Below are 144,179 nucleotides of genomic sequence, written 5' to 3' on the forward strand. Positions count from 1 at the left end.
GAAAGAAAATAATTCCTACATGAAACTACACAACAATGTCTGTGGATTATCTTCAGTAACCGTGTCATGATTTCTAGAAAAAGACACGACTTTTGAGGTTTTCAAAATGATTTTTTGTGACATCTTTTACACTATATTTGAGACAAGGCAGACGTCTCTGCGGCAGATATCTCCAACACACGGCAGCTCACACCAAAATAATCTAGACTGACCAATAGCACGACAGGTAAGAGGGAAATATGTGTTTTGTGCTGAACTGAGCCGTCCCTTTAAAGGAAGTTTTCTTAGATATGAAGGTCCAGCCAGGTCACAGTTAGCGTAGCGTAGCATACAGACTGGAAGCTGGGGGAAATGGCTATACTGGATCTGTCCAAAGGGGAAGTCTGGCCAAGATAACAGATTCAAGGACATAAATGTTAATTAGTTTTACTTTTTTGAAATAGTCTGGCACTTAAACTCTCCCCTTGGTGTTTGTATGAAATAAGTACAATGACTCAGCTTTATTTCCTCCTGTTATATAATTGGACTGATTTGTTCATGGTTCTTCAGATGCAGTAGAGAAACAACAGGTCCTTGTTTAGATCCTGACTTTAGTTCCTGTGGCTTCCTACGACCTGGAAACTATTAATCTATAAGGGCTATTATTGATTCTTTTCTTTGTCTGTTATGGTCACAAAGTGCATTTTGCTTGTCAGCTCTTCATTGCATTGTTCATTGTTTGCCATTGCTTGACTGCATTTAACTTCCTCACTGCTGCCCTCCATGATGGTTTTACTTCAGGTACATGCTCAGATCGTCCAGTCCTAGCCGTTAGCCATCGCCGCTGCTAATATCCGCATGGTCCTTCCATACAAGCTGTGTATGTGGCTGAGACTCAGCTTCATCGCCATTGCAACTTGGATGCTCATTCGCTCCCCTCCTCCCCCATACCTTCCACGCCACTTCTCCCCCAAGTCGACCATTTCCTCTTACCCCGCCTGCTGACTTTCTAGAGCCCCATATCAGTCCCTCCTCTGTTTTTCTCTTTCTTAGTTCCCCCCAACCTGACAGTCCCTCGGGGCAAGTCCCCCCTGGTGGCCCGCGAGGGTGACACAGTGGAGCTGGAGTGCCTTGTTTCAGGGAAGCCCAAGCCCATCATCCTGTGGTCGAGAGCCGATAAGGAGGCGCCCATGCCGGACGGCAGTATGCAGATGGAGAGCTACGACGGCGTGCTGCGTATTGTTAATGTGTCCAGGGAGATGACGGGCTCATATCGCTGCCAGACCAGCCAGTTTAATGGGTTCAACGTGAAGCCCCGGGAGGCCGTGGTGGAGCTGATCGTACAATGTGAGTAGACAGTGGATATTTTTTGTCTGTGTGTGCCTACATGTGTGTCTACATGCACGTTGCAGTGTTGTAACAGGCGTCACTTGTCTCTGTGATGTGTTTTCTATGTACGCAGTGTAATTAATCTCTGGGTTCTGGTCCAGTGTGACCAAAATTGAACATTCCTCCATTTCTTTCCTTCCACGCCCATCCAATTTCCTTCTGAAGGCTGTAAAATTAGTCCGGTCCCCTGGTACCCTGCAGTCAGGTCTGAGCGGAGAGAGCTCTGACTCCACCTCTTACACTAAGGGGAGGACTTTATCTGCTGAGTGTGAACTGTGCAGAACTAATATTAACAGAGGCACAGAGCTCTAGGTACTGACGTCCACACATATTAGGGTCTGTCTGCACATGTGTGTGTGTGTGTGTGTGTGTGTGTGTGTGTGTGTGTGTGTGAGAGAGAGCACTCACGTCAGACAAGACCCACAGACTGTGTGCCACGTCCCCGGGCCTCAGCACCGCCGCTCATTGTGAAACCCCTTCGATTCCTTAAGATGTCACATTCAAAGATGGCTTAACGGCTAATTAGCGAGCGGCTAATTTATTCCCACTAGTATTCATTTTGTATTCATTTATGGAGATTTGAATGGAATATTTCGAATGAACGTCAGGGATTCAAAGCGTTTTCACTCATTCAAGGACTGGGGACGTTTCTCTCCGCCGCGCAAAAAAAAAAGAACGGAAGATGGATCGGAAGGAAATTAAAGCGATCTGTGTAGGGTGCCACCATTCTCTGGCAAGTGATTATAGGAAATAGAAAAAGTGAGTCTCATTGCAACAGTCCCATTGTTTTCCTCATGGCCTACTTAGTTAATCCATACATTCTTCCATCTCGACCAAACCTTATCTAGGAAGAACCTGTGCAGCTGTATGTCACTCTTAAACTACTTTCATGTGAATGGCAATTACCATGCTCTACGTCCTCCCCATTGGACATGCCAAACATAACACTGCAGGAAAATATTCAACAACTTTAAATTGTGAACAGTAAATCAGAATAATGGCCGCAGCTCAACCTGGGTTTTGATTCGAGATGATTTCGACACACCCAGTACCAGTAGTTTGATTGAAGAGGAACAAGAGCAGCCCCCCTGCACGGCTCGTGCTGACAAGGATTAGCATATAATTCTGCCCTCATTTTTTCTGGGGTTTTTATTGTACTCTTTGCTATGGCGTTCACGTTTCAGCTTAGCCGTTAGCCACTCTGCTGCGTTAAGAGTGTTAATGAAGTTTTGATGTGCTTTGAAGAAGACTGTGTTACAGTTTTTGGCTGAATTGATTATGATTATGCAGTGATGACAGCCCGTATCAAAGGTTAGTGGCTTTGCTACGCACCGATGCTGACACCATAAAGTAAACAAAGGATTTGGACTCTAAGATGCCCTTCATTAATTAGCAACACCCGGTGGATCAGCTGCCTCACGCAAAGAGGGTGTGGTGTGATAGAGACAAGTTGTTGGATGCAAAATTAAAACAAAATTGTAGTTAATGGCTTTTTTTATTTATAGGGACAGTTCATCCTAAAATCAAAAATACATCTTTCTCCTCTCACCTGTGGTGCTGTTTATCAATCGAGATTGTTTTGGTGTGAGCTGCCAAGTGCTGGAGATGTCTGTCTTCTCTCCACTATAATGAAAGCAGCAGTGGGGTGGAGGCTTGTGCTGGTTTTTTGTATGGACTACTGTACATGTGGTAGATATTTTAATGTGACTTGTTTAAAAGAAGGATACGTAGAGGTCACCCCAAAGTTCACCCCTGAATCAAAACAACAAAATGTTCCTCTGACCTGTGGGGCTATTTATCAGTCTAGATGTTTTGGTGTGAGCTGCAGAGTGTTGGAGATATCAGCTGTAGAGATGTCTGCCTTCTCTCCAGTATAATGGAACTAGATGGCACTCAGCTTGTGGAGCTCAAAGTGCCAAAAACGTACATTTGAAAAACTCAACATCAGTGTTTCTTTATAGAAATCATGACCTGGTTACTCAAGATAATCTGCAGACCTCATCATGTAGGAACTATTTTCTTTCTACTGAACTACACCTGCCAAACGTATCACTGCGCAGAGGGAAGCATTCATTCACTCAGGGGCAAGAGGCTCATGCTCGTGACAGCATGAGATGTAAACATTAATGGCGTCCTCCTCCGATGAACTGTAACGTTAGCTAGCTCAGTGGTGCTAGGTGAGCTAGCAGTTGATGCATGCTTCCTCCTGCACCATAATGCAGTTGGCAGGTGTATCTTGGTAGAAAGAAAATTGTTCCTACATGAAACCGCTCACAACAAACATGGCCCAATTACTAACGATATTCCACAGACCTTGTTGTGAGCAGCTGCATGCAGGAACTGTTTTCTTTCTACTGAACTACACCCACCAACAGCATTATGGTGCAGAAGGAAGCGTGCATCTACTGCTAGCTCACCTAACAACACTAACCTAGCTAACGTGACAGCTCAGCTGAAGAGGACGCCATTAGGTGGATTCCTTCACCTTCTTGCTTAGTGACTTATAGCCAGTTTCTACTGTAGGAACCTTTCCAGGGGCGCAGGAACTATATCAGAAACCTTACTTTCATATGACTGGAGTAACCAGGGGCTAAATGTAGTTTATCTGCCATAGTTCCCAGTGACAAAACAGTCTGGCCCAGGAACTGAACAGTGCCTGCTGGCTGGGAGACTGTGGAGGTATCGGGTGAAGTCTACAGTGTTGAATAATGCTGATTGGTCTAACGCACAATTCATGGCTGCTGCAACCCCTTCACATCATCATTCGCACACACTGAGCAAGTACAGAGTGCCACTAGTGTCACTGCTGGGGTGAGGGCTGAAGACTTCTTGTAAGATTCATTGTCAGGTCTCCAGAAACAGCCAGACAAAGAGTGTGTGAACAACCTGAGAGCACGAGTGAGTTCAAGAAATGGAGCAGCGATCAAGTGATGATAGGAAGAAAAATTTAAAGGGACAGTTCACCTCAAAATGAAAAATACTATTATTTATATTACCTCTTATGTATAGTGCTGTTTTTCAGTCTCAATTGTTTTGGTGTGAGTTGCAGAGTGTTGGAGATATCAGCTGTAGAGATGTCTGCCTTCTCTCCAGTATAATGGAACTAGATGGCACTCAGCTTGTGGTGCTCAAAGTGCCAAAAAATACATGTGATAAACTCAACATCAATGTCTCTTTACAGAAATCATGACCTGGTTATTCAAGGAAGCGTGCATCTACTGCTAGCTCACCTAGCACCACTGAGCTAGCTAATGTTACAGCTCAGCCAAGGAGGACGCCATTAACGTTTACATCTTGCACTGTCACGAGCACGAGCCTCTCGTCCATGAGTCGGTGCACGCTTCCTTCTGCACGGTGATACGTTTGGTGGGTGTAGTTCAGTAGAAAGAAAATAGTTCCTCCATGAAACTGCTCACAACAAGGTCTGCAGATTATCTTGAGTAACCAGGTCATGATTTCTATAAAGAAACACTGATGTTGAGTTTTTCAAATGTACGTTGTTGGCACTTTGAGCACCACAAGCTGAGTGCCATCTAGTTCCATTATACTGGAGAGAAGGCAGACATCTCTACAGCTGATATCTCCAACACTCTGCAGCTCACACCAAAACAATCTAGACTGATAAATAGCACCACAGGTGAGAGGCAAAATATGTTGTTTTGATTCAGGGGTGAACTTTGGGGTGACCTCTCCATGTCCTTCTTTTAAACAACAGTCACATTAAAATATCTACCACATGTACAGTAGTCCATATGAAAAACCAGCACAAGCCTCCACCCCACTGCTGCCTCAGTCGTTTAAAAAGACTTAAAAAATGGATGATGCTGTTTTCCCCTCTGCTCCCTCTCAGCAGAGAGAGCAGTTTACTGCCACAAGCAGCAGTAGGTCACACTGATCTTGCCTACCGTTTGGAAAGCAGCAGGGGCACATACTGTATTCTCCGTAGCATTTTTCCTCCTAACGGCACAATTAGAGCAGGAAAAAAAGGCAAATAAGCACAAACTGTCCACAAGCTTTTTGGACAACAGCTACAATTACGCAGCATTTAGGAAAATGTCTCTTTTTTTCCTGCATTTGTGGCAGTGTCACACGCTACAGCTCCATCTGCAAATCAGTGACAAATCAAAGCCATGACACAGACAGCCCAAAATAAAAGACCTCTTCAGATTCTAGGAATAAAACGTCCTCAAGTCTGAATGAAATAGAAGTCTTCTTCACATAGTTAAAGGCACTATGTGTAACAGTTTCAGTTGTTCTTTGAGACAAACAAATTTTGCAGCCAAAAGTGTGTCCTAGCACATGTGTATTTATGTCCATCAGCATATCTAATTATGTCCATAAGTAAGCTCCGAAATTCTCATTTACATACACATTGCGACCGGTGTCTCATCATGTACATACGCCATCTTGAAAATACAGGTAGGTACAGGGACATACTTGAGAAATACGGAATCGCCTTTCGCATTTTGACTTGTCGGTTTCTGCCTGCAGGTAGAGTGACGAAAAGCAGCAGCAAGCAGGCTAGTCACAAGTGCCAGTGCATTTGAAAAAAGGCAAAAAGGCAACGTGACCTGCGATTTCAAAAAATGAGGGTCAACATTGGGGTAGCCTTTCCCAGGTGGAGAGAGCTGCTAAAGGAGAATCACAGCTAACGCGCCGCTAACAGCTGTTAGCGCTGTTAGTGCTGTTAGGGACGCAGTGTTGCGAGGAGAGGGATAAGGTGTGTGAGGTTGAGCCACGTGTCAGTTAGTCTCTATATACAAACTCTACATTCAGTGAATGTCTGTAGGCAAACCCCGGAGATCTTGCCTCCGGAAGAAGAGCGGAAGAGCCCTGGTTTCTGGTTGTTGGCTGTTTGTAGTCCACATGATATTGACCAATCACGTTTGAGCCGACTGCAGTTGTTGCCAGGTTAAACGGTCCGTGCGGTGAACTAACAAGGCGGAACATAATTGGCGTCACTGCAAACTCTGAATCCATTGCAATGGTTCAGCATATTTACTTATGTATAAACGGAAGTCTGAAACGGAAATTCGCCTCCTCCGCCCAAATCAAACCAGAATGCCAAAAAATCGGGGGTCTGCCCCCAGAGGCTGTATCGCCGTCTGCCAGAAGTCAGACGCCGAATACAGCTGATGGGTTCCGAGAATGCTTGTCAGTTGTCAAAAGAGAAGACGTGATTGGTTTGTGTCGATTTACACCCGCCCCAACAGTCCTACGTTGTAAACACAGCCAGCATGGTGAGGAGGGGGTTTGTCAACTGGCATCGCGTGTGTCTGTGTAGGAGCCTGAATGAATACTCCATGAAGTATCGGGTGACATGGTTTCATCAATGTTATCATAGCTTTTTGGTACACAACGGCTACCGTTGTTGTAATACGCGTTTGAAACAGTGAGGCGCTGTGCGCTATCCGTTTGAATGCAATATACGATCTCAACACTAGATGGGAGAAATTCCTACACAGTGCCCGTTTAAATGTCATAAAGTACATAAAACTATTTGAGGAATTCAACAAGCCATATGTAATTACTCTATGATGTTAGACATGAGACACAATATTGTATTTTGTTCATTGTTTATTGTTTGTATGACATAACAGTTCGGGACAAAACAACAAAAACTGAAGCCCCAGTGGCGCATGACCAAAGTGTCTCACTTGTGACTCTTTGCTCTTTTGGCACTGGGTCTGTTTTTGCCAGAGAAGCAAGAAATTATTTTCAGGGTATATAAATACTTACAATTATTGACAGTTACAAGTTACAGTGAAATTAATAGTTGAGATCTAAGGACTGCAATGAAATAAAATCAGACATTTACAGAAATACAAATTAGAATGCCCACAGGGAATTCAGGGTTCAGTACCTTGCTCAGGGTACCTCTCCATTTACCGGACGGAGACTTGAACAGGGGCCCCTCTGGTTCCCAACCCATGTCATATGGTTTAGCTCCGGCTGCCCAACCTCTACAGCAATCATACAATGGAAACCACTAACAGTGACCTCGTCTGTCTGAGCCACATTTATCACTATAAACACATGAAACACATTATCATAACCATTTTTCTGTTTCCTTATTTCTCATGCAGATTACTGTGTAAATCATGGGTCTGCTATTAAAACAAAATAAAGGCAAGTCGAAATCCTTGGTCCAGATCGGTTCACACAGCCTGGAGTCAAAGTTGGGAACACACCTCATCCACCACAGATACCTGATTAAAAAGACAATCTGTGGCATAAAGTTATTACATTCAGATAACACACAACCCACAAAATGATAATTTGGAAATCTTTTACTCACCCTGTGTTTGGTTGATATCATTGAAAAAAACGTTTTTTTCTTGCATGCAGTCATGGTAAACGAAGAATTAAAAAGTAGAGAAAACTGTTGATGAATCATAGTAAAAGGGGGCCACATACAACAACAGCAAAACTAGATCAGTACATACCTTTACAAATTGTCAAACATTTATCCAGTTGTATGCTCAGTACTTCCTAAACACATGCATTGTTGCTAAAACCTTCGTAAGTACTGAGCCTTCGACTGGAGTTTGCATGTTCTCCCTGTGTCAGCGTGGGTTTCCTCCAGGTGCTCCAGTTTCCTCCCACAGTCCAAAGACATGCAGGTTAACTGGTGACTCTAAATTGTCCGTAAGTGTGAATGTGAGTGTGAATGGTTGTCTGTGAGTGAGTGTGAATGGTGTATGACAATGGTGAATGAATTACTGATAATATAAATTGGCACAGTAAGCTCATGTCATGGACTGTGTGTAATAGCGTAACCAAATATGTCTCTACTGTTTTGGATGAAGAATGATTGTATTAACAAAGGGTTTGAACGGCCACACTCAGACAAAACACAAATACCAACACATTCTGACTAATATAACAGAATCATGACCGGCTGATCCCGACACTGTGTGGGAGGAGAACTCATCCAATTAGCGATGCTACGCAAATAGCAGTTTGTCAGACTGCTGAGGAAGAAGGTCTTGTATTTTCTTTTAGTTCTGGCAGACCTTTACAGTGCATGTCATAAAACTGGTCACATATTTCATGCAGTGTAGGCGCAAGGTGATCACAAGCCACAGATGTGAAACTACACAATGCAACACACTCCCACCTCCAGTGCTGAAATGGAAGTTAAAAGACAAAATAATGGAATAAGGTCAAAGGCAATTACATTCTTGTTTGTATGTCACTTGTCCTGCAAAATCTGATCTGAAGGAGGAGGAATGCTGCAATTTTCCTTTTGCTAATGTTAACTACTCATGAAATACAGACGCTCTGCTGTGGTGCAGATATCTAGAGAACGCGTAGAGACGGAGGGAAGTCAAGGTGTCCCCTACAAAGTCTTCCTCAGTCTGACAAAATGTCAGATTTGATTGGGAGTAATCATAAAGATGAGAAGACAGATGAGATGTTACAAATAAGAATAATAAGACTGAGTAAAAGAAATGTAAAAGAGCTGTGTATAGAACCAGAAAATGTCCCATTGTCTGGTGTAACAGATGGTCTCAAAGCAGGAGAGGAGGAAAAGGACCTTCAGACTATAAACTCAGGTGGCCTTAACGCAATGTAAAATGAATAATGATAAAGAACTTCATTTTCAGCACCTAGGGTTTTTTATCCATTACATACTCTAATGGCTCTGTTCTATCCAAAATGATAGAGTAAATCATGAAAAACAAAACTGTATTTTCAAGCAAAGCTGTAACTCCCACAAAGGTCCACAATCTTTGAATGACCCCGTCTTCTAGTGTCACAGTGTCACAGGTGCTCTCGGGTGGGATGTTTCTTCTTGGACAGCCAGCCAAGGGAGGCCGCCTCCTATCACACTCTGCTGCTGCTGCTTGTGTCAGTGACAGTGGACAGGGGTCAGTTACAGGGAGTGACTAGTGAGAAGACCTGCCTCAGGAGGTGAGGAGGGGAGACTCCATGTGAAAGACATGTCTGTTCTCACTTATACCCATTTTCCACAAAATTAGCCGGCATATACAGATTCTTTAAACACAGGAAAAGCCACAGACAAGAATGTCTTTTTTCCTCTGGTGTCACGTTGAACATCATGAACGTGCCAGAAAACAGTTTAGTGAGGGATGAGGGAGAACACCCTAATATAATGGTAGGGGAAACACTGATCTTTGTGTCTGTATCTGTACGTGGAGTGGGCGGAGTTTAAGATGGAAGTGAGTTGAGTTTAAATCAAAAGTGGGTGGGACCTAACCGGAAGTTGTTATTTTAATCTTGATATCGATATGGTTTGATCAGAAGTTGCTATGTTTATTAGTCATCGGAAAACTATTTACACACCAACCTCAGAATTGAGCTTCAGAATGCGGTGTTATGATATGCTGCTGGTTGGTCGAACAGCACCTGTCATTGCAGTATGACATGCCGCTGAATGGCATCAGGTTGTGCTGGTGACGACATAGAATAAGGAGTCTGAAAGTCCCTATAGGGCGTGCAGGAGGGGTGGTGGATGGGTCCAATAAACCCCGAACTTTCACCCAGGAGCCCAGTGCTCGCTTCCCTTAAGAATGTGAAGCCAAGCCATGATGTAATTTTCTAAACCTAATCAAGTGCTATTGTTGATGTCCCTGCAAAGTGTCAACAGCAGACGCAGGAGGAAACCCCGTGTGTACTATGCAGACATGAAAGGCGACAACGTGTGACGACTTGGGATAAGAACATGTTGGACAACTCTGACCATTCCATTTGTTTTTATTGGCTCTCTCGCTGACATACGCTTTCATGATAACTGGATCTTAAAGCGTTTAAAAAATGTTTATGAATTTCAGACAGATTATGTAAACAACATGTATTCTATCACCCCAGTTTCTTCACCCAGGGCCAGCCCTAGCCATTTTGGTGCCCTAGGCGAGATTGGGATTTGGTGCCCCTTGAACCACATTACCCCACCGGTACTGGGGACACAAACACCAGGGACCACAATAGTTTCAAGACAAAAAGTGCTGCTGGGGTAGGTGTAAATCATAAAATGTCACAGAACTCAGTAATAGTTTTAAAACAGCGTTTTTTCTGCCACACAGCATCTTTTTTTTTTCATCTAATTGCTAATAGGCTATTAGCCAATTTGCAACCCAGTAGTCCAGTGTAGACCTAATTCATTGATATATTTCAATATCAATCGAGCTCACTACAATGTGCTACGATGCCAAGTGGCGCTCACATCTCTGGTGCAAGCCAGTGCAGAAATCTGTTTTTGTGGATAAGTTAGTGTTAGCCATTATCACTGATATTTGTCAGCGAAATTTCAGCACAAGAAGGAGCAGTTATCCAGATAGCTAGCTATTGGCTTGCCAATCAGTCTCATATCCTTCAATCTGTAACGTTATCTGAGTCCAGCAGCTATCGTAGCATTATTATGTAGCATTAGCTTTATTGCTACTTAGCTAGCTAGCTGCAACAGATGAAACATCTAACGTTAACAACATTACACACAGAACAGCATTTTAAAGATAACATAAGACAGACGACATACCTCTATATCGGAGTCTCTTGTCCTCCTCCTCCCACACCTGAAGGCTTGGACCTTTTCATTATTATGAAACGCAGGTAAAATGTAAATATCTGCCTATCTTGACCAGATGTTGACACAGACTTGGGCTGTCACGGATGCACATCAAACAGTGACCCATCCCCCACTCTCAGTGTGCACAGTACAGGTGCAGGGGCAGGGCAGATGAAAAATTTTGAGGAACAGGGTGCAAAGTGTATTTCTTTCTTGCTTGCTTGCTTGCTTTCTCTCTTTCTGTCTTTTTTTCTGTATTTGTTAATTTTTTACCTCTGGAAAAAATAGGATGGGCGCCCACTGGTGAATTTTATTATTATTATTTTTTATTTTTTTAATGTGGCGCCCTAGGCAACCGCCTATATCGCCTATGCTTTAAGCCGGCCCTGTCTTCACCCCTGCTCAACAAGCTGTCAGTGTCAATCTCGCTATTGTTAAATAACCCATCGTCAGGGACTCAAACTACAACCACTCCTTCTTCTTTGTTCTGAAAATGTGGGCATGCAGCCTTGTTCCGTGGACAATAAACCAAGTGTAGACATTCCTCTGCATCAGTAGTGAGGAGGAAATACAGGGAGAGCACTATGGAGCAGTGAGTAACAAACACCCATCTACTGTCTGCGGTGGAAACGCTTAAGAGAGCTAGGGTTTAGGTTCATGTCCGTACAGGTTACGTATGGCTGTGAAGGTACTATACTGAAAGTTGTTGGTGGCAATGTAGGTGTGAACGACCAGTCCACCTGTCCGCTTGGGCTCGGATCACCAAAATGCATGTTAAAACCAGGTTTAAGGGGGCGTCGTTAGTGTAGTGGATAGTGCCGGCGCCCCATGTGCTAAGGCGATGCCTTGCTTGTAACCCTTTGCTGCATGTCATCCCCCCTATTCTCTCTCTCCGCATTTCACACTGTCCTGTCAATTAAAGGCAAAAAGCCCAAAGAAGGCTCAAAGAGTTGCAGAAGTTACCAACAGTCGCACCTGGGGCCTAGATAAACACGTCATGTTTCCATCACTGTGCTTTGGAGCTGGAGCTGATGAATACCTTTGACTACTGCAGAGTCATTTGCCCTGGGAATGAATGCTAATAGTGATGTCTCGCACAAAAGACAAAAGCCAGACAGTAGTGGGTGTTAGAGGGTTTTTTGTCCAGTGGGAAAAGGGCTACAGATGAGCTTTGGCATACGGTTGCATCATAGGACGACAGACCGAGTGAAACACATCCAGTCACTCCGGATAACTCTGCCTCCTCCTTTGAACACAATTTATCCTGAGAACAAAATTATTTCTCATTATGTAGTATTATTTTAATAAAGCACCTCTCTTGCACTACACTTCTTGATGTCATGCGGCACTTTCATCTGTTCGCCATCTTCAAAGTGAGAGCACATAATGAAGAGAGTTATTAGGTCTTTGGTATTGATAAATCAATCATTCTGCCATGTTCTCACTTCAGAGCCAGTTCAGCTCCTCGTCAGACGCTTGTTACTTATTAATAGTTGGCATCAAAGTGCAAGTTTAAAAAGCACAAACAATCCGTACTTGAGTTGTTGGATTGCTTTGACACAGTTTGAGTGTATCGGGGAAATGTGCCCACCACGTGTACACATTACTGTTGACTCTGTTGCGTTTGCCAAATACACAGACCTTTGCTCATCTTTCTCAGCTTGAGAATTTACTTTATTAACACAATCCAGCCCCGCTTTTGTTGTTTGCTCAATATACTCTGTCGGTATGCCCCCTCCCTTCTTTCTCTTGGCCTGTCTCATGGTGTGTAAGCACAAGCCAATCCCTCTGAGATGCTTTTCTCGCCTGCATTTCCAGGTCCCAGCGTGAGCCACCCGCCTTTGGTGGTGAGCCATGTGCAAAGCCGCGTTTAGTAACTTGATCAAGGGACCGAGGTACAGTCCTCTGAAGCAAAGAGCATTAGAGGCGTGAAGGAACGACTCTGGCAAGTCAACAGCTTTGATATGTAAAAACCTGCATCTGTTGGCTGGCAGAGGCGACGCCAGGAGGAGAGGTAGAGGGAATGGAAGACGTCTGCCTTTAGAGTCGTCGCTCTAATAGAATTGCAAACGCCAAATCCCAAGCTGTGACACCCTAATGTTCTTAGTCAAACTGACTTGGCATGGTCCAGGGGCTTGAGAGAGGGAGTGAAGAAACAGAGAGAAATAGAGGAAAGAAGGAGGTATAGCGTGGTCTCCTGTCCTAGATACCACTGTCTGTCAGAGTGAGAGTTATCAAGCTCTACTTCAGCACAGATGCACAGGCTTCTTTTATCCAGGCTTCCCTTCTGTTCCTCCTCGCATTGCCCATGACACCTGCCTGATGCAACCGTGCGATTGTCCCCCTGAGCGTGGGACTCGACTATCTGACACACATCAAAAAGACACACCAGGATAAAGAGCTACTGTACTGTCTGAGGCAAAAGTAATGAGCAGAATTACACGATTATTGTTTTTAATTAATTTCCCTTTCTGCATCAAGAAGGCCTGCAATGCCGGCCCCCGAGGCCCACTCTAATGTGAATCATATTAGAGTGATTCACATTAGCCTAACGCCAGCCTAACGCCGGCAAATTAATCTTTTGCATTACAGCAGGGCTCACACACTGCATTTGGGGATGAAATTTTAATAACCTTTTTTTTTTTTTTTTTTTCATGGAACAATATTGAATTGATCAGCCACATCAAATCCACACCAGAAAAGGTCAGTGAGTATGTATGTTGTAAACAGAGAGCTGCACACAGCTTAGACAGAACAATTCATAACTTGGTCAGTGACTGAGTTAAACCTATTAGCAGATCACCAGGCCTCTCCTCGCACTGAAGAGTCTACACTGATTATCATTAATTGTATATTTAAGTTCATAAATTATCCCTAAGTTTTAATAACAATATGGTAATGCAAATGGTGCTTAAGTTCATTGTTTGATTGCAGCGGCGGTAGCGCGAGGGAAGGAGAGCGCGTTGATGCGGAGCAGCGTTCCCCTACATTATTCAACACAGGGATTCATTATAAATCAGTTGAATCAGGGTTATCATTTCATATTCTGTATATATCAGTTTGACTTCCTAATGAATGTTATTTCCTCTATCAAGACTTAATATTGAAGCATGTTAAGCTGCAAAGGTTATTATCTCCCACAAGAATGCTTCAGCTTCCTGACAAAAACAAGGCCTTTGTTCCTCACGTTCTCCCGCGTGCAGCTGCTGAAGGATGTGTGAAAAAATGTGACATATTTCTGAATGGAGCACTGGTGTGTCACATGTTAATCCAACGTGTCAACAGACAAATACATGGATTTGTCAACAAGGACTAGACATGACACTAGTCATCCAGCTGTGGAGGAGAGCAACTAAGTACATCTAGTCAAGCAAAGTACTGTTGTACAGTTCATTCATTCATTCATCTTCTAACCGCTTCATCCTCTTGAGGGTCGCGGGGGGGCTGGAGCCTATCCCAGCTGACACTGGGTGAGAGGCAGGGTTCACCCTGGACAGGTCACCACACTATCGCAGGGCTGACACATAGAGACAGACAACCATTCACACTCACATTCACACCTACGGACAATTTAGAGTCACCAATTAACCTGCATGTCTTTGGACTGTGGGAGGAAGCTGGAGTGCCCGGAGAGAACCCACGCTGACACGGGGAGAACATGCAAACTCCGCACAGAAGGGCTAGCGTCTGTCGTCAGGCCGTATAGCTCTGGGTATCCACCAGACGTTGCGCTAGACTTTTTCGTCGCCGGTCATTTTGACCGACAGGGTCATAAAACTCCGGTCATAATCTATTTTTTACCGGTCATTTTAATTTTCGTTTTTAAATAATAAAGATATTCAACGACATTTAGTTTTCATTCATTCGTTTTTAATAAATCCAACAAGCAAGTTATAAAGTGTGCATTAATAAGGACATGAACGGAAAGATGAACAGACATCCACACACCCGTGCCATTAGGCTTCGCCCTGGACACACCGGACGGCACTAACGTGTCCGGTGTGTCCAGGGTGTTAAAATTGTAATGAAGTGATTATGGTATTGAAAAATGTGTTCAGTTATGCACTGTTGTGTTATTTTAAATTATAAACACGGTATTTTCTCCTCACCTTCCTGCGTGCTGTTGTTATTTTATTTTGAAAATTGGCCGGATTCTCTCATCTTTTCTGTGTCCGACTTCCTGTTTGGTACGATCTGCTCTATCCAGCTTGACAGAAGCGCCGACACCGAACTTAAGTGCTGCCTCTACTCCGCAGGTGCTCCGCTCTGCTCAACGGCCTGTGTGGACAGTCAGATAGGTTAACATGGGCGCCAATTGAAAACTGTATCCGCTGCTGGGCGCCGTGCTTCGGTTCCACGTCCGGTGTGTCCAGGGCGTTATGTCAACAACGCTACATGAAGCAGATGAATGACTTTTTCTCTGCAGACAGTGTGAAAACGGCAGCCACTTAAACCACTGACTGTGCACTCCACCACCAAGTGGGCAGGGGTGGTAATTCAGATTTCAGATTTTCCGGTCACTGTTGTAAAACTCCGGTCAATGACCGAGAATATCCGGTTAACGCAACCCCTGGTATCCACCAACCACTACCACCAGTTTCTCCTCCATTGTTTACCAACTGTAAACGTGACTACCACAGAAGCCCCGCCCCTCATCTCATCCGACTGGACAATGGGAAAAAAGATGACAAAAAAGAGATGACATGAGGCAGTTTTTCGCTTTGAGTTTAAAGTTTTGTCAAGGTGCTTCCGAGTGCTCAGGCAAAAACGCCAGGTGCAGAGAGCGCAGAAATGCGAGGCACGTTGTAACACAAAAAAAAATGAGAGTAAAAAGCTTAATTCTCATTAAAAACAATTACAAAAAGTCACCTCAAGCTGCTTAAACACTTTCTGTTAAAGTTAAAGTTAAAGTCCCACTGATTGTCACACACCTGAGTGTGTGAAATTTGTTTTCCGCATTTGACCCATAGGTGAGCAGCAGCGGTGCCGCGTTCAGGAATCATGTGGTGATATAACCCCCCAATTCCAACCCCTGATGCTGCGTTCCAAGCAGGGAAGCAATGGGTCCCATTTTTATAGTCTTTGGTATGACCCGGCCGGGAATCGAACCCACGACCTCCCAGTCTCAGGGCGGACACTCTACCGCTAGGCCACTGAGCTGGTAACCTCAGATTACTTGTTAAATTTTAGACGTCTATGAGGTTGTAGCACTTCTAGCGGAGAATGCTTTCTCCTTTCAACTTGTCACATCATTCCATTTAAAGAATTGTATGAGCCTCAGAAAGTAAAATCATCTGATATTTCTTGTAAAAGCAAATATTAAAAGTCCATGAACATAATAGAAATATATTTCTTTTTATTTCCTACCCCATTATAGTCATCCTCTGGATTTATCTTACATCCTCGGTTTGAAACCACTTGGTTACCCAACAGTAGCTGGTGTAAGCATGGGTATAGTGCTGCTGGAGCACAGTTGAATGCTTCTGCACCGCTTTTTTCTGTCCAAGTGAGGAAATGAAATATTCACAGTTTGCTTAATCTGCATATTTTTTAAGCGCTTGAAGATCCAGTCCTCACTAAAGCGTATGTAATGCAAGACGGCCAATAAAAACAAATGGGTTGTTATATTGTCATTTAAGATGTGAAAAAATTTCACATTAAATTTTGCTGGTTGAATGATCAGTTTCTGGTGCTTATAAAGAGTTCAGACCTCCTTTGGAGCTCCAGAGTGTCACTGACTACAAGACCCATAAGCCAGCAGGGTAATCGCTGGCTCTGTAATTGGCTAAATCCCTGGAAATGTGAGTGATGCATGCTCCTTTGGTTTAGGCCCTCGTTGGCTATCGAGGCCACAGCAACAGCATTGGAAGCTCCCATTGGCTCAAATGAGGTGTCAGTGTAAAGGAAAGGAGTTTGTCTCCATTTTGAGATCTCGCTGGTCGATTGTTTACACGCAGGACAGATAACATATGGATAATATGTGGAGAAATATGAACATGTGTATGTAATAACATGTTACTACTGAGCGGTTCCCCTCAAAAATAAATTGGCTAAATGAGACAACAGACCTTCATCATGCTGAACACAGCTTTTCAGCCTTATTGGTGAAGGGATGTTAAGTCTTGCGACTGTACTGTAGTTTGTTTATTGCCTAACATTAGCTTTTTACTTCTGGCAACTGCGTTTATGCTTCAGAAGTAATAACAGTTGTGTTCATTTGTGAAGATTATCTTGATGAGCAAAACTCGTAAGTATCATAAACGTTTGTTGCCAGAAAGCTTATCTCCTGCAATAATCCAAGATCCAATGAAAAAAATCCCCCAGGCTTTTTGACGAAGGAATCAGGGTGACTCCATCCCTGCAGCACTTTATTGTCAGGCTATCTTTTCTGTCTATCTTTTTTATAAGTTTGTCTTTGTTTTTTTGGGTGGCTCTGCAGTGAAGAGAAACGGCATCTTTCTGAAATGAAATCTCCCATTTCGATTTTCTAACGCCTGAAAACAGAACCGAGAGGAGCTGTAGAAGTCTAGTTTCAGTCTTGCATGGTGGTTAATAATCATAATACAGGTTATAATGTCATCAGTGAACTATCGGTATCTTACAGATTGATCTGACAAAATGCAAATATTTCTGTGACTTCCTTTTTACTCCTTAAAGGCTGCTGGAAACTGACTCCAGCTTTTTGCTGCTGCCGCCTGATCTCGTCCACTTTCCATATGAGGTGCAGTTCATGTTGAACGAGCCCTATAAAAGCCAAGCAGCCTTTCTTTTATAGGTATCTGCTTTTACTGTGAAAAAGACAAGTGTTGAGTTCCGCTGATGGTAACTTAACTTCAGTGATGAGTGCAGCAAAGAAAGAAACATGAGGAAATAATTAGAGTGTGAAAACATGACTTCAGAGCAGCAGTGGTGAGTATAACGTAACTGTTGTTCTACTAATAGAAGTGCTGTGGTTATTTACATTGCATTGAATCTACACTGGAGCTGTTTTAGCTTGTTTTAGCAGCCGATCTTTATTTGTTTGTGCGGCAGTTATTTGAATTTTGACTTTCATATGAGAGCTTACAATAATATTATTTTATTCTGTACTTCACAGAGTATTTTGGATGCTTTAAATATGTTTTGCTGATAATAATAGTATTTAAGTAGCACTTTAACATGGTGTAGTTTCAAATTGTTGTAGTTGTACTTTAAATAAAGTACTAGTACAGCAATAAAGAACAATGCCAGTAATTCAAAGTTCTGAGTATGGAGCAAGAACAATGTGCTGCTTTCAGGAGAAAATAAACGATGAAAGAAACTAGGGCTGCCCCTGACTAAGAATTTTCCTAGTCGACCAACAGTCCTCATCAGGGTCCATCAGTGGACTAGTCTCCTGCATGTTTCTGATATTGCTGTAATGATGAAATGATATATTTTGGTGGTTTGAGTTGAAGGTGTGAGAAAGAATAGTATCAGTAACATTGTTAACACTGTGCTACATTACAGAGAAATACAAACCGTACTAATGAACCTTCATTAATATAGGCCTATATTTTATCTCCAAGAGCACGTCACACACTGAGCGAGCCGCCTGTTAATGACGCTGTGGGCTAATGGGCATGTAGCTACTTCCATGTTTCACATGATACGTCATGTTTGTAGTCGACCAATGAAGATGAGTTTACATATCACCTTGGGTTCGTCCTTCACCTTCTCAAAATGATCCCACACTTTGGACACTTCCTGTGTCTGTCCTTTCAAAGTAAAGTCACACATGCTCCAGTCATATAGATTTGGATTTATTTTGACAAGGCGCAGCTCAATATAGAGTTTCACCTTTTTTTTGTTTGTTTGTTTGTTTTGTATTTTTTCTCCTGCGACTTATTGACCAGTGAAATCTCGCCGACTCACACATACACACTCCATGTGCACATGCACAGACCATACAGTACGCTCTAGTCTTGCGGGCTTGCCCACAGGAGTCGCATGTCCTTCTCCTGATGCACTCACCCGAAGCACGTGGAAGAAAAATGAAACCCATTCTGACTGAAGTTGAAGTTTATTGAAAACCAGTCAAGCAGTGTTTCAGAAATGCAGGTGCACGCATGCACACAGATTCACCCCAGCCTCCCCAACACATGCTCAAAAACACACATGCATATTTCCCCCATGTATACCCGTGTCTTTGTTCTGTCCTCATCCCTGTAGATGGCGGCCTGTATGGACCGTGGGGAAAAGGCCTCTGTGCTCCTAAATGTTGTTTTTCTCCACATTACTGTCAAAGTATCCACCGGTGACTGATGATGGATTACGTCTCAGCCAGTGCACAGGGTTTTCCCTCAGCCTGTGACTTACAGCAACTCCGAGCCCTCGCCGCCCTCGCTGCTACACTAACCATGGCGAGCGCTGCTCAGGGAATATCACAGAGGACCTTTTTCGCTCCTTTCTGCTCATGTTCACTGGGCAGCTGTTTCACAGGAGATGCACAGGGGGGAGATGAGGCATGTGCCCTTGTTTAAAGGATGTTTTGGTTATATAAGAGATTTTTTTTTCATTTGCTGCAGACCCAAACCCTGTCTTCATTTGTCTTTCTGTGTCAATGGAAATGCACTTACTGCAATTTGGTGTAGTGCCACTCAGTGAGGCTGTGGAGCTGGGCTGTGATTCACTGCCGCACACAAACCTACAATTTTAATGTGATAAGTAGAGATTCAGACCCTTCTTTTGGAGTTAGAGATAAGCCATTGGGTTTGGGTAAAAGCCCAGGCAAGACTCATTTGAAGGAGGAACTGATTGCTGTTTCATTTAGCGAAGAAAGGCGCTTTGCTCCCCACCAGCATCAGGTGAAGGAGGCAAGCTTTTCAATTTTCTTCTTCGTCAAAACCTCTTAGATTATTTGTGTTTACCTGTCCTGTCCTCCAGTGTCTTATGATTTGTTATTTATCACATTTCAGCCGGTCATTATCTGGTCTAATGGTGTGTCATTAATCATAGCAGCTGCTGTGAGCTTCAGGTTTTGTGTGTGTTGTGTGATAATCACCATAGTGGGCAACAAAGTGAGATTCAAATTTGAATTGTAGATATTTTGATGTATTAGTTTGCATACAGTATGGTGTTTACAGCCCACGTTTTTCCCAGTGCACCTTCCTGGCCTGGAGGACCTGCCCTGTGCTACGGCCCGTCCTGAGGTTGACTCAATTATGTGCAACAGAAAAACACAATTTTAGTTAGCTACATAAAAACACAGCAAAAAATGATCTGGGAGAGTATTTTATTAGAAAGAAAAAGGACCAGTCTACTCGAGTTGGTCAGCGTTTCTACTTCCTCCTCATCTCGGTGTCTGTACACTGTCATTGCAGCCCCCGGAGAAAAATGGCACTTTCTACCACAAAAAATCACAAATTAAATCTTCTAAACACAATCGGACATGTTCCAGCAGAAATATGATCTGAAATTGGTTAGAAATTTACAACATTAGCAACCACGTTTGCACGTTTCCCAAAAGCATTTAGCTATTTAGCAGGGCACTTGCAGCTGGGGAGTGACTGTGATGAAGAATTGCAGCACTTTGTACCAAGAAAAATCAGCAATAAAAGCTTGTAAACACAACCAGACATGTTCCAGCAGGAATATGATTCGAAATCAGGGAGAAATTTTTAATTTGGCAACCAAGTTTATATGTTCTCCTGACGTTAGCATGTAGCACATGTACATTAGCTGTGTACTTGCAGTCGGAGAATGACTGTAACGGAGAATCACCAATGAAAGCTTCTCAACACAATGGGACATGTTCCAGCAGGAAGCAGTGTAGGCTATGTGTATGGTCATCTGCTCCAGGCAGTGAGGTGCATGGACCACATGACCATAAAAATGCGGTGTAAGTACCGAATGTGTACAGGCTGCCAGATTTGTCCGGGGTCCCGCGCTAACTGATGACGTCACGCATTATGATTGGCTTTATGGTAGTCACAAATCCTGATTGGTTGTCGCCATGGTTGTGGCTGGAAGTTTGAGGAAATGGTTGTAATGTTAGAGAGTTTGAGGAGAGAAATAAAAATAATAAATCGAAAGTTTTCTCTTCAGCCGTATGCTGAATGAAGTATTAAAACATTAAGCTGACAAGCGGCAAACATTAACGAGATCGGCTGGGTTCAGATTAGCCTTCTTTTAAGTTAGCATTAAGCTAGTGGCTAATAATAATAAATTGAAAGTTTTCTCTTCAGCCGTATGCTGAATGAAGTATTAAAACATTAAGCTGACAAGCGGCAAACATTAACGACATTGGCTCGGTTCGGATTAGCCTTCTTTTAAGTTAGCATTAAGCTAACGGCTAACAATAAACCGGCTAAAAAGAAGAGAAATGCATAAGAAACAGAAGAAATTACTGTTAGATCGGCTCGGGGTCGGAGGGCGTCTCACAAATCAATGTACAATGTTTCACAAATCCAGGGTTAGTGTATCATACACTATATTTATGTGTAGGCTATGTGTATACAGTATGAAAAATAAATAAACACAACAGCATGTCATTGTAACTGACTTTATGTTCTGTCTTTCTTTGTTTTGGGACCCTGAACACTGGCTGCACTGACCCCTGGAGCAATGCTGTTATGCTGTCAAATATGTTCATGTATTTGTAAAACATTGTACATTGATTTGTGAGACGCCCTCCGACCCCGAGCCGATCTAACAGTAATTTCTTATGTTTCTTATGCATTTCTCTTCTTTTTAGCCGGTTTATTGTTAGCCGTTAGCTTAATGCTAACTTAAAAGAAGGCTAATCCGAACCGAGCCAATGTCGTTAATGTTTGCCGCTTGTCAGCTTAATGTTTTAATACTTCATTCAGCATACGGCTGAAGAGAAAACTTTCGATTTATTATTTTTATTTCTCTCCTCAAACTCTCTAACATTACAACCATTTCCTCAAACTTCCAGCCACAACCATGGCGACAACCAATCAGGATTTGTGACTACCATAAAGCCAATCATAATGCGTGACGTCATCAGTTAGCGCGGGACCCCGGACAAATCTGGCAGCCCGTACACATTCGGTACTTACACCGACGCGTTATGAGTTCATACTGTAATCAGAGTTGAATAAAATGTTGAAATGAAGTATTCAGAACAGTAGGAAACTTGTGTTTTTTGCTCACAAGGATTACTTCTAAATATTTGATACTCGTTTCATCTATCATTGTAACACTATATATAAAACAGGAAATATGGGAAAGCATAATAGGTCCCCTTTAAAGAGATTTAGCTTGTGTGATTTCAGCATCATCCCCATTTTTTTTAAATGGCTGATTAAGGTTTTAGATAATGGCATTAATAGTGTTATCAAATTATATGCTGTAAATTTTAATAAACTGCTCATTTAATTGCATATCCTATCAAATTCGGAGGGCTCAGTAATTAGATTATATTACCGCGTGTGAATAATATAGAAGATTATGTTGCAGATTACAGTTTCAATCAGGTAATCAGTGATCTGTAACATATTACACTTTTGCAAAGTAACATCCCCAACCTTGGCCGTGGCCACCCGCCTCTCCTTTACTCTGTCAGGAAATATGCTAATATCAGGCAATTACGGCGCTCTGTGTCATTCTGTCTCTTCTCTTCAGCATTCACTGTTGTTTTTCAAGCCCCGCCGTGACTTTTGTCAAGCATCTGTATGAGCGTGTCAAGAGCAAAGATGCTTGAGATGGGGAAATTATTCATAACTGTTTTGGCGCAAACGCTTTCACACATCCTGTCCACACAAGTTTTGTCACCATGCATATAATCGAACACACATTTAACAGAAGCTAAAATATATAATCGTGCATATTAGAAGTTGAAGAGGAAGGGTTCTAGGTCTCATCGAGGTCATATTCAGTCCCTCGCTTGGCTCTGAGACGCCCGGCTACATAATTCACCGGCAGGTTGTCTGTCTGGGGGAAGAGGTGAAGGATGTCAGATACTCAAATGAGTTATTAATTTTCCATTTTGAAAGCTTGAGGTGCACTTCATCATCCTCTTACCAATTTTCCTGTGAAGCGTGACTGATTTCGTTCAGAACATTGTTCTGGTTTTTCTGCAAAATTGATCTTCCTGCACCTGCTCTCCCTACAATTGTTTTCACTTTTCATTTTTCATTTATGGCTGAGGTGTATCGACTTTGCCGTGCAGATTGTTTAAAGTTTACTTACAATATGCTTCAATATCACCTTATTCTTCCCCCGGCTCATCACTCCCAGTCATATTAGACTGTCCTCTAAAGTATTTCTCTTCCTTTCAGCATCTGTGCATGATTTAAATAATGTGTTGGTTGTCATTCAAAGAGCATCTATTTTCTTGCCAGTTATGTCCTTCTGAGGTCTGCGATATGTATCGAGCACATTTCTCAGAGCCATTTTACATTTGTTTTCACACTTTCATAACATGTCCTTGTTTAGATTTTTTTCTTTATTGTGTTTTCCAGATATCTTTTCTGAGTAAATATCCGAGACAGCCAGGTCTGACTGAGAGCATCTTCACCTGAATACCGTCTGTCCTCTATAGACATCAATGTACTTTCTTCCCACTCACTCTCTTTCTCTCTTCATTGCCCTCTTTATAAAAACCCTTTTTTTATAGTCTGTCATATTTCCACTGCACTGACATCCTTGACACACTTCTCTGTCCCTCTTGAATGTTGGCTGAACTCATCTGAGTCCTTCTGTCTCCCACTCAGACCCTCCAACGGTGGAGCCGGTGTACATGGAGATGCGTCAGGGTCTGGGGAGGCCTGTGGTGATGACCTGCAGAGTGCTGCGAGCCCACCCTTCCCGTGTGCTGCGATTCGAGTGGCTCCTATCAAACCGGCTGCTTCACGCCGGAGCCTTTGATGCCCAAAGAGACGAGACGGAGTACACCATCCGCAACCTGAATCGAGACGGCTGGGGGGAATACACCTGTAATGTCATCAACGAGGCCGGAGCGGGCAAATGCACCTTCCAGGTTACAGGTAAAGAGTGTTTGCAGTTAAGACTTTTATTTTGCTTAGTCATTGAGTGTTTGCCAGGTTGTTATCTCCGGGTCTTCAAAGTGAAATCTGCATTCTTCCTAATGGCCAGCAGGGGGCAGTTCCACTGGTTGCAAAAAGAAGTATGATTGTTTTTGAGAAAATGGCCCTATTTCTCACTTGATCTGTTACCTCAGTGAACATTTTTCTAATGAGTTTATGGTCTTAATCTCTACCTTCAAGTCTTCTTTCATACAGCATGATGTTCATTTTATAAATTAAAGCCCTATTCGGACGGGATTAGTTTAACGTGGAGACGTGGGGTAAGGTAATTATTACCAGAAATTTTAGTCCTGTCTGAATGCACCATGTCTGTAATCATTACGGATAATGTCAGTTAAAATTATGGCGACTTTTGCCTTCTGTAAAACGGTCCAGAGAAAATACCTCGGGTAATATTAATCCTGTGCGAACGCGATCCTCTGTAAAAATGTATGCAAATATTGCATCACATCCTGTTTATAACCAACTGTTTTTTCGATGATGGAGTTGTTGAAGAACCATTCAGTGTTGCCGGCAGTTGTGATAGTGATTATCGCATTGCCCTACATGGGACAGGTGGAGAAGAAAGCACTTTTCAGGGCCACGAGACTTCTGTTTTTTATTATTACACATACAGGAAGTAACGTAGCACGCATATGCCGACAGGGAGGTGACGCCAGGGCGCAAACCCAGTTTGATTTCTTGTCCCGTGCGAATCAGACATTTATATTACAGACATCCTGTGATAAACTGACATTAGTTCACATCCCTGTGTAAAACTAATCCCATCCAAATAGGACTTAAGGGTTTCGGTATCCTTGGTTCACAGTCAGATCCACCCATCGCTCCTCCAAAGCCCCAGCCTCTCATCCAAATATGGTCACACTCCTCCCTACAGAAGGGGGAGGAGTTATACAGTTTGATGGCCACACATTCACCAAGTTAGATGTGAAACTACACTGGCTCTACATGCTGGTTTACCCCCCCCGTGTCTCGCTGCCAGCTGAGCAGAGGCTCTCCCTTGTTTTTTGGAGGCAGATTAATAAATTAGCAAAATAAAATGACAAAGAATCCCCCAGAAACAGTGATATAATCCCCAGTCACCAATAGCCAATGCATTCGTCCAGTCGCCCAACCCAACCATTCACATACAATATTTCACTTCCATGCCGTCATTATTGTATAAAACAGGCTGTTGGTGTGTTTCTGTTACCTTGGAGCTGCATGTGAGAGTATCCATTTTGTTGCCACACATCTGCATCTCTACAACAGCTCCTTCAGTCCGCACTGCAGTTGGTAATTAGAGCGTTTGCTGTAAACTTTTTTGGACAGCTGAAATTGGCTCGTCAAACATATAACAGTGCTTGTCACACTGTGTTTTAGTGGCATGGATGTCTGTGTTTGTGATAGACAATTAATTTAAAAAAAAAAGAATAGATCGTCAATCTGAATGGGAAACGTCAATCATGCCGGCTCTTTCTGTGTCTCTGGTAGTAAACCTGTTCTTTCAGATAATACACACTTACTCCCTTCCTGCTATTTTTTTAGATTGCCTGTGTTTTTTTGTTTTCTTTTCCTTTTTTCATCAAGAGCTGGAAGTGTCCATCTCCTAGCTGGTTGTTATGACAGGACCAAATTAGTTTGGCCGCGTTGAGTGACCGCAGGAACTCTGGCCAAGGTTTCAATCTCCCAGACCTCCCATTAGAGACAGGAGCTGCAGGGTCACAGGAGGAGTATTTGTCACTTTGATCCTCTGCCACTTAGGTTGTTCTCCTCTTTGATACTGTCTATTTCTCTCCATCTAGTGCTGTCGTCTAACCGTACCTTTGCCGCACTTGATTTTTCTATCTCCACTCTTGCTCTTTCTTTCACTCTGTGTCCATGTTTGCGTCCCCTCATTCTTCATTTTTCTCGTTTTTAAACGTCTCTCTATCGCCGTCCCTTCTCCACCTTGCCTGGAGAGAAAGATGGGCCCCCACCCCCCTGTGCGTGTCATAAATCAGTCCTCCCTGGTGAAACAGGTAGAGCAGAGAGACAGAAGCAGATAGTCCCCTCCAGCCATTTGTTTTTCTCAACAGGGCTGGGGTTTTGCCTGCTATTGCTCATGTTCCCTCCCTCCCTCTTCCTGCCTCCACTCCCCTTCCTTCCCTTTCATCCTCCATCCCTCCTTCTCTCGCTCTCCTCACCATCGCTCCGTTCCTCCCGCCCAATGCTCCAGATTCCCACCATCTGGACTCAGTGGTTGCCAAAGGTATGGAGGCTCTTTTAGTAACCCCCTGAGTGCAGGAGCATGGTGCAGAAAATCCACTTTTGTTCCTCCCATCATCCATGAAATCTGGTGTGCCCAATTCCCTTAACTCCAGCTCTTATTCCTTAAGATTTTTCAAATTTTATCCTGAAACACAATCGCCACAATACGAGATCAACGCTATTCTGTTGTGTGGCTGAAATAAATAATCTACTGGAGAGAAAGTGGATTTCAGCTCCTCTCTGACTTGCGAGCCCGCTTCAAGATGAAGCTCATTAAATATTTGTTATGGCTCATGCAGTTAGGTAGTATCTTGGGTTGCTCACTTTACAGAGTAAAGACAGGTAGACACCTCGGCGGATATTCCCTCGCCGCTCTCTGTCTGACTTCCTCTTGCTCTGTGTTGATGTGTAATAAACACATCAGTCAGGGTTTTTTGGCCTGAGGCCACAGTGGCCTGATCACACACACAGATCCAGTCGGCATACTATGCAAAACATACATGTTACCATGCCGACAGACGCATGCAAACTCACCGACATCAGGCATTAGGCCATTCTTTGGCTTATATAAATGTTGTCGCCTCAAAAAGCGTATTGTGCCAGGGGAGAGTGTGTGTGCATGTGCATGGATGCCCATGTGCCAAGCCATTGGGACATCTGTGGAAACAGTGAGTCGGCTGTAATAGCCAAGTTGGCCATTAAATTGTGCCAGGGGAGAGACCCCTCAGAGGGATGTAATGTGTACCACTGAGCTTTGGCTCAGCCTCTCTGTCATGGGAACTCTGACTTTTTAGTAAATGCTGAAATCATGCTCCTTTTAAGAGTTAGTAGATAAAGACGAGGTACATTTCACAGTCCCTCAGTCTGCGTGCTGCTGTTCTTCTCTGATTTCATTCTGCTCCAATGCAGTCGATGATTTATGCACAAGTCTGCATTTACTGTACATCCTGTCCTCAGGCAACAAATGTGTACTGATGAAGCAGTGATGGGGTGAAACACAGGTCGCAGAACACACAGAGATTGAATTTAAAGGTGTATTCCATCAATTTAGTGCTGCTCAAAATGAAGTTGGGAAACTCACAAGAGAAAGTTTTTTGTCTAAAAGAGTTTGTGCAAAACAGAAGCAGCAGAGGCCGAGATATTCTGACGTGTGGCCCAGGGTATGAGCTACACTCACTCCTCCTAACCGGCTGGTGGGGGGCGCATGTTTTATGGAAATCAGCCTGGCTAAAAACAACAAGCCTTACTGTCTGTAGTTTTAACCTTCATCGTGTCTTGAAATTGACCTCCATTGAAAGGTTTGGTCTCGTTGTGAACTAAAGCATCTGCAGATTCATTCCATACCTGATCATTTGTAACCTAATAAAGTTTGGCACATGACAAAATGAATAATCACCAATTTTGTTATCTCTGATGCCATCTGACTGTAAGGGAGCTGGGAGGGTCAGGTCCACCAGATGCAGCTCTCCGCAGTCTAACACCGCAGTCGGAGCGCTTCAGAAGCAGAGTGTTGCATCTGCCCGATTTTGTAGACTTTCAGATTTTGTTGATGAGGCTATTTTTCATTCATACTGTAAAACCTCAATTAAAAGCTCAGTCCCAATTAAAGGCCTGGTCCCTTTTACGAGCCCGGTGTGGCTACACATTCTGACAGATAAAGGCCTGTCTCAATTACTTTGGTTGCCAAGCAGTTGGTTGTTTTTTTTTTTTGTTTGTTTTTTTTTAATAGAAGTTCTTCAGCTGTATAAAACCAGGTTGTAGGCTGCCTCAAAGTATGAGTCCATTCCTTGATTACCCTGTAATTTTTCATTAAAATGAATCCAAGTTGTGAGTATTGTTTTGACAGAATAAAGTCATGTTGTGTTGGTATGCCATAATCCTTGGGTGCTGAAACTGCTTCTCTCACTGATGCGCTGTCTGTCAGAGCTAGATCAAATGAATGATTCATAATTGATATATTATCTGAAGCCTCATTTTTAATAATATTTTAGTATATAATATTCATATTGGTTGTGAAAGGAATTATAGGCCTGTCCCAAATATAGGCCTGTTGAGTTCAGTGATTTAAGCAGAAATTAGCCCGGGCTATGGAGTTCTACGGTATTTGTTCCTCTACCATATATAAGTTAGCAGGCTGTGTACTTAAATGTTGTTGTTGTTGTTGTAGTTTTTTGTCTGTTAAAATTAGGGGTGGGAGTCTTTGGGCACCTCACGATTTGATAACGATTACGATTCAGGGGTTACGATTCGATTATAAAACGATTATTGAAGCATCTTTAATTTATGTATATTGATGCACTTTTTCACAACACACATTTCTTTTGTCTCACTGAATAAGCATTCAACACTTGCATTTTTTAAAGACAGTGCATTTGTAATAAGAAACAGTTGAATTCATTTCCATTATATTTTATTAAACATAAAAATGGAAATGCGTGCAAACTGGAAAGTTACAGCTTCGTTGTACGGAACCAAAGGTAACAACAGGTATCTTAAATCACAAGATAAAATGCGTAGTTAGAGTAACAAATGATTCGGTGGCGACAGACGTCCACGCATCATATGTAACTGCGTTCCTACCTGCCTTCAACAGCGAGGCCATGACTTCTGTTTTGGTTTGGTTGTAGAGTGTCGGTGAAATAGCGTCAGGATGGGATGGTGTATCTGGGCTCCAGTGTATGCAGCAGTGCTCGAGATCCCTGATTTTCCACGACAGAATAAGGACGCAAATCCTTGGCAATAAATGCCGCAATGGCCTTCGTAATTCGCTTGGCCTTTTCCGATGAGGGTGGCAACTTTCTAATTGCTTCCTCGATTGTTCTCTGGTCGGTAGTGCCTCTAGTTGCCGCAGCAACAACAGCCTGCCGTCTCCCTGACTCCTCCGTCAGGTGGAATCAAGTTACATGGCTTCTCATGTTTGTTGTGTTGCCAAAGTATTTTATTTTAGCACAACACAGCTTACATATAACGTGACTCTTGTCCAGTTCGCTTCCACCGTCGACGTTGTAGAAGCCGAAGTGTTTCCACACGTCTGCTTTTAAATTAGAAGTTGTTGCTGTTCGGATCTCACAGCGAGGTGGGTGGCTGTCAGCCATGTTTGTTTTCCTCTGTGCGCGTGTTGGCGTGTCTGCTCCAGGTGCGCATCCCAAAGTGTCCCGGAGATGACGCGTACCGCACTTCTTAGTTCCGCATTATTTAGAACCTTCTGTATTACTCTAATTAATAGATTTAAATAATCAAAATTTGGACATTTGTGAATTGATTCAGATTCGTCCACGTCCGAATCGCGATGCATCTAAGAATCGGAAATTTCCCCCACCCCTAGTTAAAATTGAGTTTATTTTTGTTATTTCCGTCCATGTTGTACTGGAGCCTGCAGACAGTGTTAATATTGTTACAACTCTGGTTATGATGGATTAGAATTTTGTGACTGTTTTAGTAATTTGAAATGAATTCATCTTCAAAATTATATCGTAACTTCTGAAATGCATTGCTGCGTGTCTGCTGGAGTAAGTGGCCGTGATCAGCTTGGGCAGCCGGGACATAGCCGGGACATAGTGGGTTGGAGGTCCATCCTGAATGGACCTGCTAACATATCAACTTTGTAAAGTACAGTGAATTTCCAGCACAGAGCTTTTATTTTGAAGTGCCAAACAGCAACCTAACAGAGACAGCAAACTAGCTTGAGACGTGGCCAAACACAAGTATGACACTAAACATATTAAGCTGTGTGGACCTTGAAGCAGTGACTAAGGAGAAGTCTGGACCCCGTGGCTGCACCAGTTGGGAGCCACTGCTTTAAAGCGTTGCATTTGTCTAATCGGAGCAAAACCAAAATTCACAATGAAACAACAAATTCTGCAGAGCTTCTACACACATCTCCCTCCCTCTTTCTCTTCATTGAGCAGCCTCCTATAAACAATGCGTACTGCAGTTTTGCTGGAAATCACAGATTCACAAAGAAAGGGCAAACAATGTTTCTCATTTCTTCCATGTTTTAATTCCTCTTTTTGGCAGCGTGTTGTGAATTGGAAGAGAAGAACAACTAAATTCTCAGGGACTGTGTTCGGTTTTTCATTGTCTGCATTTTATGAGTTTGCTCATAAAATGAATTCAGATTGGACACAATGATGTGCTTGTGTGCTCCCAGTTTCCCTTTTTTTTATTGTAGCCATTGTTTCTAATGATGCAGAAATCACAATGTGGAACATGCTGCCATAAGTTGGCTGCAGTAAGATATCTGCATATGTTTTGGTAGGGAAATGTATTTATTGTAGTGTGACAGACACACCCTCACTGTCTCGTTTATGCTCTGCATCCAGTCTATTTTGATATATTATTATTTGATCCATGATCTGTTTTTTTGAGTAATGTTTTTGTCATCTTGATTTATTTTTTGTTTGTTTGGCTCTTTGAGGTGTGTTTTAAATAGGCCTTTATTGAGCCTCAGGCATACCATCTGATGTTTTTTAGTGCGTGTTATTTTTGTCTTTATCATTTTTCATATCTTCAAGTAAGAAAGAAAAAATAAATTGATCTTACCTTCAAACCTGCACCACAACCTTTCTCTATCTCAGGGGTTTATAACCCTTATCAGTGTTGGTCTCCAATCGACATTTGTGAGTTCCAGACGTGGTTCTTAGTCACTCAGCTATCTGCTTTTATAGTCTGTGCCATGTTCACCTGAGTTGAACTTCACCCCTGCAGTAAATGGTGGATGTTGAATACTTTCTGCAGCTCAAAGAGACATGCCGACATTGATGGATCCTAATGACTGATGTTACATAGTCAGAGTAAAAAGACAGCACGAATATTGTTCTCTGTGATCAGACTGAAAGTATCTCAGGCTTGAGGCATGGGTGGATTACTGAGCGGGCCTACTGGGCCCAATGCTTTAGGGGCCACGTGGCCTTCACCTGCAAAGTGACCATTAATAAAAGACACAAAGTGACTACAAAGAGATACAAAACAGCTGCAGAGACACAAAGCAACCGAAAAATTAGAAAATGGGGCAGGACAACCACAAAGAGACAAACAATGACCAGGAAAAGACACAAAACAGCTACAAAGAGACACAAGATGACTACCAAAGACCAGTGTTATAATAATATAATAGTAACTGGTTACTGTTACTAGTTACATTAAAAAGTAACTCAGTTAGTAACTCAGAAAGACTCAGAAACTACAGAAATGCCCAAAGTGACTACAAAAAGACACAAAACAACTACAAAGAGACACAAAATCACAGAGAGATGCGTAACAACTACGAAGAGACTCAAAATGACCACAAGGAGACACAAAACAACAGTGATGTGTCGTGATTGCAAAGACCGCAAAACAACTACAAAAAGACACAAAATTATTATAGAGACCCAAAGCAACTACAGAGGGACTCTAAATGACAACGAAGAGACACAAAACAACCATGAAGAGACACATAACCATAGAGAGATGCATAACAACTACAAAGAGACACAAAATAACTACAAAGAGACATAGAAACACAGAGAGATGCGTAACAACTACATGGAGACTCAAAATGACCACAAGGAGACACAAAACAACAGTGATGTGTATCGACTGCAAAGAGATTCAAAACAACTACAAAGAGACTCAAAACAACAGAGTGATGTGTCGTGATTGCAAAGACACGCAAAACAACTACAAAAAGACACAAAATTATTACAGAGACCTAAAGCAACTACAGAGAGACTCTAAATGACAATGAAGAGACACAAAACAACCATGAAGAGACACATAACCATAGAGAGATGCATAACAGCTACAAAGAGACACAAAATAACTACAAAGAGACTCAAAGCAACTACAGAGAGACCAAAAATGACTATAAAAAGACACAAAACAACTACAAAGAGACACAAAAACACAGAGAGATGCGTAACAACTACGAAGAGACTCAAAATGACCATAAGGAGACACAAAACCACGGTGATGTGTATCGACTGCAAAGAGATTCAAAACAACTACAAAGAGACACAAAATTATTATAGAGACCCAAAGCAACTACAGAGAGACTCTGAATGACAACGAAGAGACTCAAAACAGCCACAAAGAGACACAAAATAACTACAAAGAGACACAAAAACACAGAGAGATGCGTAACAACTACGAAGAGACTCAAAATGACCACAAGGAGACACAAAACCACGGTGATGTGTATCGACTACAAAGAGATTCGATACAGCTACAAAGAGACACAAAAAGACCACAGAGAGACTCATAATGACTGCAAAAAATATTCTAAACACCTGTACGTCTGTGTGTCTTGCTCCTGTGCTCCTGCATGTCCCTGCCCGGGGTCCATTGTCCCCATGCTTACAGAGCAGTCACAATCTATTCTGCTATTTTTCTGTCTTTTCCTCTTTTATTTCCTGACCTATTTTTGTGGCCCTGCTTCTTTTACATCAATACAATATCACATGATTAGTCACCGTAGAGCTGCCTCCCATTCATACTGACCAAGACGGATAAACCAGGAGTCACAGTGGGTCAAAACAAACAAAAGTTAATTTGATCAGCGATTAGAAATCTTCCTGTCTCTTTTTTTGTTTTGTTTTTTCCCTCAAGTGGAGTAGGCGAGGAGGGAGGAAGTTGAGGAAGAATGAGCTGAATAGTCGGGGTGGAAGTGACTCATTACAAGTTCAATGCCATTTCCATTTTTTTTTTTTTTTTTTTTTTTTTTTAAAAAGGGAGCCTCAGAGAGATTTCATTCTCCATCCCAGAAGGACACAGCCAGGCAATTACCACTGAGTCTTTTAATGTCTCTAATGCCTTTTCCCTATAGTCAGTTAGCCGTTCGTGCGGCGGCGTTGTCTCGGCCAGCTGTGCGTCCATATGTAAGTGTCATTTCTGCCACAAAAGCCTACATCACACGTCAGCCCAACACCATATAGCACCGTGTAGCATATGGCGGTGTTTTCCTGAACAAGAAAGCATGTTCATAAACCCTTAAAAAATGAAAGGGAAGTCTGCAAACAAGGTCAACTTCTTGCCTGAAGGGTTTTTTATCCTGAGCTGTTATGAATCATTGCATTGGTTCTGCTGTTATAAACAGGATTTTTTAAAAATCAATTAAGCCTTCTGTACTTTATGTTTGATGTCTCCTACCCAGGGTTATCTGTTTCAGGCGGTGTAAATGGGTTTGGTAATGTGCTTCAATACACATAATGTATTGTTAAAAGCGAGGTCCTGCAGTACAATATATTGTACGTTTGAATAAAAAGACGACAATTGACTGTTGACATCTCTAAGAAATGTTCTTTAAAAACATTATTTCTCAGAAAGAATCAGAGCTGATTGATTTCATAATGTGAATACGATCATTGTCATCATGTATTCCTAAAGCAGAGTCTGTGTGGGAATCTTAAAGACATATTATGAAAACATACAACACCACGAGTCAGTTCAATTAACCTTATGTGCCTTTGCTTTTCCCGCAAAGTACAGCTTCTTCATTTCTCCATCAGCCTTATTATACAGCATAAACTGCATGAACAAAACCGACACTATCTGCCAGGCTGGCTTATGTAACGTTTACTGTACAGCGTGCTGTAAACACAGCTGGCTCTATACAGCGAAACACTGCCAAGTGGAGTGCAGACGGTAATTATCCTTGGGTTTTTTTTGTTGTTGTTGTTGTTGTTGCTGGAAAATATGTTTTCTAGTTGTATTTCAGTGAGCCATAGAGGCACTTTGTTTTAAAGCATCCTGCGTTAGAGAGCAGAAGGGTTCGACTTCAACATCCTGACCTTGTGAGAGGAATTTTTAATCTCAAAATAAAAAAATAAAAAAAACATTTAAATATAAATTACAACAGTATTGTTTTGCTTTTGCATATTCTTCCCTCTCTGAGTGATTTTATCTGGCTGATAAATGAGCTTCTTTCCCTCAGATTAGAATATCGAATTTTAAATAGCTTCATCCATGTAAAGGCCAAGTGATGTGCAGCAGGCCGCACAAAGCATCATTAACCTGATTTATTTCCTGAAATGCAGAACAAAATGCCCTCAGTGTTGATTCTGATTTATTATCATGGACGATTATGAGAATTGATCAAACCAGTCAGAGCCTGAATGAAACTGCTTATCTTGTTTTTTTCTCTCCGTCTTACAAAAGCACCTCGCTGCTTTTGATTTGTTTAAATTTGAATGATTAAATCTGAAGTGTTTTATCTAAGTTACAACTTAACTTAGATACAGTGCAATCAAAGAAATTATGAGATGTGCCAGTGTGGTGTGAAGTCTGTTTTCTTCTGCCCTGCTTAACTATTCAGCATTGTTTGCCCATATTGTTCTCCTTGTCGTGGTATAGATTTCATCTCAGGACGCAGGCTTTTGGCATTTCACATCAGTTACAGTTAATGTGGCGTGATTATACAACTGACTGAGCCAGATTCTCCGAGCTCTGATGTCTTCTTCCAACTTCATATAAATACTGCCAATAGATTTAAAGGGATTTCAACCAGCTGTCTATCACAGCAATCTGGGTAACATGTAGGGCCGCACACAACTCAAAATTTTCCTAGTCGACCAACAGTCCTCATCAAGGTCCATCAGTGTCACACAAGTCTCCTGCATGTTTCTGATATGAATGTAATGATGAAATGATATATTTTGGTGGTTTGAGTTGAAGGTGTGAGAAAGAATAGTATCAGTAACATTGTTAACACTGTGCTACATTACAGAGAAATACAAACCGTACTAATGAACCTTCATTAATATAGGCCTATATTTTATCTCCAAGTGCACGTCACACACTGAGCGAGCCGCCTGTTAATGACGCTGTGGGCTAATGGGCATGTAGCTACTTCCATGTTTCACATGATACGTCATGTTTGTAGTCGACCAATGAAGATGAGTTTACATATCACCTTGGGTTCGTCCTTCACCTTCTCAAAATGATCCCACACTTTGGATTTCCTGCCCGACATGTTATTAACTAGCCTGTGGAATAACCGCAGGTACCAGCCCTGGAGATTAACCTGACTCCTGTCTGACTGCTGAGCGTGGACACTTCCTGTGTTTTATATTAAATTAAAGTCACACCTGGTCCAGTCATATAGGTTTTGATTTATTTTGACAAGGCGCAGCTCCTAATTAGCCTGGAAATCCAGACCCAAATCTAGAAAGATTTAGGGTCTGGCTATGAGTCATGCAAATGGCCCAACTCGAGGGGCGGCACCAAGCATGCATTTGTAAATTTCACTGCACGCAATTGGATAACACTACGACCAATCAGAACAATACACGGGGTGACGTATCCAGAGCTTAGCTACCAGCGGAGCTAACAGGTAGATTAGACTCTTGCCGTATCCGGTCGGCAAAACAGCAAAAACGTCCTTCTTGCAAAGGAAAGACTCGAGCGCCGTCTTCTGTTCCTCTTTTAGAGAAAAAGCCAAGTCTAACTCGTTCATTGTAGCGGCCAAAGCCGTTTCAAACAACTGGTGTTCATCCGTAGCCATCTTGCAATGTTTACTGACTGATTCTGGACTTCGTCGTCGCAGCGCTGTTGTCATCTGTTTAGCTCGCCTATATCAGACACACCGATGAGATTGGTGCAGCTCGGCTCCAACGGCATGGGTAATCATTCCTGATTGCCAGAGTGACTCGCTGAGCAAATTCAAATTGTGCTCTCGCGAGAACTCTGGATTTCCAGGGTAGCTCCTAATAGAGTTTCATGTCAGTTTGTTTGTTTTGTCTATTTTTTTTTGTTTGTTTTTTGTTTTTCTGTGACTAAGCGACCAATGAAATCTTGCCAATAATGACCTTTCTGGTCAACTTACACTTGGTCGACTATCAGGGGGCAGCCCTAAAATGAACTGTGTCAAACTTCCCTGATCAAATACAAACCATAGTTCTCTTTGCTGCTAAAATGCTTTCAGAAACATATATTAACTTACTAACTGTAATACAAGATTGTTTGTTACCAGCCTGCTGCCATTTTGTCTTCGGACAGGCAGCTCGCCAGCCTTTCTTGTTCCTATGTGGCGCGGTGCATTCTGACAGTTGTAGCTTCTTTACCTCTTAAGCAAAGGCAAATGTCTCAGCCCTTTTCTCTGTTTTCTCTGGTCATGTAGCACAAGTTTCAAAATTATTCCATAGACAGCCTAGTTTTGTGAAAAGACCATCTTTCCAGGAGTGAAACACTTCTTTAAGGCTGGCGTTATTCTGGCCAGACATCAGACAGAATGTCAACTTGTTAGAGTCGCTGCAGTGGGCAAATGCCAAGGTCTGGACCCAGGCAAACATTATTCTGTATCTGTGAGTGTCAGCATTTCCTATAGAAAGACTAAACCCAACAGTCTGTATCTCAGTACTTTTAAGACTTTTAAGATACTTTGCTTCCCTGTTTGTGGCCCTCAGCCTCAAGCTCATTCCTCCCTATTGAAGACACAGATGTCTTTATAAAAGTATTACGTTATTTTATGTGAATGTGCGATAATTACAGGTTATAGCATGATGATTAGAGGAGAAATGGAAAAGCATAAAGGTCCAGGTGTTTTTTTACTAATTTGTCATATCGTCAAGAATATTATCGCAAAAATACCCTACAATATTGTGATATTATCTTAGGGCCATATCGTCAACCCCTACAACTCGCTATAGCACGACCCTTCTAACCCATATTTGTGACACAGATAATCACCAGTGACACCTATGTCATGGAGTGTTAACAATCAAAATAGGTGCAAATCCACTCTTGAGACGATTCCATTGGAATAAATCGATTAACCTTCAATTTCACAGTTTTAAATGCTGACAAGTCCCATCCTTGTTTTTATGAATAATGTCTCCAGAAAACATCAGTTTTTACAATAATCAGATTCATCTTAAGTCTGAGAGCCAGGGAATTGAAAGCAGACAGATAACCCTCCGAACTTCTGACCTTCACAAACTCTCGAGTCACAGTTTATTTCCTCCCCCGAGTCTCAGACATAGAATCAAATCAAAGGAAACAAAACGATTCAAGGATCCGTTCAGACCAAAGAGCCCACAGGGAGAGACCCAGGAGGCCACTAAAACTGTTTAGGAAAATAACGCCATTATAATTCATCAATGACATAAACTATCCTGACAGGTTTATGCAATTGCCTGACATACATCAACTACTTGCTGCATCTCCACACGGGTGCATCAAATCCCAGTCCTGCTTTTGTTTGAGCTAACAATGGCGGCCCCACTGTCTTCTCCACGGCTATTAAAAATCATCCGCCCTGGGTATTGTCATCCTTCAATAAACAAGCCCAAACTGCAGAGGGGCAAACACAACAACGTGTCATCGAGGTGAATTACTATTCTCTGCCTGGAAGGTCATCCTGTGAGCTTGTTTCAAGATCTTGATTAAAATACAGTGTTCTGCCAGCTCCTGCTTCAGCTGTCAGAAATCAGCTCGCAGGCTGTGACTGGAAAGCTGAAAAAATCTTGAAGGATTTATTCAGTCCGTGCCACGATCACTGCAGAAAATAAATCCTCACAGATTCCAACAAAGCAAACAGTGTTACTGAAAGAAAAGCTTTGTGAGGATCTCGGTGGTAGTCTGGATCCATCTGTGTGAAACAGTTTTTACCGTGGAGGCAATTTGAGTGTACGAGCATCAAGCACTCAGGTACGATCTGTCACAGCATGGGATGGACACTTCAGGATGTAGCTACATTCATCAGACACACCACAATCTGGTACACGCTTTGATTCAGTGCCATGCTATGTCACGTAACATAAGATGAAACTTTAATGATCCTTCAGGGAAAATTGGGTCAGAGCAGCAACGAGGAAAATCATATGGAGTGGATTAAAATAGAACAAACAGAACGTTGTGCAGATAAGGGATACTGTACATCTTTGTCATGCTAATTCAGCACTCGTTTTGGCTTTAAAGAAATGTCACTGTGTTAACAAAATGAAACATTTACAAGTTTACATTTATACTCGAGCATAAAAGCACGCCTGCACAGAGTGTGCAAAATGAACCACTGCAGCAGGGCAGAGCTCGTCTGTAACACATACAGTACAGATGCAAGCAAAGAATATGTTAAACAATTTTAACTTCCAGTAATAACAGCTGAAATTTAAACCTATTTCACTGAATAATAATACTACAGACTATATAGCACCAACCTCTCTAAATACAAGGTGTTCTTTGTAAACTGGCTGTCATTTGACCTCCTACATTCAGACCAGGGGCAATTGCTCTGAGACAAGGGAGGCTGAGCTTCCCCTAAAATTTCATAGAAGAAATGGTCAAATATGCACTGTTGAATTTACATTAAAATAAGAATTTACATTGCATTAAACGTGCGCTAGGATGTGTTTAACATCACGACTATGCTGTTCAAACGTCAGCTGTTTATCACCTGTTTTCAAACACGACCTCCCTGTCATACATTCTCGTGTCAGCACGGTGGACGCGGAGCCTCCACGCATTCCTTTGAGACAGCGCTGAGCAGGGTTTTTTCACGCAGCAAAGCGAGACGCTCATTGGATAAATGCGACAACATCGTCATTTCCAGGGAGGCTCAGCTTCCCTGGGACCTAATGGAGTGGTAGGCGGGAGAGGACGCTCAGTGTCTGCATGATGATTGGAGGAATTGTCTAAAAGGCTGAACGCCTTTGGAAATACACACCGGCATCTTTGTATTTCGAGCTCAGTCCCATCCAGATATTTGCAAGTGGAGTCTTCTGACAGAGTGCCGTCTGGAGATCCTTATTTCCATAAGAGATGTAGCTCATTTTCACCGTTAAACCCATCTGAAAATCTTTGAGGTGTGTGTTGCTGTGGCTCTATGGCATGAGTGCGGTTGAAAAACGCCTTCAACTAAATGTCTCTTTCATAACTTACTGCCTCTCTACACTGTGACAAATTCTATGATGTATACTTAAAGTGAGCTTCCCCTGTTTGAAAGACCAGCATGATTCACTCCACAAATGTCCCGCTGTCAGTAGCCTTGGTTTATAAAACAAACATACGACAGAAAACTGGGCATATGCTCATTTCCACGCATATCACTGCCGAGGTGCCCTTGAGCAGGGCACCGAACCCCCCAACCGCTCGGGGTGTAGGTCCTGTTTGTGCATGTGTGTGTCTTACGGACCTGTGTGTTAATGACAACAGAGTGGAAACATTTAATTTCCCCTCAGGGGGATTAATAAAGTATCTAAAAAAAATAATAATAAAAAAATATATATTTCGGCATTTATCAGTGTGAACGAGGGCACACTAAGATCAAATCTCACATCAGGTTTCTGTCAGCGTAGACTTGCAGTGCAGCAAAATAAATCTGGCTGAGCTGGAGATTGTTAACAGACTGTGTTCTAACTGGCGTCTTTGTATTTACAGCTGCATATTAATCACTTAAAAATGTACAGCCGCCATACGGATGTGTGCTCTCTATCACTGCTGGCAGTTGCCTGTCTCTGTGGGACTGGCTTCAGGTGGAACGACGATGAACACCATGCGTGCCTGATTCTATCTCAAGCTTTTCTTTTTTAAAACACTGACAAACCAAAATATGTTTAGATCATTTATCATTAAAAGCATTATTGAAAATAAATAATTAAACCTTGCAAATTTGTGATTTTTACTGGTGTCTGGCTCCGACACAGGTAGTGTGTCTGTGTTTCCTGTTATTCCCAAAATGAAAGGAGACCCGATTTGTGCAGTCACACACCCCTCTCTCTGGGTCAGTTATAAACTTTTACATGAATATTATAACAGTATCAATATTATATAGGCTATATCATTAATAGGCTATAGAGCTCGTAAGTTGCTTGTTTCCGTTTCCGGTATATGGGACCTTAAAAATCGATTTCTCATAATGTATTTCAATGGCTAGATGAAAATTATTTTCTGGTCCAGTTTGAATTGTGCCATGAATTTCACATATGTTGTTTGTGAATTTTTAATATATTTTTTCATGCAATGAAGGCTACAGTTTAGCGGGAAGAAGTTTGATACTGTTAGGTTTTGTGTGAGTGTTTTGTGGACTACAGCTCTTCGCTGCTCTCGACGCATATGATATACATGGCTGTGTCTCTGGTACACTTCACCGCCTCGAAAGAAAATTGAAAGAAAGAACAGCCGTTCTTGTTGAAATGGTGGCATTTGGGTACAAAACACACCGGCATCTTGATCTGATGGCTCCGTAGATCGTGGCAGAAGACGCAGCAGCAGCACTGTGAGTTGAGAAGTGGAGGGAAAGTGTGATGACGTGACGCCACATAGGCGACATAGTCTTTCTTATTACGTTGTTTCCACAGCCTTTAACTGAAGAATCATACAATAAACTGTCAAACTCTTAACATGAAAAAATATTATTTAGACCCACACAAAACATTTATGTAATCCAAGGCATTTAATGACTGGGACCAGAAAATAATAATTTTCTCTCCATTGACTCCCATTCATATTTTCCGAGCCTAGAGGTCCGATGGGGGTCTACCAGAAGGGGCGTGACTTACGAGCTCTATAGGTTGGTACATATCATGAATGTATAAATCAAATACTCCAACCTGAGCTGGAGTTTGATTTTCGGCTCCATTGTTGTTGGCTGCAGCAGTGTTTTCTTCCCATGCTGCGTTTTTCCAGCTTCTTTTGAAGGCTTCCTTTCTTTTCAGGCCGTCAAATAAGTTGGACGTGGGACGTGAGCATTTCCAGTTCTAGCTTAGAGAAGTGTCTCTTCTTGGCCGTATTACACCTCTCCACATTGTAAACTCTAGACGGCGAGGCCTATACATACAGAATGTATTCAATCAGGAGAGAGAATATTTATTCACATGTGCGCACGAGTATGAGAAATGTAAGTCTTTGGCGATCAGACTCCATCATGGTGTCCTATATTCCAGGAGGGTGGTAAAGACCTAGTAGAGTAGGGATCCCCCCTCTATGGAGTCTAGACACTGGTGGTGGTGATGAGATGAAGAGGGAGCTGAGGATGTGGATGTGAAGAGGAGTGGGCTTTGATGAGCTCATCCTGGGCTCTGATAAGGTGACTGGAGGTGAATGGGGTGGAGGAGCCTTAAAAAGCCTTAAAGAACAGATTAAAATTTGGCAGCAGCGACATGAATGGCTGAAGGAGATCGTAAAAAAGTTTGATTGGCTAACCAGGAGAGGGAACGCCTGTAATCAGCTGATTGGTGGAAGTGGGATAGAGAGAGAACTGTGAGTGGATAAAGCATAGAGAAAGTCTTCCTGATTGAACTTAGCTGAGCTTCATTTGTGTGGGAATTTGTAAATGACAATTATTTTCAATCACCACATTTATTAACGCCCAATCATTCCTTTGCTGTGATTGGCGAGATAAGAATAATTCATGAATCACAAGTGAACCCTATTGTATGATGATTTCTACACTCAGATCTGCGCTGGTGTGTAAGATAGACTGATTAATATACAGATTAGTGCTGTAGTTACTGTGAGACACTGGCTCTGCTGTTCTGGGGTTTCAAGTGTTCACAGCAGTGCCAGTATTTCAGCACAGTCCTGTGTTTGTTTTGATTGTTGTTTTCAGTCCTCCACTTAAAAAAAGATTCCAGTCATTGTCGAGGCTTAGAGTGTTTCCGTCTTTCCATCACTGAATGTTAAATCTGACAGTTTGATTGAGTGTTCAGGATAATCCGTCTTCAAAGTGAACATGTTAAGTCTGACATCATTAAGTGTTACCGAACAATAACAGCAGCATTACCCGTAGAACTGCTTAAAATGTTTGTCATTCATTTACAATGTAAAATGAGAAATGATTGCTCATAATAGACTTTATGAATAAGCAACCCCACCCTCCACCCCACTGACTCAGTCCTCGCAGGGGAACTGTTGGCTGTGGCCACTTAACATTTCAGTATCATCACCAGGGACAAGTGGCATTTATTTAGCTTTCTGAGACGTTCAATGTTCAAGACGTGCTTTCTTACAGCATTTCCATTTTATAAAGTATTCGTATTATTTATTTACACAGTATTAAAACAATTGGTATAAAAACATCAGCAACAACAAAAAACAGATTGTGCAGGTGAGATGAAAAACTCCTTCAAGGGTTTTAAGCTATCTCACCTAAACATTCAATAAAACAAAAAGACGAAGATTTAAAATTGCCTTTAAAATAATCAATAAGATACAATATAGTACCAAAAAAGAAATATAAAGTAAAGTCAGCTCGTGACACGTGACACATGTATACACGTCATCTGTAGAGGTGTCTCGTTCCTCTGTGACCCAACTTTATGCAAATGCAGCACCACTACTGCTGTTTCTAAGTGCTATAATTTAGGCAGCTGGACTGACTTTAGTTTCTTGAAGACGTTTGACCTCTCATCCAGGAGGCTTCCTCACTTCTAACGGACTGTGTGGGTGTCGGAATGATCCCATGTTGCCTTCATCTCAAATTGAAACGCAGGTGGTCTCTGTGATCAGCCAGCACTCTAAATGTTCTTTCATATGTCCGTACCGGTCAAAGGGTGGCCCAAATTGACCTATGGCTAAGCCACGCCCCCTCCACTCACTCGGACAAACTATCAACATTCAGTGAGCGGCGCTATGGCAGGTGTCACAGTACACGGCATTTCACAGGAGGCAACTGATGATTTTTGGGGACATAATGATCAGATGTCATTGAGAAGTAACCAAAAGGGCCTAAACTACGCATTGGAGGGATATATTCATCATTTTATTGTTGAGAAGGTCGATGAAAAGCTTAAATTACAAGCCAAAATTTACAGGTCACAGTGTACGCTTGTGAACCGCATCTGGTTGCCGTCACCATCAAAGACAACAAGTTAAAGTGCCACTGAAGTTAAGGTTTTTGGCTCAGAATATGAGAAAAGGATAACGGCCTTTTTACCATCTTTACCAAGAGTGTCTCTCCGTTAGTTTGGTGCTACAGTATTTACACTGAATCATTCAGCATAACGTTTGCCAACCTTTGTTATCTCTGCCATTACAGATAAGTTAATGAAGCTAAGCTCCAGAAGTTAACGTTAGCTTAACTAGAGCCCTTTGGACAACAGCTAACAATGATGTACCATCACCAAAGTACAAAACTAGAACAAAATAGGCTAATGAACTCCCAGCAAACAAGGTGACATGATGAACAACGCAGCTAGGAGCTAACGTTAGGCTAACTTTAGCTAACGTTAGCTAGAGATGTTAAAGATAACTTTATATTTCTTTGCAGCAAAGTGACAATATGTTGCCTCAAACACAATGTTGACTTACCTTAGAACAGATGTAGACATCATTGTTAATCTTATTCACGTTGAGTTGATGTTGTGGTCTAACGTTACCACACAACTTTATCCAAAGGAGACACTTTTCTCGGTTGAGATGTGGTTTAAAGTGTAAAAATACACCTGGTCGCCCAGCCTCTCAGGATACCTTGTGTCAGAGTTGCATGTACCCCATGCACACCGTTTGACCATTTTTAAACTTCAAATCTCAGAAAAAGCTCATAAAACCGAACAAAACTGACTTTCTGTAATGCATTTCAATGGACGTCCAGGCAGAGAATGTCCCAGTGTATGGGAGTGGCTATACGCACTGTGATTGGCTCATCGCATTTGAGGGCGGGGCTTAGCCATAGGTCAATTGTATAGCAACAGATATGTGACCTCAGCGACTGTAAGGGTTCACACCCACACAGGGTTTAAAGCCTGCGACTCTGCACCAGTTTGTTAGAACTGAAGAAGCCTCTTTGATGAGAGGTGAAACACCTTCAAGAAACTTAAGCAAGTCCAGTTGCCTATGATGTAACACTCAGGACTACCATGACCTGGATGACTGAAAATCTTCCCCAACATGCGACGGTATTTGATGGGTTAGCCCTTTAAAGGAATCTGGAAAACGAACAAAAAAAAATCAGAATTTGAATATACACCCTCCTCCTGCAGCTCTCTCCTCTGTCCTAAGCCCCTCCCACCAGACAACCACAGGCATATGCACACGCTTCATAAAGTAACCAGGTGTTTTCCGTACTATAATAATTTAATCTTATTCAGTTGCAAAGCCTTGTGCAGCTTATTTGCTCAGCCTCTTCTTGCCCCACTCTCTATCTATTGTTTATTAGACCACATGTAAAAGAAGAATAAGTTAGCCACCTCACTCCCCACCACTGTGGGCTGCTTCGCTGTGAGAAGAATGTGCAGCAGCTCAGGAGATGGACCTTTGGTTGGCGGCTGTAGCAGCTTGACTTAGTGCAAACCCCACAGGCTCACCAGCCCATCAGTGTCTGATGGGCTGGTGGCCGGCAGCAGCGTCTGGTCTAACCTTTGTAACAGCAGCAACAGAACATTTGGTGATCCAGCACGGAGTCAGGCTGTCCAGTTGCCTGAAGTGGGGGTTTGTCCTGGGTTCAGGTTGCTGCAGCCGCTCACTGAGGGTCAGGTTCTGGAGCTCCTCCCATCAAGGTGTTCTGAAACGGTGGTGGAGTTGAGGCTCATGCTAACGTTAGCTACATAAATGTGAACATGAAGCTGCAGCTGTAAGCCTCTGGCTGAACTATTAGCAACATTTTCTGTCCATCGCTGGAACATATTGCTGATTTTATTTTGTTTACTGTCAGAGTCCTTGTTACTTTCTTGTGTTGTTTTGTAGTGTAGACAGTTGAGGCTCAGAGGTAGAGCGGGTTGTCCACTAATCTGAAGATTGGCGGCTCAATCCCCGGCTCCTCCATTCGTCATGTAGAAGTATCCTTGGGCAATATATGAAACCTCAAATTGCTGCCAATGGCTGCCCTTTGGTGTGTGACATGTGGGTGGTTACTGAGTAGCAGGTGACACCTTGTATGGTAGCCTCAGCCACCAGTGTGTGAATGTGTGTCTGAATGAGTGAATGTGACATTTTGTGTAAAAGTGCTTTGAGTGGTCGGAAGACTAGAAAAGGCGCCACACAAGTGCTAGAATACCAACTTACTTTGCGGGATTCTCCACCACTGGAACAGGTTTTCACCGAAGGGACGTGCATGCACATCTGCATTTGTAGAACAGCCAATAGGAACGCCCTTTCTATGAAAATGGCCTGTGATTGGCCAAAGTCTCCTGTCACAGGCTAGATTTTTTAAAGCCTGAAACCAGAGCTGCTTACTGCAGCTTTAATACAGTCTTGGGATTTTTTTCAAGTAGGCAGACGTTACAGACGCCCTTATTTCCACTGTATGGTTTGAAGTTTAAAGCATTAAATATTATTATGAATCTGTTTCTCCAGGTAAGGCCTACCCTCCAGAGTTCTACTATGATACCTACAGCCCTCTGTGGCAGAACAGGCCCAGAGTTTACGGCTTCAAGCTCCAGTGGACCCAGATGAACCCCAACGCAGTGGACCGCATTGTCGCCTACAGACTGGGCATCAGACAGGTAGGATCAGTGAGAGTTGTCTGTCTGAGCGCGATTTGTCCTCTTTTTCTCTGTTTAATGTGTGTGTGTTTCATCCAAATGCATGTTGCAGTGAGAAGTGTTATTCAGAGCCAGTGAGATCTGCTCTCGGGGAGCTTTTGTTGCAGCTAGAATATGAGTTTTTAAAGCCAGACATGTTGGCTTTTTACAATAATCGCTGAGTCATGGGTATTGGTCAGCCTCTTTTCAACCCTTCTTAGAAGAATTAGAGTCATTTTGTGCCACAGGGCAGTAAAAACCTTCCTTATTGCCAATTTAAGTGTGTGATAGAAGTGTTTGCACAGCTTGCTTGTTGTATTCCTTTTGACAGCGTCAAATGTCACGCCTGGATTCATTGACTGTCTTATTCTGCAGTTTTTTGAGGATGTGAATGAGCCTCTGCGGGCCGGGCGGAATGACTAAGAACCTGTCAGGGGCGTCGTTTGAACGAGTTCTGTGGTTTCCACGAATTGCTTCTGTTTTTGCTCTCCATCAGAAGCTCAGTCAGAGGAGTGGAAGGGAACCCCGCAGAGAGAAAGAGCAAGCAGAGCTCCTGTTTTCTCTGCTTCTCAAGTAAACTCCACAGATGACAGGCTGCTAGCATTGATGGATGGCATGGTTACATTTTCTCTCTTTGGCAATCAATGTGTACCTTCCTCTCTCTCCCTCCCTCCCTCCCCCCGGCAGTGTGGAGAACATTTAGTCTTTATAGTTTTTATTTGCAGCAGCAGGTGTGGCACCATCTTCAGTTTACATCAAGTTTGAAGAAGTGAACCAGCTCCATTAACACCACAGATTTGCAGTTTCACATTGCCTTTTCATTGCAGCGCTGAGGCACCATTCAGGAGGCTGTTTAAAAAAAAAAGAGCATATATCAAATAAGTGTTGCACATTCTGCAACGCTAAATCCATCTCAGTGCTGCTCAGAATTAGCGAGCATACCCTGACAGTTGTGTTTGCAATGAATAATATAATTTCATGTTTGTTTCACACTACACCCTCAAGGAATTGAGGTTTGAAAAACACATTTTAAACCAGTTATGTCTGTGTTGTGCAATGATTTTTCTGTCAACTATCTCAGTTGGTCTGTTTGGTAATAAATGATGTTGTGCTTGCAGAGCCTGTGTTTTGCGCTTACCAGCCGTTTGTCTGAAAACTTGCCAGAAAATACACAGTTGCTTTTTACTATTTTCAGCTGTTTCTGTGCAGAGTTGTTGTTCTTTAGTATACTACTTACTTGTGTCTGAATTTGGGCTAGAACAGATAACATTTCAACCTTTTCTGAAAAGGCGTGGGTTTTTTCAACATCTGCGGGGACACATGGTAAGCAAAAATTTCAAGCACCAAACACTCAGGGTTCCCACAGTCATGTAATTCCTGGAAAAGTTTTAAAGCAAAAAAAGCTTTTTTCCAGGTGCCTTCGTTGAAACGTCACTAACATCATGTGATACACATAGACCGGAGACAATAGACCTGTTGTTAGCTGACAGGAGTGGCACCTGGTGTGGTCTTCTGCCTTTCTATCATCTTGAACCAGTCTGGCCATTCTCCTCTGACCTCTGGCATCAACAAGGCATTTTGGCTCACTGGATATTTTCTCTTTCTGGGACCATCCTCTGTAAACCCTAGAGATGGTTGTGCTGAAAATCCCAGTAAATACTCAGACCAGCCCATCTGGCACCAACAACCATGCCACGTTCAAAGTCACTTCAATCACCTTTCTTCCCCATTCTGATGCTCGGTTTGAACTTCAGCAGGCAGTCTTGATGCCTAAATGCATTGAGTTGCTGCCATGTGACTGGCTGATTAGCTGTTGAACTGGCATACCTAATAAAGTGGCCGGTGAGTGTACCTGTTAAAATAATAATCCAAACTCACGTCACATTGCAATGCCATCTGTACGATCTTGGGTTTTCTAGCTCTGACGTTTTGTGAATTACCTGTATGTGCTGCTGTACCGATCCAGTCTGTGGGCATATGCAGCTAGTTGGTGGTGGGAATGTCTACTGAGTGAATAAAGTGAGTGCTAAAGGGAAATGCATGTGTAATAATGTATGGTTGTAACTAGGGCTGTCAAACGATTCATTTTTTCAATCGCAATTAAACGCAGAATTTCCATAGTTAATCGCAATTAATTGTGTTTTGAATTGCATGTTTAAAATTCTGTTATTTTGTATTTCAAGGCAGTTTTAAGCCCATAATGTAAAGTATTTCTTACCAGAGTGTCTTAATTGGGAATCAAATGAAAACAAAGAAAGAATTTCCTTTTTGACCTTTTGTATTTTCTTTCAAAAAAGTGCCATGTAGACCAACCTAATACAATACCTGAGTCTTTTACGATGTTGACTGGTCTGCAGTCAGTTGCCACCCATTTAGCGATCGCTTTAGTTAACTTCTTCGACGTACTTTCATCCACGGGTCTGCGGCGACTCCCACACTCCAAAATGGTACTTTGGCGGAGCTGAGGCTCGCTTGGCTGGGGTGCGCCGGCTGCACCTGGGTGTTTAGCGTGGAGGTGGTAGTTAAACTCCGTTTGACACAGGTTGCATTTTACTTTTGACTTGTCAACTGAACCGCCTGGAAGGTTTTTTAAAGTTAAAGTTTAAAGTTTAAAGTTGCATAAATTAATAGTGGAAATGTTGCAGTACATCCTGCATCAGCCGTGCATAGTTGCTTGTCTTCTTTCTGTTTTATGGAAGATTGCATTTGTTGCATTTGAAGTTGCACACTGCCACCACCTACTCTAACACAAATGGATCCTAAATATTAGGTATGGGAATCATCAGAGACCACAGTCATGATATTGTCACTGTACTTAAGAGGTGATAAAGTATTATTGTGATTTTAAAGGTTTTTTTTTTTATTCGTTTAATATTATGCTAACACATATTGCCATATATTGGGATTTATGTCCCTTTTTCATTTATGTCAACATCTGTTTTATATGCCCAGTGAACGATGTGGACTTTGTAAATAATGGTGGACTTTCTGGGAAAACCCTGGTCTGATTGGGAGAGACGGCATTCCTCCCACTTTGGATGGAGCTGATCTCACTTTGGGAACCTGACTGAGTTTATTAGTGTCTCTAAGCCAGGACAAGCCAGAGTCGAGACCAGGAAGTAGATTCACAGTTTTACACGCTTCTCTGAGCCTTCAGAGCAGTTAACTACCCACAATGCCATAAAAACAGTGCCTGTCCCCTGTCCACTTAAATTATTTAAATCTAAAGTAAACAAAAGACTTGAACATAAAAATTAACACCTCTTGTTTAAAAGTACAACAAAACAGGATAATTAAATGTGGACTTTGAAACATCAGATCTCTGTCACCTAAAGCAGTGATTTAATATCAGATAATCATATTGATTCATTTGTCTTACAGAAACCTGGCTGTGTCATGATGAATATTTTAGCCTAACTGAATCCACTCCTCCCAGTTATAATAATACTCACATTCCTTAAGGCAGCAGCCAAGGAAGGGGAGTTGCAGCAATTTTTGACTCTAGTCTATTAATCAACCTCAAACCTAAACTGAATTATAATTCCTTTGAAGTCTTGTTCCTAGTTTTCACACCCAACCTGAGAAACTTTACAGCTTTAATTCTGTTTGTTACAGTGTACCATGCTCCTTGTCTGTATTCTGAATTTCTATCTGAATTCTCAGAGTTTTTAATCAAGTTTAGGTTTTCTACCATTTTTTCTGTATTCACGTCACTGATAGCCGTGGCCGGAGGCATTATTTATTCTGGTGTCTGTCCCATAGTCATGAACACAATATCTCAAGAACACCTTTGAAGGAACTCTTCACATTTGGCACAAACGACCACATGGAATCAAGGATGAACTGATTAGAATTTGGTGGTCAGAGGTCAAGGTTACTGTGACCTTGCACTTGAGGGAATTTCTTCAAATTTGGCACGAATGTTCATTTTGAGTCAAGGGTGGACTGATTAGAATTTGTTGGTCATAGCTCAAAGGTCAAGGTCACCATGACCTCTCATTCATCTCATTCTGGTGAACACGATACAAAAATATGAGACAGACAGAAGGTCACAGTGACCTTGAAAGAAGAAATTTCCTCAAGGCCTTATGGAGATGAGTGTGGTATCTTTAGAAGTCCTTGAGGGAATTTCTTCAAACTTGGCACAAACGTCCACTTGGACTTAAGGATGACCCTATTGGAATTTGGTGGTCAAAGGTCAAGGTCACTGTGACCTGAAAAAAAATGTTTTTGGCCATAAGTCAGAAATTGATACACTAATTATGACAAAATTTTGCACAAATGTCTAAAATGATAAAATGGTGAAGTGGTGACATTTTTTTGCCCAAAAGGTCAAAGGTCAGTTTCACTGTGGCATCATAATATTCTGCATAAAACACTAACATAAAACGTTATGAGTCAGGAACAGAAGGGGAGACATTTGGTCAAATACTAAATTGGTGAAACTAATCTTGGGTTACCACCTTGAAACTTTGCTGCCTATTTTATAGATCTTCTGTTCTGCTGGGGGAAGATGTGTTTGAAGCATCCATGTTTTCACAGTTATGGATTTTAACTGTAAGTGCAACTTGACAGATTTATGGAGGTGGACAACCACAAGGCAGTAATTCTAGTTTCCCCATTAAAGGGTTTTTTGGGTTTTTTCCTTGTCCACTGAGAGGCTTCAAGGACAGGGGGATGTCATATGTTGTAAAACCCTCTGAGGCAATTTGTGATTTGTGGTATTGGGCTTCATAAATAAAATGTGATTTAATTTAATTTAATGATCTAATCAAGGATAGCCCCAGGGATCAAGGATCAAGTTTTCAGTCTGTTCATTTCACCTCAGTCATTTTTATTGCCACAAAATGTAGTTAGTGGACTAAAACAGCAATTTACTTTATTATTCTAGGAGGCAAAAGTTTAATATGTATTTGCAACAGCAATAATTCATGATAAAAAAGTCAATATTTGTCCTCCCTGTATTGATACATTATTACCTTAACTATGCTGTGCTGATTTTTCCCCTCCCCCTAACCCTTAACATCGAGGGTGACAATCCCCTCTCGTCCCCTCAAAATCTATGCTTATGCTTTTCTACATTTGTTTATTAAAGGGAACCTACCCAAGCCTTATGTTAGCAGACAATCAGTGTTTGGGCAAATTAATTTCTTTCCACCTTCTTGCCTTGATATCTCGAGAGGGTGCATTTTGTGACCATTAATTCCTTCCTCCAAGGCATAACAACCAGTCTTCCATTGTCTTTGATGAAAAAGATTCTTTGCCGGAAGGACTTTTTGGCGGGACTTGCTCTACAGTACACTCTCTGTGATTGATTGAGTCTCAGCTTTGAGTATTGATTCGGACTGATAATAAGATTTTTTTTTCAAATTGCCTTTTGGTGGGGAAGAGTTGGAGCCAGGAGGAGTCAAAAAGAAACGTGAGCGAGAGGAAATGAGAGAGAAGAAGAGAGAAATGAGTAGGAGGAGAGGCTGTCTTTGTAAATAAATAAATGCGGCGATATCCCCGGACTGACTGTGAAAGAGTGGTGCGGTAAAGAGAGCTCTGGCACGTGGACGACACAGCTTCGATCTATTTATAGATCCAGCAGCAGCTCCTCTGCCATTCTCTGAGAATTATTATCATTTTCTCTTTTGAATTAATACTTGGAACTGGTAGACCCTACGCCTCTGTAATGGATTGCTTTGTGTTATCGTCCAGTGCTCTCGTGAGAGACAGTCTGGCTGAAGGGGAAATGGGAACGAGGCTGTAGCTGAAAGGCATGCACGGGCGAGAATCACAAAACACAAATCAATGCGCCTGTCAAGGATGCAGTGGAAAGATGTGACATCTGGCCTTGTTTTGATACTACAGGCGGCTACTTCCAAACCGTCTCTGCTGTCCACAGGCTTGATTGCTCGTCTCCAACCGCTATAAGAGAACTTTCTCAACCTACATCTCGCCATTTTAGAACTGTTTCCTCGGTCTCCTCCTCCTCTTTATATCAATCTGTCAACTCGGCGCGTGCAACAAGATCAATAGGAGCCATACGTTTTACATGCAGTCAGTCTACAATGATCAACGCTCGTCTAACAATATCCCGTCACTTTGATTATCCCTGTTTCTTTTAGCTCCTGCGATCGCTTTGATCAATCCTGCTGTTTCTTTTTTCTTTTTTTTAAAGTTGCCTTGAAAACCCCGTGAACTGCTGCCGCAATCAAACGAAATTAAATCAATATGGCACTCTGCCTCTGTGGGGAAAATTTTGAAAATGAAAGGTAATGGGATGTAAACAGAAACCTTAATTGAGCGCAGACGCGGGGATTCTGTGAACATTAATGGGAATCAAAACAAAGGTGCAAAGTAACCCAATAAGCATGTGTATGAATCAAAAAACGTCTGAAAAGTTAAATGTTTTTCTCAATCAACATCTCAAGTTTGATTTGATTTGCACATTTAATACAATTCCTTTTTTTTGATATGGAAAAAATTGAATTATTTGCCTGCATTTGTTGTTGTTTGCAGTTTGCAGCGGTGTATGCCGAGACTATCATTTAAGGCCTCCATCTGCCTGGAGCCCTGGGACACACACACTCACAGAGACACACCAGCCCCCATGTTAGATATTTTTTTTACCCAATTAAATGTTTTTAAATCCAAGCAAAACCTCCCAAACTGATACACAGCTGCACACACATATATATATAAATACTTTTATTTATGCTCGCAGCATTACACATCCACCTAAACAAAGCAAAAGCAATGCATTGTGGGGATTTGGGAACAATAATGAGGCAAGATACAAACCCGAAGACATTCTCAGAGTAAATTGACAGGGTGCTCCCATTACAGTCTGGCATCAAATCCATTTGAAATGAAGTATTTATTCTTTGTTTGTACCTACACAGTTGCTTCCTATCACACTAAAGTAAAAAGGACATTTTAATTCTTTTGTAAAGTGACAAACCTCAAATAAATGAGAAGTAAAATGCTAACGTGGACCCAAAGGCGCTTGTTTCATCAGAGCTTCATTGAGCCTTTCATGTAGCCTCATATTCAGGCTTACAGGTTAAACATTAGGAACCATCTGCAGTTTTATATGATATAATTTAGAATAGATTTAGTCTGCTGCACTTTGAAGGAGAATCTGCTGCAACTAAGAATCCACCCTTCACTGAACATTTACATGAACATAAATCTTAATTAATTCAATAATGTGGCACATAAAGAGGACGTTTGGATGGTGGAGGTAGCATATTAGTAGTCTGACAGTGAAAAGTCTCAGGTTACAATGACCACACTGAACTCATATATGAATATGATTCCCGTCTTTGTAGTTTCACAGCCAGTTCTGCTGTTATCAGGTAATTAAGTGTCCGTTATCTGTGGTTAAAAGCGTCACAGATACGGGTTAATAGGGGCCTGCCACACCCACTGTTAGGTTCAGAAGGCTATTATTAGGCCATGAAATGCCCGTTTATTGTAAGGTGGGGACCTTCTCATGGCTTTTATAATTATGCTGGGAGCAAAGGAGGAAGTCAAGTGATGTAGTATAAAGTGCGAGAAAGTATGCGTCAGGCAGGAGGGAGGGAGGGGTGGTTGATGTTTGTGGCTAGGTCAAACAAGCACAGGGCTTTCACCAAGGAGAGCATGGTTTGAGGCCCAAAAATTATTGTTAACTTATTTCAGCCAGAGGCTGTTGTTTTAACGGACGTACCATATCTTTTCCCAAACCTAACCACAAATATTTTGCTCTTAAACCAAACCAAACTGCACCCATTTCACATTACTGGTTATGTGGATTGGGGCGGCTGTGGCTCAGAGGTGGAGCAGGTCATCCACTAATCGGAAGATCAGTTGTTTGATCCCCGGCTCCTCCAGTCCACATGTCAAAACATCCTAGGGCAAGATACTGAACCCCAAACTGCTCTGATGGCTGTTCCATCGGTCTGTGAGTGCGAGTGAACGGTTACTGAGTAGCAGGGGGCACCTTGTATGGTAGCCTCAGCCACCAGTGTGTGAATGTGTGTGAATGGGTGAATGTGACATGTAGTGTAAAAGTGCTTAGAGTGGTCAGAAGACTAGAAAGGTGCTATACAAGTGCAGTCCATTACCTGTTTATGTCAACAGCCATTCAGTGGCCTGATAATGGCCTCTGAACCTAACAGTAGGTTTTGGAGGCCCTTTCTTTGGACCTTTGCACACATTTGTCCAAAATTGTCACACATTTAAGAATAAATACAACCTCACATAGGGTCAGTTATGTTTTCACACTGACTGAAACATGTTTGATTTTCTGTGTTTCACATCTAAAAAAATCCTTTAGAGAGCTGTCTGACCAAGAAGCAGTAAAAAAACGTGGCGTACCACATACATCCGCAACAACAGAGAGGAACTTGGCACATGCTATCGTTTCATAACTCAGATAGCTTACTCTCAACAGCTCAGATAGTAATATTCAGGTGGATGATGATGACGAGGAGGAGGACATAATAGAGGATGAAGACCACACACAGACACAGAGAGTGACAGTGTGGAGACACAGAGGGAGGACAGCTCAGTCCCCGCAGCAGCAGTGCCAAATGTAAGACATGGGGAGAGAGTGGCGACAGCCAGGGAGGCAAGGGAGCAAATGTGTCTTTCCATTTTGTTTTGTTTTCAGATTTTTTGCAACAAATAAAACAATAAAATGCATCAGACTCAGTGTGCGAGGTTTCTGTGTGTAACTTTTTTATTTTTGGATGACGTACATATATATATATATATATATATATATATATATATATATATATAAAAAACATCCAAAAACTCAGGGTCGAATTCACAAAGAATGAACTGCGGCCATTGATAGCACCTTGAATTGCACTTCACTTGCACCCGCTGTTTGCTCCGTCTTAACGTCCTATTCACAAAGGATATTGCGCTAATGATATACCAGCGCAAACACGGCCACAAAGTTTGGCAGCTGAGTGCCGTTTGCCCCTCATTTGCCCCTGATTGCAAGTATAAATGCTGGCTTTGCGCCAAGTGGCAGAACAATGGCAGACTTTGTTTGGCAAAGTACTGAATACTGTATCCCCTCATGTAGTGATGTCTGCTGGTGAGTCAGTCTAACAGTGTGGGATGGGTTGAGGCTGTGGATTTGACCCAGTTTGACCACTTTATCACTATTCCCTCTCACTTGTAGCTGTTTTTTCGTTATCTTTTGAATTTCATATGAATTATGGAACCGTTTTTGTTCACGTTTGTTTTCCCCGTTTTGTAAAATAAATTATTGAGAGTTGCTTTTGAAGTGCGTTTTGAGAACGGCCGCAGACTGTCACCTGTTCAACGCATCAGTATCTTCGGATGCCATTCAAGTAGTAATGATTATAATAATAATGTCAAAATATTATTTACAGACTGATTTAACAGACGATCACTGGAAAGTCTGGGCGAGAGGCTTCCACAGAGGAGCGCCCAGTTTGCACCAGCTTTCTAAAGACGTTATTTACTTCACTCAAACTGCGTGTGGCTGTTAGCGCTGGTGTTAGTGAATTAGACGTTGTTTATCAATGAGGCTCATTTGCATAGAAAGGGGCAATTTTTGTGCCAAATATATGCATATTACCTCATTTAAATACGTGCAAATAACACCGGAGCACCGAGACGCAATCTGCTTGGCAGCGCAGTTAGTGGAGCATTTCACCCTCTGCGTGTGCTTTGTGAATTAGACCGTATCTGTTTGCTCCATTTTTACCGGTTTAGCGGCCGCAAAAGCCACGCAATCCTTTTGTGAATTCGGCCCTCAGTGTACAAAGGCCTTAACCCAAATCTGTGAGGCTAAGAACCACAGATAATAACCATTTAATGGTCTGATAACATCTGAATTGGGTGCAACGTTTCAGCTAATGGAAGTGCAACTTCAGTTCTCTACCTGAACTAATGCTATGCTCCATAAGTGGGCCTTCTCTAGCTTTTATGATGTCTGTATGATGTGTGATGTTTTAATGATATTTCATGGTCAATGTCACAGAGGTTGGGAAACAGGTTAGTAATCAGTAAATCAGTAAAAAGCAGCATGGAGGCTGGTGAAAACGTTACGTTGGCGACTTCTTATTGAGACATATCTTACTTATTCAGTCTTTCTTTCAAACTCAGTGCAGACTAATTTGAATCGATGTTTGAGCGCTGCTTAGGAGGAGACGAACGTATTTTGTGGTAGTGCATCATTGCATCTTGCCGGTAAAGGGGCTAAAAATAGCACGTTCACCTAAGCGTTGTGTTTCCATCAATGCTGATCAGAACTGGAGCCAATAAATACCTGTGAGTACTGCAGAGTTGGTTGACCCAGGTCTGAATGCTGATTTTAACCACTCCCATTACATTAAAAACCCAGATTTTTGCGTGTGTTAGCGGGTTTTTTGTGCAGTGGGAAACTGGCTTTAGAAAGCTGTTTGGCTTCACGCCAGAAAATCAGAGAAGAAAAAGCAAAAGCGCCTCAGAGATAACCTCAGTCAGTAATGTTGTGTAAGAATGTTTGATTTAATGAAGTGGGCTATTTTTTTTATCTGGAATAAAATATCCTCTAAATATTGCATTTGTAGAATGCTTCGGCCATTTTCATGTCACTGTGCCTACCTCCCTCTTCTTTGTGTCTACACCTCCATTAAACACATAGACTAGTTAACTTGGTTAAATGGTCAAAGCTTTTAACCTTTTTTTGTCCTCCACTCTCCATAAAGCTACAGTTGGTAACTTTTATAGTGACACCTTTTTGCGTTTGCTAAAATCTACCATAGCTCACAGAAAACAACCAGTTAGAGCGAAGACGTCTCCAATGCAGCTGTCAATCATGTCAGTCCCTGCTCATGAACTGTGGTCAAACTGTCCAATCAGGGAGCGCTGATCAAATATGAATCAAGATGCTGTTACTGCATGGCCTGTTTCTCACCTCAAATGTTTTCAGAAACATAATTTATTGTACTGTTTAGCTGTAAAATGAGAACATTTGTGACCCGGCCACCATGTTGGAAACTGTCGACAACCAACCGGCCACACTGTGTTCGCTGGTTCAACAGTCTAACCACAGTTCTCGAGCAGTGATTGACATGATTGACAGCATCTTGAGAGACTGTTTGGTTGTTTTCATTCACATCTGGTAATGCCATTGGAAGCACTACGAGGCAATAGAGTAATTAATAAAGTTTTCACTAGCTAGGACCACACCTCAACAATATGTCGTTAAAATGTTTAATCGTTATTCAGGAGGTGTTAGTTGTTGAGGACTGGTGAATGCATGTAAGGGGATGAAGGTGGAAGAGTGATGTCTTCTGATAGGTTGATGTGGGATGATGTACCAGAGATCGGGCAGAGGAAGACTCAGTATGGGGGTTCTGTCTCAGGCGTTTTTCCACTCGAGCTGATTACATGCCCCCCAGCCGGTACCTAGAGTGAGACATGGGTGAGGTATGCACCAGAGTGAATAAGAAAAGATGAGGGGAGAAGGGACGAGAGGATGAAGGAGAGATGGGGAAGGGAGGGTGGGTTGAGAAATCTGAGGCTAAATCCAAATGTCCACCCTCTGGACTTGCGGTCTGAGCCCTTGCGGACTTCATCACGTAAAGAGACTGCGAGCAGCTGATAGACAGCCCTCGAGACTGTTTTAACCGTGGCCGTGGAAACGTTCAGCTGTCGCTGCCTTCATATTTATATATGTCATATAAGTTGATGAACAGTGCTGAACTCATCTGTTCCTGCAGATAACAAGATATAAATCCCATGTATAGCCTTTTTTGTGACTGAAGAAAAATGAAGGCTATTAATACATCTCTATATAACAGAGTATAAAGGTTTGTAAATAAGGACGGACTATAACTCAATAAATTAGGTATTTACTTACATTAAAAGACCTTCTTTTGTTGTTTTTCAACCTTTTTTTCCCAGTCTATTTCAGTGCAGAGCCTGATAGGCTGCAGTAATAAAATGTATTTCAGTCTGTCTACAGTCTATACTTCTACATATCTCTGAATCATGATGTGGTTGAATATTATTTCTGGCCTCATTCAAGTAGCATTTTAATTGGCCTAACTATCAATAACTATTTTACAGTTGAAAAACCCACATCATGTCTGTATTGCAATGAATTGTGGGTTATTAAATCAATGACGTGCTGAAGTCTGCACCCCAAGCGGACTCTCTGCAAGTCTGCAGAAAGTCAACTTGAGGCGCCTTGTGGACTGGTTGAATTGTGGATTTGGACATCCCTAGTATTCTCAGACTTCCTGTTAACACGCCTGCGAAGTCCACGAGCCTGTAAGTGCAGTTAAGTCTGGACATTTGGATTCAGCCTGAGACAAACAGAGCAGGGTAGGCTGACCAGGTAGAAGTAGACTTGGCATATCTTTGTAAAAGTTACCAACTGCAGCTTCAAAAACATTTAGGAAAGGTGCATTCTAGACACTGGTTCCCATGTACAGAACAGCTCATGATCTACAGACTGATACAGATACACACATATGGATTAGCAGCACTGCTAACATACAGTATAACTTGCAACTGCATATCGCTGCAGATGCAGGAAAGTAGCCCTTCTCTTTGTCATGTGCAAACCCCTCAGCATCAACACACAGACTACTCACACCACCAAATATGAACAAAACATGATGATGTATAATTTTTAATCCATCTGTGTGTCTCTAGTCAGAAGCAGCATATTGACTATTTTTTTTGTCGCCATTTGTATAGACGGGTTGTTTTTACTTTTATTGAAAATATCAAATGGGCTTGAAATGATACATCCTCCCTTTAGAGCGTTCAGACACACACACACACACACACACGGATGTAGAGGCCAACACTGTGTAATTTATGGCAATTAAGTGCCATGCCTTTTGTACTTAGAGGAAAGCTAAAATTTTCAAAGGATAGGTAGGGACAAGTGCTCCATCTGCAATTACCAGTGGCAGGAAAAACACTCTATTTACCTGCAAACTAATGGTGGGGAAAACTTGTACCCCATAATTGTGGATCATCCAGGCTCTAAGTAATTACTTAATTGGTATTGTTCTCACACACACACACACACACACACACACACACACACACACACACACACAGTGACTCTGCTCCACTGCTATCACACCTTCATTCACTCTATCTCTGTCTCTCTCTGCTAGTAACACACTTTGTCTTTTCCTTTGACTGAGAAGGGCATGTAAAGTCACTAATTGTGATGCAGAAGCTGTAACTTGTCTTTGTGCCGCTCTTCCCCTTAAACTGATTCTCAAGGATAAAATGTACCCTACTTCTCTTCTCTTTGCCCCCCAGCAAATGCAGCAACAAACCCTCGTTTTGTTTCTTTGAATTTTCCGACGGGGCCGTATTGTATCACAAGACATGAAAAGCGCCGGCTAATTTTTTGTGTGATACCTGAGCTTAGTCACCTCAAGACAGGTACGCTTGTGTGCTCTGCATTGTGCAAAGACGAGATAGAAAATTCCTGTCAGTTCAAGGTCCCCCTGTAAAAGGGGATAGCAAAACATTGTGGAGCATGATTAAAGACAAACTTTTAAAGAATGAGGCAATCATGTACAAAGCACAAAGGTGTTGTCCTTACTGCACGCGCCTGTATAATGCAGACTGAGGCATATCTTTAATAGGAGGAATCAGGATTTTTCCCCTCTCTGCAAATATAGGAATGTTCCTGCTGCTTGTTCATAGCAGCATTTGAATTCAGAGGCCTGCAGCTGCTTTGAAAGTAAATGTAGCTAATGAGCAGCTATCTGTCAACAGCTTACAGACAAAAAATATCTTGGTGTGTAGCATGTTATGTTGGCGGATGGTACAAACGCCTATAGACAGGGTTAATTGGCAGATGAGTGAGAACATCCTACACTGATGGTGAGGGAATATGTGTTGCATGTGGTCATGTATGCAAAATGTTCCCAGGAGCAAAGTCTTCAGAAGATAGTCTTTTGTACTCTGAATGCTCTCCGTATGTGGTGGTACTACAAAATCCATAGTGCCAAATATTGATTAAAGCTGCTTTTAAATTGTGGTGGTTTAATTTTTCTATTACTGTGCAAAGGTTCCTAAAGGAGCGGGTATTAAACCTCTGGTGGGCACGAGTTCCCCTAACTCTCCACAGACAGTCTCTGAGATGCTCATAAATGTTATGTACCTCACTGTGTTCAAGTTTTACAACTTTATTCTTCAAGGGTGACCACTCTCGCTGTTGGAAGTACTGTTTGCCAACGTGTTCCCTGGGGTCCAACCCCAACACTGTCTAACTTGTGCTGAAAGATCTGTAATTAACTTGAGCCGCTTCCCGGACCTTCGAACCATGAACAGAGTAACTAATCAAAGCAACTTAAAACAAAGGAATTAGCCGAGAGTCTTCCTTTGTTAATTAAATCAGCTTTTCTAGCCAAAAATCAGTTGTCTCTAATAGAAGGTTTGGCAGATTAAAAGAGACTGTCCAGGACAATACTTGTCCAGCTTAATTTAATCCAAATAAAGAAGACAACTGTTGCTGCCTACAAGTTAATTATAAATTTTACTGAGTTCCTCACTTAATATTATCTTTAGAGAGTTCTCATTCTTATGAAAAAAACCCACGAGCCATTCACATATAAAAAAAACAGTAGGGGGCCAAAAACACTTCCCTGTGGGACTCCACATGTTATTGGTTGAATTAGAGCAGTGGTTCCCAACTGGTGAGTCGCAGTCCAAAAGTGGGTCATGGGTCCTCTCTGAATGGACCACAAGTGACCCATGAACGTGTCAAGTTTGTAAAAAACACACTTTATTTTGAAGTACAGTGAACATCTGGCACAGAGTTGTTTTTAAGTGGCGTTTCCTGCTGTAGAGTGAGCAAAAAACAGAGACAGCAAACTAGCTAGAACGACTTGGCCAACACAAGTATGACGCTGAACATTTTAAAATGTGTGTATCTTGAACTAATGACTAAGGAGAAATCTCGACCTGGAACCACTGAGGTCAGAGGTTAGAGGTTATAGACACAGTCAGTATTAACAGGGATGCCCTCAAAATGTCACATCTTTTTACGCCAAGGGGGGAAAAGAAGGAATTAATTGCCATGCTGAAAAGTTGCTGTGTGGCTGTCTGCACGTCAGATCAAATCAAAAATCGAGAATTAAAGGATCCTTTTCAACTTGGACCCTTTTTCACATGTTTTTGTGTCTAACTGACGATTTGGATCAACACGTTTTGAATTTGGTCAGGTATTGGGCATTAGTGGCACATGAGCAGGTTTTTGCCACTGACAGGCTCAAATTGTTGTTATAACTGTCTGACAACATTGTGAAAAGGATCAGGACAGAGATAGACCTTTTTGTTTGAGAGTAAGATCCTTTTTGTTCAGCCAGAAACAGCTCCAAAATTCAAACCTACCAGACTCCATCTAAATAAACAGTAATTTTATCATTGTAAAACCCACTTAAATCAAAGTCAACAGAAACAAAATAAAACTCACAGGCACCATTTTGGTTCATCTTTCCACTGTTTCAACAATCACCAACTGTGGTTTAGTTGAAATAAACCCTTAATTCACTCAGTTAGATTTGAAATTACTCTGGTTGTAAACACACTAAAATTACTGTTTATTTACATGGAGTCTGGCGGGTTTGACGATAGTGATTTTGGGGCTGTTTCTGGTTCAACAAAAAAGGATGAAACACTTTATCTTAACAGTGTCAGATTGTTTAGCCACTGGTGAAGAAAGGTATAGAGTTGTGAGCTTCCAAGGACCTGTAGTTCTTAAGGTTGTGAATCCCTCAAGATAACATTACAGCACATCATCAAAACAAAAGGTAATGGCGTTGCTTGACGCTAGCACTAATATAATGTCTATTTTTCCTTTTGAATAAGAAGGGCTTTTAAAGTCATTGCCCAGAGTGCACTCTGCCTGGAGGAAAGGACTGTTTTCCCCCTTGCTGACTTCATCCTCACCACGCCCTCTAGTCTGATGGATTTAAACCTATTGCTGAAAGTGTCCTATGGAGCAGACTGTGGTAGATGTCCCAAATGCTTTGTTAAGGCCAATTATGCATAAAACGTCCCTGTAGGTGCAGAACTTCTGAGCGTCTAGAGGTTTTAAATACTCTTGTGGTTCCTCTTTCCATCCAGATGGGGCTGCAGCGCTGGTGGGAGCAGGAGATCCCTGTGGACGGACCAATCAACAAAGGAGAGCTCATGACACACAACCTGACTGAGCTCATAAAGCCTGAATCCTACGAGGTGCGCCTCACCCCCATCACACGTTTCGGAGAGGGTGACTCCACTATCCGGATTGTCACGTACAGCGGTGAGTGCTGTGTACTAACTCTGTGATGTATTTTTTTTTTCTCTCAGTGATCAGTGTGCTGCTGCTGTATTTTAATGTTTCCATGTTTGGAAGACAGAATGGAGAACATGGCAGGGGAGACACAGGAGAGCCAGATTCACTTTAATCTGCTGCTCACACATGTGTTTGCACAGGTGGAGGAATTACAGCTACAGCTGGTAATGTTATCCTTCAGCTAACTCACAAATACTCTTAAATTATCTCCTGCACCGGTTTGTGCTGCCGCATAATGACACATGTTCATCAACACTGATAGATATTAAAAGTTGAAAAGTTGACCAGTAGGAAGTGAACTCATTCAGTCATCAGGAGACAGCTTGAAATCAGCTTGCTTTGCTTCTTTGCCAGTTTGAGTAAATACTAATCAACTGACTAATCGTCTCATCCTCGTGACCTTTATCGCCTGAGTCAGGTCTATTCTGGACTCGCGCACAGGCTGACTTGCTGTTACTGTGCATCAGAGATCATCATGATGTCAGAGCCTCAGAGGTTCAGGTCACAAGACCAAACCGAGCTGGACAAACACGATTCATGCTTTGCTTTACTCAGTTTCCCCCAAAGCAGTGTACATCTGCTGTGTGATTCCTTTTCTTTTTTTTGCCAGAAGATGTCGTTTGTCTTCTGGGATGTTTTTCACACAACAAACAGCTTCTTTTGATTTTATATTGTCAATATTTTAAGAAGACCTTGGCCCGCAGAACCAGACAGGACCACAACATGTTAACTTCTGTCGGAAGAACAGGATTGGGCTCTTTACTCTAAAAATGTATGCTCTTTTATAAAGTAATAATATTATTTTACTTATTACTTCCTGCCAACAGTAATTTGTTACACTACTCGTTATATTACTTTTCCGTTACACCCCTTAAAATTTGTAATTGCATATCTTCTCAAAATTCAGATCTGTGCCTCTGTGTGAGTGTCAGGGTAATCGCCGTTAAGTGTAGCTAAGGCTAGATAGCTTCTATTTACCTGGAAGTTTACTGTAGCCTGTGACAGGTATTTCCCCAAGGCTCTGCCTGAAAGATGGAGAGCTGAGCTTGACATCGTGAGCTTGACATCGTGTCCTGCCTGAACTAACGCTATGCTCAATTTTTAGTTGTTTAGCCAGTGTAGAGCTACAGCCGACCTCTGCAGCCGAGGAGGGCTCACTTTTGGAGGGGTGTATTTCCTGGAGCTTCATGTTGTTGTGCTGTCGGTTGTAGTAGCTGAGGTGTTTCAGTGGAAAGAGTTTTACTCCGACTACCTGCAGCAGCAGTGTTCTTATCGTCTTTCCTCCTGACAGAATCAAAGTAATGGGAATATTTCCAGCTGCTACAGTAAGAGTTTCCAACTAGTGACGATTACTAAAATGAGTCCGCTGATGTGATTGTTGTATTTCAAGTTAGTAGTGACGTGATAACGAAAGTAACGATGTAACAAGGTGTTTGGTTTTGGAGTAACTGTAATATTATTACTGGTATTTCATTAGTAATTAGTTACACTACTCATTACTGGAAAAAATGATATTGTTACCGTAACGTGTTACTGCCCAGCACTGTAGAAGAACATCATGAGGATAATGTGTACTGTATGGCAGACCTGCCTGGAAGTCGCCTGAAAACGAAGCACATTCTTCAGTCTGTTGGACGACACACTGTTTGAAATACAAACACAGCATTAGTATCCACAGTGGGCTCAGCAGTGCCAGTGAACAGATGCACAGGTACTTGAGATGTGTATTTTCAGAAACAAACTGGCTGACTGTTTTCTGTCTATCACTGACAGCTTCAGTCTTCCTGAGTTGTGCTGCTGCAGTTGTGAATTATTCAGTTTCACTGCAGCTCATCATGGCTGGTGGAAAGAGAATTGGGAAGGAGAGGGAAGAGAGATGGACAAACTTTCTGTGCTGTTATTTTTGTGTTAGCCTGTGATACTGTGTGGTCTCTGCTAAACCTTGAATTGAATTCAGCTGAATTTAATCAAATAGAATCCAATCAAAGTCAAGAGAATTGAGGCTAATTAAGACAGAGAGAAGCACAGAAGGAGAGATGGAGGCAGCCAAGTTGGGAGTGAGGAAAAAAAGAAGATACTGAGGAACAAAGAAAAAAAAAAGAAGAAGAAGAAGACAGCCAATGCTGATGTGCGAATCGGCTGCCCAACAAGAGACCGGACTAATTATCACTCTAGGGCTGCTCTGTTCTCCCACGCACAGCATAGCGTCACTGTAGCAGCCTCATGCAGGTCTGAGCAGAATCCAGTCTGCTCACAGAACGTTGTCCCGGAAGACGCCCTGACTGACTTGTGAAATACAGTCCAGCGTCATATCCATTATCGCTTCCTTTTCACTTTCACTGGGGAACAGGAAACTGTGGGGCGTCTTTACTGTAAACAAGCTGTAGGTTTTACAAGTTTATGGTGAAGTGAAATGTATGTATGTGATTTTTAAACTGTGTTATATGCAGTTTTGATTAATCAGTATGTTAGATTCAGGTCAGATTCTGTCTCTGATTATATAAATGAATGTGATGTATTCTTGGAAGAAAGGGAAATGTTCTTTTAGGGTACTTGTACTTGACGTAAGCCACCTATATTTAGCACTTCCATTACTAACAGGCTAATCTCTCAAGACAGATTCTGCAATTTACATTGTAGAATCTGTCGGCAGCCCTGTGTAAAGACAACTAGAGAGGGGGGGAGGGTGGGGCTTTGAGTTTGAACAATGCTGCGCTTTAGCCAGTCTCAATGGAGGGGGCGTGGCCGAGACGTGCAGGTGTCCCCAGGAAATGTGTACCTACAGAAACAGCAAGCTCCGCGTCCATAGCGACCGCTCCACCCAAAACGCCGTCTCGTCAACGTGAAAAAAAATATTTTTTCCAGCGGATGTCTTAGTTACAACATGATTGAGCTAACTGGAGTAGTTTCATGTTGTATCCGACAACAGGAGGCTTTTAACAGATGACGTCCTGATGTTAGCTTTGCTGCTGCTGTTAGCTGTCCCTGTCAGCTGCAGCCACTGATGCTTTCTAGACATCATGATTTCCCATAACTGAATAAATACCACACATAGCAACACAAAACTGCTTTGCTAGCTCAATCATGTTGTAACTAAGACATCCGCTGGAAAAATATTTTATTCACGGACCATTTATTGAGTTATTACCTTATTTTTATACAGTCTATGGTTATTACAGACACCTCTAATGGCTAACGTAAACAGCTAACAGTTAGCCCAGCTAATCTACAATAACCATGTTATTAATTACAAAACGTGCACACAGAAATAGTAACGTTTGTTCAGTCATTGTGTTTATAGACTGAACAAACATCAGATTAGTCTACACGGTGATACAGTGACGTGAAAAATGTGATATATAGCTAAACTCTGCTGGTTTTCTAACCGAAGTATTTGTAAACAACACAGTGATTCTCTGTGTTAGCACAGTTAGTGGCGCTGATATAGTTAACAGTGGTGCTAAAGGGGTTTTGCAGCTCACAATTTAGCTGCTGAAGCTGAAAACAGAGTGACGGCACTGCAGCTTGGTGTGACTCGTGTCAAGTGCCGCCCCTGGCACACACTGGATGCATCACGCTGCAGCTCGGTAACAGATGACCACACAAAGTTATTGCTACTTTTACTGAAGATCTGTACCTCTTCCACCTCTGCATTACCCTAAAATCATGTATGGACACCCTTTACAAAAGTTGATCTCTGCCAATCTGCAGAGCTATGACTCGCTAGGTAACTCAGGACTGTGGGTCATTTAGCTTGGGATATTTCCGACCTCGACAAGTCTCTCCTCATCCATTCTTCATCACACACAGAGTTCTCTTTGCTGATATGTAAAAGAGGAGAGTGAGTGGGGGGAAAATGCATTTAATTCAGGGGTGGCGAGGCTGGAAATAGGACAGTAGCGTGAGGGGCAGTGCGTACAGGAGTGCCGACCCCGCCACTGGTGTGGGGTTGTACATTGAAAATAGTAGAGGCGTATTTTTTGACACCATTTGCCGTCGATGTGTTTTGGCCTTTACTCACTGTCAGCACCTGGGGGGAGACTGAAGGGTGTCCACCATGTTTCTGCAGGAAATAGTGGGACAGCACCAGACGCACCAGACTAACAAGGAAATGCATCCTGTCTCACATCATTTTGTGTTTATCTTAAAAATGAACCGAAAACAAAATGACGGTACATTTGCAAGCTGTGGAGAAAATGTTAACATATAGTTTACCTTACAACTGTGGCATATCTTGAATGTTGAACCAGACACATGGAGTGACTCACCACTGTGCATTTAAAGTCATTTAATACCCGTCTTTGATTTTTTTTCATCACTCTTGCTTCACAGCGAGAAGGTGGCGAGGTTGAATTCACCTTTAGCCCCGCTTCTTACAGCGTGGAGTTTGCACATTTTCACCATGTTTGCTTTGATTTCTTCTCACAAATCAGAAAGAAGAGTTAGAAGTCTCCAAGCTTCCCTCAGGTGTCAGTGTGAGTGTGTTTGTCTGTCTGTTTGTCCATCTGCGTGTGTATTTATGTGTCCAGAGCATGGTGCGTCCTGCCTTTCACTACAGTGTGTAGTCTCTGCCTCCCTGTGACCCTCACAATGAATGTGTCTGTACATAAACCAAAGAAATATGTTCGCCAGTTTGTTAGCTGTTAGACTAAACATTGCCGTCCTAGTTTTAACATAAGGCCTCTAAAATCTAAGTATGAGTGAGTTTGCTCGTCATTGCCCAATAGGCCAAGCGATCATTTTGATGCACATAAAGCCGATGGTAGCAGCTTTTCTGCGAGCTGGCAAGAAAACACAAAAGCGGTTATAGTGTCCCCAGCTGTAGGATGAAGGATGGTGGTGTCACCAAGCTCCAAAGACGTGCTTTTAAATTTTGCTGCAGTGACAAACTCGGCATCTGTTTGGTGTTCCTCATAGCGCTCCTCTCTCTTTCTCTCCCTCTCTGGTTTCCTCCAAGGCGCAGGATTTAATGTTTAAGCCTCCTGTCAACCCTCACAGTGGCTCGGTAAAACACTACTGCTGTTTCTTAATTTTCCATTTTTATGCAGCTCTTGGTGACATATACAGTAAGATGCCTGTCTTAAAGTCAAAACCCACTAAATCTTACATTAAATACCATCTCCTGCTCCAGATGATTTCAAACCCCTGCTGTAGCTCAGGTGTTATTATTCGGCCAGTGGTTGTTCATTGTAATCTCTATCTGAGCTTTTGTCCAATCATGGTCGCAGTTTCTGAAGTTTTAGGGGGTTTTTAATACTCGGGCCACAATCTTGCAGCAAAGGGTTGCTGAGGGTGGGTAATATTTCCTCAAAATATCCTGTTATTCGAGGGTATTTCTTCTCTCTCACGACAAAATGCTACAATACTGAAAATGATGTATTCATTGCAGAAATGTTGACCCAGTTGTGAAGGCGTTTTAGTCTGTAAACCACAGTGTAGCTGCTGTCTTATCACTATATTTTTTTGTGCATGTTCTGGAGTACATGTGTTTAAAGGATATTTTAATTTAAACGAGCAGTGTGTTGGATTAAGTGGCGTGATTGCAACCAGCTGAATCTTCTCCCATGTGTCAAGCATCAACTCCCGTTAGTATTCCTACAGCATTCATTGCTCAGGAGATTTTTACCAAGAGCCAAGTTATCCACAGAGGTGAATAAATCTGTAACAACACTGAGTAAAGTAGATTCACAATACAAATCAGTGTTTTTCCTCCACTGTTCTTCTCACTGTGGAGTTGCTGCTGACTGCAGTGGCTAACGTGAATGGCTCTATCTAGAGCCAGTGTTTGGTTTGTCTGTTCTGGGTTACTGTAGAAACGTAGCGGTGCAACATGGCGAACTCAGTGACCAGGACTCGCACCCTTTGTAGATATAAATGGCTCATTCTAAGTTAATGAAAACACAGCAGCTCTTGTTTGTAGTCGCCGAGTTTACATATCACCTTGGGTTCGTCCTTCACCTTCTCAAAATGATCCCACACTTTGGATTTCCTGCCCGACGTGTTATTAACTAGCCTGTGGAATAACCGCAGGTACCAGCCCTGGAAATTAACCTGACGAGGACACTTCCTGTGTCTGTCCTTTCAAAGTAAATTCGCACATGGTCCAGTCACATAGGTTTGGATTTATTTTGATAAGGCGCAGCTCCTGATAGAGTTTCATGTTTTGTTTTTCTGTAACTAAGCGACCAATGAAATCTTGGCGACTAATGTCCTTTCTGGTCAGCCCCACATATAATACTGATAATAAGAAAGAAAAAGAATACATACAATTTAAAGGAATACGTAAGTAACACTAATGGGAAGCAACATAAATGTATAAAACCCTCTAATAATAATAATAATAATAATGGAGCAGCCCTTTAAATAACAGAATTTACCGATGTTACCATAAATAATATGATTTGTGCACTTCTCATGGTTTCTATCATATTAAATGTTTGCATTGGCACAGTTTCCTTTTTGCTTTTTGCATATTTTACCCAGAGCGCATTGCTGTCCTCCACATCTTTTTCGTCTCAGTCCTTGACTTACTATTAAAACCACAGCAGAGCTAATTCATGTGGAAGTCCATTAAGGATTCACTTGCTTGCATCGATGTGTCATCCGCACACTGATGCAAGAGCAGGATAACACATAGGAGATGACTGGACATGGGCTGGCTGTGTTTGGGTGTGTCCACTGGTCTGTATGTGTTACTGCAGGACCAGTGCAGAGCAGTTACATCGTCTGTTAGGGAGCAACAATCTGATTGAAGGAAACAATAGTGTGATGTCGCTCGTGTTATTTCTGTCTTGGAGACATGAAGGGGAAGGCTGCTGAATTACATTTTGCCCACGCTGTTATTATTCTAGCTGATGGTTGGAGCTGTGAAGCCGTCACAGGGCTTTCTCAGAACGTCATGGCACCCACCCAGACCCCCTAAACATGATGGATGGGAGTCTTGGAGAGTGTGAATTATATGAGGTCAGTGAAAAAAAAGAGAAGAAGCTGGGCCGCTGCTGTGTATGAGGACACTTGGCTGCAGCCACAGAATTGTTTGCTGCTTTGTAATACAGCCGCAGGCGAGTGGGCAGGGAATCCAGCCAAGATGAAGTCAGTGTTTGTATCCGGAACGGCCTCTACGGACTGCTGTCCTTTGGCGGTCAATGAGCTCACTTTGTGTTTCAATCAAAATTAGGCAATTTGGATGGAAGGCAGTCATGCGTCAGGCAACAGTTTGTTTTGTCCTCTGAGTTGGAAAAGTAGAAACCAGACATGCACCTAATGCTGGGGTTAAGGACGTGGCCTGTCTTTATGGCTGAACAGGTACTGTATGATACCTATTTTTGGTACTTTATGTTCTCTGTAATAACAAAACGAGTGACGTAGTAGACTAAAAGCAATTCTGCTCCTTTGCTCTTTTCTAATCACACATAGAGCTAATCTTCTGTCTCTGTCTGTCTGTCCACTTGTGTGTGTCTGGCAGTGATACTTGGCTATTACTAAAATTGATCTAGAAAACAGACAGACCAGGCCCCAAAATTATTGCAGCAGATCCTTAGACTGTAACTGTGATGTCATCATTCAGTTTGTGGACTCCCGTTCTGAGGCCTCGAGTTCGGCATGTTGGCCATCGCCATCTTGACCTTTTGGAGCCAGAAGTGACCATATTTGGGTGAGAAGGTGGAGCTGTGTGAAGGAGCAAGAGTTGGATCTGACTGAGAAGCTGAGGACACTATTGGCAGACAGCCTGACCCTCATTATACATAGCTTTAAGCCTTAATAAAACGTAAACCGGTGAGTTATGTAAAAACTCACTCCCTTGCAGTTGACATGAATGTTGAAATTAGCTTTAGAGACTAGGCTGTAAACATGTTAGTTTCTGGCGTAAAGTTGGACATTTTAAAGTCTATGTCTGTGAGGATTTACTGGCTCCTTGAGTCAGCTTCAGGTGGTTGTTCAAAAATTGCTGTTTTTGACATTTGCATGTTGGCTTTGTTTTTCAGCCCCAGAGGTTGTCAGTTGGGCAGGTCGCTGTAGGGATAGTTTTGGCTCGCTGGGGAGCCGATGGAGCGGCTGAGAAGCTCCATAGCTGGCTTCCTGGTTTTGGGATGCTCCTGCTTCTGGTCTGATGTTGAACCCAGTGGCTCTGTAGAGGTTTATTGCGGGTATCAGAGCTCCATGGCTGATTTCTAGGCTTCAGTGCGCTTTGCGGAACTTCCGCCTCTTGCCTAATCCTGGTGTTCTCACCCAGATATGCCCAGGTAACACAATTTGACACTGATGGATTTAATGTGAATGGGTACTTGATGGTATTGATGCAATTTAGTCAGTATGCTTAAAAGTATGCTTAGAGTTTTGTACCCAGCTGAGGCTTGGGTAGTATCTTTTTTTAATGTACATTATCTCTTACTGAAATTTCACCGAGTATACGATATATGACTGTATTTATGTGCAGTGTTACCAAGCACCCCAGCCTGACTCCAACCATACAATACAGGTTTAACCTTCACTGACATAACGACCTTAAAGGGATAGTGCACCCAAAAATGAAAATTCAGCCATTATCTACTCACCCATATGCCGAGGGAGGCTCAGGTGAAGTTTTAGAGTCCTCACATCACTTGCAGAGATCCAAGGGGAGAGGAGGTAGCAACACAACTCCACCTAATGGAGGCTGACGGCGCTCCAGATTCAAACGTCCAAAAACACATCATTGAAACCACAAAATATCTCCATACTGCTCGTCCGTAGTGATCCGAGTGTCCTGAAGCCCCGACATAAAAAGTTGTTTGGAAAAACCTCATTTGAACTCTGTTTTTAGCCTCACTGTAGTGAGCTCGGTATACGCAGAAGCAGTTAGAGCTACAGGCTACAATGAGGCTAAAAACAGAGTTCAAATGACGTTTTTCCAAACAACTTTTTATGTCGGGGCTTCAGGACACTTGGATCACTACGGACGAGCAGTATGGAGATATTTTGTGGTTTCAATTATGTGTTTTTGGACGTTTGAATCTGGGGTGCCGTCAGCCTCCATTAGGTGGAGTTGTGTTGCTACCTCCTCTCCCCTTGGATCTCTGCAAGTGTTGTGAGGACTCTAAAACTTCACCTGAGCCTCCCTCGGCATATGGGTGAGTAGAAAATGGCTGAATTTTCATTTTTGGGTGCACTATCCCTTTAATTGCTTTGTTGATTTATCAAAAAGCACACTTCAATTAAACCAAACAGAAACAAAATAAAATTCACCAAAACTGTCTTAGTTAGTCTTGTTAGTCAGTTAGTTAGACAGTCCACTGCTGCAACAATCACAAATTCTGGATTGGTTGAAACAGAGTTAAGTGAGTTAAGCCCAGTTCAGATCAAAGATTCGCGACGAGACAAAACCGTTTAAGAACATTGCAGAGAAAAGTTGCAGCAGTGTGAACTCAAGCAGGCTGATGGTGTCACCTGCAACTCAGCTGGTCAAATCACCGGCGGCAGGTTTTAGAACGGAAAGCACGTCGCCCATTTGTACAGCCAATCAGCTTGTAGTGAACTACGCTGGTTGAGTCAAAATGACCGCAGACGACATGTTCGCTTGCTGTGGCAGGTGCTCGTCTCCGAAGAGCCCTCTGTTTCCGTCCTCACGATGTGCAGGTAATGGACGGTGGGTCACTGCTGCTGCTCACTGTATGTGCCTATGCCTGCACACACACACATTCTCATTGACTGATTAATTGGCGCTGCTTACTTACATTGTTGTGGTGCATTGATTATGAATACAGTCCATCTGATGCTCGTTTTGTTTCTGTTTTTCACCATGTCATCACTACTACAAATGCAGCTGTAGCCAGTATCTCACTATCACTATCCTCATTCATATTTTAAGAAGCTACAAATTATATTCAGACACAAAATAAGCCTGAAAACAATACAGAGAGTTGTTGCATAGAGATGATACACTGTCTCATCTGGTTGCATTGGTGTGAACCGGCAGGTTTAGTAGTTGCCTGTTTCAACTCTCATTGTATTTGGTCTGAACTTGGCTTTAGATGTGAAAATATACAGTTTTTCCCAAGTGTTAACAGTCCTGTAACGTTCTCCCTACCACTTCATGTCTCTCAGCTTAGCGGCCTGTTTCTACAGTAGAGACTGACCTCTGGTGGCGCGTGATGTGTACTACATACAGTACATCCTTAATACAGTATATATACCTGCATTTTTGACGGTGCTGAAAATCATACCACTGAGATTCCTAAATACCCTGGTATACTGTTATACCATGATACTGCCCAAACCTATACCCAGCCCTACCTTAAAACATTTTCAAAGAGCTGCCTTGAAATCTAACTCCACTTCACACCATGATCACTGGGACTGTTTATCTTAAGAGCCATCAAAATTACATTTCATCCTCGATCATTATTTGAAGCTTTTGTAGCCGGAAGGGAAAGCAGAGTGCTGCAACATTAAGAAAGAAGCAAGAGATATTTTTTAAAGCCTTTGCAGCTTGCTCGCGGGCTTTTCGCACCTATGCTTTAACAACGTAGTGCATTTTGAGTGTGAGGTCCACGCAGGAGCTGGAGAAGTATTTAAAGACAAGGCTGTAAAATTTCTGACAAGAGTGCTTCATTTTAAATAGTTGAAACCTCAATCTGAATTTATTTTGGTCCATGTTAGTTTTCCCATATCCAGTGCAGTCATCTAAATTGGAAGTTAAATTATCTGTTTGTGTGTGTGTGTGTGTGTGTGTGTGTGTGTTTTGGAGAGTGTGTGTGCATGCACAGCAGTAGTTAAGTAGCCTCTGGGCCTGCTCTGTGCTCAGCTTGATATCCTCAGTGGGGGTAGAGACATTGCTCGAGCAGACACATTCATCTGGACTAAGGCACCGAGAGTCAGCCTGGGGAGGCTGCAGGTAAAAAAAAAAAACTGACAAGGAAACATATTTTCATAACCACAGTCTTGGAAGAAAGAAGAGGGCAGCAGGAAGGATTGGGGAGGAGGGCGAGGAAATGGGAGAGGGAAAGAGCCGGCGAGCAGGAGGGCTGAAAGAATAGAGTTTTGTCAGAAAACTCAGCATCCGTTTCACCGGCCTCAGGCTGTAAGTTGTCATTTAAAACATTTTCTCTGCAACAGCCCAGATGATTTCCTCCCTCTCTGCAGAGACTTTCATTGCAGCACCGCCACTCTATGCAGATGCATTCAGTAAGGAGTGTTGGGATGCAGGTATTTTCACAATCAGTAACACAGTAAGATTATTAAAGCTTTTATATGATGAGGGTGTACAGGCTGTTCTCAGCACACTCGTGGCGAGGCTCCAGCTGCAGTGTTGCAGTTCACTGAATGTTTTATATGATTCAATTGGAAATGCAATGGTTTGTTCTCCCTCTCTGTCTTTCCCCTCTCTCTCTCTCTCTCTCTGTGCCTTTGTGCTTGTTTCTCCACACTGCAAGTGAGCACACATTTCCATGAACGGCGCAGCCATAAACAGAAATCACTACTTGAGTTTCTGCTTTTAAAAAGACCGATTCCACCGTCCCCGCGGTACTTCCCCACTCTTCAGTACATGTTTTCCTTTGTAGGAATGATTTGTTATTACTCACTTTAATTGGTTGGATTAAAATCAATCCCCCCCTCCCAACCAACAGAGAGGTTTCATAAATCAGGCAGCGACGTAGTTTTGTGGTAAAGCTGATGTATCGCATCTATTCAGCCGGTCAGCAATCGATCATGAAAATGCCCATGAATCTTCTTGACAGGTTAAATGGTATTTACTCTGCAAAAAGTGAAGTGCCGACTAACTGGCTCGTTGCAACTCTGTGTGATACCCTTGACCTTTCTGTGTTTGCCGCGGCGGTAGCCTCTTAAATTATCAATGAGGGAAGCATTGAACCGCGCTGAGGTGGACAGAATGTAAAAGAAGCCTCGCGTGTGTTTCAGTGGACTCCAGTTATCAGTGTTTGATCTGAAAGTTGCCATAATGGCGGCACTGAAAACACGGTAAGAATCAAGGATGTTACAGGGAAGCGATTAGCAGGCACACTTGTGATTATTACTCATTTCATTTTTATGATTTATTGGCTTCTAAATGGAAGTATAAAATAGGCTTAGTGCTCTAAATGGAAGTCACCTTGAACAAGAACATCAGCAACGCCGGTAAATGGCAATAATGATAAGCAGTTGCGCTATAAGCTTATTAATGTGGTCAGGCCAGTCTTCCTAATCCCTCTGTCTTTTACATTTGATAACAGGCAGAGAACAACTGCTGTCACCTTTTCCACTTTAAATCCCAGACATCTCTCTTTCTGTCTGCTCAATAATAATTGCATTGTGCGTGCCAGTGGATTGCTTCCTGTTTAGCTACGTGTTTATTCGTGCACTGTGTAAGCAACAGAGCTCAGCGAAGATGGAGCTCACACACTCTAATATACTTCTAGTGTTTTAATATCACAGGACAATATTCCCAGCCTTCCCATGGGCCTCTTTCATTTAGTTTTATGACAGTAGAACACCGAGCAAAGTGTGCAAGCTCTAAGTTTTATACATGTAGACTTTTATTAGCTCTGTGCCTAAACAGTAGATGACAGCAGGACAAAAGGTTAATAGCAGCAGCTACTGTGTGCATGCTTGTATTCTGTGTAACTCCTTGTAGAGCACATTATGTCAGCCAAACATTTTTAAAGTGCGACAGTTTGAGTGCTTCCACGGCTGTGTGGACATTTCCTTTTAAGAGGCGTTTCACGTATTGACAGACGGCTTAGATATTCTGTACTAATGACTGTCCCTGGCCTTTCTCTTTCACAGCTCCCATCAACCCTCACCTGAGTAAGTAATGTGCACCTCACTTAGCATGTCTCACCAGAGAGCGAGCTCCTCCTGTCTGTCTGTCTGAGCAGCACAGTCTGTGAGAACAGTGGGGAGACTCAGAGTAACTGCACGTCCCGTGGAGATCTGACTCTCAACATGTCACACTGCACTGGAAGATCCTTCTAAGTATTCTTAAGTAGGACTAAATGAAGTATGACAAATGAGCTTTCCTTTAGGAACTCTGGGTAAACCTGCACCAGGCATTTTGACATGTTGGGAGCTTTAAAGGGATAGTTTGGAGTTTTTGAAGTGGGGTTGTTTGGGGTACGTATTCATAGTCAGTGTATTAACTGCAGTAGATGTCAGTCAGCACGTGCCCAGTTTGGAGAAGCAGGCCGGAGTCTGACACAGAAGCTAAGCAATGTACTGCTGCAAAACCTATTTTAGTTACCTGTAAAAAGTCCCACCTAAAAAAAATCAATACCACTTTAAGTTTACCCTGTGTCTCATGTGAGGACGTCACATTTTGGGTTTACTTGACCTTATTCTTCATTCTGAGATACTAAGGCCTGTTGTCCTTGTGTGTGGACACTTTATTGTGCCATCTAGTGGCAGTAAGACACAATACACTAATCCAAGTAAAAACAAGATGGCAGCCATCTCTGCCAAGTCGGTCTGCAGGCAATCCCGACACAAAAGTGGACAAGGTCCAAAACCTGATCACATTTTATGGTTAAAACTTGATTATCTATGATTTATAATGTCTATAGTTTGATATGGCAACATATTTGACCAATTTTAGCAACAGTAACAAGATAAGCAGCTGTTAATTAAAAAGTACTACTTTGAAGACATTGGGCCTTTTTTATCGTCTTATTTGAGGACATTGGAACTTACTGATCATCAGGTCTTACTGATCAAAAATAGCTAAGTGAAATAAAAAATGCAAACCAAACAAAAGTTCAGGTCTCAAGAGGATATTGAGAGTATCTTCATTGATTCGCATTTCCGTCAGGCAACCCACTCTGATAGGGAAGCCATTAAAGGCTTAACTTTCACATCTACGCTCTCGTCAAAGCAAGACTCCATTGACAAAAACAGTCAATTTTAGCTCAATGAACACAGGAGCTGCTGCTCCACCACTGCTTCGATCAGTTAGATATTTTGTGTTATTGTGTGACTTTGGTGAATCCAAACGCCAAAGTCACACAATAACACAAACAAAATAACTGATTGAAGCAGCAGTAGACCAGCAGCTCCTGTGTTGAGCAATGTTAAATCACTGTGTTTTTCAATGGAGTTTGGCTCTGAAGAGAGAGATGTAACGGCTTCATTTTCCCGTTGGAAATCTCCATCTGAATTTAGGGTAAAGCAATGAAAATATTCTAAATATAGCATACACTTAAATGGATATTGTTTTTTTAGGTGGGACTTTTTTTTTAAGTGGCTAAAATAAATTGTGGTGCAGCCCCCTCCACAGCAGTAGATTGCTTAGCTTCCATGTTGGACTCCGGCCCGCTTCTCTAAAGTGGGGACATGCAGACTGACATCTACCGTGTGTAATATACTGTACCCCATAAAACCCCACTTCAAAAAATCTGAACTATCACTATCCCTTTAAATCTGAACAGGACATTGTGCATGTAGGATGGACTGTATTTGCATGTGTTCATGTGTGTGTGTGTGTGCTTGTACATGCTACACAGTGAGGACCAAAACACGTATTTTAGCAACAGAGTGAGGACATTTATGCAAAATGAGGACATTTTGGCTGGTCCTCACTTTTCCAAAGGCCCGTTTGAGGGTTAAGACTTGGTTTTAGGGTTCAAGTTAGAATTAGGTTGAGGTTAGGGTTAGGGTTAGGCATTTAGTTGTGATGGTTACAGTTAGGGAATGTATTATGTCAATGAGGGTCCTCACAAAAATAGAAGTACAAGTAATATGTGTGTGTGCGCATGGGAACATTTGCACGCTCTGTGCTTTGTGAGGATTACTTATGCATGCATCTGTGCCGTGTGTTTACATTCTTTAATGCTTAGTCCCACTTATGACACATTTCATTGTGGAAACTTTACAAATTCACATTATTCACGCCTTGAGAATCCACACTTAATCATTGTTTGCCGTGCTGCAGTGTGCTGTTGTGAATTGTGGTTTATTTATTTATATAGGTATATATTTTTGGTGGGTGTTCACACAAACATTGCCAACATAATAACAAACATCCTAATCACCAACATCATTATCCAAATCCCCGAAGGAAACTATCTTACCTGCACGCCTCCTCATCCTCCCTCCTTCCTCTGCCTCTCTTCCAAATCCTCCCTATCTCTCCCGGGCGCAGAAAGCAAAAGCATTTAGTTTAGCTCACAGTGGATTGGGGGGCGTTGGTGTCTAGCCCCCGGAGCTAGACCTCCATTTAAATCTGCATGCCTATGAGGAGAAGAGTCAAGAGTACCTGCAACCCAGCCCCTTCCTCCACTCTCCCACTCCACCACTTCTTTCTCTCCTGCTCTCACTTTCTATCTCTTTCTCTGCCTCGCAGCATCACTGCCCTCTTCCTTCCTTTGGTCCATCCGCCCACGCTCTTCCTCAGTCTATGTTACCTCCATTACCTGAGTAAAAGCTGCCGTTTCTGCTCCTCTCAAGGTCACCACTCCAAACTGCTCCCAGCTACGTTTTAATAAATCAATGAATATTTATCAGAACACATGCCTGTATCCTGAATCCAAATGCTCCTTTTTACTATCTCTTTGAGGACACTGCTCAGCAGCAGCGTGTCCTCTGGTTAGGTTTTGCTTTGTTTTTCACGTGGATTAGAATTGAGGTTCTGACACTGTTGATCCTGCGCTTACCACCTTCATTAAACTGAGTGTGTTAGTTCCCTTCTTATTCATCAGTATATTCACTGTGAGACATTCCCCTACACGTGACTTGTCATAACCTCATACTAGAGAATTACTTTTGTTTTTTCTTGAGGAGTGACGAAACTTAAGGTTTCACTCCTCTGCTGCACACTCCACTAGTTTACAAATTGCAGTCAAAGGGGCGTGGAGAGCGGCGAAGGAGAAGGGAGGGCGAGGGTGAAAGAGGGGGGAGCACCAAGTGTCTGCACCTGCACAACTACGACTGAGAAGATGGAGCGTGATAGAGAGGGAGGGAGGCGGTGTCAATTTTAAAAACTGAATACAGAGTCCTACGAGTGAGACACTACAAAACATTCAAGGACAATCATTTTTACTTTCAGTCATGAAAAAAGAGGTATTCAAAAATGATTGGCAGTTCAATAGATTTTATTTTAAATGTTATCGTATTTCTACAGGCAGTGGCTCAGTCCATAGGGACTTGGGTTGGGAACCGGAGGGTCGCCTGTTCGAGTCCCCGTCCGGACCAAATATGGAGCGTGGACTGGTGGCTGGAGAGGTGCCAGTTCAACTCCTGGGCACTGCCGAGGTGCCCTTGAGCAAGGCACCGAACCCCCCAACCGCTCAGGGCACCTGACCAAAGGGCAGCCCCCTCACTCTGAGATCTCTCCACTTTGTGCATGTATAGGTCCTGTTTGTGCATGTGTGTGTCTTTCAGGCCTGTGTGTAATTGACAAGCAAGAGTGAAAACATTGAATTTCCCCTCAGGGGGATTAATAAAGTTAATAAACTTAAACTAAACTTAAACTTAAACTTAGTTGTCAAATACCGATGCTTTGTCACACCCCTTGGCGTGTGATACTGACGCAGAAGGCACCTTTTGGCATTTGGGATCCACCAGGCTTTCAACAAACTCCAATATAAACCCATACATAAACCCACAGCAATATTTGATGCTCAGAGCAACTGATGTAGTATAAAGAGCAACGAGGTCTGTGTAGGGCAGGAGCAAGGGGAGGTGAATGGGTCACTCATACCATTTTTCAGCGAGGACACTGCTATTGTGTGTGTCTTGTGCAAAACCAAAGCCAATGCTGTTTTGTTGTAATGCTACGTAGGAACTTATTCTAAACCAAAAACATGATGTTATTTTGTTACTTCAACCTATCTGTAGCCATTTGACAACTTAAACCACGTGTTACAACATGTTTTACTCAGGTGACAGCTGTATGTCACATGCAGTACAGACTCTAAAGCAGTGGTTCCCAATTGGTCCAGCAAGAGGGTCCAGATTTCTTCTTAGTCATTCGTTTGAGGTCCACACAGTTTAATATATTCAGGGACATACTTGCGTTCGACCATGTTGTCAACGTCGTCAATTTTTCCCAAACTTTACATGTCACACGCGACCCACATTTTGGACCGCAACCCACCAGTTGGAAGCCATTGCACTAAAGGATGCATCTCATAAAGACACTAAAGGGTGCCTTCGTCATCTGTATCACACGCTGACGGGCGTGAGAAAGCATACAGTGGATTTTTCAAACCACTTTCACATGAGATTTGTGTGTGAGAGTGTCTGTTTAATGGATGCTATCCACTATGCTTTAGTAGTGGGCTGTCCAAAGAATCTAAAAAACAGTTCTGAAAGCTGCCATTCCTTGACATGACCTAACTGACAGGTTCAGATTACTATTCTAAGTATCTGGCAAAATTATAGAAAGGATCCCCACAGAGACAGACTATTTTGTGAAAGAGAGAGATCCTTTTTGTTTTACCAGAAACAACCCCAAAATCACTATCGTCAAACCCACCAGACTCCTTTTAAATAACGGTCATTTTATCATTGTGAAACACAGTTCATTCAAAGTCACCAGAAACCATCCTGGTTCATCTTTCCATTGTTCCAACAATAGCCACCTCTGGTTTGGTTGAAATAAACCATTAATTCACCCAGTTAGATGTAAAAACACTCTGGCACTATAACCCTAAAATCACAGTTGATTTAAATGGTCTGGTGGGTTTGTCCAAGGCAATTTGAGGGCAACAAAAAGGATCTCACACTTTATCAGACAGTGAATGTGTTTACATGGACAGTTTAATTCTCTTTTCATTTGGAATGAAAGTTCATTCCTATTAAAAGTGATCTTGTAAACACCAAATTCAGAACGAAAATGGCCAATGTGATTAAAAATTCAATCCGATGTAAGGGGCTGGAATATTCCGTTTCTAATTCCGAATGAAAGAATTTTGTGTGCATGTATACACTCATTCCTCTTTAAGTTCTTTCCGGTCTTTCTGCGCATGCTCGTTTCCTTGCCCTTCTGGCACGATGACGTATATAGCGTGCATAGCAACGGGCTGAGATAGAGCAGTCGGACTCGTTGCACTCACCGGTTTCCATTCGCCACAGCACGGTCTTCTACCTCCCTTCTTCGACCTTCTACCTCCCTTCTCCTCCTCAACAGACGAAGCATTAGCAGAACAAGGTTGTTGTCGTACTGCTGCTTCAAGAATATAAGCAAAACACGCCAGAAAAAGGCACTAAGAACGGCGTCGTCAAGCATCTTGTTATCCGGAGCGAGGACTACAGTGTTTTCTTCCGGTAAACGTAAACACGTAACATCCGCCCCGCCCCCTATCCAATCAGAAACCTTCCCTGCCCCAAACCTTGCGCAGACCTGAATAAAGGCGATTAAACTGATCTCCCATTAAACCTCATTCGGAATGAATATTTCCCATGTAAACTACCTGGAAAGACTTTAATTCAGAATGATTTCATTCAGATTTATTTCATTAGCCATCATGTAACCGCAGCCAGTGACAGACTGTTTAGCCAGCAGTAGAAAAGTTTTGAGCTCCTATATAGTAAATTTAATACAGTCTCTTATGCGAGTTTTAAAAACAAAAGTGATTTCCCAGCACCATTCGTTAACTCCGCCCTCAACACGCCCCTTTACTGTGACTAGACATCAGCTAGATCTGTGCCAATCTCAAGGCTTCAAAATGGGATTCTACAAACCAAAGGGTGACGTCATGATGGTTCTTCCATTGTTTTTATACAGTCTATGATTCTGACACACACACACACACACACACACACACACACTGCCATTAGGTGTCTTCAGGGTGCAGCAGTCTCTGCGGGGACTTTCTTTCATTTAAAGGGAAAAACCACACACACTCAGTGACGTCTCCACAACAGTCAGCAGGAGGTCACGTCTTAATTTAGAAATCCTGTTCACCAGATCATATGGTGTAATTAGGACTTTGCTGTTATATAAGGTATATATCCCCCTGAGACACACACACACACACACACACACACACTCATAACACTCATGAATATACAGTAGGTGTCACACTGCACACATACTGTATCTTCTTGGCAGTGTACTGTATAACTTCTGGCTCCTTTATAACGATGTGAGTGTGAGAGCCCGGTTCTGCTCTGTTGCTCACCAGGAGAGTTCCACTGCAGCTTCGAGGAGGAGCCCATCTGCCTGTTTACCCAGGACAAGAATGATGATTTTGATTGGACGCGGCACAGCGCTGCTACCCGCGACACCAAATACACACCCAACACCGGGCCCAGTGGTGACCGCAGTGGTTCCAAGCAGGGTAGGTATTTCTAGAATTCTGACCATGACCTGTTGTGAGATTTAAGTGTTTACTAAACCCCTCCTCAAAAAGGTTGCCCAGTCATAGCTTAGCTGTGGTAACAGCAATACTTTATATCCATTGACTTTCAAAAACAGAACAAGATCAAAAGTGTAAGGACAGGATTAAACAGTGTTTTTATCCGCTCTAACCTTAAAGAGGACGTTAGCTTAACTAGAGCCCTTTGGACAACAGCTAACAATGATGTACCATCACCAAAGTACAAAACTAGAACAAAATAGGCTAATGAACTCCCAGCAAACAAGGTGACATGATGAACAACGCAGCTAGGAGCTAACGTTAGGCTAACTTTAGCTAATGTTAGCTAGAGATGTTAAAGATAACTTTATATTTCTTTCCAGCAAAGTGACAATATGTTGCCTCAAACACAATGTTGACTTACCTTAGAACAGATGTAGACATCATTGTTAATCTTATTCACGTTGAGTTGATGTTGTGGTCTAACGTTACCACACAACTTTATCCAAAGGAGACACTTTTCTCGGTTGAGATGTGGTTTAAAGTGTAAAAATACACCTGGTCGCCCAGCCTCTCAGGATACCTTGTGTCAGAGTTGCATGTACCCCATGCACACCGTTTGACCATTTTTAAACTTCAAATCTCAGAAAAAGCTCATAAAACCCAACAAACTGACTTTCTGTAATGCATTTCAATGGACGTCCAGGCAGAGAATGTCCCAGTGTATGGGAATGGCTATACGCACTGTGATTGGCTCATCACGTTTGAGGACGTGGCTTAGCCATAGGTCAATTGGATTTAAGTAAGTTGACACTGCAGCAAGCCCAGACAGCAGAGCTGGCACAGAGTGGTCTTGAGGACTGGTTGTCAGGGTGGGCAAGACAAGACTGAGTCGACGTTAAAAGATTCTTTCTAGACATGTTTTGAAACAGTGTTTCCCAACTGGTGTGTCACGGTCCAAAAGTGGGTCATGGGTCCATTCTTAATGAATCTCAAGTGACTCACAAATGTGTCAAGTTTGTAAAAAAAACTCACTTTATTTTTAAGTACAGTTAATTTCTGGTACAGAGCTTTTTGATTTTTAAGTGCTGTTTCCTGCTTTAGAATGAGTGACTAACAAATAGCTACTTAACAGAGACAGCAAACTAGCGCGACCACATGGCCAAATACAAGATGCTGAATGCATTTAATAGTGTGGACCTTGAACAGGACAAATTTGGACCCCATTTCTGGACCAGTTGGGAACTACTGTTTTAAAACATATAAAGATAGTCTTTGAATAACAGCTCCTGTCTGATATTGGCACACTGTCCTCTCTCGTTCAAAAATAATTTTACGATTATACAAACGTGTTGGACAAAAGAAGTATTCAACTGATATGAATAGTCTGTTCTCAGTGTATGTGCAGGAGAGGCCTGAAGTTTCAACACCGCACTGTAACTAAGGATATTTAAGGTGAGCGCAGTGAAACTTTCCCCCGTCAGCAGATGTGAAAACAAACTCTGCACATACATTATTCTGCACAGTGAAGCCCAAACATCCAAGTGAGGTCACAGTAAAACCAAGTTTTATCACTGGAGAGGGGAAAAGAATGCAATCAGTCAGGATGAGTTGTCAAAATAGAAAATAAATCCATAAAATAAGTTAAAAATAGCTCTATCCATTTAACTCTACTTCAAAAGTAAGCTGATTCTTTTGTTAGCTCAGTCTTTTTTGGTTGTTACAGCTGTCAAGATAAGCATGTCACAACTCTGACAGCATCAGAGAGACAGAGAGAGCTGAAGGACAGAATCATGAAACTGAAGCTCAAGTTTAGTTAGACAGCATGTATAAGTAAATTAAACTCACCACTCAATGACAAATTTGGACATATTCGCAACTAATCTGTCACAGCGTGAATGATTGATATCAGCAACAGATGGAGGGTCTGTCTCTTTTTCTTTTTTTTTATGGCTGACACAGCGAGCAAGTATCTGATCGGGAGGGGCAGTAGCGTTTTCACCGCTGATGGACAGAAGGTGGATCTCAGTTTTGATCCTCAGCAAAAAATTCTGAGAGGATGCTGAACTGAGACGTCCTTCATGGCTTGATGATGCTGAGACATGTATCTGTAGCTCAGAATTATGTATGTAGCCATAAAGTGCACATTTATGACCCTTTTACAGGGTTCAGCTGCAGACAGCAGTCCAACAGTTCTGGTCTCTTAGCGAACTTCAACATTCATGACCACCATACCAGGGGGAGGGGGAATCTATATATAACCATTTACCATTTACATTTTATTAAGGCTTAAAGTTATGCATAATTAAGAGCATGGCAGCTTTGAGTGACAGGTGGGTGCCCTCCACTGACAAGAAGCTACCATTGTGACAATGTTGGTTAGACTGATGTGTAATAATAACTAGAGTGGGGAGCCCAAGATGGCAACTATTCAGTCCAATGGCGTTGCTCGCCTGGCACATACACCAAAATAGGTTGCTAGCTTCTGGGTTTACTTCTGCACACGTTCCCACTCATGGAGTTCACATTGTGATGTTGTCACAGATTTTTAAGTCTCTTTTCTTAGCTTGAGAAAAGTTTGACAAATATAAAACCACTATGGCTCAAAAAAACATTATAGAGAGTCACAATTGACCAGTTCAAGATGTCCTGTCAACAGTTTAACAGACTGTCTTCTGTAATGGTGATCAAAGGGGGAGACGCTTTTAGGGCCAAAGGGGATTTTTTTTGCTGCAACACTGTGAATGGCCACTGGGAAAAATTGGAAGAAAGGCTGAGCTGCTTTCCTGGAGGCCTGGTGAGGGAACACCATAACCCAGTAGTCATAGAGTGTAGGCACAGGCGTAGCTGTCACTATGTCAGTGTGTTTTCAGTTCATGAAAGTTAATTGCAGTGTTTTGGTTGCTAAAATAAGGCTTGTTGACGGTTGGTTTTACTGAAAGACCCTTGAAGAAGTCATATTTAAAGGCTCTCCAAGTCTTCCTAAGCTCGAAAAGCACACACATATGAACGCAGTGCCCATGTCTCACGGTCTTGCGCACACGTGAACGCGGTGCCCAGAGAGGCAGTTAGAGCTACAGGCTACAATGAAGCTAAAAGGCGAGCTAGCCGTTGTGTTTGATAACATTGTTGAACGTAAACAGATGTGAAGTGTTTTTGTTTGCCATGTGCGGAGCCTGGGCTGCCTACAGAGACCGGACTTTTTCACAGCATATTCAGAGGACATGTAGCTAGCGGATCGTGAGGAGATGTTAGCTGTATGTGACAAAAACTTTTCAAGCATAGGAAGACTTAGAGAGCCTTTAATTTTTCACTAAAGTACCTTTTGTTTTATCTGTATTAAACATGTTTCTCAACAGCAAAAATTAGCATTAGCATTAGTATTATCACAGAGAACTATAGCTTTAAATGTGCCACCCTGTTGTCCAAATATGGTCACTTCTGGCCAAACTCGAGACTTCAAAACCAGCGGGTGACATCATGGTGGCTACATCCATTATTTTATAGTCTTATGGTTTAAACCAAGTCATGGAGTTAGCATTAATTAGCTAGCTACCTAGCACTGATAAAACCTGCTAGCAAGTGTTGTCATTTTGGCCAACAAAATCCACAGTCCCAGGCTAGAAATTTGTCTGAAATCAGTTACAACTCTTTCAAAAATGGCCATTAGTGTAAATCTGCCACAGTTATAACGGTTAACTTGACACACATGTGCTCTGCTGGAACCAAAAGCTTTAAAAACATAGCAGTTGACCATAGCTGTAAATGCGCCATCCTAACTAAGCTAGCACCTATCGTTAGGGTTAGCTCCTCTCTCTCATCCAAATATGATCACTTATGGCCAAGCTTGAGGCTTCAAAACCAGTGGATGACATCACAGTGGCTACGTCCATTATTTTATAGTCTGTTGTTTCAGTTAGCAAATTAGCTAGCTACCTAGCACTGATAAAACCTGCTAGCAACTGGAGCATTCCATGGAATTGGTGCCTTTTGCATCCCCAAGAAATAATCAGTCTGTTAACAACAAACAGTTATGTAATGTAATAATATAACATTACTTTGTCTTTTGTCCTCAATATGACATCAAATTAAAGTCAATTGAATATACTTTGAAATAATTAAAATTACTTTTATGCTGATGAGAGTTTGGTTTTTGACCTGTCCCTCGCTATGACTGTTGTACTCTAACCAGACTTTTAAATTGTAAAATGTAGGCAAAATGTTAAAATGCTAACATTTACATGTTGTTTTAAGTCTGATTTTATTGATAATCAATGTTTTTGGGAAAAATATAAATAATTTTTTATAAATATTTATCAATTTATCGGTGTCCCCTGATTTCATGTCTACCCCGTTAGCCTTAACTGTCTTTAATCCCTGGCTACTTAAAAAATAAGGCACTGATTTCGTGGAATGACCCAACTGTTGTCCGGCCGACAAAATCCACGGTTCCTGGCTTCAAATTTGTCTGAAATTAGTTATGACTCCTTCTGAAATGACCATAAATGTAAATCTGCCACAGTTATAACTGTAAACCTGACACACATGTGCTCTGCTGGAAATGAAAGCTTTAAACACATAGCAACAGGGGTTAGCAGAGGGCCAGTTGATTGATTCCTTGGCTGAGCCATTAGTTGGGTGATTGTTTGATTGAGCACTCCTCAATGTAGCTTCATACACATGGTGGCATGGTGATTGACACATTGTGTTTACAACAGCCCAATCATGTGTAATAAACTGGAATCAAATTGGAAACTTGTAATTGCTAAGCTCCTCATGACACTGATGAAGACTATGTATGAAAACATAGATACAGAGAGGTACATGTAGCAAAAATCAACCAACAACCTCAACATTTACTAACCAGTTAGCAAGTTACTCCATTGAATATCTCAGCAGGGTATTTATGTACATAGCTGAACAATCTTTAATGAAACGTTATGCACAGATAGGAAAAAAACACACAGTTGGTCTAAGTGTAAGTGATTATTTTTGCCAGCTGTCGGTGTTGCTCTGAAAACACTGCACCTGCTCATCGGATTGGAAAAATGATGGTTGAATGCACACATTTAAATGGACACCACTCTGTTATTTCTTATGTAATCCATGCATGAATACATGAATCCCCACAGAGCCGCAGCACAGTGTCATTATCATGTTACTGCTAAATTGCGTGGCAAGATATGAAATTAGCAGCTTTCCAGCATGAATGCTTTACCTTGATCCAATACATGCAAGCATCTCTCTAAAAGTTTTGCCTTTTATGACATGTTGAAAAAAGTTGGAAAGATTCAAGTGTTCCAAACTGCATAATAGATGATTTCAGTTGTACTCATTGTGTCATCAATTGCTTGATGCAGCACAATCTAACAATGAGCAGCCTTGATCATTTATTTTCAAGATAATCTTGTAACTGAGTCTCCGTTGCTGTTTCCATGGGTACCCAAACCAAAGAACTCTGCACAGAATTTAGTATTCAATATGTTGGTTACATGTGCAGGTATTCAGTATTCAAGAACTTAATAAATAAAGAATCAAAATAATTGGATTTGCAGGAATCCGTCGGAGGATTTTATATGAATCCGCTGATGGAAGATATCCATGCAGGAACATAACTGCCTATTATGGTGCTGTGGCACCAGCAGCAGCTGAAGCAGTAAATAATGCATTGGCTTTAATCACCTAATGGTTTCAAAATGTCCAGCATTTCATTACCGGCCCCATTTCTCTTTGCGTATAATTATCTGATATGAGATTCAACTGAGGGAGATATTCCATTTGATTTTGGCTGGAGGGGCGTGGAGCCGCTCACTAGCGACCTTCCCTGTGCCTGTGGCAGGACAGAGACTGGCTTCAGATCATTCGGCTTAGACACAATCAGAGGGCTGTTCGACTCGCTGCCGTCACCACTGCTGTCCACGACTGTCAGACCGAGGGAGCATAAATGTAACCCCATTGTTATCGCCTCGATTTGCCCCAGGTTATTGCTATTAGTAAAAGGAGAACTGTCCTTCGTAGAAAGCCCTGCTCCCTTATCTCTGATATGGAAGGTTTCATTTCCATCATGCTATCACAGACTGGCTGAGAAAGCAGCTGAGCATGACCAAGGATGCCTCGCTTTTCTCCTAGTGTTTACAGTGACAAATAATTTGCTGGTATATCAGGAGGCAGTCAGAGGGTAGTTGTGGGAGTCTGAACACTGCCTGACAAAAGCGCTCATATATTTCAAAGGGTACATCCACTGTTTGTGCAGTTTCCCAACAAGGCTCAGTGACTTTGTCCTGTGCCCTGAGGGTATGTACGAGGCACTCTCAGAAAATATACACTATATAATGTATTACATAAAACAAACTGCATACATTGGTCCTACAGGTGACATTAACTGAGATCTGGGAATGTGGCAGCAGGGCAATAAACACGATAAACCGACAGTCAGACAATTTCAAACAAAACCCCATGTTAGCCAGATGTGTGACCTACCTTTAAACTGTGTGCACAGCTCTGCAGCATGATTATTTTTGGTGGCTATTTTTGCCTATTATTATTATTATTATAATAGGTCAGCTAAGATAGAAAATCGAACCCAGGCTGCTGCAGAGGACTCAGCCTTCATAGGGCACAGACTATACCAGGTGAGCTAGAGGTCGTCCCAAATTGAGTAACCAATCAATAAATCAATCGATTATTACCAATTGGGGGGGGGGTCACCTTCAGTTGGGCCCAAACAAATTTTTCATAGGGGTGGCCAGATGAGGTAACTGAAAATCATAGGGTGGCCCACCAAAACCAAAAGCTATAACTGTATTTTAGGAATTCTGTGATGTTGTTGAAGCATATCGGCTAATTGAAAACGATATCAATATGAAAGTTAAGGAACTGTGTTGGTTTGGTTCCTTTTTTTACAGTTAATATTACTAATTATCTAACGTGCATAGGCTAATATTGGTACCTTTAACATTTTGAGCTCCACAATAATCATCTTATGTATCTGTACATGTTGGATAAATAATTTTCCTTCAAAAAAAAACGGTGTCCCTTCCCTTAAAAAGACAAATATACAGCTTTAGTTTGAAGGAGTACAGTGATTGTAAGGAACAAAAAGTTTATTGGGAACAAGCCTACTCAAGTTTAAGGGAAACTTGTGGTAAGAGTTCAAGGGACCTCTTTGAAAATGGCTGTGCCAGTTCTCTCGTGTTATTTAGCCCCCTCCTGGCGTGGTTGATACCAATGGATGTCTGAGGTTGTAATTTCACACGATACAACTACCTTTGTGCTTAGCCAAAAAAATGAGTGCACCAGAGCCTGTTAATTAGAGAGTACAGTGTTAAAACTGAGATTAACCATAGCCAAAACTACAAACTTACGATACGATACGATGCGAATGGCCCTGTCTACAGCCAGTGTTTGGTTTGTCCGTTCGGCGCTACTGTAGAAACACAGCAGTGCCAAATGTCAATCTGTGTGGATGAGGACCTGCTCACTATATAGACAGAAATGAATCATTCTGGGGTAACAAAAACACAACAATTCATATTTTTGGGTGATTATGAACTAAAGAAAACATGCTTATTATATTATATTTCATTTCTGCCATTGTATCCCCCCTAAGTCCTACACACTGGACCTTTAAGGACCTTCACTTGCAACAGCCTCCCGTGTATTTACTGATGTCTTATGTGTGTTTTTACGTGTCCCTGTGTTTCAAGGTTTCTACATGTACATTGAGACGTCAAGACCACGGAAGGAAGGGGACCAAGCACGGCTTGTAAGTCCGTTTTTCAACGTAGCACCTAAAAACCCGTACGGCATCACCAACCCTCCCGCCTACTGCTTCGGCTTCTTCTACCACATGTATGGAAAACACATAGGTAAGAAACATTCAACAAACAGTCTGTTCAACAAACGTCTGTGCTGTCCTTGGGGGTAATCTGCCATATCTCCACTGCTGAAAAGATCATCTTAATTTCTAGTCCTTGCTCAGTGATTCATGGAAATGATGAAGAAAAGGATAATTACAATCATTCTTTAAAGAGTCTGTCACTGTTCTGTGCTTGTGGTTGCTTAAGCAGCAAAAGCAACATCAAGTAGTGAAACTGAAATTGCTCTGGCAATTTGCTGCTAAATGAAGGAGATGCATTCTTATCTGCGAGGAACAGTCAATGAGGAAACAACTTCACAAGTTTTGTTTATCAAAATTCATTGTCAAGCATGTGTGTGACATCACGCTGGCTTTGAAACAAACATTAAGAGATGAGATTCTTGAAATTGCTGTCCGCCACCTGCCTGTTTTGCAATGGGTTTTGACGTTGTTGTCAAAAATAGTTGAGACAGGAAACACTCACTGAGGAAAGAAACTGTGAGCGGCGGCACTTTTTCCTGTAAGCAACAGAATTTCAGTCATTTCCAGAGAGTTTGTCCCTGTGGCGGGTGCAGCGGGGAGCTTTGTGCTTTCATGCTAAAAATTTTGTAAGTGCAGCTGTCAGATGTTTTGGAGCAAAAGATATCTTGTTTTTGCAACAACCTCCTTCAAAGGTGTGTACATGAATCCTGGGCATTAGCTCTTACGTTCCTCTCTGAATGTAGATAACAACCTTGTATGGCCCATTTGAAGATGGCAGAGCGACTGGAGGAGCCATCTGTGGCTTACATCTGACTCTTACGCTTCCTTCACTGGGGACCCAATCAGCCGACCGCGAGCGCTCCTGCTCCGAGTGCATGCTGTTTGTGTGTTTGTGCATTTGGGAGTGGTGAGAAAGATTGGATCTCTGGCAGAAAAACAGCAGGCTCATATATTGTTGAAGGCTTGTATAGGTGACTCCTCTGTCTCGGCTTCACCCCGTATCATTAGCGGCTGCACAGGTTCATGAGGCGGGTGAGGGGCCCCGCTGGGTGGGTTGAGGGGTCATGTGGTTATCATGGGGGATGGATGCTGTTAAAGCATGAGAGCACTTTGTTAGATGGCTAGCTGATGTTGTGCACTCAAAGCACCGCAGAGAGCATTTACAAAAGTGGCAAAATGATAATTCTAAATTTTATTGAAATGTTCATAAAAAGTTTTTCCAATTTGTCTGGCCTGTCACTGCAAATGGATCACATTAAAACTCTCAAAAAATTAAAGTCTATTCAATATGTTGCTCAACAGTATGTCAAAGAAATCTTCAACAACCCTGTCAGAATTTTAGGTGTACCAAAGGTTTAGCAACTGTGGTCTGTTTTGACATCGAGGCTTCGATCTCCAGATATTAATGGACCCACTCGAATGCCTCTCAAACCCAAAGCAGCTCCCACACCGGCCTCTACAGCTGTAATCATGCATGATGGTTCCTGTGTCGGTGCTTTTGGAACTGGAAAGCCTTTTACAGTCATCAACAATCCAGCACTGATGTGCGTTAGGTACATCGTGTGTGGTTTAATCACAGTTTGGAATGGTTATTTATTGTTAAAGGAACAATCACACCCATCTGTTTATTAAATACTCACCCAAAGTTACGTTAAATTCATAAGGAACACTTTGTCTTTCTCATATGCCTCCATGCTGAACGAAGAATCCAAAAAACGGAAAAAAAGTCTTGATGAATTGATGTCATTGGGGTCCACGTTAAACATCCATGGACAAACTGTCATGCAAGGCTGCTGTCAGCCCTAGAGTGGTCTCCTCTGGTCTGAATCAGGGACTCATGTTGTTCCAAAGTTGTATAATTGCCTAGAGTTGGTTGGTGTTCTCACGGCAGCATTTACAAGAGGACCAGATCAAATGCCTTGTGTGAGAAAGCTGCTCTTGATTGGTCAGAATTTCCATGTGGGAAAAATCCAGGAAGTAAAGCAAACGTTGAAGAAGAGTACACTTGCAAGATAAATGTGACACTTTCTAATGTCACAATGCACCAGAGTTCCTTTGGAACCAGACTGAGACCACCTCTTCAAGAAGGTCTCAAAATGTATCTGTGCTCTCTTAAAAGCCAGACTGCGCTGAAGTCTCCTGCTGCCTCAGTCAGTAGTTTGTTTGTGTGACTTTGGTGAATCTCAGCTCTTGTGTTCAGCAAGCTAAAATTTAAGTTTTTGACAGTGCAGTCTGGCTTTGAAGAGAGCACAGATAAGTTTCACTTTCAGTTCAGTTTTAAATCAGAAAAAATGCATGTGTGGGATGAACTGACCATTCGACTAGATAAATAAGTCTTGGATTATACTGCAGGAGCTGTGTAAGAGTTTGTAAACAGATGTTTAGTTATAGTTTTGCTGTTGTTAAACATAGACACCTATGACTTCAATTCAATAAGATTTTTTTCCATTTTTTTATTTTTATTTTTTTTTGTTCACTGGAGGAAAGTGAGAAAAATAAAGTTTTCTTCACACATTCAACGTAACACTCAGTAAACAACTGAAATATAAATGGTCATGTGGGGGGTGAAGTTTTCCCTTAAAGCCCAAGCCAACCAATGCCTCCCATGTGTCTCTACCATGGCCACCTCTCCTAGGTGTTTTGTGTTATGGAGCATCACCTTTGACGTTTGCACCTTAAAACAGCCCAGTGACTCTTCACTCTTGGCAGTGGAAAAAATGTCTGGCATCCATGATCATGGCTGCTTGAAAGTCTGTGAGATCACACTTGAAGGCCATTCTCGGTGATCCGTTCACATGCAAACAAGTGTGGACATAGATTATAAGCACAGCAGCCTCGGAGCACAGTTTGTGTGGCATTTGAGACTGACACGCACAGTGACGGGCATCCATGCTTTCTGCCAGTGTGTCTTTTTGTATCTTACAACTGTGAATTGCAAAGTCCACATTTTCAAATCCTCGGACTCAGTTCTGAAGTATCTCTCAGTAACATCCTGAGGCCCTGATCAAACAGAAAGCGTTTTGCAGGTTGCAAAACGTGAGACACACTGCACTGCCTTTTTTTTTTTTTTTTTTTTTTTTTTTAAAAAGAATGCAACTAGAAAAAAATGCTTGCTGCACCTTTTTATTGTTGCCAGGCAACCACCCCATCACGTCCTAACACTAACCTTCCTGTGTAATTAATCTAACGATTTTTTTTTCCCACAGTAGTTAGTATCTAGTCCCTGCCATGTTGAGGCAGAGGGTGCTGTCTGTAGCTCTGGTTGAGGGTGAGAGGCTGTCAGCAGATAAACAGAGATCTGTGTGGGTGCATGAGACCCTAAAAAAGAGGCTGGATCATGGGGAGTACCACCAGTTGGTCCAGGAGCTTCTCCTCCATCATGGACGTTTACAGGCAGATTTTAGGATGACTCAGGGGCAGTTTGACAACCTGCTGTCTATCATCAGGCCGTATAGCTCTGAGTATCCAGCAACCACTACCACCAGTTTCTCCTCCATTGTTTACCAACTGTGAACTTGTTGTCGTGACCACCACAGAAGGCCCGCCTCTCAAATCATGTGATTGGACAATGGGGAAAAAGCAGAGATGACGTGGGGCTCTTTGTCTTGAAGTTTTTAAAGTTGAAGAGGTCAGAGCACCAGGCTCCTAGAGTGCAGAAACGCGATGTGCGTTGCAACACAAAAAATGCGAGCAAAAAGCTTCATTCTCATTAAAAGCAATTACAGAAATCTGCTGAAACACTTTCTGTGTGGCCTCGTTTCCACCAAACACTTTCAGTATGGTACTTTTGGAACCAAAAGTAACCCCTAGAGCCTACTGTAGGTCCATTCTAGCCTGGAAATCCAGACCCAAATCTAGAAAGATTTAGGGTCTGGCTATGAGTAATGCAAATGGCCCAACTCGAGGGGCGGCACCCAGCATGCATTTGTAAATATCACTGCACACAATTGGATAACACTACGACCAATCAGAACAGTACACGGGGTGACGTATCCAGAGCTTAGCTACCAGCAGAGCTAACTGGTAGATTAGACTCTTGCCGTATCCACTCGGCAAAACAGCAAAAACGTCCTTCTTACAAAGGAAAGATTCAAGCGCCGTCTTCTGTTCCTCTTTTAGAGAAAAAGCCAAGTCTAACTCGTTCATTGTAGCGGCCAAAGCCGTTTCAAACAGCTGGTGTTCACTCGTAGCCATCTTGCAATGTTTACTGACTGATTCTGGACTTCGTTGTTGCAGCGCTGTCGTCATTGTTTTGCCCGCCTCTGGCCCGCCTATATCAGATACACCGATGTGATTGGTGCAGCTCGGCTCCAACGGCATGGGTAATGAGCATCATTACTGATTGCCAGAGTGACTCGCTGAGCAAATTCAAATTGTGCTCTTGCGAGAACTCTGGATTTCCAGGGTAGGTCCATTCAGCGTTTCCACTACAAACAGTCCTCTTAAATGTGGGTGGGGTTGTTGTCGCTCGCTGCTCTGTCCAGCACTCTGTATTTCTTCATTACCGGTGACACAGATGGAAGTCTGCACCTCGTTTATCATCCACAGAACGAGGCTGCACGCCTCTCTTGATGGGACATTTTAAAAAAGGGGGTATGTGCAGTTAGTCCATCTCAGTGTTGCCGGAGCCCACAGGAACAACGCTCCACGATGCTTTTTTTTCCAGTGAGAGCTGGAATGTATGCAGCTCGGGGCGTCGGTGGCTTAGTGGTAGAGCAGGCGCCCCATGACAAGGCTGTTGCCGCAGCGGCCTGGGTTCGAATCCAGCTCGTGGCCCTTTGCTGCATGTCACTCCCTCTCTCTCCCCCTTTCATACTTACGTGTCCTGTGCATTAAAGGCAAAAATGCCCAAAAAAATATCTTTAAAAAAAAAAGAAAAAGGAATGTATGCAGCTCATATAACCTGGTCGAAATCAATATATACAAACGCTTGTTATCCGTGAGTTTTCACAGTGGAAACACAAAAAAAGCGTCCCGAACTGACCTGTACCACCCTGCTTGGTATAAATGGGGCTGTTGATATTATTCATTAAGAATTTAACACTCAGTTCAGCTAATCTGCCTCATCAGGCCTCTGTGTTTGATCAGATTTGATTGGCAGTGACTAAACAACCCCAATAACTGTCACCAGATTCTGATTTAAATGCTGCCAAATCCTGATAAGTGCATGAAAGTACACAACATCACCTTCTCCCAACTGTGACCCACCCACTTCAAACCAGTCAGAAAAGCACAAACAAAACAAAAAGACACAAATATATCTCATGTGAAATCACCAAACCTGCTGAGGATTATTTGTGTTCATGTGAGACCTTGTCGCTCTCAGTCAGAAGCTGAGTGACAAAATATGTCTTCAGGGGCTTTAAAAAGTAATCACAGTGACACCTGTGCCTGCTAAAAAATATCCACTAAACTAAAAATACAACTTCACTAAAAATATATTTCAGTCAACAAAAAACAAATAAAAGAATAAACAAATGGATGACAAATAAAGTGAAGGAGGAAAGAGAGAGCAGTGATGGTGAATGAACTCAAAGAGGGGACAGGGAGTTGCCTTTTTGTGCTCATTAAACTTGATGTTCAATAAACTGTGAAATCACTACAGGCTGGCAACTGCACTCGTCTCTCTTTTGATAAGATGTTTACAGCGAGCATTTGGCTGCATTTACCTCGGTATTCTAGTGAGACATCGGTGGTATCAGCGCCATCTCCACCCTCCACCTGCTCCGCTCTGAGCTTCTGCTGGACCTGCTGCTCCGACTCCAACCCGCTCAGCTCCCTCCCTTCTTCTTCCTCTGTCTCCTCACTGAGCTGGGTTATATATATTTTTCATGAGTTCTATTTTCTTTTGTGCATCTTATGTCATTCAAACTTATTTATTTCCCTTTGAAGTTTGTTAAATGACTGTTATTTGCATTAATAATGTAAACAGACTCACAGATTGTTCTTTTGAGTTAAAGGCTTGTTTTTTCACAGCTGGAGGTGACATGTAGCCTGAATAAACATTCTGGGATTTTATTTTTTGACAGATTCTTCCACTGGCCTGCCAACCTCTTCTCATTCCCAGGTCGTCAAATACCGACGCCTGGTCACAACCTCTGGCATCTGATACTGACACATAAGGCACCCTTTAGCTTCTCTATGAGATACTCAGGCTTCTCGTTTACTCCAGTGTAAATCCAATAGCAGCAATATTAGATGCTCAGTAGGGGTGCGCCATATCATCTCATTCATGATAAGACCAGTATCATTTTTAATCCTGATACTCACGACATTTTGACTTGTTGACACCTGACGTCATGCTGTTACCCACGGCAACAACAAGCCTGGCTGAAAGCGAAGTTATTAATGACTCCGCGGTGGTTCCAAAAAGAGGAGCAGCTTCAGTAGTGTGGAATAAACTGTGAATGTTTTATGAACAGCCCCGGGCTTCTCAGACTCTTTCAGTGACTTACAGCTCAGAGGGAACTCATTCAGCGGCTCCTCTGGCAGCAGCACAGCGTCTCTCCCTCTCCTCTCTCGCCCTGCGCACATGGGAGTCGGTGTCATCCATGTAATTTTCGTCAAGTCATCAAGCATCTCTCCCCGCCACCTGAGGCAGTGTGTACCAACAGCACCTTCCAAGGGTTGGTGGACACGACATTGGTGCGCTTGCTGGCAGAGGAGGTGCTGGGGTACCCATCAGGTGCACCGGGAGCTAGCGGCCATTCAGGACTTCAAACATGAACATGGTCGTGCCGGCCTTGCCCTGGTCGTCCCTACGCATGCCTCTGGGTACCCAACTCTCTGCTGTCTTCTGGACGGAGAGAAGGGGCTCAAGAGCCTCTTTCACACTGCCAGATTTTCGGCGAATGTTGGGCCGTTTTGCCGGCAAGCTGCGAGCGTTTAGACACACAGAGCCGGATTGGCGAGTTGATCCGAGATGCCGAATTTTCCTCCTCGTAGGGTAGACATATTGGCAGAACCTTTTTGGTATAAACAGACCAAGGCAACCTTCCACAACAGGAGGGGCTGTTGAAGACTTGTGGGAGGAGCTGTTGATGACGTCGCACGTGCGACCCACTGGCAGTGGATAAACAGGAAACAGCTGATAGCAGGAATTAGCGAGCAGCTAGTAGCAAGAGGGAAACGCAAACCTGACAGACACTGTAAAGATGAGCAACTGGGGAGACAAGGAATTGTGCGCCCTCCTTGTCCTCGCAAACGAAGAGGTCATTAACCGTCAGATGACGGGGACGGTGAAGGACGGGCCGACTTATGAGAGAATCACCGAAGGACTGACCAGCCGCGGCTTCCCTCCCACGTCACTGTTTACGTCACACGCTGAGCTACACATTTTGTTACTTGCTCACGCCCCCCATTGCCCCGAAAAAGGCACATTCTGTATAAACAAAAGTAGGTAGGCGGCATTTTGCTGCACTCCCCGATTTTGTTTCTATACTGCCAATGCTGAAAAAAGACTGATTGGGCTTTCCTGCAAATTTGCACAATTCCTGTTTAAAAAGGGCTGATGTCTCGAGTAGTGTCCTGGCCCCAGCTGTGACGGTGCAGAGCGCCATGAGGGTTCTGTTTCATTGCCTAACTAGTGTGAACAGTTAGTAATGGACTTCACATGACAATATTCACAACTTGAATTACTTTTTTATGAACTTTTTTGATTCTTTTATTTAGATAATGTTTACAAACTAAAGGAATATAAATAACAAGGATTGGGCTCATATTTGGACTGAATGATGCTCATGGTTTTAAATTCACCTTAACAGTTAATTTGTGGGCATTTCCGATTGAACTAATGTATGTAACATGTCCATGTCGAGCAGAGTTTAAACATTTAATGTCATATTTTGATGCCTGAATTAGTTCAGTGGCTAGCCAGTGGGTTTTAAGAGGTTTTAACATATTGAAAGCCAAGAACGTATTTATTTGACATCAGACAGCGTCCCAGTGTCGCTACTATAATGTTCAGACTTTTATTTATGATTTCAGGGAGAGTGAGTAGCACCAGAGCTCTGTTACGAATGTTGGCTGCTAGCTTGTCGTCGTGCCTTTTACAGCTTTAAAACTGTATTATCTGAAATTGGCGTGAAGAGTTTTATATTCTGAAAGCCAAAATTGTGTTTATGTAAAATCAAGCGAAACCCTGACATGACCCAAAATCAAGATGTTGAGAGAAATCTGTGGTGTAGAAATGGAGGTGTGGGGTGTTCCTATCGCCTTCATAGCTTGAAACGTAGCGCCGCTGACCAAGCGGACAAATCTGATGTGTTGGGAGTGAGAACGTGTTGCACCTCCACCCAGTGAGCTTTCCTGCTTATTCAGTCTAATTCACAAATGTGACTGTGAATACTTTTGACAGATTATTAAGTAATCAAACGTTGCTTTTGGAAAATGTGAACTCTGACTGCTTTTCACAGTATAAACAAAATTCCATCAGCTCCTTTTGTATTTTATTAGTGTCAAGATATAAAACAAATATTTCAAAAACTACATCACAGCTTGAGACGGTTATCAGTGTGGGTTTTTTACATTTTGGGTGAACTGACCCTTTAAAATGCAGAGTTGACAGCAGGGCTCCATATGGTCTGAAATGTAGCCAGACTACTTTTTAGCCTTTCCTCAGTGGGAAGGCCGAGTGGAAGTGTCCAGGTGGGGGGGACGGACCAAACATCTGGAGAGGTGGAGGCGAGGGAGGTGGAGAGAATATAAGGATAGAGGTGTTGGAGGGCGACACAGCGGGGAGATGAGAGCTCCTCCGGCTCCCTGCCGAGGTTGAGTAGGCCGTGACATTTCCAATTTGCTCAAATTGATCGCCAGCCAGACCCTCTCTTCCCTGCCCTCCCCGTCTGTGGTGAAGCCCATGCCCAGACTGTGGCGTGTTATGATGAATGGGCTAAATGTCAAGGACTTGAAACCCAGCTCAGATCCTCCATGGCTACGCTCCATTTAGTATTCTGCCTCTCCGGCCGTGAGAGAAATTCGCCCCAGAGCTCAGGAATGTTGGTTGGTGATATTTTCTACCCAGAGAATGCTCATGACAAATGGTCCACATAATGTATGCTCACATCTACTGTATATGCTCTCCTATTGCGGTGAACTGTTTAAATAGTTGACGGCCTTTTTTAGATCTGTGACTCACAATGCCATCAGACGTGGCACAGCTCTGTCTTGAAACGCTGGGAGTTTGATGCTCTTTGGGACTGTGCTGTGGAGGTGAGTCACAGCCAAGTTGTGGCACGGCAGCGCTGAAGGCCAGAATCGGTCGATAAGGAGTTTCGCCCACACACTGATGAGAACAGTGGCACAAGCTCAAAGAAACTCCTCCGTAGTTAGCTAGCGGGGGGATACCTGAGACAAGGTCACACTTAATTACTGAAGCGCACATCAAAGTTTGCCTTTGGAGCCCGTGTCGCATTTGTTTATAGGATTAAGTCTCCAGCAAAGCACACCAAGCAAGTCTGTTTTAAGCCTGACCTTCTGAGAAGCAATGGAGTCATCCTTTCATTAGCGAGGAGGGTGGTACTGCACCTCAACCCACCCACCCTCGTCCTCACTACATAATTGAAGATTTCCGGGAGCTATTTCTCACTTTTCACCAGACACATCTTTCTCTTCTCAGATCTTTTAAAATTTCACAAGTGTCTGCCACAGGTATTCCTTTAAAAAAAAAAAAAAGGTACTCCAAAGAATATACAGCATATGCCTTTGCTCAGGATGTGATGACACTGACATTACCACCTACATTGCGATGAGTTCAAAGAGAACGTAAGCCAGCCAGCTCAGCAAGAATCCTCCTACGTCCTAAACACTTCAACGGGAGATGAAACCGCGGGTCATGTTCTGTACAAGAGCTCATCTCTCACTGGAGATTGTGCTGTCGTTGGGGAAAGCGTACAGTGTACCGTGCTGATGAGAGGATATGAACAGGGACATACAGTGCAGCTTCTCCTCGTTTCCTCGCGGAGACGTACAGTAATGAGGCACCTCGCTGAGGCAAGGATGCATCAAAAGTAGGGCTGCAGTAGTAGACGCTGCTGTTTTTGCTCGCCGCTTGTGTCGACGCAAAGGTGCTGCTTTCCATACTTGTGAAATTCACTTGACTTCAGAGCGGTGGTCCTGCTGAGCTTTGCTATGGTGTCAATGCTAACCTGATTTGGGTCTTTGGTTGCTGCTCTGCTGGCCCGCTGCTGAAAGATACTGCTCTCTCTCCTCCTGCATGGCAAATAGAAAAACTAACACAATCGGTGCGTTGGAGAGGAGGGTAAAGTGGTTGCACTCGGTGTCATCATCTGACAGTTTTATATCAAAGCCCAGGGCCAGACAAGAGGTCTCACTGAGGGGAGTCTTCAATTCAGACCTGGTATATAGTCTATTCTGTCTCAATGAGAAACAGTACGTCTGTGTTATTGTAACAGTTATATATGAATTCAGTTAAAATGGATCTGTCAAATTGCATTTTCTAATGCTGAGCTGCTTCTGACAGCGACATCCAGCAGCTCCTCCTGTGCAGCTTTAGTCGGGGGATGAAAAGGGAAGCCGGACTGAGCTGAAACAGTTTGAAACTAATGATAAATTAAGAACTGTTCTCCACAGGAAACGTATTTACGCTCACCCAATATTCTTATCACACATTGCCCATTAGTGATAATTAATTTGGATTAATACAGGCTAGAGAATAATTTATCACCGCTCACAGAATCACAACTTAATAAATGTATCAATTCAGATGACCTGAGTTTAACCTTTGCTACCGCCTGGCTCTGCTGCAAATGCAGACGAATACATAAATTTGAAATGCAGGAGACGGGCGTGAATATTAAGCTCAAAAAGGCGAGATCCAGTTTCACTCGGAAGTCTTGCCTCCAGTCTTGGTGGTTGTGTGGTATCACAAATATAGGAGCAGAATTATTCCAAAAAAACTGCAGATGCATTGTTGTAGTTTCAGTTTACAGTACTTTAAAATATTTTAGATGTAGGATCTTTAATAAACTATTTAAATGATAACTTTTTGATAACTAATTTTCACATGTTTTGTGTTTATGTGACTATTTGGAAAAAACAATATCTGAAACTGGTCCAGTATTGAGTGAGAGAGCTGCAGCTGTCAGTCATAAAACAGGCTGCAATGTAACCACTCTGGGCGTGTTTGCACCGTCACTTAACGTCCACTAAAAGTGTTTGTTTTTACCACTGACAGGCTCGGATTATTATTGTAACTATCTGACAGCATTATTGAAAGGATCCCTACAGAGATCGCTGTTTTTGTTTAAGAGTAAGATCCTTTTTCACCAAACACACCAGACTCCATTTAAATAAACAGTCATTTAAGCGTGTATATGCTAGGGGTGTCCCTGACTAAGAATTTTCATAGTCGGATTTGACAGATTTTTCCTTTAGCCAACTAATCGTCGAATCATGTTGTTTCCCCCTCATTGATTAATGAGCTCATTTACGTCAGTTTCTGCTCCAGAGAAAAGAGCTAAAACACCCAAATAAACAAATTTAATTCTTCAGTTGGCATAATAAGGTAATAATAATAAAAGTAAAAGGGTTATCATTTTATCTTTATCTTTATTCCTTTCACTTCATCAAGGTATGATGCTCTGAGCGCAGACGCGCTGCAGCCTCGTCCATGTCTTTAACAGGAGTTGTTTCTGACCCGTCAGAACTTGCCATTTCATTCACAAATAAACATCCGAAAACATCATCAAAAGGTTTAGAAACAGTTTTCCTTCTTTCTGACTTCAAGTTACTTCATTAATCAACTCGGGTTCATACAAGTTCATCCACACTCTCAATTGTTTGGCACGTCGGACAAAAAGTAGCCAAATAAAAAATCAGAGTCTATCAAGAAATCAATCAGTGGTGAAATGTGTTTCAAAACACTTCAGGTAAACGAATAATCCTTCAAAAAAGTCTGATTTGAGAGCACATACCTCCTCCAAAGTGTTTGTTTATGCGCTCCGCCACCGTAAATCACCGTAGGCCTCGATGCTGCTCTGATGGTCCTGCAGCGCACTCACTCACCTCAGCTTATTTGTATCGAGCAACTGGGTGATTTATTCATGCGTAGTAACGATTATGCCTACTGATTAAACGCACGTGTCATTTTCAATTTTTTATTAACAGAAATTAGGCTGATGTTTGTATCAAAATAGGCTATATATCATGAATTACTAGAAAACAAATACATTCTATGTCAAATCAAGATGTTCAGCAGCAGTGAGCACCCCCATATAGTCAGAATGGTACGGTCTTGTTTCATAACCACATTTTGTGACAGTTCGACAGCGAGACTGGCAGTCAAATCAGACTTCTCCAAATTGAATCACCGAATCATCGACTATTCGGGGTCACCCCTAGTATAGAGGCAGCATGTTTTTACATCTAGCTGGATGAATTTAGGGGTTTATTTCAGCCAAACCAGATACAGTCAGTGACTAGTGACAGAGGGCGTGGTGACGGGGGAGTTAGGAAGGGGCAAAACACAAAGCACATGTTTTTAAACTCACATATAGAGGTGCTAACAACTCACTTGTGGCTAAACAATCTAACATTGTTTGGATAAAGTGTGAGATCCTTTTTGTTTGACCAGAAACTGCCCTGAAAATGCCATCACCAAACCAGCCTCCATTTAAATAAGCAGTAATTTTAGCGTGTATAGAGGCAACATATTTTTACATTTAAGGGGGTGAATTAAGGGTTTGTTTCAACCAAACCAGAGGTGATGATCATTGGAACAATAGAAATAGGGAACCAGGATGGTTTCTGTGAGTTTTATTTTGTTTCTGGCAACTCTGAATGAAGTGTGTTTTACAAAGATAAAATTACTGTTTATTTAAATGGAGTCTGGTGGGTTTGGTGATAGAAATTTTGGGACTGTTTCTGGCTGGACAAAAATAATCTTAATCTTAAACAAAAGGTCTATCTCTGTAAAGATCCTTTCTATAATGTGGTCAGACACTTAGAATAATACTCTGTCAGCCTGTCAGTGGCAAAAACAAGAACCTGTAGTGGACATAGATTGAGGGTGCACAGTTGCCTTCTCGCTCAATACCGGACCAGTTTAAAAAAATCGTTCCCATTAGACACTCAGACACAAACACATGGGAAAATAGGACCAAGGTTGAAAAATGCTGAATTTAATGCCTTTAAGTTCTTGACTGAAATGATTAGAGCTGCAGTTTTGTGCCATGACACACGACACAATAGATTTTGTATTTCCAAGGTATGAAGCTGGGGAAATCTTTCGTCTGTTTAATGTGGGTCTCCTTTCGGAATATGGAAATCTCATAATCATTAGTCATTCTGCACTCAGTCATAAACTAGATGGATTGGAGAGATCAAATTTCTTTTGCACAGCAGTCTGTTTTTATATATTTTTTCTACTGATAATGTCGTATTTATTCTTTAAATATACAAAACAAACCTTGATATGAGTTGATTAATGACAAAGAGTGGGAGAGGCAGAAAGAAAAGAGAGTACACAAGAGAGTATGTGGGCAAAAAGTAAAAGCAAAACTAAACAGGAACTTTCTCAGGCCTGCATTTCATTATAGTTACTTCTTAAATTAATCAAATGCAGATGAACCTCTCTGTGGAGCTGCTTGAATTCATGACTATTTTGGTCAGGATTGAGATCATGATTATTTAACATTAATTCTCATTAACTTTGGAAACATCTTGCATTTATAGATCATCAAGAAAACTCATTATAACAGTAGATTTTCTTGAACTTTGAACAAAGTGCAACTGTGGGCGGCTCATTGGCAGTAATTCTAACTGTAACAGTTAAGGCACTTAAATACTGGCACATTGTCAATAAGAAAAAAATAAAATAATGTCAGTAATGTAATGTAATGCTCCAGGAACACTGTAGTAGGGCTCAAGCACTTTGACCATAACCTGTATTCTCTAGGACGTACAGTTTCTCCAAATGTGGTCGGATATCCGCAGCGATTAACACTGTGTAGCATCAGTTATTTCTTTGGCACAGTCTGAATCTGCAGAGGGAGGCTGCCTGAACGCTGCGGGGGAGAAGAACCCGACTTCCAGACTATATTTGTCTTGTTCCAGGTCCAGATTAATTCACAAAGTTGATAGAACCTTTGCAGTCAGAGCTCCGAGACTTTGGGATGACCTGCCTGAAGAGATCAGGGCCGCAAACTCTGTCTCGTCTTTTAAATCACTTCTTTTTAGAAGTGTTTTTCTGTTATTTTACATATGTTTTAGGTCATTTTAATCCATCCTACCCTGTTTTTACTACATGCCTTGTGTTTGGCTCATAGTCCGTTTCATTCACCAAGGTTCCCAACACATTTCCTTATTTTTGGCAGCCTGCCACAAATAGAAAATCTGCCACCGTGTTTTGATTTTCTATTTTTTGAGCTGGACCATTGATTAGTTGTGCTGTTGGAATATATTGCACCCATAGTGTATAAATGATGGACATAACTACCATGACATCACCCATTGGTTTGTGGACTCCCATTTTGAAGCCTCGAGTTGGCAGTTTGGCTGTCACCATCTTGTTTTTTTGGAGCTACACATGCCTCACAGACAGCCTGTCACTAAAGCAGCCTTGCCTTTAATTGATGAAGTCATGAATGTTGAAATTTAACCACAGAGACCAAAACAGTTTCTTGTACCAGGCTGTAAACATGTTTATGTCTGATATAAAGTTGAGCATTTTAACATGTGGGGGTCTATGGAGATTGACTCTGTTTTGGAGCCAGCCTCAAGTTAGTTAGTTAGTTAGTTAGTTAGTTAGTGCTGTCGTAAATTAAATGTTAGCAGCCCCCCAGAGAGTTTCACCTCATTATGATTTTTTTTGTTTTGTTTTTTAGAAATAAAGTATCTAGATGGTCTGAAAAGTCGCCAAGTTGGTGACACTGAGTGCACCACTGTAAAGGTGGATTTATACTTGTGTGTCAGCCCTACGCATGTGGCCTACACTGTTGTGAGCATTTATACTTGTCCAGTGGTGCGTCTGTGTCACTCTGCAGTTACACCTCCAAAACACACATTAAACACACATTAAACATGGCTTAATAGAGACAGTTTCAAACACAAGTACACAAATCAGCTTCACTATAACTCGCAGCATTCACAGACAAACACTTGTCTTTATCTGGACACATTTTCCCCACAAATACAACATGCTAACGTTATTAGCACAAGCCTATGGCATTTTACATTGTATAAATTAGCCTAGCAGCTAGCAGACTTTTCCTCTACTCATATGAAACCAGGGACAACAGCAACATTTAACAAAAGGAACGTTACACAATTCAGCTCCATTACAGCTCACAAGGTTCACTGACAAAACAACTGTCTTATACTAAACACGTTTTCCAAGCAAATACAACATGCTAACGTTATTAGCACAAGCCTATGGCATTTTACATTGTATAAATTAGCCTAGCAGCTAGCAGATATTTCCTCTGCTCATATGAAGCCAGGATAAATCACACACAAGACTTAAAATGCTATTTTAGTGGAGGCTTTATTGTCTTCACAGTTTATTGTTTCTTATCTGTGAAATAAAGTAAAAGAAGCAGAACCTACAACACAGGTACGGCGTCGATTCAAAGCAGAGGTATAAATCCTGCTTAAAGAACAGGGTTGCACTGGATTTATAACACAAGACAAAACTAGAGCATCATTGCAAAACAGAATGTGGCCCAATAATAGTTTAATCTTGATTATCTCGGTTTTATAATCCCTGGCAGAAAAAAGTGTGATTCACACAGCGTTACCTCTCTGCCTCTCTGTGCAGCACAGGTACAGCCTCACATAGATTCCATGCACTGCTGAATGCTGAAAGGTGGTGTTGACAAACTGGTTACCTTGAGTGCTGATGACCTACTTTAGTTAAATATCAGTGTACTGTTGTTGGAGGTACAACAGGGAGGAATGAGGAGAAATCCAGGACAGACGAACCAAGTAACCACAACAGAAATAGCCCGTAGTACCAAGTACAATTATAAAAATGTTTCTCAGCCTTTTAGCTAATTTATATTTGTTCCACATGGCCCAGTAGCACACATTCTGTGGCCCACTGTGTGTCCTCTGGCTGCAGGCTGCAAACCACTGACAGCACAGATGTTTATACATTTATTGGAACCATGTTTGTGTGCGCTGACCTGTATGTGTAACTGTCTCCCTCGCTCACGCAGGAACACTAAACGCCCTCCTAAAACAGAAGGGCCAGACGACCTCCGAGGGTCCCGTGTGGTCGCTAAACGGTAACCAAGGTGACCGCTGGAAGCAGGCAAAAGTAAGCATCCATCCGACGGCATCCTTCCAGGTGAGACCGACAAACTTAATCAATCCGATACGCAGCAGCATTCCTCTTGTTGCCCTCTATTTTCTTCCCTGACTGTGTTTGTATGCCGAAGTATTAGTTTCCTCGGGGGCGGCATATTGATGTAGCGCTTCACAAGCTGTGATATTAAGCAGAGAAGTGGACATTGTTTGCTACTGAGAAAGCAATATCACTCACGCTTTGCCATCAGGATGCCTAATCTTTGCGAGTAGCGAATATAGAACTGCAATATTCTCCATCATTTTTACGACTGCAGTTGTGGAAAGTAATTATATTTTCAGCTGCACTTCTGTTTCTTTTTTTTTTTTTTTTTTGTTCCCACTGTCACTTCTAAGTGCACCACGGGCTTTCTTCATTTTAAATTTTGTGACATTAAAAACTGGAACAACAGCCACCTGCTGTTATATTTCATAAGCTAAATTACACTGTGTACTTGCTTTTAGATTTTATCTTACGGCAGTGCTAATTTTCTTGTTTTTGTGGTCGATCCAGAACATATAATATGACAAACATGTTTATCTCTCCGCAGGTGGTACTCGAGGGTATCCGGGGACCGGGCATCGAGGGAGACATCGCCATCGATGATGTCACGCTGGAGGAAGGGGAATGTCGAGACCCACCGCCCAGTAAGTAGCACAGCATTCCCGCCTCCTCCATCCCCTCTCGTCTGTCCCTCTTATCTGAGCTCCGGGCTCTCGCTCTGACTCCTTGGACAAGGTTGAGATTTACGAGAGGGGATCTAATCTTAGACAGTTGCCAGCATTGAACCACCATCTCATTGGGAGAACACGGTTGCCACAGCAACAGTGTTGTAATCACATGAATGATAGCCACGCCGGCTGAGTGGAGCACTGTAATTGCGCTGCAGGAACAAACAGAAGGTAAAAACAGGAAACAGGACACAGAAAAGAGCCTGCAATTGACAAGGTGATATTTGTAGCCAAATGCTCTTTGATTTAATTCGTGTTATTTATGGCTGGAGGAACATTATTCCCAGAAGCTTCTCAAACTGAGGCATCCCTTTAACACAGCAGAGATGAATCAGGGTGATCTGTTTTCATTTTTCATGTCTTTCCTATTCATTTTATTACTGCGAGATTTTTATTCGGCTTATATTTCATTTGGATCCATTATGATTCAAAGTGACAGCATTAATTCATTTGGAGGATAATGCAAAGAATTAAGCATCTCTGTCTGACATGATGAATCTTATGTGACTTTCTGTGATATAAGAGGGAAAAATGAGAACTATCTCATGGAGGTGACTGATGAAGACTCAGAGTAGCTTTTTTAGGATCTGCTCACACAGGTTACTTATGCTTTAAAGGAATGACTCAACGTTTTGGGGAATACATTCATTCATTCTGTTGCATAGAGTTAGTCAAGAAGATCGATGCCACTCTCGTGTCTGTAAATTATAAACTGGAGTCAGGAGACGGTTAGCTTAGCTTAGCTTAGCTTAGCTTAGCTTATTTTACATACAGAAAGCAGAGGGAGATAGTTAGCCTGGTTCTAAACTGAGGTAACAAAATCACCTACTCACACCTTAATGTCTTGTTTGTACATCATTTGTGGAGGGGGTTTAGGTGGGGGGGCTAATACAAACACTCAACACTCATTCATTCATACCTAAACAAAAGCATGGGTCAACTTGCACTGACTACCAAAGCAACTTATGTGACCGTACCCAAAATGACATATATTACAGTTAAAATATACCGTTCTTGAGGCAACTGTGGCTCAGTACTTAGAGCGGGTCATCCACTAATGGAAGATCGATGGTTTGATCAGCAGCTCCTCCAATCCATCCACATGTCAAAGTATCTTTGGGAAAGATACTGAGCCCCAAATTGCGTGTGAGTGGTTACTGAATAGCAGGAGGCACCATGTATGGCAGCCTTGGCCACCAGTGTGCGAATGTGACATGTAGTGTGAAAAGTACTTTAAGTGGTCAGAATACTAGAAAGTTGCTATACAAGTGTAGTCCATTTACCATCGAACAGTCGCAGTTTTAAACACGTTAACTTCATGAAATGGTCACAGTTCCGCTCCAAAAGGATCTGGTTAGGTTTCGCACAAACATCACGGTTCAGCAATAAATTAGCACTAGTACTATTAGTACTATGCTACAGTATGTTGTTATTAAAAGAAGTCAACCTTGACACCAGACTCTGGGGTGAAAGTCCTGTGCTCGATTGACCTATCCACCATCTATCCCGCTCACCATATAGGGGCGAATTTGATTTTTGTACAACATTAAGCGGCACAGCATCTGCAGTGAGGCAGGTGCTGTGCTGGACTGTCATGGTGAAGAGGGAGCTGAGCCAGAAAGCTTTCGATTTACTGGTCCATCTACGTCCCAACCCTCACCTACGGTCATGAGCTCTGGGTAGTGACTGAAAGAATGAGGTCACGGATACAAGCGGCCGAAATGAGTTTCCTCCGTGGGGTGTCTGGGCTCAGCCTTAGAGATAGGGTGAGGAGCTTGGACATCCGGAGGGAGCTCGGAGTGCTCCTTCACGTTAAAAGAGGTTAGTTGAGGTGGTGTGGGTATCTGATAAGGATCCTCCTGGGCGCTTCCCGCTGGATAGGAGGCCCCGAAGCGAACCCAGAACATGCTGGAAGGATTACACAGCTTGTCTGGTCTGGGAGCGCCTCAGGGTTGGGGTTTGGGTTAACTCCAGGAGTAGCTGGAAAGCATTGCTGGGGAATACTGGAATACTTTGCTCGGCCTGCTGCCCCAGCCACTCGGCTTTGGATAAGTGGTTGAAAATGGATGGATGGATGGATACATCACTTCCTCCTCTACTGCTGTAATAATTACTATGGCCACTGGTATGGGTCGTAATAAGCTGCCTGCACACTCGACCGGTTTGGTCATTTTTTCAGTGAGAGCAGGCAACCACCTTCCGCCACACCAAATTCTACTCTAAAAATTTAGTCTCAGTTACTTTTTTGAAATCCACATGAATCACTTTTCAGCACTTAAATAAAAGCACTTAAAAAACCTTAAAAGAAAATACATCACCTCTGAAGCTGACGCTCTTGTTGTTTCCTTCTTTGAAAGCCAGTGGTGAAGAACACCAGGAGCAGATGCCAGGAGTTGAGTTTTCGTTAAACTGGAATTATGACTGGTGTGTTAATGACGTGCCAAATTAATCAGAGCACACAAGGCCAAATTGCCTTCTCGGTTACCATATGGCCAGCTGCTGACACGCAATGTAGCATTTAAAAGGCTATTTTTTTAAAATGGAGTCTGGCGCAGTGCTCTCCACCCACAGAAGACGCACTGTGGCTACATTACATCACTTCCAGCGAACTTCATAAAGAACAGTGAGAGGAAAACAGCATCACCGATCTGTTTTAGCCAAATATTCTCTGGTCTAGCTCAGCAAAGAACACGAATTCTCCAAATCTATCAGCATGTTGTTCAACACAGCCCGTTTGTAACTGGTAGCCTACCAACGATGTTATGCTCACATGACCTGTTCAGCTGACTTCAGAGTTTAGATAACACTCTGCTGTCCTGCAGTTAATACAGACATGAACTGACCACAGACACGTGCCTTGTTCATGGTCTCATGATGGTGATATTAAGCATTATTTTTGGTATTAAAAAGCGATTTTTATGACCTGTGCAATTCTAGGGGAAACACTGCAGTGGTATCAATCCTGTCTACTAACTCTTGGCAGGAAAGTGAGTAAGCATTTTTCCCAAAATGGTGAACTATGCCATCAAAACACACTTGACTCATTACTGTACATGTATGTGTTCTGTTGTGTCTGGTGTGTTTGTGTTTCCTTCTCTGGAGTATATAAAACCAACAGCTGTCATTATTTTCTGTTTCTTTTCCTCCTCCCTTTGTAGATCTCAGCTCCAAGGATCCACTCACCTCCTCCCATATATGGCTGCTATGCATCACCTTGGTGATGACCCTCCTGGAAGGTCAGAGGTGACCCTTCTCTCCGTCATCTCAGAGGCGAATATTCAGACCCACCGTCTGTGAACTATACCCTCGGCATCCAATCACCAAAGATTCATGCATCCTGAAAGCAGCAGGGGTCCCCTGACAGACCACGGACGGACTGGAATTAACGAAAGACAGAAAAAATCGTGATTAAAAAAGTTACACAAAAAGTAATAAAGAAGATGCGCTAATTTTTTAAAAAGAGACCTCTTTTACAGAAAACACTCCTCGGTGCGGGACTCTGGACGTCTTTACGAGCACAAAGACAGGTGGGCGATGAACAAGCCTGGACTTTGGCGAAAGAGTTCACAAGCGTCGAGGGAGGACAGTTTGTAAAGCACAAGAACAATTTTATGAAGTTATGAAAATATCTTTGGAAGGCGGCGGAACATAGACACTGCTGACTTTTTGAAGAGGAAATAACATTTTCCCTGCTTACAAACACATGGAATCAGACTTTTCTCTGTGTATCTTTATCTTCATTTTCTCGCACCAGATGCCAATCACCGACACTTTGTTTTTCACTCTAGCCCGGCCTCACATCACACCTTGGCATTTCTTTATCTGCTTGGTGCTGTACTGTAGAAAAACAAGGACTCTGGCAACATTTAGTTCTGTCTGCTTACTCCCCTGTAGCTGCCTATGTATCTATTAACACTGTGCTCACGAGTCCAAGTGGCCAACCGACGGTATGGTGGCAGAACAATGAAAGCAGAAGAGGCAGCGGAGGTGTAGAGAGCTCGGACTGGAGGGCAGAGAGGAGGAGCTGGAGAGAGAGGGAGAACAGAGAGGAGGGATGAGGAGGAACAGGCAGAGAGTAGAGAAAGGTCCGATTAGTGAGGCCTGACTCGAATATCCAGTCGGCGGTCCGCCTGTGGAACAGAAGCCACTTTACTTTCTGCCATGAAACAAAGTGCCTTCAGATTACAAACCGAATCGTGAGCCTGGGTGTTAATCAACATCGAACACATCTCTGTTCATGTTTCCTCTGATGGGCTATTTTCTACATGTTTCTTTTGCCCCACAAGTGCTGATGGGAGGGCATGCGTGTTCAGAGGGGGTATGCGGTAGCGGTCCACCCGGATTTAACTCCTGATGGGACAGTTGCGTGTGTGCGAGTGTGTGTATGTGTGTGTGTTTGTGTGTGTGCATGCGCCTAAAGCCTATGCCTACGCGTAGTTCGGTGTGAGGGCAGCCGACCAGGCGGTGCTGGCAGACCAGGTTTGGAAACAATTTGGATAAAAACGGCAGCAACGGTGAAAGTGAGGCTCTGGATCGTGTTTTTTTTTTTTGTTTGTTTGTTTTTTCGCAGAAAGACGAGATGACGCAGGAGGATAAAGACACTTCGTCGAATGAATATCCCACTCTCTCTTCCCATAATTCTCCCTCCCTGCGGGCGAGCATTTTTTAAACAAAAGAACAACTGCTGAATAAAACATTGTACAGGGAGGAGAGTAGGAACTTTGGGACTGCAGGCTCGTCATGAGGGTGATACGCCTCGCCCCTATCCTCCACCATTTCTATGGAACAATATGAGAATAAAAGATAATAATGACCATAATAATAGTCATGATATTTTATTACTCTAGCGAGAATGTTTCTCTGCTTTTACACAAACTGTGAAGATTGACTGTGGAAGATCTACCTGAGACCATAACCTTAACCAGCGGGGTTTTTAAAAAATGTATTGTAAAAAAGAGAAAACAAGAAAATGAAAAATTCCGTTCATTGTTGGTTATGACAAATGTTTTGAGGACTTGTGTCTTGTTTCTTATTTTTTCCGTTGAAGATGACTTAACTTCCTTTCTCTTCTTGTTGTCTCCCTTTGCATTGCTTAAGTATCAAAGCTGATGGAAGCATAAGAAGTAAACCAATTTGGTAACTGTATAACTTGTAAATGTTAAAGAAGCTCTATTCAAAGGTTTATGATAAATGTTTTATGTTGGAGTACAGGAAGCACAACATACAGTTTAAGGTCTCGACATATAAAAATCCATTTTATATTTCTCTGCACATACGTGACCTACTCCCACAGGCTTTCCAACACAAGTCCACGTTTGACAGCAGACTGATCATTTTTTACTCGTTACATTCATATTTATAGCGCAACCAGAACACTGAAGGACACAAAGGGAACCCAGAGTATAAGTGAAGTCTTCATGGGTGCAGACTGGGTGCAGGTTCAGCTTGGTGTTGTGGTTGTTCAGCATATGTAGCCTCTTCTGTGGAAGCCTGGGTCGGTCCGAGTGGGTCATGTACATGTGTGAGCATAAAGCTGTGTACAATAGGTGTGATAAGAAACTGATACATGTAAAGAAGATAAATACGCTGAGCAAAACAGAGCAGAATGATGAGCATTTCAGGGCATCCTTATAATATCATTATGGTCTGTGTGATGTTATTGCAGAGACATAATCACAGCTATTATCTGCTCTCCATTTCTGTTTGTTTCCTTTCATTCCTGTGTTTTTATTTTACGTACGGCCCAGATCACAATGAATGTAAATGGAGTTCTGGGGGGAGTTCTTTTTTTACGGTCTTACTAGATGTAATGTTTTACTAAAACATATGTTTTTGTGTGCTTTTGATGATGAGAACTTTCAGACTTTCATAGGTTGTTTTGGACACGTCAAGAACATGAAGTTCATCTGACTTTGACACAATTTCCAAAAAATAAAAAATAACAAGCTCAGATTAAATATCCATTAGCTAGTAACTATATCCTGCTGCGGTATAGTGAGAAATGAAAAGTGCCAAAGTGCCCCGTGCAGTCGTCACTGTCACTGAGTATGGACATGAGTTCCTTAAGATATTTGGGTAACTGTTCCTTTTACGACCACCCCGAGCGCCTGGTCAGTCCTGATGTGATAATAGCTCCACCTTTAATGAATGATTCAAAATTACAGCTGGATTTAAATGAAAGGACACCTTGGATATCACTTGGGTATTTAGGTCAAAATTGTAGTTTAGGGAAACAAGTGTATTCATTTTCTGAGATCCAGTTAGCTTAGCTTAGCTTAGCACAAAAAAGACTGAAAACAGGGGGAAACTGTTAGCCTGCCACTGTCCGAAGATAACAAAACCTGCCTAATATTTAACACCTGTCTTTTCGCTTGTTTACTTCGTACAAAACCTGAAGTACTACTTATATGTACTTAGTTGCGTAATACGCAAATTTTACAGGGTAGTGTTGTTTCAAATCAAACATGGCCATTGCGCACTTACCAGAATTTCCAACCTCAATTAAGTTTCTTCCTCTCAGCGAATTGCAACCGAAGGTGCATAAACATCAGAGATAACATACGCCCACAGATCAAATATCTTAAGCCACAACATTTGTAGTTTCAATGCCTGATGATATAATGTCCAACTGTTAGCTAGCTAGCAAGCTAACGTTAGTATTCATGTTATTGTTAGCAGTACTGAATTATTACACAATTTATCCAATAAACAAACATCGTGCCTCTATCTGACAACAGTATAGTCCGTTCATGAAAAATTCACAGGTATACCTTAGCTTAAATTTGTCCAATGCTTTAGTGTTCACAGTGGTAGAGTCCCTGGCCGCCATTTCAAAAGTTTGAATTGTGTTTGTGGTCCCACCCGTACCGCTAACTAGCCAAAATGGTGACCATTGAGAGTGTCCAATGTGCCAAACTCAACTTTATGACCTTTACAACCGCACCATCTGGGTACTAATTAGGGCTGCCACTAATGATTGTTTTCATTGTCGTCTAATCTGTAAATTATTTCTTCGATTAGTCGACTAATCATTTCATCGAAAAATGTGTTAAAATGTTGAAAAATGTCGGTGTGTCTCGGCCAAACCCCAAAATTACATCAACTAATGTCTTGTTTCGTACTCACGCCAAAGGGTTTTAGTTCACTGTCTCGGGAGAGTGTGTAAAGCTGCCAATATCTGAACGTAAGAAGCTGCAGTAAGAGTATTTTGGGTACTTTTATAGTACTTTTCTATGAAAAATGACTCAAACCGATTAGTCATCTACTAAAATAGTCACCGATTATTTTAATAGTCGATAAGTCATCGATTAGTCGACTAATCGTGGCAGCCCTAGTACTAATAAGACACAGCATTTTGCCGTTCTTCTTAGTGTGAACGCGCTCAAACTAGCAAGTCTAAGTACAGAAGTGTCCCATCTTTGTATATGTCAAACAAACGAGATATACTGTACGTGCTCATAAGCAAACATCAGGGGATATTTTGTCATTTTCGGACAGAGCAAGACTGTTAGCTGTTTTTCTTGTTTTTTTAGTCTTTATGCTAAGCTAAGCTAACTGGCTGCTGGCTGTAGGCCTGTATTTATGGTACAGAAGTCGTTGGCTTTTCTGTCCTAGGATGGTTAAGACATGACCTGCCCCACTCTGCCTCTAATTGCTTTACCCTCCCCAACCCAACCAATGAAGGCAACGTGTACTAGCCAATCAGAAGGAGAGTAGGGCAGGTCATGCCTTCGTCATCCTAGGACAGGGGAAGGCAACCTGCAGCTCTGGAGCCATATACGACTCTTTAGCCCCTCTGCAGTGGCTCCATTTGGCTTTGAGAAAAAAATGTAAATTGTAAAAATGTGTAGCCTATGCACTGAATTAATAGGAAGAAAATAAAGTTTGAACATTTGGTCAACTAAAATGTCATGCGCCATTGTCCTCTAAATTTACCAAACCTTGACCACAGTGGCTCATCTAGAGCCTCCCTAGCTAGGCTAACAATGGATTCCAAATTCATAAAAGTAAAAGTCTCTGAGGAAAATTTAGAATTTAATAGTGCATGGATGGATTAGTTTGCTTTCTCCGCCAACGCTGCAATGTTAAAGTACCAAAAACATCACAGCCAACTGCAGAGGAGCCATCTTGTGTTAAAACATGTTTTTGAATGCTTATTTTGATTTATTTTAATGTTGTTGGCTAATTTGGACTTCATACGCAGTGTTACCATAACATTTAGATATGTTTTGCGGCTCCAGGAGGATTGTTCTTAATTATATTAGGTGAAAAATGTTTCTTTAAGGTTTCCGACCCCTGTACAGATGGCAGTCGTATCAATCTTCTCACCTAACTCTCAGCAAAAAAGCAAAAAGGCGTACTACCCCAAAAGTCAAACTGTTGTTTTAAAATAACCTGAGTTTGAAAAATTTCTTCTTTATAGTATATATTCGCCTTATTGTGAAATTAGTTTGTGTGTGTTGTTGTGTGAGTTATGTCAACATCAGCCTTTCAAAAACTACTGCAGACCTTTCATCCTACTTTTGTGGTGCATATTATTAAGTTCTGGGTACATTCACACGTATCCGCAAAACTTTCATCTGCACGAAGGAAATCTTCACAAAACCACGTCTGAAATTCGACAGCAAAAGGAATCATTGTTTGTTTCTGTGGTATTAAAGCTCTCACCATATCCTTTATTTCCATTTCTGTGCAATCCACACACCCTGTGTCAGCCTGTGCCCTCTGTGTACAGCAGAGATGTGAGTCTGGTGAGTAGCTTACACTCTCAGCTTGGCGCTATTTATTGATAAAAGTCCTCTAAGCTACTTCAAAGTACAATTGAAGGGGATTAACAGTTTTTTGAATATGTAAACAGTGTTGTGTTTACTGACTTTATTTTGATGATTAGAGGCTTCTGTAGTCATGGAAGGTGTGAAGTGCTCGTATAAACTAACGAGGGGAAATGGGTTGGAGGTATTTGTGGCTTGTGATTAGTTTGGGAGCCGAATGTGTCCATGTGTGCCAAGTGTTTCATCACTGTGCCTGGGCCCGAGATATTTGGTGTGTGTTGTTTTTCCCACCAGCGCGTACAGTATTAGATGTTTCTCACAGGAGCCACTTAAGTTTGACACTCATGCAAGAGTTTGCAGCTGTGGTGATAGTGCCATGAATTTTAATAGAGGGTTACAGAAATAAAATGACTGTACCTTTTTTTTCCTCTCTCTTTTCTTTTTGGTAGACCGATCCAGGAATCTATTAAGTTCAGTACTGGAAAACTCTTTTACAATAACATCAAATTTAGAAGTCTCAGTTTACTTATGGGGTGTATATACTACAGGTACTGCGACTAATACAGCTGTCTGGTATTAAATACTGCACTGTGGCACCTCTTTCGTTCATGCTTCACAGTTACTGGTTTAATCACCAGCCGACTAGTAACATCTAGTCACATTCATGCAGGTGTACAGTGATTTGCTTATGCCAGTATTTGCTGCGACAGCTCCCTCTACCAACCAGACCTCCGTCTTATGTGCTTTATTCACGCTGTTATTAATCTTACAGAGTTTTAATGTTCATGTTTGTGTTTATTAAGGTTGAGATTCTCCCAGCAGAGTCCTTATTGCTGCTCATATTCTTTTAGAGCTCCCTCAAACAGCAGAGGCTTTTTCACCAAATCATTAATTCCATAATTTTAGCTTAGTTTTTTTTTTAGGTTCGTTTAGGTTATTTGCACATACATGTAAAGAAAAGACAAGAAAAAAGAAATTAGAGGTTTAAACATTGTGCAGGAGAGTTTAGAAGCTGAAAATGGCTCATGAAGATACCTCCCCTAGTAAATAGCAACAAATATACATAAAAAGAACAATAAAAGCGCTAGGATAGGCAGAAATCTGGAGAAGCACCTGCTGCTCTCCCCTCTCTGACCTAAGCCCCTCCCACCAATCAGAAACGGGCACACACGCGCTTCATGCAGTTACCCAATGTTCCGATACTTGAACAGTTGCCCGCAGCGCAGCCTTTGCGTGCTGTCTTGCCTCGCTCTCTCATTCTCCATTTATTAGACCACAAATCAGACAACAATTAGCTAGCCGCACACCCCACCGCTGTGGACTGCCTCCCCAGGAGGAGAGCAGGCAGCAGCTTGTGTAATGGACCTTTGGTTGGCAGTTGTCGAGCTAGAAGTTGGCCAGTGTGGGCTGGTGGCCAACAGCAGCATAGGGTCTAACCTGTGTAGAGGCAGCAACAGAAAGTTTGATTTGGCTGGGGGGCCGGGTCGTCCACTGGCCTCGAGTTGTGGTTAGCGCTTGCTGGATTCGGGTTGCTACAGCTGCCGACTGGGGGTCCATCCTCCAAAGCTGCTGCCCGCTCTCGTCCTGGTGAGGTGGTTTGTAGCGGTGGGGATTGAGGCAGAGAATACTTTGATTCAACGCTCTAGCTAACGTTAGCTACATAAATGTGAACTTGAAGCCACAGCCGTGAGCCTTTGGTTTCGGTTAGCAGGAGGCTATACTATCAGCAACATTGTCTGTCTTTCTCTGAAACACTTTGCAGATACTGACGCGTTTTTGTTTTTTTTCCGTTTATTGTCAGACTCTCATTTTGATAAGTCCATCTCTGTTTGTCTTGATTGCTTTGCAGTGTCGGCAGAATGCTGGAATAGCAACTTGCTCTGCAGGATTCATTGCCATTGAATCAGACTTTCACCATCTGAAGAGACGTTGAGGGGCATCTGCATTTATAGAACAGGTCTGAAATGACCTGTGATTGGTCAAAATCTCCCATGACAGGCTAGATTTTATTAAGCCTGAAAACTGAACCACAGGTGCAGGTGTCTAGTTTACTCTCAGACCACTTAAATTCCAGTATGCTCAAGGGTTATTATGGGATTTATACCATGTAATGCTGAAATTAAACTGCCTACCCCAGCTTTAAGTGTCAGGTTAAAACCATTAGACTGAAAATGCACCGTAGAATCACATAAAAACTAAAGTACTGAACCTTGTAGTTTCAGCAAATCCTAAACATTATAAATGAGGTGTTTGGGTCAGTTGTATTGCATTGCATTACATCGTCCTGGTCACACTAGAAATTGCCTTTTTCTGTGTAACACTGCTGCAAACAAACAGCAAGTCGATCGTTATTGCATGGGGAAAGGCAAGAGCCATTTGGTAGGTGGGAGGAGAGAAGCAGTACAGTTTACAGAGACAGAAATAGTGTTTTCCTTTTAAAATGCAGTTTCACCGTCTTCGCTGAGAAAATGACACATCTGACTCTCTGCCTTCGTGTAACATGAAAGGTACATGTTGGTCTTAATTGAACTGAGGTGGAAATAACCTATCGTCTGATAATTTAAGGACCAAGGAAACAAACAATGAGCGGGCTTTTTTTCGCTGCTGTTAAACCCAAGATGAAAATCAGTTATTTCCTTTGACAAATACACAAAAGAATTATGCAGTTGTGCATGAATGTACCCAGTGCTTACATTAATACCATTAAAATGGAGCCACTGTAGCATTAGAGGATGTGGCCTGTGAGGGTTTGTGCAGGCTGCAGATTGAACATAATTGCTGCAACATGATGCAGCGTGCTGAAACAATTTCCCAGGTTCTTTGGTGAATTTGATTAAACCTATCCATGTGAGTAGAACCATGACCAGTTGCTATGTGGGGAAATGTAATTTAAAACAAAGTATTGCCTTAATTCCTAGAAAGTGCATACCTTGTAATATTCTAAAGTACAAGTGGCAAAGATCTCGCTTCAATTTGTTTTTCAGTCGTGCTGCTGAACTTCTTGAAAGGTGTTTTTAAAGCGATTCAGCTGTAATTTTCACAGTTTTATCCACTTACACACAGCTATAATCACCTGGTTAGGTATTATTCTTACCATGTATTTAAATGCTTAATACCTAGTGCTTCAAGGGTCTCTAAAAGGAACAGTCCCGGCATTTCTTTCTGAGTGGAAATGTTCTCATTTTCTGTTCAACCTAAGAAGGGCTTTGTCACATTGTGCCATTCATCGCGCTATTTTAGCTCCCCGAATAACCATCCAGTTCCACAAGCATGATATAATTGCAGCTGGTAGCCCCAATTATCACGACACACACCCTGCTTTCTTGGTATTGATTCAGCAAAAGAGAAGTGGTGCCAGCAGTGGGTGGGGGGAGGGGGGTGTTGTGGTTAGGCACGACCAGCGTCGGCTCGGAGAATTGGCAGTCACAGTGGATTTGGCAGAAAAGTGTTGATACGAGGGACTCAAACAGGAACAAAATGTCAGTCATATTAAACCTGAGACATTACCACTGTGTTGAATGTGTTTTCAAGAGTAAAATTGCCATCTTAATGCGTCGAGCTTCTTTCACTCTCGCACAGTGGCTAGGCAGCAGTGAGTGACTTCTCGACAGGAGGCTGACTGCAGTCTCAATAAATAACTGGGAAAGGTAGACACATTTCAGAGATCTCATTTTACTCTGTCAGGGAAGAAGCACTATGTCGCTATTTGATGGCGTGGCTGCTCAGTGTGACAACTTCACCAGTGGGAAAACTGCCACCTCTTGGTACCTTATTGTCTCTCGCGTTGGAGCGAATCTCACGACTCCTCGATGGAATCACAGGGCCAGGCGGGAGCAACATGACTGCTCGCACAGACTCCATTTTTACTTGTCCAGTTATTTACCGTCAGCGCCACAGACTGCGCGCAGGATGACAAAACGAAGATGTAGAGAAATCGCCCCCCCTCGCTCTTGAAAAGACCCCTGGAAATAATAAGAATTGATGCTGTAATATCGAGGTTGTTAAGAAAGCTGTGTTTCAGTGATGTTATTTATCTTGTTCTGTGCCGACACCCTGTAATGATGACCTGTCACTCTTCTCTGTTTTGTGCTCTATATTTATATATGATCAGGCTTCTTTTTCACTGTATTTCTTTGGATTTATCACCCATTTTTTGTGCCATACCTGCAACTAATGAAAAAATAAAGAAAAGGAATATTTTATGGGCTGTGTCAAATAAATTTTCCAACGACAGTACAAGACTGGAGCATAATAAAGTGTGACACAATAGCATAGAGTAGAACACAGTGTCCCGTATTATATGCTTCAACACAAATCCTCTTGTTTCTGTGGCTCGCCTGTACTTGACACCTCTGTCCTCGTAGTTTTTCAAAGGGAAAGCCAAGTTATTCCCACAGTGACCACCTGTCTCCCACTCAAAGGGCCGAAGACAAAAGCTTTTGTGTTGTGCAAATTGTTCTTTTGACAGTACTCCCCAGTTTGTGGTTCTTCTGAGGAGCTAGCATGCTTGCTTTCCTCTCGGAGTTGAGAGCGTGTGAGTGATTGTGGCGAGAAAAGGACATCTGAGGGAAAGACTGAGGAATAACAATGGTGTGCGGAGGGGCTTGAAAGTCATCCAAAGGTTAGCCAGCAGGGGCCTCCCGATTGAGGAGAGCTTACAGAGCTGAAGCTACTGTACACAGTCTGAAATGATTCTTCTTCGTGCAGTCCACCTCTCTGATATGCTAAACATGCAAGAAACCAACTTTTTTTTTATTATTTCTGAATAATCACAAGGTCAGGAAAATGGTATAATGTGGCTCATATAGGCAATAACAGATGAGATTATAAAGGGACAGTTCACCCAAAAATCATCATCTTAGCTGTATAGACTGTTTTAATGCACTGTTCTCACATTTTCCTACACAAACCAGTGCACTAACATTTGTACATATTCCATGTCATGGTAAGCCAGCAATTTGCATATAATTCATGTATTTTGGAAGGCTGTGATCATATGACTTATGTGTTTATGTCCGGTTAGCGAATTTGTACATCCTATGATAGCGAAGGAATGACCCGCCTTATTCTGCCTTACTCTGCCCTCTGACTGGCTTACCCTGACATTCTTACCCTAAACCTAACCAATCCAACTAATGAAGGCAACAAGCACGAGCCAATCATAGGGAGAGTTATCCTCGTTAACCAAGGATTCAGAAATTTGCATCCAGTGAGGAGGCAGGTTGGACTTAGACTTAGACTTAGACTTGCTTTATTGTCATTCAACAAATACACCATCGGTGTACATATTAAACAAGATTTCGTTACTTTGGCTCGTGAGTAGACACATACATAGTGTAACTTACAATAAAATAAAATATAAAACACAGGTATGACATAAAAAAAAGTTAAAATTTCAAATAGTTAAAATTAAGGTTGGGGCAACGGATGGGTCATAAAACACAGGACTTTCCTCGGGAGACTGGTGTTCAGATCCCTGCGAGCTTTGGATCATTTTGAGGAACGTCTTCACCATGTTTCTTTTCCTAAAGTTAACCTCCGGGACTTTAGGCTAAGTATGTGACTTTGTGTTCAACATTTGTGTGGTGCTAACGGGACACCAGAAGACACGTTGTCCTGTGGTGCTGTTTATCAGTCTCAATTGTTCTGGTGTGAGCTGCAGAGTGTTGGAGATATCAGCTGTAGAGATGTCTGCCTTCTCTCCAGTATAATGGAACTAGATGGCACTCAGCTTGTGGAGCTCAAAGCACCACAAAAAATACATTTGAAAAACTCAACATCAGTGTCTCTTTCCAGAAATCATGACCTGGTTACTCAAGATGATCCACAGACCTTGTTGTGAACAGTTTCATGTAGGAACTATTTTCGTCCTACCGAACTACACCCACCAACTGTATCACTGTGCAGAAGAAAGTGTGCATGCCATTGTTGCCAATTTAACAACTTTATTGCTACATTTGGCAACTTTTGGGGCGTTCATTGGCTCACCTGGGCCAAGCAGGGGTTGCATGTGCCACATGTGCAAAGACCCTGTCCTTGCTGCAGCAAATGCAGGCTCGACTCCACCCCATTCCACCCCCCCCCCCCCCCCAACACAGCCTTCCTGTTGGTAAAGGCAAAAAAAATCCTAAAAAAAAAAAAAAAAAATTTGGCAACTTTTAAGATTCCTTTCGCGAATGTTTTTCAAAAACGTGGCAAGCAACAAATCCAGTGACTTATTGGACAGTAGGGGTGTAACGGTACGCAAAAATCACGGTTCAGTACGTACCTCGGTACACAAGTCACGGTTCGGTTTTTTTTCGGTACAGCAATGAAAAAAATAGACAACTATTAAATATCTTTTACTTATTGGTAACCTTATTAAAACATACCACCACAGCAGTTAACTCTTTTTACACAATTTTTAAATGAAACAAATATATATAAAATCCTGCTTTTTCACATTGTTTGAATGAAAATAGAAATATAAAAGTGAAAAATAAAATCCTGCTGTTTTTTAACACATTTTTTGAATGAAAAATATAAATATACATTTCTGCTTTAACAGTTTTACTCAATTCAAATAAAAAGTATAGTGCAGCTGGTCAGCTTTAAAGCCTGCTCAGATTCAGTTTTACTAGGAACTTACTTAGCTTTCCCACTTTGTTAAAGTGCAGTAAACAAAGCATGCTTATATCTAAAGTGCAGCTTAAACAATTTTACTCAACTCCAATGGCGTTGGTTATTTCTTTAGCACGATGGTCAGGGAAACACTCTTTCTTTTTAAACGACGACAATTTCGTAGTTTGCACCAGATTGCTTTTTCTAGTCGTGCCGGTTAACGTTCAAACTCGGGTGGTGTCGCTTTAGATGCGTTAGCATGTTAGACGTGTTTCCAAGTACATACCCGACCGCTGTTCTGCAGTGTCGGCACACTGCTTTTGTCTTGTCCACTTGTTTATTTCCATCTTCGTATTCTACCATGAAACCAAAGTGTTCCCAAACGGAGGACTTAAGGTTTGCGGGTGGGTCTTCAGGTTCGTCAGGCTCACTTGCCATGTTGTCAAAATGCGAGAATGCGCTGCACAAAGTGAAAGCGGAGATTTACGGTTGGACTCAGCCCGTCACTCAATTATGTCCGTCGGGAAACTAGATATTTTAAATGGTTCGGCTCGCAAAAACGGAATTAAAATAAAACAAAATAAAATAAAATAATATCCTGCGCCCAATAATTCGGTACAGGGTCGTGCCGAACCGAAAGTCGCGTACTGAACAGTTCGACACAAATACATGTACCGTTACGGCCCTATTGGACAGACATTAACTCCTCTTCTTGAAGGGAGTTGCCAGTATTTCTCAGTTAATGTGCTCGAATGTGGCTCTCTGGACTGACTGTGTTTAATGGGAGGGACAGAGCAGCAGTACACTGGAAATCCAGAGTTCTTGCGAGAGCACAATTTGAATTTGCTCAGCGAGTCACTCCAGTAATCAGTAATGATGCTCATTACCCATGCCGTTGGAGCCGAGCTGCACCAATCTCATCGGTGTATCTGATATAGGCGGGCCAGAGGCGAGCTAAACAGATGACGACAGCGCTGTGACGATGAAGTCCGGAATCAGTCAGTAAACATTGCAAGATGGCTACGGATGAACACCAGTTGTTTGAAACGGCTTTGGCCGCTACAATGAACGAGTTAGACTTGGCCTTTTCTCTAAAAGAGGAACAGAAGACGGCGCTCGAATCTTTCCTTTGCAAGAAGGACGTTTTTGCTGTTTTGCTGACCGGATACAGCAAGAGTCTAATCTACCAGTTAGCTCCGCTGGTAGCTAAGCTCTGGATACGTCACCCCGTGTACTGTTCTGATTGGTCGTAGTGTTATCCAATTGTGTGCAGTGATATTTTCAAATGCATGCTTGGTGCCGCCCCTCGAGTTGGGCCATTTGCATTACTCATAGCCAGACCTTAAATCTTTCTAGATTTGGGTCTGGATTTCCAGGCTAGAGCAGCAGCACATTCAGTCAACCAATCAGCAGCCAGCCAGAGTCAAATGAGCTGTGAAGGTGCGCACCTTATGACCAATCACTGATCCTTTTTTTATATTCTAAATGCTTTAACCCCACTATCCAAGTTTAATTTTGTTTTGTCAAAACAGACTTAAGAGTGGTGAATTTACTCTGGTGCATGATTAGCTCTGTATTCATGATACTGAGCTGTAACGTTTGCTAGCTCAGTGATGCTAGGTGAGCTAGAAGTAGATGCACGCTTCCTTCTGCATGGTGATACAGTTGGTGGGTGTAGTTTAGCAGAAAGAAAATAGTTCCTGCATGAAACTGCTCACAACAAGGTCTGTGGATTATCTTGAGTAACCAGGTCATGATTTCTATAAAGACACATTGATGTTGAGTTTTTCAAATGTTTTTTTTAGCACTTTGAGCACCACAAGCTGAGTGCCATCTAGTTCCATTATACTGGAGAGAAGGCAGACATCTCTACAGCTGATATCTCCAACACTCTGCAACTCACACCAAAACAATCTAGACTGATAAGTAGCACCACAGGTGAGATGAAAACCCTGATAGTCATTTGGAGATGTACTGTCCCTTTAAGGTTGCCTGAGTTTGTTCCACTGATCAACAGGTGGCATTAATGTGTCAGGAAACACACTGATGCACCAACACAGGCAGTGAAGAAGAAGAAGAAGAAGAAGAAGAAGAAGAAGAAGAAGAAGAAGCGTGCAAGCCAGACACATGGAAGTAAACAATTAAGGTTTCAAACTTTTAAGTAAAATCAGTTTTGCAGGTGTTTTATGAGAAAGAAGCTACATTCACCATGTTTGTTGGAGCCCACAGATGCACACACTGCAGTCTGGTGAGCAACACTGAATGTAAACAGAAACTTTGATTGTGAAAACTTCACAGACACCTTAAGATGCTGAGCTGATGCTCCCAGCTAAGTTAAACTGAATTTCCCATCTGGGGATTGATACAGGCTTATCTTGTCTTTTCTTAATTGTCTTCTGGCTCTACAGCTTCATGTTTGCAGTGCAGAAATAAGTGTGATATGAGTTTTCTGATCTCGCTTTATTTTTTCAAATATCAATCTGTTTCCTAAGAGTTGAATCAGTTTTATTTATATAGTGTCAAATCATAACAAGTTATCTCAGGACAGCTTTTACACAGAGACAGTCTGACACCATAGCCTTTAATTTACAGAGACCAAACAATCCCCCCATGAGCAAAGCATTTGGCAGCAGTGGTGAGGATAAACTTCCTTTTAAGAGGCAGTAACCTCGAAGAGAACCAGGCTCTAGGTGAGCAGCCATCTGTCCTGACTGGTTGGGTTGAGGGAGACAAAGAGGGTCTGGCTCTAATAACATGTTTTATCTCATGTTAAATCTATGCACACAAAAAAAAAGTTTTAAAAAATGTATTTATTTTTGCAGTGGTAGGTGCTGAGGTGGGTGTACTCTTGTATGTATTTGAATGGCTTTTTATCTGATAAACTGTATATACTGTACGACCAGAAAAAGAGGACGGTGTCACATTGGTGGTGCAGTGGTGAGCATTGCCTCACAGCAAGAGGCTTCCTGGTTCAAACCCAGGGTGTGGGAGCCCTTCTGTGCCAAGTTTGCATGTTCTCCCTGTGTTAGCGTGGGTTTCCTCCAGGTGCTCCAGCTTCCTCCCACAGTCCAAAGACATGCAGGTTAATTACTGACTCTAAATTGTCCGTAGGTGTGAATGTGAGTGTGAATGGTTGTCTGTCTCTATGTGTCAGCCCTGTGATAGTCTGGTGACCTGTCCAGGGTGAACCCCGCCTCTCACCCAGTGTCAGCTGGGATCTCTAACAGGATAAGCGGTTATGGAAAATGAATATACCTGTGTATACCCTCCACTACACCACTGACTATGTCTTGATAAACCATTGGCCCAGCCTCCCTGTGGCAACAAGGCTCCAGGAAGTCTTTACCCCCAGCTGTTGATCGCCATGACCTAACTTCCTGTAAAACCACAGGAATTTTTAGACATTTTGTTTGTGTACGGATTAAACAAACAAGATAAAACATGTTAAAGAGATGAGGTTAAGAGCTGTTTGGTAGCGAGGGATTGTCTCCAAGTGTCTCAAAGGTCCAGTGTGTTGGGTGAAGGGGGTTGTATTGGCAGAAATGGATTAAATATAATAAGTATGTTTTCTTTAGTGAATAATCGCCTGAAAATATAGTCTGTTTATATCTACATAGGGAGCAGGTCCTAGTCTGCTGGGTCTTCCATGCAGTGGCCCAGAACGGACAAATCAAACACTGGCTCCTCTGCAATTAGCAGCATCTGAAAAACACTGATTTCTTAACGTGAAACTGTCATTCAGTGTTTTTACTGGTTTAAATCACCGGGTCCATTTGTTTTGGAGAGGAGGAGACCTCTGCACATGATTTGGCTGTTCTTAAAAACCTCCTGAACAACGAACACTGGAGGAATTCTAACCAGGAAAAGTTTCAGCTGGTTGCAATCTGCAGTCTTCACCACTAGATGCCACTAAATCCCCCTACATCTTACACACTGCTCCTTTAAACCTGCATTCTTTCTAATGGCCAGCAGGGGGCAACTCCACTGGTTGCAAAAATTTAGTCCAATTTTATAAAAGTCTGTGAGAAAATGATTCTGCCTCTCACTTGATTTATTACCTTAGTAATCATTTTCCTCGTGACTTCATGGCCTTGAACTCTAGTTTCAAGTCTTCTTCGATACAGCGTGATGTTCATTTTATAAATGATGGTCCCATTTACAGTAAAATGGATGATAATGCAGGTGTGCCTTAGGGCGTGGCCACCTTGTGATTGACAAGATGCCGTGGCAGCATCATTGGGTTCTCAGTAAGCTTCACACTATTGTCCAAATACGGTCACTTCTAGCTCTCAAAACCCAAGATGGTGACAGCCAAACTGCCATGAGATGTTTCAAAATGGGAGTCCACAAAGCAGTGGGTGATGTGACAGTGGCTACATCCACTTCTTTCACACAGTCTGTGGCTTTAGGTATGTTTTAGCTGTTTCACCCTGCTTGCAGCCGTAATGCTTACCTAAGCTAATTGTCTCCTGGCTCTTTATGCACTAACATGATTGCTGTCGATTCTCTGATGTAACTGACGGCAAGAAAGCCAATAAGCATGCTTCTTTATTTCGCAAAGTGTCTTAAGTGTTACTTAACTATCAAGATATTCTGCTCATTTTAAAAGCTTATTAAAACACCAGGCTGCAATTTGCTGTTTATACAATACTGACAAATACAGCACTGCATGTCAGGATGATCTCTTGACACAGTTTTGGCTTCTTGCACACAACCAGGCCTTGCTGTCGGGGCTAATAGACAGTCTCCACCATACAGTCAGCTCTCCCCAAGGCCATGGTGAGTCCATACTCCCGAAAGGGAAGGTTTTGGTTTTTTTTAAACTGGGAGTGGAGGAATCTGTGTTGTGTTGTTTTCCAGCCCTGTACCCTGAGGGAACAGCAGGAGAGTGTTATTGTTTTATGAGATGCAGATTTTGTCATCAGTCTCCCTTTAGCCTCGGGGCTTTCCTAAGGCTGCCCACCGATTTAGAGACTGCTATGGCTGTGTGTGTTTGTGTATAGGATGTGGGGGCCGCCCACATGTGTGTGAGTGTGTGCAACATCCTCAACATGACAAAACGTTTAGTTGTCACTGCCATACTGTATAGCCTTGAAAGTCCGTGTCTTTCTCCAGCGGTGCTGTTGTGTGAATTCGTAGCTCTACGATGAGCGATCAGAGATGATGTCATATTCTGCGGCTCTCACCTGTATTTTCAGTTTTGTTTTTACCCTGCATGGTGACAGAAGTGATGATGTAAGCCAATTGGCTGATATCGAAGTGGTGCCAGTGAGGAATGAAAAATATGACATATATGCTCCTATATCAAGAATGATGTTACAATATGTTACCAACAAGGTGATATATTATCACATACATACGTCCTCTGGTTATATGAAGATAAAAGTTTATAACATACATGAAATACACATACTAGAATTTTAACATGTGCATATATTAAAAATATTTGTAATTAATTTTTATATGGTATTATATGCTGCGACCATATTCATCAAGAACATATTTTTATCCATAAATGCAAGTGTATGAAAACAACATGCATACATAAATTCTATATGCTTATATCATATATGTACAAATATTAAGATATCCATATGATGCATTTTTATATGTAATTATATGTTGCAGTCATAAATGTTTATATATAAATTTATAATAACATCTTGGTTTCACATGGGACAGGAACAACAGTCTCCTGGGGAAAGTCTAGTGTTTGTTTGACCAATCCACCATCCCAACTTGAGGCAGATTTCTATTTGTGCGGTGGTGTGTCTGTGTCACTCTGCAGTTACACCTCCAAAACACTAGTCGGCAGCAGAGGTTTCTGTGAAGTGCTATAAAGTATAGTTCAGGGGTAGGCAACCTGGGGCTCCAGAATTCTATGGAAATTGATTCTATGAATCCAAATGTTGCTGAACCTTGACAGCAGTGGCTACTTAGCTATGGATGCCAAATCCAAAAAAGTAAATTGAATACAATAGAGAATGTAGTAGTGTGTGGACAGATTTGTTTGCTCTCACTGCCAGCTCTGCAAAATTTAAGTACCAGATAATCATAGATAGTGCCCTGCACAGTGTCCACCTTGTGGTAAAACATATTAACAAATGCTTATTTAGACCATAAGAATAAGCTAATTTAGATTTAATAGGCTATTTACCTTGATTATAAGGCTCAAACATGTTTTGCAGCTCCACACAGATTTTTTCAAATTATTTTTGGTCAAAAATGGCTCTTTTAATGGCAAAGGTTGCAGACCCCTGGTATAGTTGATTCAAAACACACATTAAACACACATTAAACATGGCTTAATAGAGACAGTTTCAAACACAAATCAGCTTCACTATAACTCGCAGCATTCACAGACAAACACTTGTCTTTATCTGGACACATTTTCCCCACAAATACAACATGCTAACGTTATTAGCACAAGCCTATGGCATTTTACATTGTATAAATTAGCCTAGCAGCTAGCAGATATTTCCTCTTTTCATATAAAGCCAGGGACAACAGCAACATTTAACAAAGGTAACGTTACAAAATTCAGCTCCATTACAACTCACAAGGTTCACTGACAAAACAACTGTCTTATACTAAACATGTTTTCCAAACAAATACAACATGCTAACGTTATTAGCACAAGCCTATGTCATTTTACATTGTATAAATTAGCCTAGCAGCTAGCAGAGATTTCCTCTGCTCATATGAAGCCAGGATAAATCACACACAAGACTTAAAATGCTATTTTAGTGGAGGCTTTACTGTATTCACAATTTATTGTTTCTTATCTGTGAAATTAAATAAAAGCTTCATTACCACTGAGGGAAATGGTTTCAGCTTACAAAAATAGAAAGGTGTGTGTCGCCACGAACTGTAGTTACATATCTGAGGAGGTGCACGTCAGGCTATGGTGTAGGTTCTTTGTCGACACAGTATAAATCCCACTTTACCATCCCAATTATGTATGTTGTGTACGAATTACTAGCTCATGATTACCTGGATTATATATGAATTCTGGTGCATTGCTCTTTGTAGGTATACTATACGAACAGTGCATGAGAACAGCCTGAGTGCTACAGTAACCATCTGTGGATAACCTTCCATGTAACGTGACATAACAGCATGCTATGGCCCAATACAACTTTCAAATTCTACCGCATGTTTGAAGAAGGGGCAATGTTCGTGTTATATATTGTGCACAGTCATGGAAATTTTGTTATGGGTCCTTGAATAGTTATGGAAAAGTTTTGTGATTTTGTCCATGAAATTGTTTGGGAACTTTGCATAATGGGAGAATTGCTAATTGGCTAAGTTAGTGCTGACGCTGACGTCTTTGTACTGGAGATGCAGGTGATGCAGAAAACAACAAAGCCTCATGGACTGCTTCTACTCATACTGTTGACTGGATTTATTGTTTTCAGATGATTTTGATGTTGTGTGGAAACTTCTGAATCTTATTTCAAAACAATAACTTGGGCTTATTAAGTTGGAAAAAGATGAGGCATCAGAGAGTGTCCCGGCTAATGAATTAAATCAAATCCCAGCTGCGTGGCTGTTTTAGTTCTCTTATTGAAAAAAATGTTGATGTGTTTTATCCTTGCAGTCAACTTTAATCATCTCAGCGGACACAAATTAGTTTAAGCACAACATGTGTTGCTGGCGAATAAATGAGGGGGGGCTTTTTAATTGATAATGTGTCGACGCTGCCTCGGACACAGACGTGGTCATCTCATGTTTGCCTGAATGACTTTGACATAGCTGGCATAACTGAGCAGACATTGTTTGACTGACATGGGGAGGCCTGTCAGAGGAGCGTTAGCACACCATTAGCATTCCATGACATTTCCCCATCCGAAAGCAGTGGTGGTCCTGTAAACAAAGTGCTGTTGTGGTGCATGGCAAGGAGAAAAGGGAATAGAATGTAATGTAAAACAGCATTGTTCAGTGGGTGAGATACCAGGTGCGCATTCTAATGCAGCTCCACAGGGCAACCTCTGGCCGGCTGAAACAGAGGAGGGAGACGATAAGGGAGTGGACGAATGGGACATGCAGCAGGGTAATTGAAAGTGCTTGGGATTTTAAAGGCCAAATGCGACCAGGGGTTATCAGCTGCAGAAACAATCTGAATTTTTCATGGGAGTTACTTATTATCTGGACAAAAAGGAGGTTTGTCACGCTTCACAGAGGACTCACTGGATAAAACAAGATCATAAAGGCCACAAGCTAACTTTAGAAAGCCTTTAAAGCACTGTAAAATCACTCTGAGTACCTTGCGTGCAGGAATAACGTTTGGATTGTGTACTCAGCAGTGTTTTGAATAAATGTGCTCTAGTTACCACCGGCAGCTCCCGTCATAGTTACCATCTGTGTAATTAAACAAACTCCAGTATCTGGTATTGATGTTATTTTTCTGACAAATGCGCTTGCACGAAAAATGAAAATGCCTCTACAACAGCGATAGCCATGGCCAGAGGCATTATTTTTTGCAGGTAGTCCGTACGTACGTCTGTACATATGTTCCATCTTTTTGAACACGATATCTCAAGCACGCCTTAAGGGAATTTCTTCAAATTTGGCACAAAGGTTCACTTGGACCCAACAATGAAATGATTGGATTTCAGTGGTCAAAGGTCAAGGTCTTTGTGACCTTTCATCTGTCTCATTCTCGTGAAGATTACATTTCAAAAACACCCAAAGGGAATTTCTTTATATTTGACATAAGCGTCCACTTAAACTGAAGAACAAATTGATTAGAAGTTTGTGGTTGAAGGTCAAAGGTCAATGTAACCTCACAATATTTTTTTTTTTTGCCATAACTCTAGAAATCATGTGCTAATTTTGACAAAACTTCACACAAATGTCTGACAGGCTAAAATCATTAAGTGATGACGTTTTATATCCAAAAGGTCAAAGGTCAGCTGAACTGTAACATCATAACGTTTTGCTAAAACACCTCACTGGCCATTATTAAACGTCATGACTCAGGAATAGAAGCAGTGACTTCTGTTTAGATACTGAATTGGTGACTCTAATTTTGAGTGCCCACCTTGAAACTGTGCTGATTGTACAGATCTTCTGTGCTGTCAGGGGACAGTCAGTACGTTTACATGCACAGTTTAATTCCACTTTTAATCGGAATGAAAGGCCATTCCGATTAAAAGTGGTCATGTAAACGGTCATTCCGATTGAAAATTAAATCCGATTAAAGGGGGTGGTTTATTCCGTTTGTCATTCCGAATGAAAGAATTTTGTGTGCATGTTTACACTCATTCCTCTTTAAGTTCATTCCGGTCTTTCTGCGCATGCTCGTTTCCTTGCCCTTCTGGCGCGATGACGTATATAGCGCACATAGCAACGGGCTGCATAGCAACAGGCTGAGCTAGAGCAGTCGGACTCGTTGCACTCACCGGTTTCCATTCGCCACAGCACGGTCTTCTACCTCCCTTCTCCTCCTCAACAGACGAAGCATTAGCAGAACAAGGTTGTTGTCGTACTGCTGCTTCAAGAATATCAGCAAAACACACCCGAAAAAGGCACTAAGAACAGCGTCGTCAAGCATCTTGTTATCCGGAGCGAGGACTACAGTGTTTTCTTCCGGTAAACGTAAACACGTAACATCCACCCCGCCCCCTATCCAATCAGAAACCTTCCCTGCCCCAAACCTTGCGCAGACCTGAATAAAGGCGATTGAACTGATCTCTGTGTAAACCCTCATTCGGAATGAATATTTCTCATGTAAACTACCTGGAAAGACTTTAATTCAGAATGATTTCATTCAGATTTATTTCATTCTGAATGAGAAGCCATCATGTAACCGTAGCCAATGTGTGTGGAGCATCCATGTTTTCACAGACATGAATGTAAACTGTAAAAGAAACTTGACTGGTGCAGAGAGGCACACAGCTGATGGGCAGTAATTCTAGTTTCACAGTGTTGGTTAGCTTGATGAAGGTCTAGTCACTGAAGCGTTGCAGCATTTAAAATCATTATTTTTGCAAGTTAGACAGTGTGCGGGAGTTTTATCTACAACTCGTGTTCTGCTCGTCACTCTCCTACATACCTGTTTTGAAATAGATGTATTCCTTTGTTCAATGTTACTCAATGCAAGTATGTTCCAAGCTAGATCCCTGACTGTCTGACTGCCTTCAGTCTAAACAACTGCTGATATTAGCTCAACCATCATTAAACTAAGTTAGTTGTGTTCACTTTTCCTTTTAAAGATATCAGTCAAAAGCTGTGTTCCCTCAGTTTGCTCTCTCTTCTCCATTCCTGTCTTTCTTCTCTTTGTTGGAACCTTGGTTTCACTTTCTTGGTGAAAGACCTGACGGTGCCAGTTGGTGCTCCAGCAGGTTAGACAGTCACTCACTCCGCTCTAGCTTTAGAGACAAATTATGGTGCAGGGGCAGACTCAACCATTTGGCACCTTTTGTAAAAAGTGAGAAGGACCTCATGTTTTTTTCTCAACCGATTTATTCAGCCACAGTTTTTGTACAAAGCAGGAATGACAGTCTGGCTCCTGAATGGATACTGTAACAGGACTCAGTCACATTAAGCATGTTTGTAAAGCCTGTTTTTCCATCTTCAGACCAGGGTCTCATATCCACACCAATAAATGTAACATGACCAGTCACCACGGTGATTTCTTTTGCCCTCTCTGAATAAGTTCGCTTGAAGTGTGTGTGATGCTTCTTGTTTTTGTCTAGTTCCACTGGTTGACACACTGGGGTGATGTCGACATCAGTGAGTTGACATGTTTGACGTATTCCCACTGATGTGTCCTACTGTCGTCTACCAGATGTCATACATTGTTTTTTAATTCACCACTCTCTCGCCATCGTCCTGATAAGTCACAGTGAAACCAAAGTGGCTCCAAGTGCCTGAGCATGGGCTGCCGCCGACTGAGAATTTTCCTAGTCGACCAACAGTCGTCATTTAGGTCCATTAGTCGACTAGTCGCCTGCATGTTTACGATATTAATTTAATTATTAAATGATATATTTTGGGCGGGGCGGGGCTATATTTTATCTCCAAGTGCACGTCACACACTGAGCGAGCCGCCTGTTAATGACGCTGTGGGCTAATGGGCATGTAGCTACTTCCATGTTTCAGATGATACGTCATGTTTGTAGTCGACCAATGAAGATGAGTTTACATATCACCTTAGGTTCGTCCTTCACCTTCTCCCACACTTTGGATTTCCTGCCCGACATGTTATTAACTAGCCTGTGGAATAACCGCAGGTACCAGCCCTGGAAATTAGGGGCCATACATATATCGTGTCGGCACACACGTCAGCATGATACGCGGCTGGTTGTTGTTATAATTTAACAGTGCTCGGCAGCATCAGGGGGAAACCTGACTGGACGAGGAAGTTAAGGCGCCGAAAGTCCAACTGGGGCAGGCAGGAGGGGTGGTGGATAGGTCCAACAAACACCAACTTTTACTAGACAGAGCGGTGTTCGCATCCCGTAAGATTCTAAAGCCAAACTTTTGTCCTCAACCTAACCATATGTGTTTGTTGTTGAAGGAAAAAAAGGTCAATTCGCGGTGTTGTACCGATGGAGTGTGTTCAGGGTACCTTGCACGTCGTTTGTGGATGTGTAATGTCCATGACCAAACGTCAATATGTGATGAGGTCCTAGTGAGTGAGTGAGATGTGTTGTAATTGTGGCTGACTCCTGGTCTAAACCAAACCTGTGTAACTTTGCTTCAAGTAGGTGACTCTACATGATGACTTTTTAAAAAACTTTTTAGGATTTTACTAGCTCCATGACTTTTCCAGGATTTCCATGACCATGGGAACCCAGATTATGAGCAGTGATTTTCCTCTCCACTTACATATGAGCACCTCTCACTCAACTCAAGGCTTTGAGACATCTCCTTGTCCTCCCATGGATGTTGCATAAATTAATCCCTCTCATGTGCTGCCATCTGAGCTGTGTTGATGCAAAACTTCAGGCTGAATAATTTATCTGTCTGCCCTTCGGAAGCCAGTGCTCGCACCGGGTGCCACCGCGCATAACTAGGAGTTCTCATCACAGACCTGAGCCCGCTGGCATCCGCTCAGACATCTGTGTCGTGTGATAAGAGCGCACATCATGGGAGGAAGGCATCAGATCTTGTTTGAATTGTGGCCGCTAGACAGATGTACAAAGGGGAGTCGAACGCTGCCTGAACAGCACAGTGGTCACCTTTCCCACATGTGCACTGCACTGTTGCTGCACTTTTGCTTCATCTCTGAGGGGATTAGTTGAGCTGTACCGCAGTATTGAGCTCTGCATTGCTAATGCAGGACAGATCCAGAAAGCGCACTGCCTCATTGTTTTATCCTTCCAGGTAATTAAACAATGGATGAAGAGATTCTGAACATCTGCTGATTTTCTGCCTAATTCAATTACGATGACAATGAGTGTCACCCTGTATCACAACTCTTATATTTCTCTATTGTAATATTGTCTCATATATAAGATGGATTACCTCGGGGGGATGGTTTTACATGAAGTTCCCTCACGGGTACAGCTTGACCTGCTTCTGCAGAACAGAAAGTTTTTCAGAGTTGGAGAGCACTTTTCTTAAGACGAGACAGAGAACAACTCCCATTTATTCTTACGTTGTTGATCCTAGCGAGCCAATTCAAATGAGACGTCTAATTCGGCTTCTGTGAGTAAATATTCCCCTCAGCATTTGTTAGCAGAGCGTTCCTTTGTCATGTCTTTATGCTTTCAACGTATAGTTCCCTTGCTAAGTGATTTAGCAATAGATTGGTAAGGCATAAGGATAAAGACAGTGCCACTCCTCATATTCCCACATCACGTCCATCATGTTCAGGATCTTTTTTTTCTTTCTGGATCATTTCTCAAAGAGCTAATTGACAAAAAGTGATTTCATAAGCTTTGTTTACTGGTAGGCTATGAATATAATGCTTATGAGCTAGCTAGATAATGATTACTGCTCCTGCGCATATCAAGTAGGTGATTCATTTGCTCAGTATGAGTTGTGTGTTTATCCGAGCAGCGTCTCGGGGTGTGAGGCTTTTCATTACTGTTAAAGTTGCTGATACAGATCAAAAGAGCATAAATCTGCGCCCGTATGTCTTCCATGTCAGCCAGGAAGTAACTGAACCTGATTCCCTTGACTCGTCTGCCATCTTAGCCCATGAGTTAACGTTATGAGTGAGGTTGTGAGCAAGGTTGTTCATCATGTGAGCGGGCGAGCTCCACCCAGGCCCTTATCCGCCCACCAGATGAGCTGTACGCTCTCTTGTTCTCTGATAGAGTGCAGAGCGTGGAGAGCAGTCATCAGATCTGTTTTGCATCACCCCACAGGACACAATGGGCGTGATGACACGGGTGACCTTTAGATCATCTATCAGCGCTGACGTCTCTCTCATAGAATAAAAAATGTTGCATTAGCACAAATGACCTTTTCTTCATCACCACGTCCTGATTACACGAAGCCATGAGGATCCACCCCCACTGCTCCCTTATCTCGCTGCTCTTATGAGCGGTCACGCCATTTAATATGAGCCCAAGAATTATAATTTAGAGCGGCTTCAGATGGCCCTGCTTGGAGCACCGTATCAAGTGGCCTCAAATTTCATTTGGCTGAAATTGTAGGGATTGTTTTAGCTTTAATTCTGTGTTTGAGAGAGGCCGGTCGCACACTGTGGAGGTAGTGAGGGGGGTGACTCATCTGGCAGTACGGTGAAGTCACAGGCCCTTAAAAGTAGGTCAAACAAAGTGACACACAGCCTGGAAGTAATTTTCAGTTTGCACTCCTTGAGTCAGCATGAAAACAAGTGTTGCCGTGACACAGAGTGATGAAAGTGAGATGATTGTACCTCAGATCAGCCTGACTGTGTGAAAAGTTTCACTTGATCACAGCCAAACGACAGGAAACTAGAGTCAGTGCTGTGATAATGAACAGGAGCAGTGCAAGCTGGGAAGTTTCATCACTGTAATGTGTCCGTGTACTACAAAGCTTTATATTTAATCCTGCAGTTATCATATTTAGACCACTCTGGAGCCGTGCAGCAAGCTGTAAACTCAACATAACATCGACATAGTATCACGTGACGTTATGAAGTCGGCAACTCAGTTAGTAAACAGTCATTAGCCATGTTTCCATCAGCCTGTTTAGATGCGTATCTAGAAGTATTGCATCGGAAAATTATGATGGAAATGACAAAATTCGAATTAAAATCCCCTGATTCGCACAACCTAAAATGCGCTCGCTTTAGCCGGGTTTTGGTTGATTCGAAAAAATGTTGATTCACAAAACGGGGGATGGAAACAGTTATGTTTGAATTAAGTCTGACGTAGCGCACCTCTCTCCATGGTGATATCCACACTCCAGGTCGGGAAGGCGGTAATGCATTTACAAGCTGGTTGCCAACCGCCAGAAAACGTTTCCAGTTCTGCGGAAAACTCACACGAGTTCGTAGTTCTCACCAAAGTCCATACATTTAATGGAAACACACAGGATTCGTATTTTAATGCGCATTTCCCAATGATTCAGATCTCTTTTGGATGGAAACATAGCTAGTGTTCAGCAGTGTTACTAACTTCAATACATTTCTCAGTAGTGTGGTGGTAACATCACTACTTTCTGAGTCAAATAGCTTTTCAGGAGTCTTACCTTTCTTGCATTTCACATAGCACTTAAAAAAAATTTGAACATCCACAACTCCTGCCTCCCTCCAAAGTCCCACCCCCCTCCTCCATTACGTCCTCATTACATCTGTGATGAACATAGGCGCTGGCATGGTAACGACACAGAAGAGGAGAGCGAGTGTAATGTTACAACAAGACAGTCAAACGCAAGTTTTAAAATTCAACCGGAGTCAGTGATGACTGATGAGTTTTAGAATAAGGTTACAGTGCTAACGTTAGATAGTAGAATTAACGTTACTAGTAAGTGGAAACGCACAAGGAAGACAACGATAACGTTTCAGAGGCTACGCTACAGTAGGCTAATGTTAGATAGTAGTGTTAACGTTACTAGTAAGTGGAAACACACAAGGAAGATAACATGAATGTTTCAGAGGCTATGCCACAGTAGGCTAACGTTAGCCATTAGCAACTGGATGTTGTGTTGTCATATAACGTTGCATGTTATATTAGAAGCAAACTAAACATAACGTTGCCTGTCCTGCACAGTCAGACGCAACCCCGGAGTTTTGAAACTTATCCGGGGTCAGTGATGACGGTTACGTCAGTCGGAGGCCTCCACATGGGGAAGACAGACAGGACACTCCTTCAGGTTATTCCAACACATTCTCACTCCGACCACATATTGACGTTTGGTCATGGACTTTCCATGTCCACATATGATGTGCAAGGTACCCTGGGTGTGAGGGTTGCTGACGTTCTGGGTCACCGTGTCAAGTTCTGCCTGTTACATGCATTGTCTTCTTTCAAGATACACTTTCGTTTTCACAGGAAATTTAACATTTACATACAGTCTCTTTCAACATAAACACACGTCGGTACAACACCACGAGCTGACGTTTTTTTTTTCCGTCAACAACAAAAATACGTGGTTGGGTTTAGGAAAAAAAAAGAACAGGGTTTGTCTTTAGAATCTTACGGGACGCAAACAGCGCTTGCCCAGATGACAGTTGCTGTTTGTCGGACCCATCCACCACCCCTACCGCCCGCACCAGTTGGACTTTCACCACCTTAACTTTCGTCCTTGTCCTGCTGAGTTTCCCCGTTAAACTATAATAGCGACGGCCATGTATCATGCTGACATTAAAGAACGCCTTATTACCTTGGTTTCTGATGCTGCAAGTCACTGCCTAAGCGCCATATTTCGACGCCTTTGGAGTGAGACCAGGGTCGTAATCCTGCTTGCTGCTTTCGCTATTGGCATTTCTTCACAAGACCCACCTTACGCTGCCTCTGATTGGCTACATTGCACTTTTTGATGCGTCTCTCATGTGTCTCACCCATAGACTGCATACAGTTAGTGGATTTGCAGTGGACAATAGAGAAATGGACTCAGCATGGGCCAGAGAGACAGAGAACAGTATTTAGAAGGAAGACAGGAGACAGACAGTGGCATACTGATGTCACGTGTTAGTTGCAGGACATGTTCATGTTCTAAGGTCCCAAAAAAGAAATACTGTCTTTAATTTATTATGGTTTTATTGACTGAATAAATATATTTTGGAATTCTGTTTTTGAATTACTTACAGAGCCAGGGAGCTGACCGAAAGATGCCAAGACAGAGAAATGTATCAGGTCAGACGACGAGAGGGAAAGAGAGATAGGCCCACAGATGATGCCAACACATGATCACAACATGCACATCCACAGTGTTGTTGAGAAACATGAAGTTTTACTTTATTGAATACAAAATAATGTGCCAAATATACCATATCAATGGTTTGCAGAAATGTACAATGCAGGCATATTTCTGGCGTTGTTTATTTGTTTGTTTATGTCACCTGATAAATGTGTGTCCAATATTCACTCTCATATTCACACCTCTGTTTTGCTCTCCAGCAGTCCCTGAGGGAAATACCTGGCTCTTTAGCTGATAAATGCTCCATGGCTTCACCAGCTCGTCGCTAACTCTGTCTGCCTGCTGCATGGTGCTGGACAGGAGGTGTAAAGTGGATTTGTAAGGTACTGTAGGACACTACAGATGAAAACATCATGCACGTCACACGTCATGCACTGGTCAACTTTGAGATTTTATTTTTTGCTATTTTGCTTTCAAACGTGTCTTTGTTTAGACTGAAAGAAAACATAACCATAAGATTTCAGCAAACCTTTAATACAAAAACAGCTGGGGAAGTTTCATGTTGAAATCTATTAATTAAAGTTTTCCCTATTCTCTCGTCGTGTCTTCTTATGGTCTAAAAATGTATGGAATATTCAATACAAATCTTTTAAGGCCATTTTGTCAAAATGAGTTTTTTCTTTGAGCTCTTCAGTAGCACTTACATACGCCAGACTTTCCAATTTTATATCTGTATCCTGGAGGGTTTTACAGAGTGGTTTGTATTCATAGCCTGATTTATAAAACATTTTATTTCTTAAAACATGGAGCTTTTTTATGGTTGTTGAAATCATTTTCTGATTCATGGAGTGACAAAAAAATCCCAAATCTTCTCTGGTAAAACCTTGAAGAATTTTGAACCAGGCTATATCCAGTGTTCAGATTTCAGCTTTGGAAATGTCTGCAAATGAGTGCATATTTAGTTAGATGATGCCTTGTTTGCATATTTAAACATAAAATTGCATAAAACTTGTAAAACATTGTTTCATGGTAATATCTGCTTAAAAGTTTTACCTTGTACACCTGTAGTGTTTCCCCCTGATGAAACAGTGTTGATGGGAGCTGTCAGCATGACCATTCCTTCTTTCATATTTTCCTTGGGGGCAGTACAGCAGTGCAGACCTGGTACAGAATATTACTTTTGTACATTTTCCAGGGCTGCGAACTTTTCAAAAAACCTTGGAGTGAGATTCAGCAGGACCGACCACAATTTCGTCGTTTAGGCCTACACATAAAATTTTTGTTTGTCAACTGATTTGGTAGATGCGATCCTGATCCCCCACATCCTAACAGATTTTTGGGGCGCCTGCTGGAGATGGATAGGGCCTAATATCTTACATGCAAATACCATACAGAGAGAGACAATGGTGGTATAGTGGGGGTGCTTACAAAGCTCTCCAAATGTTCTCACACCACCAGGTGGTCCTCCACACGGCAGGTGGACTTCCTGTCCATGCAGGCTGCGGTGTTTTGCAGCGTAGGGGACAGGCTCCACATCTGGTTCAGGACCGATGTCAGGAACTCATGAGCATCCTGAACACACAGAAACACACAGGGGAGTTTAAGTTGCACTTCTTCCCACACCTTTTCGGACATGTAAGTGAAATTATTGTGCTGTTTTCTTTTTCTAAAATTGTCTTGATTGTCCAATTTTGTATTAATATTTCTGTTTTACTTGTTCATATACGTTATATATCTTTTGCATGTTCGGAATAAAAATCACTACTACTTAGATACAGAGGAGAAACTGTGAGGAGGTGAAATAATGGAAATGGAAATCAACTGATTTCACTTTTTGTTCAGAGTCGCTGAACTCAGGCGCCTGAACCGAGACCTCCTCCTTAAATGAGCGCAGGAGGGGCTTCTTACTGATGGCGCCTGTGGAAGTGTGGAGTTCTTTGATCACTGTGAATCTTCTGCAGAGGGTGAGAAAGAAGAGATAGATGTGTCACATTTTGTTCTTCCAACCTGAGGGTGACATGACATGGTGTGTGACATGGCAGGGCTGCTGTACCTAATCAGTTGGGCCTCAGGAACTGAACTCCAGATCGGCTCCTGGCAGCTTATGTCCCTGACAAACGTCTCCAGCATCAGGAGACTCTGCAGGCTGGAGTTCATATAGCAGCTCTGCCCAATGTTTGGAAATCTGACGCACAAACACAGCCAGTTAAAACACACATCAACATCATGACTTCTTCACTGACCAGTCACAAACTGGGGCTCATGTTCAGATTCATGTTGGTTCTCGTGCAGATATACTCACCTGAAGCAGCTGATCGATGTGGTGCTCCCCTTTACACCACCACTGACGCCGCTCGCTGTGTTGCTACAGAGAGACAAAAATGATATGATATAAGGATGAGCTGGGAATGTGCTGCACATTTGATCTAAGTCTTTTAAAAGTGTTTGAGCAAATTAACCAGCAGGGAGAAAAATAATTAGGATGGACAAAATGACAGAAACTCTTTGCAACAGAAGAATTTCACAGGATATTCTTGAACACCTGTTTTACCTCCACGTTGGACGGTTGCCAAACACTGGTTACCATGTGTTTATATATACAGTACAGGCCAAAAGTTTGGACACACCTTCTCCTTCAATGCGTTTTCTTTATTTTCATGACTATTTACATTGTAGATTCTCACTGAAGGCATCAAAACTATGAATGAACACATGTGGAGTTATGTACTTAACAAAAAAAGGTGAAATAACTGAAAACATGTTTTATATTCTAGTTTCTTCAAAATAGCCACCCTTTGCTCTGATTACTGCTTTGCACACTCTTGGCATTCTCTCCATGAGCTTCAAGAGGTAGTCACCTGAAATGGTTTTCCAACAGTCTTGAAGGAGTTCCCAGAGGTGTTTAGCACTTGTTGGCCCCTTTGCCTTCACTCTGCGGTCCAGCTCACCCCAAACCATCTCGATTGGGTTCAGGTCCGGTGACTGTGGAGGCCAGGTCATCTGCCGCAGCACTCCATCACTCTCCTTCTTGGTCAAATAGCCCTTACACAGCCTGGAGGTGTGTTTGGGGTCATTGTCCTGTTGAAAAATAAATGATCGTCCAACTAAACGCAGCGGATGGATGGCATGTCGCTGCAGGATGCTGTGGTAGCCATGCTGGTTCAGTGTGCCTTCAATTTTGAATAAATCCCCAACAGTGTCACCAGCAAAACACCCCCACACCATCACACCTCCTCCTCCATGCTTCACAGTGGGAACCAGGCATGTGGAATCCATCCGTTCACCTGTTCTGCGTCTCACAAAGACACGGCGGTTGGAACCAAAGATCTCAAATTTGGACTCATCAGACCAAAGCACAGATTTCCACTGGTCTAATGTCCATTCCTTGTGTTTCTTGGCCCAAACAAATCTCTTCTGCTTGTTGCCTCTCCTTAGCAGTGGTTTCCTAGCAGCTATTTGACCATGAAGGCCTGATTGGCGCAGTCTCCTCTTAACAGTTGTTCTAGAGATGGGTCTGCTGCTAGAACTCTGTGTGGCATTCATCTGGTCTCTGATCTGAGCTGCTGTTAACTTGCGATTTCTGAGGCTGGTGACTCGGATGAACTTATCCTCAGAAGCAGAGGTGACTCTTGGTCTTCCTTTCCTGGGTCGGTCCTCATGTGTGCCAGTTTCGTTGTAGCGCTTGATGGTTTTTGCGACTCCGCTTGGGGACACATTTAAAGTTTTTGCAATTTTCCGGACTGACTGACCTTCATTTCTTAAAGTAATGATGGCCACTCGTTTTTCTTTAGTTAGCTGAGTGGTTCTTGCCATAATATGAATTTTAACAGTTGTCCAATAGGGCTGTCGGCTGTGTATTAACCTGACTTCTGCACAACACAACTGATGGTCCCAACCCCATTGATAAAGCAAGAAATTCCACTAATTAACCCTGATAAGGCACACCTGTGAAGTGGAAACCATTTCAGGTGACTACCTCTTGAAGCTCATGGAGAGAATGCCAAGAGTGTGCAAAGCAGTAATCAGAGCAAAGGGTGGCTATTTTGAAGAAACTAGAATATAAAACATGTTTTCAGTTATTTCACCTTTTTTTGTTAAGTACATAACTCCACATGTGTTGAATGAGAAGGTGTGTCCAAACTTTTGGCCTGTACTGTATATTGCATTTAAGTCTGATATGATCAAAAACCTAAATTGCCCTTTAAAGCTGAGCTTTGGTAATCTAAGATATTGATTTGAAGTGATCAGTACACATGGAAGTAGTTTTTAACGGACCTGTAGAATCGCTCCATCAGCACATCGACGATGTCCTCCGTCGTCATGATGTCATAGGGCAACCCAGGCAGCAAGAAGTCATCGTCACACAGGTGCAACTGCCTGCCAGAGAGTGAAAAGAGTTTCTCCACCCCTGAGACAAGCGGCGCCACCTCTTCCTGTTGAGGAAGTGTTCTCATCTTTTGCTCCTGGATCGTCCCATCCTCACTGGTCTCTTCCTCGGTCGTGTCTTGCTCCATGGTGGTTTCGTCTGGTGTCTCAGTTTGTTTGATTCATTATTGGCTCATAGATTAAGTGACAGAAAGGCGTGTAAAATTTGTTGGACAGAAGCCGTTGCCAAGCACTGGTTGCTATGTTTTTATGTATATATCTGACAAATATAGAAACAATCATATATTGTAAACAAGCCACAATGACAAAAATAGTCTGAATCAAAATGCTTGTTTATAGGGGCGTCAGTAGCGTAGTGGATAGTGCCGGCGCCCCATGTACAGAGGCATCGCCTCGCTGCAGCAGCCACGGGTTCAAATCCGGTTCACGGCCCTTTGCTGCATGTCAGTCCCTACTCTCTCTCTGTCTCCCCTCTATCTTAAAAAAAAAATGCTTGTTTACAGTAATGTAAGTGAACAGAGGGGTAGTGCTTTATGTGTGTTAGCTGACTAACTCTCTTTGTTCCCGACAGACAGTGAAAGCAGCATTAAATCAGTGTTGTTACCTTGTCTGAGGTTCCTTCTGTCCTTTGCCGCCGTCGTCGTCATCCTCAGCAGCCTGCTGGAGGCAAAACAAGCTCTCATGATCCAATGATGCAAAGACACACTAACAAACTGTATCAGTTTTGTACAGCGCTGTCATTCAGTCCTGACTCGTAACTCTGTGGTTAACGTTGAGTTCTGGCTCTTTCTGTGAAACATACCTTGACCCGAACAAACAGCCGAGTCCACCAAGGAGTCTTCTTCGGCTTCAGTGTCACCTCTGTTGATGTAACTGCTGAGGTGGGGTCACCAGTGCAGGAGAGAAACATGGTTTGTTATTTCAATGTAAACTTAATCAGAAAATAATTTAAAAAATGATAATAATATATGTAGCAGAACACTGTTTGTTTTTTCTTATGTCTTAAATCAACTTAACACCCGTCAGATTTGTCTAGTGACACACTGGATGGGTTCTGAGCCCCAGATTTGCAAACAGTGCTCTTAGGTACTTCTGAGTAAAATCGTTCACTAAGCTAATTGAGTAAAGAAAAACCACCAGTGTAGAAACTCAAAAATGGCTTCAGGACCACATTTCTTACCTTTCGTCTCAGCCCTCGGTGTCTTTTGTGTCATTTGTGTCTTCTGTTGGGTGAAAAGCAAAAAATAAGTACAAGATTTCAAATGTATGTTTTGTGGTTACTTACAACTTAAAAGTCTAAATACAAATATCCTCCTGAGACCTGAACTTTTCTTTGGTATGCATTTTTAATTTCTCCTAGCTATTTGGGATCAGTAGGACCAGATAAGTATAAAAAACGAAACACTGTCAACAACAATAAAGTCCCAACTAGTGTTGTCACGATACCAAAATCTTTGTTTCGGTACCAATACCAATATGAATTTCGATACTTTTCGATACTCTTTGGTACTTTTCCTAAGGAACAGTCCTTTTGGATACAAACCTTTAGAACAATAAATAGTAGGGGTGTAACGGAACCAAAAAAATCATGGTTCGGTAAGTACCTCGGTACGGACGTCACCGTTTGGTAACTCAAATGTCCCACCAAGTTTGTGTTGTCTCGTGTTGTCTCCCTTTATGAGGCAGACTTTCTCTTGTCTTTTTTCACGTGTGCCAGCTGCGAATGTTGATACAGGTGTTGTCATACACACCACTTGTGCAATCTGTGCTCCAATAGGAACAAGAAAGGCGTTTGTGTGCATAATTGAGTAAAATAAATTAACTAAATTAATGAATTGAATCATTTTCAAAGTACTGTCTCTTATCTTGTCACTGTTGCTAAAATTGGTCAAATTTGTTGCCATAGACTGTGAATATAACAAGAAATGGTGTGAGACCGGTTTGGCAACAGGTCAGTAGCCTACGTGCTCCATTCTATTAAAACGGTGCGTTCGTTCAGGGGGTTGTTCAGTGAGTACCGGGCCATCAAATCACAGCATCCGCAATGAGAGGACACAGAATTGTTTGCACTTTTACACACGGGTCGGTGGTCGGCGCACATAACTCGTGGTATGGACGGACGGACGAGCCACGTATCTCGGTGCCGCTTAAAAACAGGTAATACATCTGGCTACATCTTTCCCA

At 42.2% G+C, this 144,179-nt stretch overlaps 1 protein-coding gene across 1 annotated transcript; it reads left to right on the forward strand.

Annotated features, from left to right (window-relative positions):
* Positions 1-765: 765 nt before the first annotated feature.
* LOC125897557 (MAM domain-containing glycosylphosphatidylinositol anchor protein 2-like) lies at positions 766-118,950 on the forward strand. The gene is made up of 11 exons (XM_049590961.1): positions 766-780; positions 993-1,326; positions 23,599-23,871; positions 45,367-45,515; positions 61,641-61,818; positions 74,614-74,634; positions 80,946-81,101; positions 88,826-88,987; positions 105,135-105,265; positions 105,813-105,909; positions 109,152-118,950. Exons 1-11 carry the CDS (start codon positions 766-768, stop codon positions 109,238-109,240), a joined length of 1,605 nt encoding a protein of 534 aa, XP_049446918.1. The 3' UTR covers positions 109,241-118,950.
* The last annotated feature ends 25,229 nt before the right edge of the window (positions 118,951-144,179 follow it).

Source organism: Epinephelus fuscoguttatus, linkage group LG11 (genome assembly GCF_011397635.1).
Source record: "Epinephelus fuscoguttatus linkage group LG11, E.fuscoguttatus.final_Chr_v1".
Lineage (NCBI taxonomy): Eukaryota > Metazoa > Chordata > Actinopteri > Perciformes > Serranidae > Epinephelus > Epinephelus fuscoguttatus.

Coding starts and splice junctions, on each gene's coding strand:
- LOC125897557 (XM_049590961.1), top strand. Junction 1,327..23,598: donor GGTGGAGCTGATCGTACAAT/GTGAGTAGACAG, acceptor TCTCCCACTCAG/ACCCTCCAACGGTGGAGCCG. Junction 74,635..80,945: donor TCCCATCAACCCTCACCTGA/GTAAGTAATGTG, acceptor GTTGCTCACCAG/GAGAGTTCCACTGCAGCTTC.